The 128,712-nt window shown below is 43.8% G+C and overlaps 2 protein-coding genes, 2 long non-coding RNA genes, 1 other non-coding gene and 1 pseudogene across 8 annotated transcripts; 3 read left to right on the top strand and 3 right to left on the bottom strand.

Moving 5' to 3' along the window:
• Positions 1 to 30,487: 30,487 nt before the first annotated feature.
• Positions 30,488 to 91,668, bottom strand: NGLY1 (N-glycanase 1). Of its 3 annotated transcripts, XM_069572808.1 has the most exons (13): positions 91,429 to 91,668; positions 90,092 to 90,299; positions 83,583 to 83,697; positions 77,701 to 77,946; positions 60,255 to 60,420; positions 52,194 to 52,416; positions 48,939 to 49,060; positions 47,626 to 47,771; positions 45,848 to 45,958; positions 43,800 to 43,964; positions 38,014 to 38,199; positions 31,882 to 32,059; positions 30,488 to 31,403 (listed from the first exon to the last, which is right to left on the bottom strand). In XM_069572808.1, exons 3-13 carry the CDS (start codon positions 83,595 to 83,597, stop codon positions 31,228 to 31,230), a joined length of 1,734 nt encoding a protein of 577 aa, XP_069428909.1. In that variant the 5' UTR covers positions 83,598 to 83,697; positions 90,092 to 90,299; positions 91,429 to 91,668; the 3' UTR covers positions 30,488 to 31,227. The 3 variants fall into 3 exon arrangements, with proteins under 3 accessions (XP_069428909.1, XP_069428908.1, XP_069428910.1); XM_069572807.1 differs by lacking the exon at positions 90,092 to 90,299 and having other exon boundaries at positions 91,429 to 91,667; XM_069572809.1 differs by lacking the exons at positions 31,882 to 32,059; positions 90,092 to 90,299 and having other exon boundaries at positions 91,429 to 91,662.
• LOC138431193 (small nucleolar RNA SNORD5) lies at positions 31,673 to 31,743 on the bottom strand. The gene has a single exon (XR_011253593.1). It is a non-coding gene; the product is annotated as a small nucleolar RNA SNORD5 (small nucleolar RNA).
• On the top strand, positions 63,546 to 64,717 carry LOC138430778 (actin-related protein 2/3 complex subunit 1A pseudogene; annotated as a pseudogene).
• A 9,264-nt stretch (positions 91,669 to 100,932) lies between the features above and the next one.
• On the top strand, positions 100,933 to 104,393 carry OXSM (3-oxoacyl-ACP synthase, mitochondrial). The gene is made up of 3 exons (XM_069572810.1): positions 100,933 to 101,100; positions 101,764 to 102,772; positions 103,956 to 104,393. Exons 2-3 carry the CDS (start codon positions 101,793 to 101,795, stop codon positions 104,356 to 104,358), a joined length of 1,383 nt encoding a protein of 460 aa, XP_069428911.1. The 5' UTR covers positions 100,933 to 101,100; positions 101,764 to 101,792; the 3' UTR covers positions 104,359 to 104,393.
• Positions 104,394 to 111,124: 6,731 nt separating this feature from the next.
• Positions 111,125 to 122,324, top strand: LOC138430779 (uncharacterized). Of its 2 annotated transcripts, none has more exons than XR_011253383.1 (4): positions 111,125 to 112,796; positions 113,365 to 113,434; positions 113,932 to 114,001; positions 121,231 to 122,324. It is a non-coding gene; the product is annotated as an uncharacterized lncRNA (long non-coding RNA). The 2 variants fall into 2 exon arrangements; XR_011253384.1 differs by having other exon boundaries at positions 111,384 to 112,796; positions 113,936 to 114,001.
• Positions 122,325 to 122,497: 173 nt separating this feature from the next.
• On the bottom strand, positions 122,498 to 128,119 carry LOC138430781 (uncharacterized). Its single transcript, XR_011253386.1, has 3 exons — positions 127,025 to 128,119; positions 126,131 to 126,448; positions 122,498 to 123,727 (listed from the first exon to the last, which is right to left on the bottom strand). It is a non-coding gene; the product is annotated as an uncharacterized lncRNA (long non-coding RNA).
• Between the last annotated feature and the right edge of the window lie 593 nt (positions 128,120 to 128,712).

The following is a 128,712-nucleotide window of genomic DNA, read 5'->3' as shown; positions in this document are numbered from 1 at the left end:
TTATGATACTTAATCCAAGGGGGAAACAATTCAACAAAAGACAGTATATTACTGGGTGAATTTAAATGTCACTTTCAAAAAGAACTATTTTCGCTAGCATTAACAGTACATTTTAGAATATTATGACCAACCATGACAACATCTACTCTAGGCAAAATTATGAAATAGCAATAACAACATTCAGAAAACGAAGATCATGGCATCTGGTCCCATTACTTCATGGGAAGTCGATGGGGAAACAGTGGAAACAGTGTCAGACTTTACTTTTGGGGGCTCCAAAATCACTGCAGATGGTGACTGCAGCCATGAAATTAAAAGACACTTACTCCTTGGAAGGAAAGCTATGACCAACCTAGATAGCATATTCAAAAGCAGAGATATTACTTTGCCAACAAAGGCCCATCTAGTCAAGGCTATGGTTTTTCCAGTGGTCATGTATGGATGTGAGAGTTGGACTGTGAAGAAAGCTGAGTGCTAAAGAATTGATGCTTTTGAACTGTGGTGTTGGAGAAGACTCTTGAGAGTCCCTTGGATTGCAAGGAGATCCAACCAGTCCATTCTGAAGGAGATCAGCCCTGGGTGTTCTTTGGAAGGAATGATGCTAAAGCTGAAACTCCAGTACTTTGGCCACCTCATGCCAAGAGTTGATTCATTGGAAAAGACTCTGATGCTGGGAGGGATTGGGGGCAGGAGGAGAAGGGGACGACAGAGAATGAGATGGCTGTATGGCATCACTGACTCAATGGACGTGAGTTTGAGTAAACTCCGGGAGTTGGTGATGGACAGGGAGGCCTGGCGTGCTGCGATTCATGGGGTTACAAAGAGTCAGACATGACTGAGCGACTGAACTGAACTTTGTCTTTCAAGACACTGGCCATGTAAATTCTTGTCTCATCACATCCTAAGAAGGGTCTGAAAATCATTCAGGATTAAGTACTTCAAAACAGACAAAAGACTTTGCTTCCTTAGGATTTAAAACTTCTGCCTGATTTCTCAGATTATTCTATATGTTCACAGAGATCCTGAACCTTTCAGACAGGAAACATCTTCCAAGACTACTTGAGATGGAATACTTTTTCTCTACATAGAATCTCAAGCAATTTCTTTTAGGAAATGTTAGTTCACAGAAGACTAGCCAAGTTTTCCCTGCAATAGCTGATTTTTTCCTCCATGTGTCCCTAATGAGTAAGAACTACAATGAATGATCCAAAAATGAAATTAACAATCCTATTTACAATAGCATCAAAAATAAAATAGTTTGGAATAAATTTAACCAAAGAAGTACCAACTATACTCTGAAAACTATAAGACATTGTTGAAAGAAATCAAATAAGATCTAAATAAATGGAAATTCATCTCATATTCAAGGATTAGAAAACAATAGGTAAAAATGACAATAATCCACAAATTGATCTACAGGTTTAATGCCATCCTTAGCAGGATCCCAGGCGGCTTCTTTGTAGAAACTGACAAGCTGATCCTAAAATTCACAGGAGACTCAAAGGACTTAAAACAGCTAAAACGATCTTGAAATAGAAGAACAAAGTTGGAAGACCCCCAAATTCCCAATTTTAAAACTTATTACAAAAGCAACACTCATCAAGACAATGAGGAAGTGGCATAAGGATAAACATATTGGTCAGTGGAATACGCTTGAAAATCCAGAAGTAAATCCTGTATCTATAGTCAGTAGATTTTTCAACAAGGGTACCGAGATCATTTAATAGGGAAAGAGTAGCCTAGTCAACAAATGGTGCTGGAACACTGGATAGCCACATGCAAAAGACTGGAGGTGGACCCTTACTTTACACCATGTGCAAAATTAAAGAGTGGATCAAAGAGCTACATGCAGAGTCAAAACTATAAACTATTAGAGAAAAACACAAGGGTAGATATTCATGGCCTTGAATTTGGCATGAATTCTGAAACACCAAAAGCTTGAGCATTAACAAAAAAAGACAAATTAGACTTCATCAACGGAGAAGGCAATGGCACCCCACTCCAGTACTCTTGCCTGGAAAATCCCACGGACGGAGGAGCCTGGTTGGCTGCAGTCCGTGGGGTCACGAAGAGTCAGACACGACTGAGCGACTTCACTTTCACTCTTCACTTTCATGCTTTGGAGAAGGAAATGCCAACCCACTCCAGTGCTCTTGCCTGGAGAATCCCAGGGGTGGGGGAGCCCGGTGGGCTGCTGTCTATGGGGTCGCACAGAGTTGGACATGACTGAAGCGACTTAGCAGCAGCAGCAGCAGCAGCAGACTTTATCAAAATTAACAACTCTTGTGCAACAAGACACTATCAAGACAGTGAAAAGAAAAGCCACAGAAGAGGGGGAAAAATTGCGAATCAGAGCTAATAAGGGGCTTGTTGCCAGAATAAAGAACTTTTATAATTCCAATAAAAAGGATAAGCAATTTTAAGGAGGGCAAAAAAAAAAATCTGGATTACCATTTTTCTGAAGAATATAGACACATGGCCAATAAGCACATGAAAAGATACTCATTATCAGTCATTAGGGAAAGACAAACCAAAACCACAGTACCACTTCACATCCAGGAAGATGACCGTAAAAGTCACTGCAGTGCTTGCAGAATATTGAGAAATCAGAATCCTCATACTCAGCTATAGGAACATAAAGCAGTTCAGTCACTTTTTGGAAAGCCATCTGACAGCTTCTCAATATTTAAACAGAATTATCATTTGACTTTGCAATTCCACTCCTAATTATATACCCAAGAGAACTGAAAATGTACATCCACACAAAAGCTTGCATATGAATGTTCACAGTGGTGTTGTTTATAATACCCAAAAGGTGGAAACTATGTCCATCAATTGATAAATGAATAATCAAATTATATCTAGACTTTGGAATTTGACTGTGAAAGGGATAAACTACTAATGCATGCTGCAACATGGAGAAACTTTTAAGATATTATGCTAAGTACAAGAAGCCAGTCACAGAAGGTCACATATTCTGTGATTCCCTTTAAGTGAAATATCCAGAAAAGGATACCATGATAGAAAGTCGATTAGTGATTAGCTGGGGAAAGAGATGAAAGGGCAGGTGGTGGACAGCTAAAGGAGCATCACGTTTCTTTCTGAAGTTCCCAGTGAAGATGAAAATGTTCCAAAGTTGATTGTGGTGAAAGTTGCGAACTCTGAGAGTCACTTTTTATGTACTGAAATGAGCTTCACGGTACATGACTGTGGTGTCCTTAGTTGCTCAGTCACGTCTGACGCTTTGCAACCCCATGGGCTGTAGCCTACCAGTGTCTCCTGTTCGTGAGATTCTCCAGGCAAAAATACTGGAGTGGGTTGCCCTGCCCTCCTCCAGGGGATCTTCCTAACCCAGGGATTGAACCCAGGTGTCCCTCATTGCAGGTGGATCCTTCACTGTCTGAGCCACCAGGGAAGTCCTATGGTATACGACTATATCTCAATAGAGCTTTTCCCCAAAAATAATCTATAGCACAAATACTCAAGATGTGGTTAGTGGAACTGTGCTTTCCATGAGCTGTCTTTTGTTAGTCCATGAAGAGTTGAGCTTGCACCAAAATATGAGACTGTAGCAAGACTTTCCTCAAAAGGAAAGTGTGCATTGATTATCTAAGCCTGAGTTTATCTCCTGAACAGGCTCCTTTGAATAGCTCTGATCTACAGCCCGTCACACTTGAAACAGAATAATGATTTCCAGTGTCTTTGGTGACTACATCCCCTGAGACTTAGGCGAGGCGGGGTAGTGATTCTGTGAGCCAGGCTACCGCAAAGTTTCTGAACTGGGGGGTGGGTCATGGGGACCTTGGAGGAGGGAAGAGACCCTTGAGGGAGGGGCCGGAGTGGGGGCAGGGATGGGGTATGGAAGGATCAGCAGAAAGGGGGAAATGGGAACAGAAACAGAGAGCTACTGTGAGAGGGAAAGTCAAACAAGAAAGCCGAGCTAAGATAGCAGCAGTTAACACTTCATCCAAGTTTAGCACCTTGAAGAAGCACAGGGAACCCTTAAGAGTGCTGGCGCCAGCCTGCTACCCCTCGTCCTGCTTGGGACATAGGACAACTGAGGTGAGAGTCGGGGACCTGTACCACAAGGGCCCCAGAGATTTCCAGCCACACTGAAACAGTGAACCAGAGAAAGTAGCCAAAAATAAATGCATGTGGCAGTGTAGAAATAATTTCTGGGATTTTGTGGCATCTGTAGTAGTCACAAGAGGACCCTGAAAAAACCAAGTCTTCCTCTTCCCCTTACAAGAGAAACCTGTGTTTAAACATTTTGCAATGTCAGCCTTTGAGTTATTCTTACTCTAATTAAAACTCAGGGCTTTAAACAAATTGCTAATTCGAACATTAAAAATAGAAGGTAGCAATAAAAGATGTTAGGATGTTATAAAATTCAGTAAAAGCTATAGCTTAAATGATTTTCAGCTTCTCTCACTTTCAAGTTTTAGAGGTGTACTTCATCAATAATGTGTTACAATTAAAATCATTTCAATTAAGTTAAGATTGGCTTAGAGTGGGAAAAAAAAAAAAGCTACCAGTTAGGGTTCAAGTGTAAAAGCAGTTACAAACATAGGGAGCCTAGACCTTAAATAATCAGCCAGTCTACAAGTACTGACTGAACACCAACCACGTAAGCATCATTGAACGGCACTATGGAAAAGAAAACAAATGTAAAACATCGTCCTTGGTTCCAAGGATGCAATAAATATGGAGACAAGGTATTTAATAATAAATGAGAATCCTTTATTCATTCAACAAACATTTACTGAGCACCCATCAGGATAAAGATTGGCGAGTATGAGAGAACAGTTACTTTGTATATTGTTCTTTATGCTTTTGTGTATGCTTGAAAGAGTTTACGCTTTTAAAGGAGTATAATTAAAATCGTTCAGTTTTAGTTTGGTTGGTAACAACTGCTAATATTGGTGTCAGCTTTTGAAAAATACCTAGCAATCAAGGCGGAGTTAGGATTAATGCTAATTGGAAATCATACCTTCAAATTGATCCTAAAGCAGAAAAATCTGGTAACTGCTTTTTGTTTTGAATTACTTGGACTTGACTCAGAACGTAAAGAATATGCCTGCAATGTGGGAGACCTGGGTTCAATCCCTGAGCTGGGAAGATCCCCTGGAGAAGGGCATGGTAACCCACTCCAGTATTCTGCCTGGAAAATCCCCATGGACAGAGGAACCTGGTGGGCTACAATCCACGAGGTCACAAAGAGTTGGACATGACTGAGCGGCTAAGCAAGCACCTTTCCTTTCAAGGTGCCTTTAGTACAAGTTCTTAAGTTTTTTCATCCTGGTACTTAATTAACCATACTGCCTGATGCTGCTTGCAAGACACCCATACACACATATGCATCTTAGTTTCTGATTAGAGCTGAGGGGAGGGGCCCTACTTTAGGCCTCTGTATTCCCATCATGCACTACCATGTCCTAAAGATTGTCAATAATGAATCCTTCAAATATAAGAGATCTTGGTATAAAACAGTATAACCGGGAATGTAAATCTGTGCAGCCACTATGGAAAGCAGTATGGAGGTCCCTCAGAAAACTAACTAAAAGCAGAGTTGCCCTATGTTCCAGCAGTCCTACTTCTGGGCATATAACTGGGGAAAAAAAAGTATCATTTGAAGACATGCACCCCTATATTCACAGCAACACTATGCACAGCAGTCAAGACACGGAGCCAGCCTAAGTGTGCATGGACAGAGGAATGCATAAAGAAGGCGTGTATAGATAATGAAGTATTACTCAACCACAAGAGAACAAAATAAGGCCACGTGCAGCAACACGGATGGACCGAGAGATGATCACACTAAGTGAAGTCAGTTAGAGACAGACAGACACCATATGATCTCACTTTCACATGGAGTCTACAACATGACACAAACGAACCTGTCACAGACCGGTGACTGCGGGAGGGGAGGGGAGGGAGGTTAGGATTAGCAGATGCAAACTACTATAGAGAATGGATCAAGAGCCAGGTCCTATTGTGTAACACTGGGAACGATGTCCAATCTCCTGGGATAAATCATAAGGGAAAATAAAGAACATATATATAACTAAGTCACTTTGCTGTACAGCAGAAATCTAAGACATTGTAAATCAACTGTATGTCAACAAAAAGTAATTTAAAACACAGTATAATTGGTCAGTGTAATTCTTAAGACTTATGGGCTTGCCACATATTGCAATGTTTCACCGGAGTTGTGTTTCTAGGCGTGTGAGGGATGCCCTATTCCAAAGAAAAATAACTGTGAAATAATGTGAGGATGATGGTAACAGATCTTCCTGATAAAGAATGATCACAGTCATGGATCATTTGAGTCCATGTGCTTGCCCAGAAGAAAAGTATTTCAGCACTTGGGTTTTTTGTTTGTTGGTTCGTTTTTATTGTTGGCCTCCCCAGGGCTTTCGGCATCTTAGCTCCCAAGCCAGAGATTGAAATCAGCCACCGCAGAGATAGCCCCGAGTCCCATCCACTGGACGGCCAGGGAATTCCCTCAGCATGTTGACCAGCCAGCTCCCTGTGCCATGTAGGGCTGTACACCTGTTAGTTCAGTTCAGTCACTCAGTCGTGTCCGACTCTTTGCGACCCCATGGACGGCAGCACGCCAGGCCTCCCTGTCCATCACCTACTGCCGGAGTCCACCCAAACCCACGTCCGTTGGGTCGGTGATGCCATCCAACCATCTCATCCTCTGTCATCCCTTTCTCCTGCCTTCAATCTTTCCCAGCATCAGGGTATACGTGTTAACCTGAAAGGAAAATCTCGGCCCAGTTGACATTTAAAATCCGGAACAAGAATAACAGGAAAAAGAAGAGACGTTTAATTACGAAGAAAGAGGGTAAGAACTTTAATGCCCTTGGCTTAACTCGTGTGTGCTTAGAAGGCGCTGTAAACTGCTGGCATTTTCCCTTCCCCGTTTCGCGTGTACCGGCCCCGGGGGGATGCACTTACACCCCGGCGCCCAGGACCCGGTCCGGTCCAGCGAGCGCAGGCCCGGTGCGCACTCACCTCCGATTCTGGGTCCGCCGCGCTCACCCTTCAGGCGCCTGCTTCCGTGGTGCTCGCGTCCATCTCCAGCGTCTCCAGGCCGAAGCGCCTCGCCTCGGCCTGGCCTTCCAGCCGCCTCAGCCTCCCTCCCGCTCCCTTCTGTCGGAGCCCACCTGGCGACCCCCAGACCCCGCGCCCCGAGCTCTGACGCAGGACGGGCCGCTGGATGCGGGCGAAGAACATCCCCCAGCGCCTTCCACGGGAAGCCCGCCGCCTCGGCCTCCCGCGGAGCTCCTGGGCCCGCAGAGTCCGAATTCACGGTTTTTGGCAAGATCCCCAGGTGATCCCCCCGCCCCGGAAAATTGGCCGGCCAGACACGGAACACCGGGGCTGCTCGAGACTCGCGGTCTCGGCTCGCTTCTGCAGCAGCAAACGCACTCACCGCGGACCGACGCGGAGAAGACTAGCCGGTCCCCCGCCGCCCGGCAAGGATGGCACACAGGTTGCTGAAGTGTTCTGTGTAAAATAAATAAGTTACAGAAAGAAAGAAAGAAACGCGGTCTCCAGTCCCAGGACGTCTTGGCCGCCGCTGGGCACCCATGCCATCCCCTTCCCCAAAGCTGACCTTCTGTTTGCAAGCCCATCCCTGGCTTCTCCCACTTGGCCAGCCTGAGAGCACCCCTTCTGCCTTGATTTGCTGGTGAAGCCGGGCGGGGGGACCGAAGGCGCCGGTCCTCCTCCGCCGCCGCCCCGGCCTAGGTCCCGGCGGGCCCGGCTCACCTCTGCCCCTGCCCCCGCCCTGTGCCAACCGCAGACCGCGCGGCTTGCCCACACGGGCTGTGCCCGCGGGTCTGCACCCACCTCCGGCTCTCGCTCCGTCCTTTCACCTCCCCTCTCACTGAAGAAGGCCGCTGTCCTGCCTCGGCGCAGTCCTGCACCACCGGCTGCTTCTCTGGTCTCAGGCTCCTCAGCCCGCCGCCGCCGGCTTCTGCCTTCAGGGCACGAGGGAGCCCGCCGGGGACCCAGCCGCACCCCCGGCGCCGCGGCCCGCCCTGCTCCCAGCGCTGCCCTCGCCCAGCCGGGCTCCCCGCGCCCAGCCGGGCTGTTCTGCCCTCAGTCACTGCCCCTCCTCAGTCCCCTTCACGGGTCTGTCCCCGTCCCCCGCGCCTTGGGGCCGGTGTCCCCGGGACGCAGGCCTGGCTCTGCCTCCTCTCACTCCTCACCCGCTCCCCCCAAATGCCAGAGACCCCGTGGGCCTCCCCGTGGGACCTGCGGTGCTCAGCTCCTTCCATGTGGTTCCTCTTTGATGGAACCGAGACACCTCTGTTTCCGCAAGTCTCAGAGGCATTGCTTTTCTTCATTCAGTAATGGCTTATTGGGCCAGGGGCGGGGGAGGGAAGAACTGTGGGCTTGGGACTGACACACACACTACTGAATATAAAAGAGATAACTGATAAGGACTTAGTGCGCAGCACAGGGACCTAGTCTCAGTACCCTGTAATGCTGTTGCTTAGTCACTCAGTCGGGTCTGACTCTCTACGACCCGTGGACTGTAGCCCGCCAGGTTCCTCCGTCCATGGGATTCTCCAGGCAAGAAGGCTGGAGTGGGTTGCCATTTCCTTCTCCAGGGGATCTTCCCGACCCAGGGATCAAACCCGCGTCTCCTGCAACGTCAGGTGGATTCTTGCGCCGAGCCGCCAGGGGAGCCTACACAGTACTGACCTATATGGAAAAAGAGTCTAGAAAAGAGCAGATACGTGTATGTATAACTGACTCACTTTTCTATACACCTGAAACCAACATAACGTTATAAATCAACTATACTCCAGTAAAAATTAAGAAATAAAATAAAAGGAAAAAATGGTCTATTGAGCATCTGCCATGGGCCATTTCTAGGTGCTGAGGATACCATAATGGTTAGGTATCCCCTCTCCCCTGCATTCGATGTTCACCTGAGGACAGACAGATTGATAAACAGTCAGAGCTGAGGTGGTGGCAGGGGCATGAGAGGGCTCCCCAGGAGGTGTTGGTGGTAAAGACCCTGCCTGCCAAAGCAGGAGATGTAAGAGACGCAGGTTCGATCCCTGGGCCGGGAAGATCCCCTGCAGGAGAGCAGGGCAACCCACTGCAGTCTTCTTGCCTGGAGAATCCCGTGGACAGAGGAGCCCGGTGGGCTGCAGTCCATGGGGTCTCACAGAGTTGAATGCGACTGAAGCGACTTCGCTCGCATACATGCAGGGGCTTGAGAACCAGAAAGGCAGGTAAGGGAAAGGAAGGGACCAGGAGCCAAGGAAGCGGGAGCGGGAGTGCTCTTGACGCTGCAGTGGCTAGGAAAGGTCCCCCCATAAGCCGGCATTTGAGTAGAAGCCTGAAGAAAGCGAGGCCGTGAGCGCTGGGAGGACAACTGCCGACTGCGGGGAGGCGGCGGCGGGAGGGCGGCGCCGGGTCTGGGGAAGCGGCGCGGCCGGCGCGTGGGTCCTGCACGCTGCGGGGGCGCCGCAGGTCCGCCCCGGGCGGTGGAGCCGCCTGAGTCTCAGCGCCAGTGGCTTGCTCTGACTTGACGGGCCTCCAGCCCGGCCACCCTCCCCAGCTGCCCCGCCGCCCGTTCCATCTCCGGGGAAGGCCCATCCCTCTTCCTGACTCGGACATACCCCTCCTCTCCTTAGGGTTCGTAGGCCCCCAGGATACAACACTCCAGTTTCACATATACCATTATTCTGTGTAAGGGGGCCTGGCGACTAGGAGCTCGCAGCCAATAATCCTGAAGTTATTAATTTAAACTTAATTTTTCACATCCAACAATTAAAGTACTTCAAATCCAAGCATCGCTCTCAAAAACAAAAATACAACATGAATCAGTCATAGGTGTGCATATACCCCCTCTGACAGAAAACAACAAAATTCTGTAAACAATTATCCTTCAATTAAAAAATAAATTTTTAAAAATAACCAATACAGGAATTCTTAGAATCAGAATCACAAGGTCTTAAAGATATGGTCTTTCTGTGCTATAGAAACATATTTATCCCAAACATGACTTTCCTGAGTGTTTCACTAGAGGTCCAAAATGATTTCACATGGAATACAGGAATTGTTATTTAACAGCAGAGGAAACTGAAGCTGGGGAAACAAAGTCACCTGGTTCAGATCACATGGCTCAGAGGAACTCAAGCTCTCTCGCGGCTCCTTGCTCTTTCTACTTGAACAAATCCCTGCAGAGAAGCCAAACCTCAACATGGGCACCTTAATTTTTTGACGATTTTTTTGGTTGAAGAAGTAAAACCCCAATCATCATGTCCTTTTTGAGAGAGCCAAGGGCCAGGCCATCAACGGCCCCTGGAACCTGCTCCACAACTCAGTCCTTCCCAACACTCAGCCCTGCAGGTAAGATTTAATCACTCCTAATTCCGTAGTTGTCTCCTGGCCAAAAAGTGTCGAAAATGTTAGTCGCTCAGTCATGTCTGACTCTTTGCGACGCCATGGACTGTAGCCCACCAGAGTCCTGTGTCCATGGAATTCTCCAGGTAAGAGTATTGGAGTGGTTTGCCATTTCCTCCTCCAGGGGATCTTCCCAACCCAGGGATCAAACCCACATTTGCATTGCACGCAGATTCTTTACCATCTGAGCCACCAGGGAAGCTGAGGCATATGATTTTTTCCTATGCAATGTGACGTTGGCTTTATAGCGATCCTAAAGGAAATCTATGGCCTTCTTTATAGCCCCTTTAGAAAGTTATACATTGAGACAACGCTCTAAATGCAAACTCCTCCCACGGAAGGAGGGGTGGGCAGTGCACAGACGTTTAGAAGAAAGGCGGATTCCCCAGGGAAACTGGTTATTCAGGAAATGTTTACAATCGTGCAGTGCATGTAAAGACGATAGCACAACCTGTCTTTATTTATCTAAGGAGATCTTCATATTCCAGGCCCATATCTGGCATCATTGCTGACACCATGAACAAATGAACATGTCCCATCCTGAAGCCTTGACCTTCTGCACAGAGTGACTGAGATCACCAGGTTACTGAAGAGCAAAGCAGACAGAGCCAGCCTTCTGATGCACTAGCTCTGATTAGCTTTGGAGGAGAAGGGGAGGCGAAAGACTCCAGGTTCTTGGCTTTTGATTTCTTTGCTTCCCCCGCTCCCCCCCACCCCCCAAGGACCTTAGGGTCTTGGCAGTCATCAAAAGAGCTGGAGATTTAAGAGGGACATAGGTGAACTCCGCCTGGGACATCTGAGTATTTGCACTAAATGGGAGGAGATGGGGCTGGAAGTCAGGACAGAGATCTGGCCCGCAGGCCCAGCTCTGCAGCACGCCAGCACAGGTTCGCTGGGTGCAGCCTCAAAGCAGGGACCCAGGCAGAGCGTGCCAGGCAGGACGAGGCTGCAGAACAGGCCACCCGCCTGACTCACCACATGCAGGGGTGCGGGGGGCACTGGACCACTGAGCGATGGATGAGGGTGGTAGAGTGAGTGAGGCAGGAGCCAAAATGCCGCGGCCCAGAGGCTCGGGCGGGCGGGAAGGGAAGCAACACCTGGAGCAGGCTGAGGGGCCTGAACAAAAGGAAGACGTCAAAGGGCTTACTAGTTGTGGAGCCTCGATCCTGTCCCCTAACATCCTTCCCCAAACTTGCCCATTTCATGTGCCGAGACTCTAGCCTCTGCTGTTTCATTTCCTTTCATATCATGTCTTGCACAAACGCTGGGAGTTGCAAGACACACATTTCTGGCAGCAGAAACAAGCAGGGACCCCACCCCCCTCTCCCATAAACTTGACATTCTTTTTCCAGCTGCATCCCAGACCAACACTAAGCACACTATACTACTCCCCTAGGACAAGCAGGAATGTGAAAATAGAACAAGACTGAAATCTATTAAGATTCATATCCCTAGAAGTTTTATGAAGCTAACAAAGGACTTGAGAGAAAAAAAAACCAAAAAACTAACTGTAGCACAACCCCCAGTCTGTAAATGGCTTAGAGGTTGAATCAAAGTGCTTTGAGTTAATTAGAATTTCCTCTTTGGGCAAGAGAACACAGTTCCACAAAGCTAATAGCTGAGAAACCCAGCAATATATTATGCTTTGGAGGAAAGTAGTAAAACCCACTCATGATCTGAATCTTGAAAACCTCAATACCTCAATTTATTTCATCAGAGATTCTCTTCTTAAAATATTTTGAACACTGCAGGAGGGAGAAAAAAAGTGAAGCCGTACGTCTGCTCTTGAAACCTGACCATCCGTTCGGATGTATGTCTGTGTCTGTTTAGGCCTTGCCCTACAGCTCTCCAAAACTGGGATGAGAGTTTTTCTTGTGTGTGTGTAAGTTTGAAACACTTGTAAATCAACTAAACTTCAATTTTAAAAGATGTTTTAAAAAAACCCCACAAAACCAAACAAACAGTTAAAAAGCCTTTTTAAAGAGAACAGTAGAATGACACTTTAACTTCTGGTGCTTCAGGAGGTACCCAACCGACAGTTTGTTAGTTGTCAACTAGTATGCAGTCAACAACACAAATATTCAAATCTGCGTGATGCTGACACTCTGGAATTCCCAGCACCTCTCTGCTTTGTAACAAGGAATCACTCCTGTTTTCTGAGGACTTCCAGGATACAGGAACACTGGGTAAAGGGCGTGCAATGCGCCGAAGGTTTTTGCCCCACCCCCAGGTTAATTTGTTGAAATCTTAACGTGATGTGATGCTTTCAGTGGGCGGGGCCGTTGGGAGATGCTTCAGTCTCCAGGGTGGAGCACTCATAGCAGGGATTAGGGACTCCTGAAAGAGGCTCCAGAGAGTTCCTCCCCATGAGGACACCACCAGACGCCTGCAGCCTGGAGATGGAGCCCTCTCCTGGCCCAGCTGCACCAACTTCCAGCCTCCAGGGCTGTGAGCAATAACTTGTTTACAAGCCACCCGCTTTATGGTACTGATGTTTTATTATAGAGGCAAATGGACAAAGACGGGGGTGGAGCCCTACTTGGTCCAAACAGAAGGGACAGTTGCAATCTTGGAGAGGGAGGCTTAGAGGGTGTGTGGTGTGGGAGGAGGGGCTGGGGAGAAGGCCTTGTGGCCATATGCCCACTATTGGCACACACTCCGCACGTGTTTCCGTAACTAGAATGGACTAATTCTAGTTTCCACTTTGCTGTTAACTCATTGTGTGACTTCAGGCAAGTGATTCTGGTTGACCTTCAGTTTCTGCATCTGTGAAGTGGGGCTGACCCCTGAGAGAGCCCCCAAGGACACACTGATGAACTCAGAAGCTCTGGAGACAGAAAAAGAGGAGTAAAATTTGTCTCTGTTTTGCTTCTTCTCAAATACTAGCAGGTGTCTGGCTTTCAGGTTGAGAACACTGCCAGTATTTTCAGTAGCTTTCTTTTAAACCACAAGTTTCTTTAGCTTGTAAAACTACAAACTTCTTCCCCCAAAGGCTAATTCCCTCATGAGATTTTTTTAAAAGTTGGTCTGAAACAGCTTTGTATCTTGGAATTGAACCTTAATTTAAGAAGAAAATCTTGTTCACCTTGGTTTTAAAATTAGATGGGATTTTTAGGCTGATCCACAAAATCTCATTTTAATGCATAGCAGAAGTAACCTACCTTTCTGCTATTAATTCTAAGTTCTGACAACTGATAGTGCTAATCTATTACTGAACTTAATTGAATACTTACTATGTCTCAAGTGCTATGCTTTGCATTTTACATATATTCCCTTTAAGCTTTATATCAACTCAGGGAGATATTGTTCATCCCCCACACATGTAAAACGAGTCTCTGAAAGGTTAAGGGACTTTATCCAGCTAAGAAATAATAGACCAAATTTTAACCAGGTTTGGCTTTTTTTTTACAAGTCCTTGGCATTTTCACTATAACTAATTGCTCAAATCAGACTTATGGAACACAAGCCAACAGTAAACTAAAATCTGTGCTTATGAATATCAGAAGCATTAACTCATTTTATAAAAGAAAAAAAAACCTTGCATTTTCCCAAAAAATCTCTATAAAATGTGCCTCAATTTTCCACACTTAAGACTCATCATTATATGGTACAGATTGAATCAAATCTACAATATATACTCATTTGACATTTCCTAATTCAAATAACAAAACCTTCATAATACTAAATTGAATGTTCAAAAAGCCCTCAGAAGGAAACAGTGCTCCCGCATAAAATAATCCTTCAGTTTTTAAAATAACGCCCACCATCAGGCATACAAAGGAAGTGCCTGCATTTTCCACCTTTTATGTCATACATGCCTGCTTATTTCCGCTTCAGCTGGGACTGACTCGTAGGTCGTTGTTGGCTCTTTTCAGACTCTGCTACAGGTGTTGTCTTGTGCTGAAGAGTAAGTAATTTCTAGTATTATCACACTGGCTGCAGGCAAGATTGTCAAGAAGTCGGCTTGGAGCCCTTGGCACATAGAATCACTCTCTGAAGTTGCAGTCTACACAACAGCAATTTATAGTAGCAACCTCATTGCAGCACATTGAGAGAAATGTTAAATTTAGCTTATTGGCAAGAATAGCCTACCACAGCTGAAGAGCCATACAGGTTTTAAATAACTCTGAAACAGAAGAGAACTTCCCACATTTCTTCTCAGTCTGCTTGGAATACGGGCAATTTGACCCCCAGCGCACAATTAGAAAGTGCAGAGTGCAGTCAGGGGAGCTAAAAGACCTTCCAGCTATGACCCAAAGAAACATGCAGATTGTAGCCAGTCATTCAGGAGCTAATTATCCACATTCATCCAAAGCCGCCAGAGGAGACCTAGCGAATCTACCTCATTTGCCTCATTTTCAGTCACTTATCAGCAAGTTGTGGAGTTTCAGGAGTACTTATAAAAATTAAGCTGAGAGAGAAAAGGAAACTCTCCTATCAGCTGATACTTTGGGCTCTAAGACATAATTCTCTTAAAGAACTGGGATAAATGAGAAGAGATGATACACCAGAATCACCCCAGGAACTGTTTTAACCAACTCATTGGTTTTGTTCAATCTGTGAATTTGGATTACATGTATCATTTTGGGCTCTGTGATTTATCTGAAGTTCTTAGAAACCTTATTGAAAGTTACATTGTCACAACTTTTGCAAATCCAAGATGGGGGAATGCAGAAGAAGAGAAAGCACTTGCAACCCAAATGTAAACACCGAACACTTCATGTAAAACTTCTTTTTGATGTAAAATCATTCAACTCCACTTGTTCAATGAATTTAGGTAATTTACAAACACTTGTGCAGAAGCCAAAACCCCTAATGCTGTAATTCTGTTTAGGGATGGTCTTGTTCATGAGCAGCTCACAGAAAATTGGCAGGTTGGCTGGATCTAAAAATAAAAGAATGGGAAGAAGGGTTGTGCACACGTAGAGATGGAGAAAATGATGAAGCTGATTTGCAAGTGAGGATTATGAAAATCAGTGTTTTCAACTTAAGACACACATTGTGAATGATCCAAGTTTTTGCGGAAAGTCAGATTGTGACTTCAAATTACTCCACAAGGTAGACATGTCCTTAAAGCTTTCATCTCCTTAGTTTATTTCACTATCAGCAGTTGTTTCATAATGCCCCACTTAATAGTTGTAAGTAAAATAAACCTAAAAGAAGTACAGTTCTACAGTTACGAGTTCAAGTTTAGTGAATCACATGTTTAAGCTAAAACAAAACTGAAACCTCACATTCACCAACCATCGAGTTCCCTCAACAATTCTTAACAACTTACTGTGTGCCAGGAACTAAATCTGTGGGACATCAAGGGCTGACCCAATGAAATGAATAATTTAGAAAGATCACATAGCGTGTTAGCAGGCAGTGATATACAGAATATCTTAAAAAAGGGAAACCAGAGGCACAAAAACCAATGAGGAAGGGATGAGTGCCTGGGTCCTGTTGTGGGAAGACAAAGAAATGAGTGGGAGGGAGACATTTTAAAGGAATAATCAACAAGGAGGACCTGATAAAGTTTCGTGATAAAGTGGCATTATTGGTAGAAAATGGAAAAAATGGAAAGGGAACCACCCAGAGATGAGGAGTTGGATTTTGGTTGGACAGAGTACCTTCAGTTTGAGATGACAGTGGCTCTAAATCAGGGGTCCCCAGCCCCTGGGTCATGGACAGGTACTGGTCTGTGGGCCGCACAGCAGGAGGCATGCAATGGGCAGACCAGCAAATCTTCATCTGCACTTACAGCTGCTCCTCATCGCGGGCATTCCTGCCTGAGCCCTGCCTCCTGTCAGAACAGGGGCGGCATTAGATTCTCATAGGAGTAGGAACCCACTGTGAACTGCACATTATGACGAGTTATATACTTATTTTATTATATACCACCATGCAATAATAATAAGGTGCACAATAAAAGTAACGTGTTTGAATCATCCTGAAACCATCCCCCTACCCCAGTCTGCAGAAAGCTTTTCTTCCGTGAAACTGGTCCATGGTGCCTAAAAAGCTGGGGACTGCTGCTCTAAACGATTGCTGGACTGACTTGATTAACTGAGAATCTGGAGTACGTGGAATTGCCTCCCAATTTTTGCCTTCCATAATTTACACGTTCATTAGTTTTGAAAGAAGCAATCTATGAGGCACACTTTCCCACATTTCCCTTCCATTAATGAATGCAGGAAGGACTGTTGCTGAAGCTGAAACTCCAGTACTTTGGCCACCTGGTGCGAAGAGCTGACTCATTGGAAAAGACCCTGATGCTGGGAAAGATTGAAGGCGGGAGGAGAAGGGGACGACAGAGGATGAGATGGTTGGATGGCATCACCGACTCGATGGACATGGGTTTGGGTGGACTCTCGGAGCTAGTGATGGACAGGGAGGCCTGCGGTCGCAAACAGTCAGACACGACTGAGCGACTGAACTGAACTGAATGAATGCAGGTCAGGGAGAACACCTATTACAGAAAGCTGAGAGGTATCTTTGAAACCTTACTTTCTTTCACAATGAATACTGGCTCAGTTCAGTTGCTCAGTTGTGTCTGACTGTTTGCAACCCCATGGACTGCAACACGCCAGGCTTCCCTGTCCATCACCAACTCCCAGAGCTTGTTCAAACTCATGTCCATCGAGTCGGGGATGCCATCCAACCATCTCATCCTCTGTTGTCCCCTTCTCCTCTGGCCCTCAATCTTTCCCAGCATCAGGATCTTTGCCAGTGAGTCAGTTCTTCACATCAGGTGGCCAAGTATTGGAGTTTCAGCTTTAGCATCAGTCCTTCCAATGAATATTCAGCACTGATTTCCTTTAGAATGGACTAGTTGGATCTCCTAGCTGTCCAAGGGACTCTCAAGAATCTCTCCAACACCACAGTTCAAAAGCATCAATTCTCTGGTGCTCAGCTTTCTTTATAGTCCAACTCTCACATCCATACATGACTATTGGAAAAACCATAGCCTTGACTAGACAGACCTTTGTTGGCAAATACTGTCTGCTGCTGCTGCTGCTGCTGCTAAGTCGCTCCAGTCATGTCCGACTCCATGCGACCCCACAGTAGCCCACCAGGCTCCTCCGTCTCTGAGATTCTCCAGGCAAGAACACTGAAGCGGGTTGCCATTTCCTTCTCCAATGCATGAAAGTGAAAAGCAAAAGTGAAGTCATTCAGTCGTGCTCGACTCTCAGCGACCCCATGGTCTGCAGCCTGCCAGGCTCCTCCGTCCATGGGATTTTCCAGGCAAGAGTACTGGAGTGGGGTGCCATTACCTTCTCCAAAATACTGTCTACGTCTTACCAATTGACAGTCAATAGACTCAAACTTCTGAGTGACTCCACTTTCGCTCTTCACTTTCACGCATTGGAGAAGGAAATGGCAACCCACTCTAGTGTTCTTGCCTTGAGGATCCCAGGGATGAGGGAGCCTGGTGGGCTGCTGTCTGTGGGGTCGCACAGAGTCAGACACAACTGAAGCGACTTAGCAGCAGCAGTAGCGGCAGAGTCAAACTTTGCCCCTGTGGGCAGCTTGTCAGGAGACTGGCGCTACGCCTCTCTTGCCTACTGCTGAGTTAGTCTGCTGTTCTCTTTAAAGTAGATCACAGAAGCCAGTGTGTTTAGCTCACTGTGGACCTTGGAATTCCAAGAATGGGAACATCCATGTCTATGCTTTATTGTCCACAGCTCCAGGACCACCTGGCCTGTACTCAACCATCAGCCTCCATTTTATGTTATGGTGTTTTTTTATTTTTTAAGTTTTTATGGTCTTTTAAGTTTGTATGCAGGTCAGGAAGCAACAGTTAGAACTGGACATGGAACAGATGGTTCCAAATAGGAAAAGGAGTACGTCGAGGCTGTATACTGTCACCCTGCTTATTTAACTTATATGCAGAGTACATCATGAGAAACGCTGGACTGGAAGAAACACAAGCTGGAATCAAGATTGCCGGGAGAAATATCAGTAACCTCAGATATGCAGATGACACCACCCTTATGGCAGAAAGTGAAGAGGAACTAAAAAGCCTCTTGATGAAAGTGAAAGAGGAGAGTGAAAAAGTTGGCTTAAAGCTCAACCTTCAGAAAACGAAGATCGTGGCATCCAGTCCCATCACTTCATGGGAAATAGATGGGGAAACAGTGAAAACAGTGTCAGACTTTATTTTTTGGGGCTCCAAAATCCCTGCAGATGGTGACTGCAGCCATGAAATTAAAAGACACTTACTCCTTGGAAGAAAAGTTATGACCAACTTAGATAATATATTCAAAAGCAGAGACATTACTTTGCCAACTAAGGTCCATCTAGTCAAGGCTATGGTTTTTCCTGTAGTCATGTATGGATGTGAGAGTTGGACTGTAAAGAAGGCTGAGCGCCGAAGAATTGATGCTTTTGAACTGTGGTGTTGGAGAAGACTCTTGAGAGTCCCTTGGACTGCAAGGAGATCCAACCAGTCCATTCTGAAGGAGATCAGCCCTGGGATTTCTTTGGAAGGAATGATGCTAACGCTGAAACTCCAGTACTTTGGCCACCTCATGCGAGGAGTTGACTCATTGGAAAAGACTCTGATGCTGGGAGAGATTGGGGGCAGGAGGAGAAGGGGACGACCGAGGATGAGATGGCTGGATGGCATCACGGACTCGATGGAGTTGGTGATGGACAGGGAGGCCTGGTGTGCTGCAATTCATGGGGTCGCAAAGAGCCGGACACGACTGAGCGGCTGAACTGAACTGACTTGAAGAAATGTTTTCCATTTCAAATTAACTATCATTAACTATTCTGGCTCTGCCACATGTCTCGTGGGACCTTAGTTTCCTGACGAGGGACTGAACTCATGCCGTTGGCAGTGGAAGAGTTGATCCCTAACCACTGGGCCACCAGGGAGTCCCTCATCCTCTGTTTCAGTCTCACGTCCTCTTCAGAATGGCTGGTGTCCTGTGATTCCAACTGTATCAGCCACAGAGCATGGAAGTCCTTTCCAGTTGTGAGCACGTTCAGTCCATCTTTACATTACAAGAGAATAAGCAAGGAAATTGAATTTTCTTTTTAAGCACAGGATAAGGAAGTTGGAAACCAGAAGTTCGGGAAATGGTATGCTTGATGTCCCATGTGTTTAGATATTAATAAATTTGAGATTTGAATTTAAAGAGCATCTCTGTAGCAATGACACAAACCACAAAATCTGGCTGATTTAATTTATATTAGAGTAAATCAAAAAGGTCTTTATAAAACCCAGGCTTAAGTATTTTCTCCTCCAAAAGTATTAGTTCTGTGCTGAGGAGCCGAGCAGGTTCTTAAACGCTGTCCTGCCACCTCAGTTCCCACTATCACGCTCCATGTATAGGAGGGAGGGGGGAATTCAGTGCTTTGTGTTGGTCACGATGCACCAGTTCCATCACTAAGATGTTACTAAAAGTATGGAAAACTAGACTGAATCTGCATCATTTCAGGACATGTTCCAGGTATCTTGATCTTTTGGGGGGAAAATTAGCTAAGAGCCATCTTTTCTTTTTTATGTATCTCTTTCTCTTAAAAAACCCTGACAAGAATCAAAACCAAACAACAAACTAGTCAAACCATTAAAAATCTAACGACAAAGACTTTGTATATTTGATTACTATGCAATCATAAAACATAGTGAAAAGGGCTTTTTTGGTGGCTCAGCGGTAAAGACTCTGCCTGCCGATGCAGGAGACATGGGTTCAGCCTTTGGTCGGGGAAGATCCCACGTGCTGTGGAGCAGCTAAGCCCCTGTGCCACAGCTACTGAGCCTGCACTTGGCAACATCTGCAACAAGAGAAGCCGCCACGATGAGAAGCCCGTGCACTGCAACTAGACAGTAGCCCCCTCTTGCCACAACCAGAGAAAAGCCTGTGATAAAACGGTTGTAAATTGAAAAGCGCATTATGATTCACAAACATTTACATTACAAAACAGGATGTATAGTGAAATTCTATTTTTGGAAAAAAAAGATAACATGAACTTTAAAATATGTATCCCTATGTATGAAAAGACAAGTATCAAAATCTAAAAAGTGATCATCTCTGAGCAATGGGGTTACGGATGATTTTTGCTTATCTGTATTTTAGGTTTTTTTCCTATAGTGAACATATAAGAAAAACTTTTAAGAAAAAATCCCCAATTTTAATTGCTTTCAATCACATAATACTGCATTCTACTACATATCTTCAATACTGCTCATTTTCTCCCTACATTTTTGAAAACAGGAACTGAAAATTTACAAAAGATGACAAACATGAAGCCAGATTATGAGGGAGAGGAGACAGGTATGTAAGCGGGAGGAGCCAAGGCCAAAATTCAGGAAGAAGATACAGCTTGGCCAGGCCTGGCTCTCTAGGGAGAGGGCAGACCAATGACACTCACCACTAGCATGCCCTGGGTCCTAGTATACCCAAGTGCTACGCCAATACCTTACAGGAAATATCTCCAGCTCTCACCACATTCTTGAGATGCTGGATTGTCTCTATGTGGCACACAATAAAACAGACTCAGGAGGAACTTACTTAAACCCATATGACTATGTGATCTAGTGGCTGCACTGGGTTCAGTTCAGTTCAGTCCCTCAGTCGTGTCTGACTCTTTGCGATCCCATCAATAGCAGCACACCAGGCCTCCCTGTCCATCACCAGCTCCCGGAGTTCACTCAAACTCATGTCCATCACATCGGTGATGCCATCCAGCCATCTCATCCTCTGTCGTCCCCTTCGCCTCCTGCCTTCAATCTTTCCCAGCATCAGGGTCTTTTCCAGTGAGTCAGTTCTTCACATCAGGTGGCCAAAGTATTGGAGCTTCAGCTTCAGCATCAGCCCTTCCAATGAACATTCAGGACTGGTCTCCTTTAGGATGGACTGATAGGATCTCCTTGCAGTCCAGGGGACTCTCAAGAGTCTCTCCAACACCACAGTTTGTAAGTATCAATTTTTCAGTGCTCAGCTTTCTTTATGGTCCAACTCTCACATCCATACATGACGACTGGAAAACAGTGTGACCAAAGCGAAGGTGCAGATTTGGTCCAAGTAAAGATGGAGAGATGCTGACAAGTGCTGTTTTGCTGCAGTTTCCTCATCAACATTTACTCCTGTACCACTCAGCCAACTGCCAGTCCATCCACACGTGGGGGCCGCGGTTAACACCACTCACAGGATACACGGGGGAGTGAAGTTTTTTGTATGAAGACAAAGTGTGTTGGGCTTATCCCAAGGACACAGAGATGCAGGGGATGTTTGTGGCCAGCTCAAGGAATTGTGCAAAATCAGTTGCTCACTGCTTACAGTGAGAGATGGTCACGGACGGAAGTGTACCCTCTCTGTAACCATCACCCGTCAGATGCAGGTGAGGGGAGGCAGGACAGACAGATCCAACTGTTGGTCATTCTGTTCGGCGGCTGGGGAGGCAGCTCGGTTCATTACAGCCAAGTCACTCTTGGTGCATCAGACTCACTTTGTGTATTGGTAACATAATCATTTTTCGTTGGAATTTATCACTACTTAAAAATCTGTTTGTCTCCATATCCCTATCTAAAGGTGTGTGTATCTTGCTTAAAAGCGACCTCCTTCTCCAAAATACAAATGCCGCGAGGTCCGAGAGTGCTGTCTTGTTGCTGTGTTTCCCATACCTGAAATAATTCCTGGTACAGATTAGGCTGGGTCTGAGGAGGGCAAATGGTGTGGCTGCACAGAAAGGAACCTCTGTGGCTGGAGGTGGGGAGCTCAGACATTCCCTAGGTGTCAGCATGAAGTCCAACCATGGGAGTCAGCTATGTCCAGGCTGATCAGTGAGACCACGAGATATGCACCGTTCTATAACAGAGCTTCCCTGGAAGTCCAGTGGCAGAGAGTCCACCTTGCAAGGCAGGGGACATCAGTTTGATCCCTGATCTGGGAAGATCCCACAGGCTGCCGGGTAACTAAGCCCGGTCCCCACGACTACTGAGGCTGTGCTCTAGGGCCTGGGAACTGCACCTACTGAGCCCATGTACTGCAGCTCTTGAAGTCCTCAAGCCCTGGGGCCCGTGGCTCCACAACAAGAGAGGCCACCACAATGAGAAGCCCACGCATGGCAAATAGAATAGCCGTCACACTAGTAGCCGCAACTAGAGAAAGCCCACACAAAAGCAAAGACCCAGCACAGACAAAAGTAAATAAATAAGAGGGGAATAGCGGGATTAGAAAGAGGGCTCGAGATGGAGCTTGGGTAAAGGATCTTGTTGGTAAAAGAGGACTGAAAGATGGATAAGGATTGACCACCACAAAAAAAAAAAAAAGTTTTAGGATGCGGTATGTGCCACTAGCTCCCAAACCGCCCCAGTGATTATTTCAACCACAGATTTTAATTTAAATAATAATACCAGCACTGGTTGAAATGATTAGGGTAACAGAAAACCAATGTGGATTATGCTGATAGATCCAAACAGAAAAAGAACCAGAATGAGGGTTGAGAGCGAGTCCCTGGTGACGAAGGGAGGATTGGAAGATACCCATGTGGAGGCTAGTAAAGATCCAGAAAAGCAGAGGAGCAGAGCTTCAGTGAGTGCACAGCACAGTGGGTGCAACACGTGAGTGTCCTGGGGCAAAACTGCTGAATATATCCTAAGAGTAGCAGTTCCCTGGAGAGGCCGGAACAACCCACTTGGGGTTCCTTTCACTCTGGAGTTTATCTGCTTATCCTTTGCAGCCTGACTCCACCCCTTCTGGGTGCTGGAGTAACAAAAAAGAATAGCACACTGTTCCTGGAATTAAGGGGCTTGCCGAACAGCAGAGAGGTAGAGGACAAACTTCAGTGAGTCCAAAGTGAAACAGGATGCAAAGAAGTAGCCTCAGTTAATCTAGAACACCAGTTTTTTTCTTTCTCTCTCTTTTCCTCTCTCCTGTTGGAGGTAACCTTGGTCTGCTCTAAGAACTGAGAGAACCAGCAAAAAAATTCCTTTTCTATTAAATTTTTAAAAATGAACATAACAATGCAAATGATAATGATGCTAGTACATAATAATGCAAGGGAAAGAACAAAAGAATCTCACAACAGTAAAATCTTGGTAAAAATGAGAATGAGACAGGTTAGCAATAGCTGAAGCTTCCAAACACTAGGCACTGGGTAAGGAATTGCTAACTCACTATGTGGTCCTGGACTAATGTTTCAACCTCCCTGATCTTCAATTTCCTCATAAAAATGAGAGAATTAGGCTAGCACAGAAGATATCAAATGTTTGTCCATTTAACAATCATGGACTTTTTTGCCTCCTTTGTCAAAGATAAGGCATCCATAGGTGCATGGATTTATCTCTGGATTTTCTGTTTTGTTCCATTGACCTATATTTGTCTTTGTGTCAGTACCATACTATTTTGATGACTGTAGCTTAGTAGTATAGTCTGAAGTTAGGAAGGCTGATTCCTCCAATCTTTCTCAAGATTGCTTTGGCTATTCGAGGTCTTTTGTATTTCCATACAAATCGTGCAATTATTTGTTCTAGTTCTGTGAAAAATACCATTGGTAGTTTGCTAGGGGTTGCATTGAATCTATAGAGCGCTTTGGATAGTACACTCATTTTCACTATATTGATCCTTCCAATCCAAGAACATGGTATATTTCTCCATCTATTCGTGTCATCTTTTATGTCTTTCATCGGTGTTTTATAGTTTCCTATATACAGGTCTTTTGTTTCTTTATGTAAATTTATTCCTAAGTTATTTTATTCTTTTCACTGCAATGGTGAATGGGATTGTTTCCTTAATTTCTCTTTCTGATTTTTCATTGTTAGTCTATAGGAATGCAAGGGATTTCTGTGTATTGATTTTATATCCTGCAACTTTACTATATTCGTTGATTAGCTCTAGTAATTTTCTGGTGATATTTTTAGGGTTTTTTATGTAGAAGATTATGTAATCTGCAAACAGTGAGAGTTTTACTTCTTCCTTTCCAATCTGGATTCCTTTTATTTCTTTTTCTTCTCTGATTGCTGTGGCTAGGACTTCCAAAACTATATTGAATATTAGTTGAGAGTGAACACTCTTGTCTTATTTTTAAAAGCAAAAATAAACAAATGGGACATAATTAAACAAAATCTTTTGCACAATGAAGGAAACTATAAGCAAGGTGAAAAGACAGCTTTCAGAATGGGAGAAAATAATAGCAAATGAAGCAACTGACAAAGAATTATTCTCCAAAAATATACAAGCAGCTCATGTAACTCAATACCAGAATAATGAACAACCCAATCAAAAAGTGGACAAAAGACCTAAACAGACATTTCTTCAAAGACATACAGATGGCTAATAAACACATGAAAAGATGCTCAACATCACTCATTATTAGAGAAATGCAAATCCAAACCACTATGAGGTATCTATCATCTCACGCCAGTCAGAATGGCCATCATCAAAAAGTCTACAAACAATAAATGCTGGAGAGGGTGTGGAGAAAAGGGAACACTCTTACACTGTTGGTGGGAATGCAAACCATTACAGCCATTTTGGAGAACAGTGTGGAGATTCCTTAAAAAACTGGGAATAGAACTCCCAAATGACCCAGCAATCCCACTGCTGGGGATACATCCCAAGGAAACCAGAATTGAAAGAGGCACATGTACCCCAATGTTCATTGCAGCACTGTTTACAATAGCCAGGACATGGAAGCAACCTAGCTGTCCATTGGCAGACGAATGGATAAGGAAAGTGTGGTATATATACACAATGGAATATTACTCAACTATAAAAAGAAACACATTTGAGTCAGTTCAAATGAGGTAGATGAAACTGGAGCCTATTATACAGAGTGAAGTAAGTCAGAAAGAGAGACAAATACTGTGCATTAATGCATATATATGGAATTTAGAAAGATGGTACTGATGATCCTACATGAAGGAGACACAGATGTAAAGAACAGAATTTCGGACTCAGTGGGAGAAGACGAGGGTGGGATGACTTAGAGAAACCATTACCATCTGTGAAATACACGACCAGTGCAAGTTCAATGCATGAGGCAGGGCACCCAAAGCCGGTGCTCTGGGACAACCCAGAGGGGTGGGGTGGGGAGGAAGGCAGGAAGGGGGTTCAGGATGGGGGAACACATGTGTGTGGTGGCCGATTCATGTTGATGTGTGGCAAAAACCATCACAATATTGTAATTATCCTCCAGTTCAAATAAGTTTAATTAAAAATAAAATCAGGGACTTGTTAATAAACCAAATTCTCTAGGCTTAACCCCAGGCTTTTGACTTAATATCTCCTGCACAAGGCCCAGGAATCTGCATTTAAGGGGGGCCCTCAGATGGTGGAAGATATCCCTCACTCTGGGAAACACTGCCTGAAAGATCCTGTGTGCCAAGTATCACCGTACAAAAGGGAAATAGCAGAAGTATTAAATATGTAACTTGCCATTTCTTTTCTCCCTGCTTCCATTTATATGTTCCCATTGTAATACATCACAAACAGTTTAAAACAGGAATTATTTCATAAACAGTATAATTTAATCTGTATGTAATTCCTTCTTCAGTGAAATCAAAATTATATTTTCAGAAGACGAGGCTGAAAGGCAACACTGCATTCCCACTAAGAAAAATAATTAACTTGTATTCTCAAAGCAAAATGAAAAGTTTCCCTCAAATATTGATTTATGAATTATGATGTGGGGAATGAGAAATCTAATGTAGGCTATTCCATTCTCTTACTGAGCATGTGTATTATAACTAGTGATGGTTTCCTGTTGGTTAGCAAGCAGGCTGGTTAGCAAGTTGATTGCCTGTTGGTTAGCAAGCCAGTCCTGCGGCTCCTGGGGGTGTAGGGCTGGGTGGGAGTGCCCTACGGACCAGGGGGAGGAGGGCGGGAGGGGCAGTGCCTGCTGCTGCTGGCTGGTGGGCTGGAGAGCACAGCTACCTCATGACACCTCAGTGGAGCCGCCCCTTCCCACCAGGCCTGGACAAGGAAAAATGGTACTCAGGTCTGCACCACCCTCTTTGGGCAACTCCTCTGCCACCCAGCATTTTCAGGATAATAGTATTTTATTAATGAAAAATTGCCTTAATTTCCCTTTAGTGGCAAAGATGCGTGACTTGATTGTGTGACCATTTGGTGCGGACACTCCTTATCCTGAGAAATGATTTGAATCCAGTTGAAATTACAGTATACATTTCCTCAGCTGGCCTCTTTTTTAATTCAACTACTTTGTGATTCATTTTACAACGTTTCCCTGCCATCCTTCTCCCTTGGCATTTAATCTGTTTCAAATTTAAGCTTATGAGGACTACAAAGGTTTGATGGTTCCATATTTATTAAGTGAAGATCAAAGGTCTTCTTTGCTTCTTTTTTAGTTTTTACACATCTGCAAGGGATACCGTTACATTTCAGATGACAGTTTTTCTTTCCACCAAAGAATTTAGCATGAGAATGCCTTCAAGCATTTTTCTCTAAGCTCTCTAAATGTTCTCCGATTGTAAGCATACTGCCATCACACATGGAATTTCATTCAGTGTTATGTTTCAAGAACATCAGGAATTCAACACACCATTCTTTATTGTCACCAGATATAGCTTTTGTTCCTGTTCTTCCCACAAAGCCCTTTTTTCTAGTATGACTGGCTTGAGAGCTTATAAAAGGGTATACAGTCAAAGGTTGTTATCCTGCAGAGAAGAGGGCCCTCTGTTGTTTCCGTCTGGACAAGGATCATCAACATATTTATTTAAAAGATGGATCACGGATGGAGACAGATGTAAAGCAAGCAGAAGACTCTTGTCCCAATATGTAAAGAACTAAGCATCAGTAAGAAAAGGACAAAGAATCCAATAGGAAAGGGGGCAAGCTATCCAAACAGGCAACCGCAGAGCAGGGAGCTCAAACGATCAATAAACGTAAAAAGGCGCTCCAGCCACCAGTCAGCAGAAAAACACAAAGTGAAGCGGCAGAGTACTGTCTCACACAGGCCGTAACGGCAAAAATCACAAAGTTTAGTTGGTGGGAATAGAGGCTGGTGCAGTCATCATGCAGGACAACATGGAGGTCTCTTAAAAAACGAAAAATGGAACTACCAGATGATCTGGCAGTCTCATTCGCCAGCATATATTCAGACAAAAGGATAATTCAAAAAGATACAGGCACCCCAGTGTCCACAGCAACATTGTGCACAACAGCCAGGGCAGGGAAGCAACCTAAATGCCCACCAGCAGAGGGATGGACGGAGAAGATGCAGTACCTACACACAGTGGCGTGTTAGCCACAAAAAGCAATGAAATAGTGTCATCTGCAGCGACACAGACGCGGCCAGAGATGATCATACCAAGTGAAGCAAGTCATAAAGAGGAAGACAGATGTATCACATATCACCTCTAAGTAGAATATAAAAAATACAACAAACTAGTGAATAAAACAAAAAAAGAAACAGACTCACGGATACAGCGGACAAACTAGTGGCTACCAGCAGGGAGAGAAGCAGGTAGGGGCAATACAGAGGTAGGGAATGAAAGAAGGGTTACTATGGCATTCTATGAAATCATTGTGTGAAACTTTGGAAAATTTTAAAGTACCTTAAATGTAAAGAATCTTTCATTCAATAAAAACAGTAAAACAAAACAGAACAAAACAAACAAAAAACTCTTCAAATTCTGAAAAAATTCCAGGAAGTGCCAAAAAACAAAGCTTGAATCTGTCTCATACCAGAAACTATTTGCATAGCATGTTTATATTGTATTAGGCATTATAAGCAATCTAGAGATGACTTAAAAGTATACAGGAGGATGTGTGTAAGTTGTGTACAAATACCATGGCATATTATCTAAGGGAACTGAGGAGTATCCTTGCGTTTGGTACCTGTAGACAGTCCTAGACCAACCCCTGTGGATACTGAGGGACGACTGTACATAGGTAACATTTAAAGAAGGAGCCAAACTGGCTCATGAACAGGGTAAATTGAAATCTCACAGTAATCAAGGAAATGGAAGTTAAAACTAGGTATTTTTCACCCATCGGATTGGCAAAAAGAGCAATGCTGTTTTAATTAACTGGTCTATTTTGGGCTGCAGTAACAAATCACATAGACTGGGGGCTTCAACAGCAAGCACGCGTCTCTCACAGCGCTGGGAGCTCTGAGATTGGGCCGAGTCCCTGCTGCACGCCCTCCCCTCTTCCTGGTTTCCGGATGGCCTCTCTTGAGGTTCTCTCCTCTCTTTTCCTAAGGGCAAGAAACCCATTCAAGAAGGTCCCACCTTCATGTCCTAATTCTCTCCCAAAGGCCCCACCTCCAAACACCATCACACTTGGGGGTTAGGATTTCAATGCATGAGTTTGGGGGAGGGTACACAAACATTCAGTCCATGACAGCAACCTCAAGCTTTATAAACACACGTTTTAAAAAAACCACTCCCTAGATCTGGTTTCTGTGTATTAAGAATTCAGCAGTGGCTCAGCTGAGCAGGTCCAACTGTGTGACGCCTTCTCCTGAGGCGTCCCTGAAGTCTGGAGGGGGCTGGAGGGAGTCCTTGGTTCCTCTCCACACCTGCTTGAGAGGCCTCCTAGCACAGCAATGATCTTCCTCCAGAACAAGCAGTCCAAGGGTCTTTTCTGGTAGCTCAGATGGTAAAGAATCTGCCTGCAATTCGGGAGACCGGGGTTCAATCCCTGGGGAGGGGAGAACCCCTGGAGGAGGAGATGGCAACCCACTCCAGTATACTTGCCTGGAGAATCCCATGGACACAAGAGCCTGGCAGGCTACAGTCCATAGGTTCCCAAAGAGTCAGACACAACTGAGCAACTAACATACCAACACGAAGGGCGACAGATCATTTTCTAGGCCGTTTCCTGTGAGCTGTCTTATATTGAAACTTCCATCAGATGGAAGAAGTTAACTGCATGATGACCAGACTGTAGCCACGACATTGTTGCTGTTCAGTCGCTCAGTCGTGTCTGACTCTTTGTGATCCCACGGACTGTAGCACGCCAGGCTTTAGTCCATGACAGAAGCTGTCAGTTCTGAGAACTGGTTTCAATGAAATGGGAACAAGTCAACCCAGGAAGTGAAAACTAACTGTACCTAAAACAATCAAGATGATGCTGGTCAGACCACTGCTGACCAATTTCCCGTTCTCCTCCTGCCCCCAATCCCTCCCAGCATCAGGGTCTTTTCCAAGGAGTCAGTTCTGTGCATCAGGTGGCCAAAGGACTGGAGTTTCAGCTTCAGCACCAGTCCTTTCAGTGAATATTCAGGACTGATTTCCTTTAGGATGGACTGGTTGGATCTCCTTGCAGTCCAAGGGACCCTGAAGAGTATTCTCCAACACCATAGTTCAAAAGCATCAATTCTTCGGCACTCAGCTTTCTTTATGGTCCAACTCTCACATCCACACATGCCTACTGGGAAAACCATAGCTTTGACTAGATGGACCTTTGTTGGCAAAGTGATGTCTCTGCTTTTTAATGTATTGTCTAGGTTTGTCATAGCTTTTCTTTCAAGGAGCAAGGGTCTTTATGAGACTGCTTGTCCCGCTCGTTTTTCTCACAAGGAGTGTTGGTCCATTTACCATCCAAATGTTTACTGTGCCGAAACCAGACACTTCACAAGATAGGTGGGAGTCAAGTCCCCCCAAGTTTACCTATTTGGCCACTTCATGATCTGTGATTAACTTCAGCGTTTGAGAGTTCCAGAAAAATTTCTAATATTCAAGACATATTAATAAATTTAGAGGTACAAGCTACCTTTCTTTTAAATCTAAGTTTTCAGCAAGAAAGTGATCCTCAACAGAGTTTGACTACAATTAAAAACAAAATAGAATACCATTGTTTCAGAATTTCGGTAGGTATTTTATAATGCTTGTAAATGCATTACTGGGCAGACACAGGGTGAGAAAGTCTGAGAAGGTACTTTTCTGGCCTGGAGAGCTGGGAAGGCCCTCTGTAGACTGTCAACACAGGCCTCTGCACATTGGGAATGCAGGGGTCATCTTTCTCATCGCCCCCACAGCGCTCTTGCACACAAACACTTCACACATGTTCACGAAGTTTAACTGGAGAAGTTACACCCAACATAGCACTCTTGATACATTGTATGGATACTGAATAATACAGTTACATAGTTTCAAAGTCAGGAAAAAACATTTTATTCAATGAGGTAGATAAAAATACTCAAAAATAAACTCAACAGTAAAGCATTTTCAGAAGTGTCCACATACCATGGATTTACAATGTATCTTTGAATTTACGCAATGTTGTTTTCATAATTCTTGGCTATTCAAGTGGTTTTCAATATTTAGCATACTTAAGATTTTTATTTAGCCAAAGTAACCACTAAAAAGATGTAATGCAAAATAATTTATTTAAATGCCTACATATTTACAATCATAAAAATTTTCATGCATTATAACATGAGATACATGTTCACATTTATTATAAATTTAAAATCTTAGGAGATCTATTTCAGCTACTTATGGAAAAAGTAAAGGCTGATCAGAAACTGTCAAATTACTATTATTAGCTGAAAATTTTATCATAATCCTGAATAGCATTTAGTCATGAATACCTTCCCTTTACTTTTAAAGCCAACAATTACAACTTTTAAGTTAAATTCTCATAGTAGGGCAGTAAGATTTCACTCCAAATCAGAGTCATATATGGAAGGGAGCTTTTAATTCGAGGTTTCATTATGGTCCATGGTATAAAGATATATTTTCATGAGGGTTACATGATGGATAGCCAACAGGGAAATGTGCTACCAGAGGGGAGCAGACTGCCAACTAAGCATGCATGGCACCAACAGACTACTTTAGAACAAGCTGTGTCCTTGATTACTGCCAGCTTCTCTGTAATGTTCAGGTTCTCAAAGGTCACTGAATTTTATAATTATCTCCAAACAATTTTCTTCATGGTCGTTTAAGCTTTGTCGAAACAGCTGGGTGTGTTGCCAAGCAACAGCACCGTCTCCTCTGCTTAATTCTGCTTCCAGAATAACTTCAGTGGCCCCAGAAAAGTCGTGATAGGAGCGAAGCGTTTTATCTATTGGAGGAAAAAAAAATTAATACCTTGCTTTTGATAAGAACACAGAGATAGCTTTGAATGCATTTTACATAACTACCTTATAGGTAAAAATCAACCCTTAAAAAATTAAATACAAATTTTTCTTTATGGAAGAAATGTGTCCTCTAAAAAAAGGAATGATTTTTCTCTTTCCATTTGTGCTTTACAATAAGAAACAAGGCCTTTTATTATAATGAGGTTAAAGTACAGGTTTTAACTGAAACTTTTTTTTTTTCTTTTTTTTTCAGCTCTATCAGAATTGAGTTTTAGTTCATATCTGTATCATTCAGCAGTTGAACATTAAATTCATCATCTGAAAACATTTTTTTTTTTTAACTGTAGTAGTATGAATAACTCCAGGGTAAGAAAAACCCTTAACTACACTTCAAATAAGTACAACTGCTCTTGAGAGCATTAAACACACCCTTCATGATTAGTTCTCCAGTCAGATGCTTACCGCCTGTCAGTTCTACTTGTGCGGCATCAGATCTCAGTTTCCACTGTACCGTTCCCGTCTCAAAGGTCTGACTACTTGTCCGAATGGAAATACTATCTACTTTTAGGCCAACTGACCCACATTCAAACTTCCAGGAAATGTAAGCGTAAGATGATCCTTCCTTGCGGGCTAAATACACCTGTAAAGAGGGAGGGGAAAAACAGACTGTCAGAAATAATCAAACAGTGTAAGAGCACAGATCGTCAGAGTCTGTCACATGTACTATGAACAACTGGTTATTAAAAACCTCGTTTTTCTCCACTGCAAAGATTTTTGGAGAAGGCAATGGCACCCCACTCCAGTACTCCTGCCTGGGAAATCCCATGGGCGGAGGAGCCTGGTAGGCTTCAGTCCATGGGGTTGCGAAGAGTCAGACACAACTGAGCGAGTTCACTTTCACTTTTATGCATTGGAGAAGGAAATGACAACCCACTCCAGTGTTCTTGCTTGGAGAATCCCAGGGACTGGGGAGCCTGGTGGGCTGCCGTCTATGGGGTCACACAGAGTTGGACACGACTGAAGCGACTTGGCAGCTTAGCAAAGATTTTTGTTGCTAACAATTTTTCATGTTACTAGCATCTCTTGCTAGGGACGGAAGGTAATAGTTGAATGATACGTGCATCAATTAGTATAGCCGTAAGGATGCCCACTAACCAAATTTTGGTGAATTATATTCTCTTTTAAGTGATTAAGTCCAGCTATTTAAAATGAACTTTATGATGAATATGGGTGAAAATGAAGAGTCCTCTTAAATGCAATTATTACTTAATTTATCTTCTTTTCTAAGCCTGGGTTTTCAGATAAGCTTTCCTAGAATGAGATGGGCCACACACTATAAACCAAGAGATACCTCGGTTACTGCTAAAGTAATGGTGCTGGTTAAAAAGGTCATGTCCACGCTCCTCTCGTGCCTCTCTGAACAGGACGCTCCCCAGGCCTCCGCCATTAGCGCCCTGATCAACATGCTAGAGGAGGCGTCCAGGTTCACCAAAGCCTCCAGTCCATCTGCTCTCACAGGTTCATCTACACTCTGCAAATGCTGATATGAAAACGGATGTCCACTCACCCTGGCTCAACCCCCTGAGAATCTGACTCTCTAATCATTTATGCTCAGTGTCCAAACTCCCCACACAACAATCTGGGCATTGTAAGTCTTGGGAGGAAAAAAAAAACAAAACCAAAAACCTCTTTCCTGGTCAATATGGCCACAACTTTACTCTCATTTTTCTGCACCTGCCTAATTAACGCTTTTAAACCCCACTTCCTTCCTATCACTTGCCTGGTCTAGAACTCACAGCAAGTGCCTGCGTCTCACATTACATCCAAACTCCTGGCTTTCATGGTCCTCCAGAATTTCATCCCGCCTTGAACTGCCAATACTCTGTAACCCAAGTATAACTATTTCATTTCAGATGTACTTGTATTATGTAACTTAACCAAATCATAAACTACTCTCTAGGGCATAGGTTCTAGATTTACAGGGTTTAATAAACAGTATTTATTTGTACCAGAAACCTGCACACGCACGCGCGCGCACACACACACACACACTCAGAAACATTTAATCTACTTATCTGGGGCAAACAGCTGGAAGTACCACAAGAAACACACCTGCCATCCAATTCCGTACTATTCCAGCTTTCAGTCAAGTAAGAAGTCAATCACTGCCAGCATGCTATTGATATTTCATTCTATTTGGCGACCTATAGTTAGTTTTCTTCCAGGTTAAATGTGTCAGCTAATTTGAGTTCTCAGAATTAGCAAGGTGGCGATAATAAAATCATTAAACAATCAGTCTCCAAGGAAAACGACTTAACCTCCTGAGACCAGAAATACACACCCACCTACTGCTGTTCTGCAGAGTAGACCCAGGCATGGGCGCTGCCGCCTGCCCGACTCCAGGACCTCGGCCCGTGGTTGGCCACCGCAGCCTCCCTGCAGCTGTCTGCAAGGGGACCTGGGCTCAGGGCTGCACCTGTGCTCCTGGGGGCCAGAGGGTTCACCTCTGCTGAACAACAGGGCCTCTATCGGTTATCCATGACTTAACTACTCCTCCAAAGCAGAGGTTAGTAAAGGAGGTCATCTGAAAACAATGAGCCAAACAGAGGGGTTACTAGAAGAAAGGTGGTAGAAAGAAATGAAAAGACTGGGGGAAAGTGATTTTACTTCTGTGTGTCTTCTACGTCCTGTGTGTTTTCAGAGCTCAGTAGCTTCAAATGCCCCCCATAAAAGTGTAGGCATGTAAAACAGGATAGGCTAAAGTCAGGTTAACTTCAAATTTCGAGCTGCCCCTAAGACCTGCCTTCATTGTATCAGGTGGGTCTAGGCCAGAATTGTTTTAACTATCACAAAAGGTTTCTGATAGCTATTGAACCTAAGAATTGCTTTTTCTAAGACTCACATTTTTCAGTTCTAAAGGCACAGTTTTTAATGACTCTAAAAAGCTAAAAGACGGAATTCATCACTGAATTCTTAAATGCTTAAATAAACCTTTAAACACACTGTGAGCAAATAAAAGTTCCCTTAGGTTAAAGGAAGAGCACATGGAGATAAAACAGGTCTTATTTCTGCTGAAAATTCATGTCGTCTTTTTTGCACAATATATTCTATCTGTAGCATTTTAGCCAACTTATTTAACTCAGCATTTTTAGAGCCAGTAGGATGCTACTATATACAGTATACTCAAGTTTGGTAACTTGAAATCAAAACAACAGGATTTACATAAACCTCCAATTGTGGTCCTGTCTATGTGTAAAACCAACAGAACTAGTAATTATAATTTATTCAGAAGAAAAAAATACTTTATAACCTCTTAGTCAACTATTTGCTCTAAAGGTGAAAAAAAGCACTTCTGTAACTGCTGCCTGTTGCAAACTCCCGTCTGTGTGTTGCCTTTTAAGCTCACAGGTGAGGCGCCCTGGTCCCACTCTGGCATCTGTGAGGACAGAAGGCACAAGACCGCCTGCGAAGAGGGGCGAGACTGCCGGAGTGGGGTCAAGCCGTGCTGCTCACAAGGTACCCTGACGGAACCGGTCCTGCGGGCTGTGGCCATGACCACTGCTCTCAAGACTGAGAACAACATGCACGTCAGCTTCCTCCCATATCTCCCGTTCTTGTGAAGACCTCCACGGAACGATCTGATGACTACATGCCAGGCTGGTCAGCCCGGTGCTCCGGTTTCCTGGAGGTCTGGTGTGTACTGCTCTTGTCTGAAGTGGTTCTCTAGCATGCTCTTAAAAATCAGCATTCTGCTGAGGCTGCTGAATGAGCTCTAATTAAGATCACCGTGCAGTCAGTCATGCCTGCATCTCCAGCAGAGCAGCTGTATTTCAAGTCTTCCTCCAATGCGAGTTCACTGCCCTTGCTCAGGAATCTTATTTCTGGTTATTCCATTTCCTCGCTGAGGTCCATCAAACACCATCAGTTCCCACTGTCTGGTCCACGCCTCCCGTGCTTCCATTCGCAGCCTACGAATGGCCAGTGTGACGATGGGCTTCCCTTGCCTGAACGCCTGCGTGGTTTCCTACTGCATAACTGCAAGGTCACCCAAGCCCCTGGGGCCTGACCCATCACCCCTCCAACCTTACTTCCCCATATTCCCCACGACCGCCTCTTCTTTGAACCTGCCAGCTGTTTCTCAGGTTGGTGTGTTTGCATATAGTGTTTCTCACACTGCACTCTGAGAGGCTCCTCTGCTGCCAGCCTTGGCAGCGCAGAACTCCCTTCCCCTGCCAGGCCTTCCGGGACCTGGCGGCTCCTCTGTCTCACACGGCGCTTCCCTCGCTCGTCTCTGCAGCCGGTCCACGTGTCTTCCTCTGGCACAAGCGGACCCTTGCTTCAAGTCTGTCTCGAAATTCACCACTAGATCCTAAAAGCTGAGCACAGCACCTGATTCTGAATGACTGCATCAATTCCTGACATCACGTCATACATCAAAAAGTACTAACTCTAGTTGCAAAGAGAATAACACTGTTCAAAAATAGAGCATCTAAGAACATTTTAAAAGTGCCCTTAAAAAGTGAACTCTTCATGTTTGGGAATGCATGTAAGAATTAAAGATTTTAAAATTTAAAAAATAAAAAACTAAAAAAAAAAAAAAAAAAAAAAAGTGAACTCTTCAGTAAACTCTTTAGCTTTTTATGTTCCTTTCAAATCCAGACATCGTTGAATGGTATATTTGTAAGCAGTAAAATTCAGCAAGTTTCTGTACTCCTGGGAGAGGGAAAGGTCTTTTCTCAACACCCACCGACCGGCTGCACGTGCCCTGCCGTGGCCCCCACGAGGAAGAGTGAGGGGAGACAGGTCCTGCTTCTGGTGCAGTCAGAGTCCCTAGTGGGGAACTAGGAAAGAGCGAAAATACAGGTGCAAGTGGAAAACCCACGTTTTTAAGAGCAACATATTACTTCTGAATTACCAGTTTCTACACGTACAGTTACAATTCTAGCATTTTTCATTTAGAACTGGAAATGTATTCATTCAGCTTTTAAAAAAAAAACAAAACAGGGCCCCTTATAAAAGTATATGAAGGCACACACTGAAGTAGGCGTGTCTGCATGCAATGGCCCTCACATCTCATTTACCTTACTCAGAAGCTTTCTCACACAATACTCCTGCCCCGGCTGTGAGATCTACTCAGAGCTCTAGAAGCACCTGCCACTCCTGTCTGACCACACCTCTCTCCTTCCAGCGCTGGGCTCCAGTGCCGCCCACTCCACGGAGCTCTCTCTGCCGGCTCCCGCACCCAGGGCGTGTCTCCCTCCGGGAGTTTCCAGGCCAGTGTGCTCGCGTCCTTGCGGGCACAGCAGGCGCTTGGCCCTCACGTGCAGGTGGACGGTTGCAGGTCAGGACCGAGAGCCTGCCACAGACCGCTTCTGCTCCCCACCCAGCGGTTCCTCCAGCACGCTGGGCTCCGTGCGGGAGCCAGCAGACAAGCCCTTGGTAAGAGCCACATCTGTCCCTTCCTGCTTTCTGTTCAGAGCAACCCTGCAACTGAGAACAGTCTTTTAGGAGTCCATCCTTGCTCATCAACAAGTCAATTACAGATACACCCATCTGGAAACTTTAAGTCTTGTTTTATCTATGTCCTTCTCTAACTAAAGAATTAAATTCCTACATCTACAATCTCAATAAGCCTATAAATCATTTTTCGCACATTACAAAAACATGGTCAAAATGTGCACCAATTTAAGTTCAGGAGACAAACTTGTGGGGAAAAAGAGAAGCAAGCAGGGACCTTATCGGTGTGCACCCTTTGCACGCTGGGGAACGCCTAGCGCAAGGATAAGCAGGTGCAGATGCTCAGAAACACCAGCAGCTGCTCCTCCGTGACTCTCGTGCTACATCCACTTGAGTGTCTCACAAGTGAACGACTTCGCACCTCTCACTTGGCAAGTTAAAGAGGCCCATAAGCTCGTTCACTCCCATGAAATCTATCAGTATAGGGTCAGACCTAGCGAGGGCATGGGAGTAGCTCTGCACTTATTTTTGGTGAGTTTTTCTAAGGGAGGGGGTAGTTTAAAAGCAAAGCCTCTTTCTTATTACAGAGAACATGTGACAACAATGTACACGTTGGTATAATGAACCACCACAGTCCCAGCATCCGTTTCTTCCGTTATTTTAGAGGAAACAGAAGAAATAAACCAGTCTTGCTGCTCAACCAGCCATAATCCCTTGAAATGGAAGTATGTCAAATGGTTAGCTCTTGGGATTCTAAACTAAATGTTATGGTAGCTAGTAGCTTGCTTTGTAGCAGGCAATTAATACACATCCACAAAGGAAATGGGTAATAATATACTCCATATATTCATGCAAAAACTAGTTACATGAGTTGCTCATACACATGAATTTTTTTTCCCCCACGAAAGAATTAAATTCAGCCTCTGATGAAAACAGGTACTTTTTTGATACACACACACAAATTTCTAATGGACTTTTCATTAAACATTGGGAGCAGGATCTTCTTTTACAAGTTTAAGGATAACTAAACATAATTCTCGTATCAGTTTTTACATTAAGACCAAGTGACAAATGAAGTCGATCTCTATTTGTTTAAAGAATGACTGAGATTTTAAAGAGTTTCATGCATTACGTTACCATGTTCCAGTCTGTTTCAACTTTTCTGAATATGGATTCCATTCTCCACACACCATTCTCCCATCCAGAAATGGTTTGGTTATTACTTGAAACTCGGACATAATAATTTTTTACAATATTATAGCAAAGGTGGAGCTGTTTGGAAATCTTCTCATTTTCAGAGGGGATGAACAGGGTTTCTTTACTCTTGGAAAAAAAAAGAAGAATTAGTTTTTCAACATAATAGAAAACAGGCGCACAAAGAGGTACCGTTATGGAGAAGGGTGAAGCGATCCTTCAACGGGCAAGTGTGGTGGTGCCGCTGGGGAATTCGGAAATTCTCTTACAGGTTAAACATCATCAGTGTGGCGCTGACATAGCAACAGACATTACTAAGCAGAAAACAAGAAACATAAACTGCAGCTGTGACTTACATTTTGGGGACTGTGCGTCAACATGAATTCACTCCCACCACCACCGCTTAACTGGACACAGCAGTCGTCTCCTACAGCTGTTCCTAGCTTTCGACTCAACCTCTCCACACAGGTCTAAACAACTGCTAAGGACGTAAGTGGGGCACATCACTCACTTGCCTACCTCGCTGCACTGACCTCCTGCTGCACTGAGACCCTAGGCCCCTGCGAAGGTGGCCACACACGGCTTGCCCTCCGCGACCTCCCCCACCTGACCCCACACTCCTCCTCCCTGCTGCCTCCATGCCCCCACTGTGTCCCTCCTCCTTTAGCTCCTTACAAAGCCAGCTCCTTCCTGCCTCGGGGCCCTGACACGTGCATTTGGAAGGCGGTGCTTGCTATTCTCCAGCTACGTGACTCTTTCTTCCCCTCCAGGCTGCAGCCAAAAGTCATTTCATCAGTGTCCTTTCCTGATGCTAGAAGCGAGGACAGGATAGCTGGAAACGATCTTCTGCACGGGGTGAAATTGCTACAAAAACTTATACCTTAAAATTTCAGGCAATTTTGCATTCTCTTACAAAATAAATAGTTTCTTTTAATGCAAAATAGTCCCCTAAATTCCTGTAGTCACTGAGTGAATCTACAGTTTGAGAAAGATGCTGCGTTTACCCTGCGTCTGCATGGCAGCGACACCATGCCCCCTTCTCCCTTACACATAAGCACAGATGCCTGCAGGTCAGGTCAGTCCTCCTTGGTAGGAGGGATGGGGAGGTGCCCTGTGGCAGCCTCCCTGGTCTCACCCATGAGAGGCCAGTGGGACCACCCCTCTCAGTTCTGACACCAGAAATGTCCCAGACACCGCGCCAAATATCTCCTGGAAGGTAACATCACCCACTGCTGAGAACCACTGCTCTAGTCTGTATCAATGTCTTGCTTTTCAACTAATCATTGACTAATCAATCAAGATACTAGGCAATGCTTTTTTTTGGGGGGGGGGGTTAAACACTGGGTACCAGGTATTAACCAATGTGAAAACTTCAAATGTACAAGGCAAACTAGTACAGCCACTATAGAGAACAGTGTGGAGATTCTTTAAAAAACTAGAAATAGAACTGCCTTTTGACCCCGCAATCCCACTGCTAGGCATACACACCGAGGAAACCAGAATTGAAAGAGACACATGTACCCCAATGTTCACTGCAGCACTGTGTATAATAGCCAGGCCATGGAAACAACCTCGATGTCCATCAGCAGACGCATGGATAAGAAAGTTGTGGTACATATACACAATGGAGTATTACTCAGCCATTAAAAATAATACATTTGAATCAGCTCTAATGAGGTGGATGGACTGGAGCTGATTATACAGAGTGAAATAACCCAGAAAGAAAAACACCAATACAGTATACTAACACATATATATGGAATTTAGAAAGATGGTAACAATAACGCTGTATGCGAGACAGCAAAAGAGACACAGATGTATAGAACAGTCTTTTGGACTCTGGGAGAGGGGGAGGATGGGGTGATTTGGGAGAATGGCACTGAAACATGTATAATATCATATAAGAAACGAATTGCCAGTCCAGGTTCAATGCATGATACAGGATGCTTGGGGCTGGTGCACTGGGATGACCCAGAGGGATGGTATGGGGAGGGAGGTGGGAGGGGGGGTTCAGGATGGGGAACACGTGTACACCTGTGACGGATTCATGTTGATGTACGGCAAAACCAATACAATAAAGTAAAAAATAAATTAAAAAAATAAATAAAAGTTAAGAAAAAAAAAGAAAGTAGACACTGTAAGTAAAATAACTGGAAAATTAAAAAGAAAACAAACAAACAAATGTACAAAGATTAGTAAGTAGAATATAAAATATCTTAGAAAGTATTTACAAATGTATAAATAAGAAGATAATTCCCTAGAACCTGTGATTATTATTGCCACAAAGATAAGGTAAAAAATAAAATCAGTTTATTATTTTTAGAAGGTGATTTTCTAAATATCAATTAGTATACTAGCAGATAACAATACTTCCCCATTCTTTATCAAAGATATTTCATTATCAAAGATATTTCAGAGTACTGCCATAAACCAGACAGAATTAAAATTTTTAAGTAGCATTATCTACTACTTTACTAAAGGATAATTAATTAAAAAGGGAAAAGAAAAATATGTATGTTACTGACTACATCATTTATAACATTAATATTTCATAAATGCTTTAAAATTTAAGGTTAAGACAAAACTCTTTCTGAAAACATCACTAATGTTTCCTTCTTTGTCCAGCTGATTTCAAGACATATAGTTCCCTAATTTTTTAGGACTGATTTCTAAAATAAACATCTATTTCTAAAGAGAAAAATGACTTTTAAAATTCACAGCTCTAAAATGATCTCCATAATTGAGAAATTTAAAATTTTTTCAAAAGGGAAAACAATCTGGGCATATAGCCCAATTCCTATTTTCAAAGTTTAATTAACTTATATGCCATGCAAGAGGAAGCACACTCATCCATGAAAAGAAAAAGAAATGAAGACCTAAATACCCATATTTTAAACTGAACACAGCTGTGAATGACACCGGTTCTTTTCAAATTGGCTTCATTTAGATCTCTACTTGTAATGAGCACTGCATCAGCAGGGATGGGAGTTATCTGTTGAATTCAGATCGTTATTCTATGGCTGAACCACCACTTCTAACCGCCTGCTAAATATGATGAGATAAATTTAAAAGTAAACAATGTTGACTAGGGATAATTCACCACTCTTCCTTTATTAGAGAAATGAGGTGTAATAATGGCAAATTTGGAAAAAGTAGATATAAAACTTTGGTAATTTTCCTTTCAAGCATTTTTCATTACTTATCTTCTTAGGCGTTTATAATAAATGCTTTCTAGTGAGTCAACTTTAAGCTCCCTTAGGGCAAAGAACTTTCTTAATGTCCATTACAGAGCACAATGCTTTCAGCTAGCATCTAACTCTAGGAATTATATTCCCATTGTTCATCACTTAATTTTGAGAGATTTAACTGATAATATTTACAAAAAGTCTGACTATGTAATAGTACTCACACCAACAACAATTTCTAGCCAAAACCAGATGTGGTCAACAATGTAGTAAGAAATGAACACTTTCACTAGCAGAATGACCCAGATTTCTATTATGTTCCCCACTTGTACTTAAAAAGTTTTCACAGCACTGAACAGGACTTCACAAAAGATGGTATCTGAAAGTTTAAAGACAGACATTCAATGTCATTATTCAGCACCAAAATGTAAATTTTAAAACAGGGGGAAAAAAAGATATATATGTAAAACTGAATCCCTCTGTTGTAAACCTGAAACTAACACAACATTGTAAATCAACTAAACTTTGATAAAAAATAAATTATAAAAATCAGACTACAGGGTTTCCCTTGTGGTCCAGTGGTTAAGAATCCACCTTGCAATGCAGGGACAGTGGCTCCATCCTTGATCCGGGAAGATCCCATATGCTGCAGGACAATAAGCCTGTACACCACCACCACCACCACCACCACCACCACTGAAGCCTGTGAGCCACAGAGCCTGCGCTCCACAAGAGAAGACGCCACAGCAAGAAGCCCGCACACCACAGCTACAGAGCAGCTCCCACCCGGTACAACCAGAGCAAGCCCAGGCACGGCAACGGAGAGCACAGTCAGAAACAGATAAAGCTAAAGAACAGAAAACCACCACAATTTCCAGAGAAAATTAGCTTCTTACAGAAAAAAATCACAGTATAATACTATATACCACTAGAAATGCTAACATGAAAAAGACAGGGAACCACAGGTAAAGACATACAAAAATCTCACATTGCTGGGCAGAGTGTGAAGCGGTTTGGAAGCCGCCGGTCCTCACACTCGGACCCGGCTCTTCTGCCCCGGGGTGTGCACCCACCTGAGCATACACAACGCTCACCAAAGACATGTCTGCCTGTGTTCACAGCAGCAACACTTAAAAAACCGAAGGGTAGTTGATTGACAACACTGCGTTAATTTCAGCTGTAAGGCAAAGTGGTTCAATTATACATAGATAGGGCTTCCCAGGTGGCTCAGTGGGTAAACAATCTGTCTACAATGCAGGAGACGAAGAAGATGTGGGTTGATCCCTGGGTTGGGAAGATCCCCTGGAGGAGGGCATGGCAACCCACTCCCGTATTCTTGCCTGGAGAATCCCATGCACAGAGGAGCCTGATGGACTCCAGTCCATGGGGTCACAAAGAGACATGACTGAAGCAACTAAGCACAACACAGACACAAACACAAACAGATGTCTGCTTTCAGATTGTTTTCCATTACAGGTTATTGCAAAACGCTGAGTAGAGTTCTCTGTGCTATGCAGGAGAGCTCTGTCGTTTATTTATTTCATATGCAGTAGTGTGCCTCTCTCAGTCTCACACTCCTAACTTACACCCCCACCCCTTTCCCATTTGAGCAATCAGAAGGCTGTTTTCTGTATGTGCAAAGTATGCTTCTATTTTGGAATAGATTCATTTGTATTATTTTCCAGATACCACATATAAGTGATATCATATAATATCTGTCTCTGACTTAGTATAATAATCTGTACATCCATCCATTGTTGCTACAAATGGCACTATTTCATTATTTTTTAATGGCTGAATACTATTCCATTGTATAAATACAACACAACTTCTTTATCCATTAATCTGTTGATGGACACTTAGGCCGCTTCCATATCCTGGGTATCACTGTAAACAGCACAGTACAACAATTTTAAACCAAAATTGAGAAACAACCTAAATACCCTATAGTGATGTGGATAAATTACAGAATATCCACAGAGTTGGATATTATACAACAGTGAGAGTAAATGTACGATAAACACGCAGCAACAACTATGGATCTCACTAAATAATGTAAGAGAAAGAAACTGTCCACAGAAGAGTACATCCTGTGTGATTCCATTTAGATAAGGCAGAATAACAGGCAAAACTAGTCCCTGATGTTAGAAACCGGGATAAAGGTCACTCCTAGGGGTGAAAGGTGGTGACTGGCCATTTAGTTCTCATTCTGGTTAGTGGTTATGTGTTTAACAGTTTGTGGAAATCTGTTAAGCTGTGCACTTATAATTCATGCATTTTCATGTACTTCAGTAAAAGTTGTAACTGCACTAGAAATTTACATAAAGTAACAATAGAAAAGTCCCATTTTAACTGCTTTGCTAACTCCTGTGTGCAATTATACTACGTCAATCCATTATTAGCTCTCTTTAAATGTTTACACTTTGGAATAATTACTCTGCAAAGTTCATTGAAAGGTAGTGGTCAGCGGGTTTTCTGCATGAAAAGGGTACAGGACAGAAGTGGGAAAGTGAGGAGGTTATCGGGCTGCAATGAAGCAAATACCTCTGGACCCGCTTCACCTCGGGCGACTCTCCAGGCCAAGGACCCAGACGTCCTTCCTCCAAGCTCTCCAGGCTGAGGGCTTTTGGGAGATATGAATTCAACAAGTTCCACAATGATCCTCTGAAGAAGTTCTTTCCTTCTGTTTTCTGACAAAGATACTTGCCTCTATAATTCAGGTTTAAAAACGAAAAAAAGTCATTAAAGATTAAGAGAACACAGGAGTCCATCTGTAAGCATGACTATAATTAACACATTTGTATTTTAATAATGTCCAATGAACCAACTTTATCTTCATACATACAATTCATTTGGAAAATAAAAACGACACTGTGGAAAGTTAAAAATGATTCTGTAACTTTCATGTTGAGAAATCATTTAGCACCCATCTCCAATTTTCCACACCCTTTGCGTATGTGTGCATGTGTGTGTCCTCAGTCGTGTCTGACTCTTTGTGACCTCATAGACCATAGCCTTGGAGAAGGCAATGGCATCCCACTCCAGTACTCTTGCCTGGAAAATCCCATGGACGGAGGAGCCTGGTGGGCTGCAGGCCATGGGGTTGCAAAGAGTCGGACACCACTGAGCGCCTTCACTTTCACTTTTCACTTTCATGCATTGGAGAAGGAAATGGCAACCCACTCCAGTGTTCTTGCCTGGAGAATCCCAAGGATGGGGGAGCCTGGTGGGCTGCCGTCTATGGGGTCACACAGAGTCAGACACGACCGAAGCGACTTAGCAGCAGCAGCAGCAGACCGTAGCCCACCAGGATCCTCCACCGAAGGGATTTCCTAGGCAAAAACACTAGAGTGGGTTGCCATTCCTGCTCCAGGGGATCCTTCTGATCCAAGGATCGAACCCCTGGTCTCTTGCCATCTCTGGCACTGGCAAGTGGAATCTTGACCACTGCGCCACCTGGGGAGCCCTTCCATGTCCTCTGTTGGCCCAGATTTTAAACAGAGGCAGAGGGTTCTGTTTCTGAGTAAGACCAGCTGTCCTGCTGAGAAGATGAGGAAAGCAGGGGACCACACACCCACACCACACCTGTTTGAATGCAACAGAAAGCTACCACGGTGGCCCAAGGGAAGAAGCAAACTGAGGAGAACTGAACTCCCTGCCAGGCACCTGCCACCTACCAACCAAACGGCAAGGGGAGCCACACTCCCAGCAGGCGGGTGTGCTGGGACGCTGGGCACAGACGCAGCAGGCCCGCCAGTGCTGGGGGCCAGGCTCCAGCAAACACCCCGGGGTTTCAGCTGAGGCACTCGTAAAGGCTGCACACTAGGGGTATGGCAGAAGTCCAGGCAGGAGGAGACTCACCTCGGATCTCAGCCACTGTTAAGGTGATCCGCCCTGTTCTAACTGCTTGCAAGATGCAAATTTAGTTGTTTTTTAAACCATGAAAAATATTAATAATACACATATATATAGTAAAAAAATTTCAGTACACAAAAGGGGTAAAAAATCAAAGCTGAAACTTTCCTCTTAGACCCCTAGTTCTCCTCAGAAATAAGCATAGTTAACAATTTCCTGTGCCTTCTTTCAGAAATTTTGCCACGTAGATACTTGCATGTAATAATATTCAAGTGACACTTAGAAAAATAAGGCTATATATCATATGCATTTTTTTTAAACAGGAGGATTGGTAAAGACTTTTACTTATTTGGTCACCCCTGGCAGCACATGTGATCTGAGCTCCCTGACCAGGGAACATGGGCATTGAGGCCATGCCCTCTGCATTAACAGAGTCTTCAACCACTGGACCTCCAGGGACGTCCAAGGCAAAATATTTATGTCAAGTATTATATATATTGAATTTTTTTTCACTTTGAAATGTGACAATTTAAGGCAAAAAAAAAAAAAAAAATACACCCACCCACAAAATTTAAAATGAGTCCTCAAAACTTTTAATGAAAAAAGACATTTAATATATTTAAATATTTTTGTTTGTGTACTACTTCAAGAACTGCAATGGGTTAAAAATTGGCTATTCTTGATGATATAAAAAATTTCAAATGTCCTCTCAAAAATGACAAACACCCATCACATACCTGCTTATTAAGTCCATTAATAGTTTCTCGAAGTAATTCCTCTTTAATTTCAGTTCTTCTAGAGATTACCTCTTCATGTTTACAAGAATATCGCCAAGTGACATCAACCACCTCGAATTACAAGACACAAATATTTAACAAGATTACAACCATCAATGTTAATTTGCTAAACACCTAGAAAGCATGTAATTCTTAAATAGAAATTTTTAAATGCTAATCTTTTCATTAAAATTTTTAAATCTGTAGAAAAAAATCAAATATGCTTTTTACTCATATTTTAACTGGTACACATCCAAGGAAGACTGTGATTAGGAGATAAAATTTTCCCAACAATTAGCTATCAAAATTTATCTACAAAGCTGATCTCATAAAATTCAAAAAATAAAAACTCCATTTTATCGTACTGAATATCTAAATGGTACATATATATATAAACATTATAGAACTGTTTCTTGGCAAAGGTGCAAAGATAATTCAGTAGACAAAATAATTTTTTTCAACAAATTGTGCTACAACAATTCATTATCCATATGCAAAATAATGAATTTCAATTCACACCTTGGACTATACATAAAAGTTAACCCAAAATGGATCACAGACACAAATGTAAAACTAAAAGCATAAAACTTCTAGAAGAAAACTTAGGAGAAAACCCCTGTGGCTTGAGATAGGCAAACATCTCTTACATGTAACATCAAAAAGCAAGATCCACAAAAGAACAAATCGATAAACTGAACTTCATCGATTTAGTCTCTTTAAAAATCATTAATAGAATTAAAAAGACAAGCCAGACAGGGAGAAAATCTTTGCAAAGCACATATTTGAAAAAGGACTTATGTTCAGAATATATGAAGAACTCCCCAAACCCAAGAATAAGAAAATGAACCACTCAATTAAACAACAACAAAAAAAGGGCAAAGAGGAGAGATGGATGACAAACAAGTCCATAAAAAGCTGCTCAGTATTCGTCCTTGAGGAAATGCAGATGAAATCACTGCACATCTATTAAAAGAGCCAACAAGAAAAGTCAGACCATACTGCTAGCAAGAGTATGGAGACACTGGGAACCCTCAACACAGTGCTGGTGAGACCAGAAAATGGCTTTGGAAAATAGGTGAGCTAACTTCTCAAAAAGTTAAAGTCACCTACCATGTGATTCAGTCATTCCACTTGTAGGCATTTACCAAACAGAAAAGAAAGCCATGCTCGTTCAAAGACTTGTGCCTTTATACTGTCATATAAAGACAATAGTGGCTGCACTGGAAATAGTGAAAAACTGGAAAAAACCCAAATGTCCATCAACAGGCAAATGGATAAACAAAGCATGGTACATTCATACAGTGGAATACTGCTCAGCAAAAGGATAAACAATTGATATGTGAAAACACACAGAGGAATCTGAAGACAGTTAGAACGAGTGAGATAAAAGCACCCCCCCATCAAAGGGAATAAATATGATTCCATTTATACACACAACTCCAGAAATGCAGATTAATCTCTGGTCTCAGAAAATAGCTGTGGGGGACTGCAGGGAGAGGGGCAAGGATGAGAGAAGATGAAGCAACAGGGAGACTGCAGGGATGACGAGTGTCTTCACGACTCCACTGCAAAGGTTATCTCAGGGGCGTGGACATAGGGCAACGCTTATTAAATCGTACACTTCAAATATATGCTGCTTAGTCTATGTCAATTATACCTTCAAAAGCTGTCAAAAGAGCAAACTAATTTTATTCTTAGGACGCATTCCCCCCCCACCCCCTCCCCCCACCATGTCCTACCTCGTCCTTAGAGAATGCTATGATGTAGGAGAGCTTCTTGCCCCAGCCAACCTCATAGAGCAGGGGCTTGTCGCAGACGTCCTCGCATGAGTCGCAGTGCAGCCAGCGCTGCTGAGATGGAGAGTACACCTCGGTCCAGACGTGGTCTACACACGTGATGGGTGGGCGACAGGCAGCAGGGGTAGGAAACACAAATTCAGTGTATAAAACCAGAAGGACCTTTGGTAACTGTACACGCGCCCAAGAGGAAAACCACACAGCAACAGGCAACACGGAACTTGAATGAGCAAGCCTGACCATTCTATGCTATACAAGACTCTAGAATGGCTGTTCTGATTTCTCTCTGAAATTTTGGAAAATGTCTTGGAAACTCTACTTCAGTAGAGTCAGTGTTAGGTTTGGTTAGAAATCATGTGAGCAAAAACTCTAAAAGGGGCAAACAAGCTGAACAACAGCATCAAAAACATGGAGCTGAGACTTTCCTGGTGGCTCAGTGGTTAGGACTCCATGCTCCCACTGCAGGGGGCATGGGTTCAATCCCTGGTCAGGGGACTAGGATCCGGCATTCTGGCGGTACAGCCAATAAATAAATATTAACAAATGATCAATAAAATTTCCACTAAGCAACAATGCATCATCCTTTAAAAAAAAAAGTACACATAGCAATCGAGCAGCCCATGGTACTTGGAAATTATGCCCATGAGTATTAAAATTTAAAAATTAAAAAAGCAAAAAACAAAAACCATGGGGCTAATACACACAGTTTGCTAATGTGAAGGAGTTAGTTCCACTTTGGAACTGTAGACCAGCAGAGATCTAACAGTGGATGTCTGGTTATTCATGGTCTCTATTTGATTGTTTAAAAAAAACAAAAACCCAAGTAACTATTAAGTGAAGCTTTCATTTTACCCTAAGAAAACAACAGAAATATACAAGTGAAAAAATCTAAGAACATGTAAGTGACACAAGTTATAAATAAATAAAGACAATATAAATCTCACATGGCTTTTATTATTTTTTATTGTATACTGAGTTAAAATTACTAAATCTTGTAATCTCTACAAAAATAAAGAATTTCTGAAGAACATTATTGCACATGTTCTTATTCAAAGAGAAACAGCATGACCAAAAATGGCGTGGTATCTACAAACTGTTAAAGAATATTTATGATGCAAAGTACTAGCCACTAAAAAAAAAAAGATCCCGTGCTCCCCATAAAAAAATCCTGTTACCTTACAGAAAGCAAGCGGAGCCTCAGACTGACAAGGCAGGAGTGTGCGCCCCAGCCTCAGGGCGCCCCCCATGCCGCGCACCTGTGTAATCCCAGACGTAGCGGGCTTCGAAGCCCAGGGCTCGGCAGCACAGCATGAAGCAGTTGGCCCACTCCCCGCACCGTCCACTTCTCGTCTCCAGAAGCTTTTCGGGATTATTATACCTGGTTTAAAGTAACAACAACAAAAAGTGCCGATTCATTATCAAAACCAAGAATTCTAAAGAATTTATACTGAAAGAAAGTGTTAGTCCCTCAGTCATGTCTGACCCTCTGTGAGCCCATGGACTGTAGCCTGCCAGGCTCCCTTGTCCAAGGGATTCTCCAGGCAAGAACACTGGAGTGGGTAGCCATTTTCTCCTCCAGGGGATCTTCCCCACCCAGGGATTGAACTGGAGTCTCCTGAACTGTTGGCAGATTCTTTATTGTCTGAATCACGAGGGAAGCCACCTTTGTGCTAAACAGTAATATTTCTTAACTTCATATTCTTAAAGAACGATTACAGAGTCTAGAATGTGAGAGGCACTGTGCTAGCATCCTGGGTGAAAAATGACTAAACACTGGTACACAGCCTTCAGGAGCTTACAGTCCTGAGAGAGAAAAGGACAGAATACAGATAATTTCAGTACATGACAGGACATGATACAAGCCACACAACAGGTCAGAATCGGTGTTATGGGACAGGGTTCAGGGAGGAGACACTGCCCCTGAACTGGGCCTTGCAGGACAGGCAGGCTTTGGAGAGACAGAGATTCTCTGCGAAATCTGCTTTAAGCATGAGTGTTAGCCTAACAAGTGGTATAATTAGCTCACTGTACGTAAACAACTTTAATAAACTGCTCAATAAAGATTTGAAAGCTTAGCTGAACTCAATTTTATTAATACTTAAAACACTATTTTTCTTTCTAATGATCATTTGGATTACACTTTTATTCTTCCAATTCACTTGAAGGTGCTTGCTAATTTGGAAGTGGTTTTTTGAAATATATTTTCCACATTCTTTAAAAAGTTACTCCAGGGACTTCCCTGACGGTCCAGCGGTCACGGCTGGGTGCTTTCACTGCTGGGGACCAAGTTTAATTTTTGGTCAGGGAACTACGACCCTGCAAACCGCATAGTGTGGGCAAAGACAAAAACAGTTACTCCAGTTCTAAAATGACCATAAAGCTGAAAAACATGGAATTTTGCATATTATGTTTGAGAAGGAATTTGGAGCTAATAAAGCTACACAGGGAAAGTGCCCAGCTGAGAAGAAATGTTCGCCATGAGCTCATGCAGAAAGGACACAGCTTCACAAATGCACTGGCTCAGCAGTGACAAGCTTGTCTTCAATCAAGCAGATGCTCTGGCTTATGCTAAGTTAAATGAATTTATAATTTAGGTAATGTAGTTACTGAAACAAGTGGTCTATTTGCACGAGGAAGTGACAGCAGCAGAATTAGGGCGTCCTGTGCCTCCATGCCTTAACACCACTTGTGTCAATGTGAAAGGCCACAGTCTCTAATGAGTAGTGTCCATCCTCCCAACCCTACACAGAGAACCGCCAAGACGAGTACAGGATTCACAGGGAAAAGGACAAGGTCTAAATACAATACCTTTGTATTCCCTAGCCTCTGCCCCTACCCCATGCACTATCAGTCCATACCCACAGCCTAGAGTTTATGAGGACAATCTACGTATAATGATATATATTTTTATCTTCAGATCTTTGCAAGTACCTGCGCACATATATGCTAAATTAAGAAACAACTGGTGTAAATTACAGATAATTATTGGATACTGGATTCTCTTTATCTTGGACTCTGTATATCACAGGACTGATTCTCCCTTAGGACAGAACTGAGTACTGAGGCCCCTAAAATCAGGTATTTCAAAAAGTTGCATAAAAAGAAAAACTTGCTATCTTTTCTTACCTAATGACACAACCAAATTTTATAAGTATTGTCAGTTAAGAATATCTAATGAGACTTGTATATTGTATATTAAAGGATGGAAAAAATTAACAGAAAAGTTCAATTCTTTTCGTTTAAAACCAAGAGATATGAAGGTAGGTTAGGTTGGCAGGCGAAGCACCAAACTTCTTTATTAAAAATAAAATACGATGCGATACAACAGCACTGTCTACAGTCACCACGCTGTGCATCATACCCCCAGGACCGCTCTATTTTATTTCCGGATGTTATACTTGGTTCCCTTCATGCTCTTCCCACCCGTCAACTCTCCTCCCCTCTGGCAACCACCAATCTTTTTTCTCTGTGTCTATTAGTTTTGCTTTGTGTGTTTATTTGCTCTGGTCTTAGATTCCACACACAGGTGAAATCATGTAGTACACGTTTTTCTCTGTGTGACTTATTTCCTTGGTATAACACCCTCAAGGTCCATCATACTGTTGCAAATGGCAAGATTTTATTCTTTTCTTATGACTGACTAGAACTGCATGGTGTATATATAACATCACATCTTCTTTATACATTCACCCATCAATTGCTAAAAAATAAATCTTAAGAGATCTCATAACAAAGAAAAAATTTTAACTGTATAACAACCAAAAGTAACTAGATTTACTTTGATCATTTCACAGTGTCTACAGATGTGAAATCATTATGCTGTATACCTGAAAATAACGTAACACGTCGAGCATGCTTCAATTAATAACCCCATGACAGTAAACATTAAAAAGGAAAAACAAAATTAGTTTCAAAAAATGAAACTATTTTAAAAAATAATATAAAACATGACAGTCTTTAACTATATTTTCACCTTCCATATTACCATCAGATGATTTAAGTGCAGCACTGTATTTACCATCACAAGGATTAGTATTATTCTAATCTTTTAGCATTATTTTCTATGTGCTATCAGTATTATTATTAATGTTATCAGAAAGTTAAAATCTATGTATTAAAAGAAGAAAAACTCACAATTTACAGCATTACACTGCTAGGACAATACTCAATTCAGGAGTCAACAAACTCTTCCTATAAAAAGCAAGACAGCAAATATTCTAGACTGTGCAGGCCATATGGCCTCTGTGGCCAGTATTCAATTCTACCACTGTAATACGAGAACAGTTACAGACCATGAGTTAGCAAAGCAGCCCGGATGTGCTCCATTAACACCTCATTTACAAAAACAGGACGTGGGCTGGACTGAGCTTGTCAGCCACAGCTAGCCGACCCGTGTTCTGGAGGAATATACTTCTAATAACAAAAGTGAAGATCAGAAGTTGGTTTAGTAAAATTCTCTCCTGACCATTCCGCGAGGGACTGCTCTGACTTCCCCGTCAGTGGACACTCACCGTGGGAACCGATTGCTGAGCTGGCATGCATCACAGTAGTGGTCTTCCACTCTGTTCGCACCCCACTTCAGCTCCTCATCATTGGGGAGTAATGACTCGCCTCTGGACTTAGTCTGGCCACCACACTTGCTGCACACAATGTCATTTACCCAGTGAAAAAATTCTTCCTTAAACCAGTGTAAAAGCTCCAGCAAAAGAAAATCCTCTTCACTTACATTAGTACCTGAAAAGTTAGAACAGAACTGAGTAAGACCTAAAGCAGAAAAAAAACCCCACATACATTTTATTCTCAAATATGAAGCTGAAATAAATGAAAACAGAAGACGATCTAAAAGGCCTTCACGAGAGGACACAGACAGAGCTGTCGCTGCACTGGGAGGCACACGCAAAGCCATTGGGCTTGAGTATTGCATCCTCTGACCGACACCACACTCAGCACGGCTGGCTCTCAGGGATTGTCACGCATGCGCAAAGTAAGAAAGTCAGTCTGACTTTGTGGACACAACTTTTCCCAGAAGCCCACTGTGTCCCCCTGCTGCCAAGCAAAGTAATAAAGCTATCCTTTCCTACTTCACCACCCCTCCAAAACAGATTTTGAAAAACATTTTTAAATGACTGCATTAAACCTGTTATCAGACATAAATCAAGTAAATATGAAACAATCACAAAATACAGGCAGCAATCACAGAAATCTGGGCGTATTAAAAACCATCCTACTAGCTTTTCTACTATTAGCGCCTCAACTGTACTGTACAATTTAATTCATCTGAAAATACCACAAAACACAGAAAAGCACAACTATGTTTATAATATATGTAGCGACCCTTCAAGTAAACATGACATATCATATTATATTCACTGTATCAAATAAAAGGGTCTCTAACCACATTCAAGGGAGTGTTATCTCTGGGAAGAAGGAAAGGAGAGAGGAAAAGAATCTGGGAGACATAGATGGGTCTCTCATTCCTGTCTTTAATGTTTTATTATTAAATAGTTAAAAAACACATATATGAAGGAAATATATGGCATAATATTAAGATCTAATAAAATCTGATGCTGGGCACAGGTACTGAATCTATTATACTCTATTCTTATATTTATTTCAAAATTATAAAAAATTTTTAAAGAAAAAACTACAGAGATTAATTAATTAAAAAGCCAAAATATATTATGTTCTTGAGTGGGAAAACAATATTCTCAAGTTGTTAATTCTCTACAAATCAACCTGTACTTTAATGAAATCCCATCACACACTAGAAAATAATTTTTCATAAAATTTGACAAGCTAACTGCAAGAAACTCATGAAAGAGGAAATGCACAAAATAGTCAACACAACTTTTAAGATAAATTTGCCTATAGTACTTCAAGACACATTAAAAAATTCTAAATAAAATATTGTGATATTGGTAAAGGACAGACGAATGAAATAAAAGAAAGAGTCCTGAAAGACAGACTTCTAAGTGATGCACAGTATTTAATAAAGCTAGCCTTCAAAGCAATTCTAAGAGGAGGGACTATTCGACAAATCGTATTGGGACAAGCAGCTGTCCAGATATCAGATTCTTCCTCCATTCCTTCTAACGCATATATATATATAAACACCATACACAGAATATTATAAAAGCAGAAGTTTATGTTTACAACTTTGGGGGAGAAAACGAAACACAACTGTAAAAATAATTTTCTCACATTAAAATTGATAATTTTTCAATTTCAAAAGGTACAGTAACGAAATCAAAGAATACTGAGAACAAAATGTAATGCATCTAACAAAGAAAAGTATCCAGAACATATAAAGAATGTCTATAAATCAGGAAGAATATTTACAAAATCATTAGAAAAATTAGCAAAGTCCATAAGGAAAGTTCAATAATTTCATTAAGTGGAAACAAACACTCTCAGACACTTCTGTTACAAGTTGGAAGACAGCCTGTTTGGCAGGGACCCACTGTAGTACAGAAGCATCACATGCCCTTGATACTGTTACACCCATCCCAGGGAAACATTCCTTCAGGTAGGCAGGCATGCTTTCCAAGGATTTCCCCTGGAAGCCTTGAGAATAGAGGACACTGGTCCCCCTCTCAATGTCCATCCGTGGAGCACTGGGACACAGTACAAGTGGCAATGTGCGCACTGCAGGCACGGGCAGAAGGGCAGCGGCCTCCAAGACGTGTGAGAAAAGCATCGTGGAGCTGCACACATAAGAGACGACACACTGTGTGTAAACTCTGCAACACAAACAGTTTACTTTTATACATAAAGGATGTAAGTAAACAGAAAAAGATGTGAAAAGAAACACATCACATGATAACAGCTGTTAAATGTGGAGTAAGAGGGTAGACTGACTGGCAAGAAGAGCTTAGCTTTTCCTGTACAATATGAAAACTTCTCAACAAAGAGATATCGGTGAATGTTCATTTCCAAAGATGAACTTTTGGAAAAACAGCACTGCCATCCTGCTTCTCCACTGAGTCCCTACAGCAAAGTAATCTTTTTAAAAACACAAGGCAGCTCATGTCATTTGAAACCTTCCAATGATTTTCTATCTCATTCAGAATACAACCCAAAGTCTCTTTTATTTTTGCAGCTGGCCCATGTGGAGGCTGAAAATGGCCCCCCAAAGACATATATATTCTAACCCCTGAGCCTGCGAATGTCACCATGAAGTGGGGAAAAAAAAAGAAAGCCTCTGTAGATATGATGAAGTTCAGAACTCTGAGGTAAGGAGATTCCCCAGGTTACTAAATATGGACCCTCAGTGCATCACATGCATCCCTTCAAGAGGGAAGCAGTGGGAGACTATACAGAGGAGGAGGATTTGAAGATGTTGGTCTTTGAGATGGGAGTGATGCAGCCACAAACCGAAGACTGCAGGCGGCCCCCAGAGGCTGGCAGAGGCAGGGAAGAGTCTCCCCAGGGCCTCCAGGGAGTGTGGCCCCGCCAACACCCTGATGTTGGCCAAGGGATGTGGATGGCAGGCTTCTGGCTTTCACAACTGTGAGACAGTACACTTCTGCCTTAAGGAACAAAGTTTGTGATAACTTGCGCCAGCAGCCACAGGAGGGAGCGAACAGACCCCCTTTGTCTCCCTGACTGCGTTTGGTCGTTTTCCTTCTTCTGCAGCCCCTGAGCACGGCACGCTCACGCCTGCACAGGGAGCCCGTGCAGCTGGCAGGGCCTCCACCAGAAAAGGAATCACTGCTTCAAGGGAAGCTTTCCTGACGACCCTCCCCCAAGAGCACCCTGCGTGCGCTCTCTTCTGTCTTCCTGGCCTGTCTCCCCAGCACGACTCACCACCTGCCAGATCTGAGGAGCTGTCTCTGGCTTTCTCACCCACGATGACAGGGACTTTGTTTGCCATCTCTTCAGCAGCTGAGCTTGCTACACAGTAGGTGCTCAGTAAATACTGGAATAAATGACGGAAACTCAGTGAACTAACAAGCTTCATAGTATCACTGAGAGTCATCACTGTTCAGCAAACAGTCGGGATGGGAGGAGGGGAACACAGCACACTTTTGCTTCCGAGTCTGTGTCCTCCTGGGAGACAGTGCATGCTAGGAACAAGCACATCACAGAGAGAGGGTCAGTGTTCCCTGGTTATGCAAGATCCTTAACTATGACTCAGAGAATTCCAAGTGGAGCCCTTTCTGTGCAGGTTAAGAGCTCAGACAGGTCAGAACAGCAACCATCTGATAGAACTTTTGGTAATAATGGAAATAATTCATACCTACACTATCCAATAGGGTTGCTACTAATGATGGCTTCTGAGTACTTGAAATGTATTGAATGCAACTGAAGAACTCAATTTTTAATTGTCATTTAATATAAATTAATTTAAATGTAAATACCCTCCAATGCTACCTTTCTTTCTAGAACCTTTGCAATCCCCCCCTTCTCCCTGCTGCCTTGTCTTCTCAACCTGGGTGATCTCACTCACTTGCATGGCTTCACCTGTCACTGTGAAGTGTAGGTCAAGGTGTGACTTCCAAAATAGCTCCAGGCCTACATTTTCACGTGGGGGCCCAGCTGATGTCCAGCAGGGGCCTGAACGCAGACCCCTCATCTCCTTTCAAAGCCTGCCCACACTGACTACAATTCAGAGAGAGGCGGTCCTCTTGCACATTTTCCTTCCACACCCCCAACTCCATGTCCAATCACGCGCAAGCACCCCGACAACTCACACACCCACCGCTTCCCTTGCAGTCTCATCCACTGCATGCCTTACTCCTCTTAGGGAAACTCTATTTCTACTGTGCTTGAATTCTTCTCTCCTGTACCCTCTTGATTCTATTTATCTTACAAGTGACTGCCAGGCTGATTTTCCTGAAGGGCACCCTCTCTTTCCCTTGCTTAATGCTTCGGTGCCTAACCCTCTGACTTGAGTCGTCAAGAACATCTGACGTTCCCGAGAAGTCATCGTATTTCTTCCTGCCTAGTGAACAGGTCATTTAGCACTTCTGCTCTAAGTTCAATCATGCTAACGCCATAGCATCAGCCTTCTAAGATGCGTGCATCCTTCAAATTCCCTTGGTCCTTATTCTCTACTTCAAAACCTCATTACAAGTCCTTTGTTTCACTTCACCTCTAATTCTTTTTTGAAAGATCAGAAATATAAACTCAGCATGCTCTGCTCTGCCTGAAATTCAATGTCAAACAAAACATGGTCTTGGCCCACCTCACGTGTCTCCCCCAACCCGACACAAGCAGACCGCACCGTGCACCCTTCCCCCGACGCCTGCCGCCGCTGTCCCGCGCACACTGCTCCCTGCACCTCCAGCACAGTCCCTCTTCCCTACCTTCACGTGTCCTTTGGCATCTCAGGTTGTAAATCCAACGTATCTTTCATAAACTTAAAACACAAAAGCCCAGTCTCTTCTGATTTTCACAATACAATGCACACTACCTGCTGCATACCTTCTGCCCTACTCACGTTAAAGCCCCAGACTTCCCTGACTCTAGGTCCCTCTGGCCTTCCTGTCTCACTGTGGGGGTGACCCAGGCTCCTGAACACAGGTCCCTACAACACGGAGACTTAGCCCTAAGGCTGTAGGATGCTCCTTCCCCATGCCTCGCCACCAACAGGACCCCAGTACAGCAACAGGGCACGATTACAAGAAGGCATCTGCAGGAGGGAGATGAGCTCAGGAGTCATCAGGGAGGCCTGGACACCACAGAGGGCCCCAAGCACACCAGAGGAACCTGAAGGCCCCGACACTCACACCAAGCATTAAACAGTGTAGTTAAACGAGTTGAGTGGACACGTAAGCCTTCCACAAAAGGCCTCTTCACTTCAGTTCCCATTACCCAACACATTATACTCAACTTTTAACAAAAAATTACAAAGCAGGCTAAAACGCAAGAAAAAAGTCTGAAGAGATAAAACAGGCATCAGGACCACTTACATACGGCACAGATTCTGGAATTACAGAATTTAAAGTAATTATGATTAACATGCTCAGGGCTCTAACGAGAAAGGGAGGCCACATGTAAGAACAGATGCACAGTGTAAGCAGAAGGACGAGAAGAAATCAAAAACTGTTACAGAAATAATGTGTTTCATGGGCTCATCGGCAGACTGGACACAGCCAAAGAGAGATCACTGACCTTGAAGACGAGCCGCCAGAATCTGGGCGTCAAAGAGAAAGAGAATGAAAACAAAGGAACAAAACACCCACAACATGCAATGACGGCGGGAGAATTTTCATAACGGCCAAGCACATCAAACAAAAGTGGAAACAGTTGATAAATAAGAGTATAACAGGATACCCTATTTTGGAGTATCAGAAGGAAAAGAGAGACAGAAAGGAGCAGAAGAGACATTTGAAATAATAATGGCCGAGGATCTTCCAAGATTAATAAGACACCAAAACACAGATCTGGGACACTCAGGAAACAGCAGTAGGATAAATACCAAAAAATAACATCCATGTATGTCACACTCAAACTGAAGAAAACGAACAATGGAGAGAGAATCCTGCACAAAGCTGGGGATGGGGTTGGTGAAGGTTCTGAGTACAGAGACAGAAATTACTGCAGACTTCTCATCATACACAAGCAGGCAACAGCAGAGAGAATCAAGTCTCACTGACAGAAAGGAAAAAGCCCCACCAACCTAGAATTCTACATCCCAGTGATATTATCCTTCAATAGCGAAGGAGAAATAAAGACTTTCCTAGGCAGAGAAAAACTGAGGGGCTTCACCTCCAGAATACCTGCCCTGAAAGGAACAGTAGAAGAGGTTGTTCTTCAGAAGGAAGAAAACTCAGGCCCGCATACTGGAGGAGTGTCCAAATGAATGAATGAACGAAGGCAACACAAAATTTCTCACTCTTAGTCTACTGGGTGACGACAGAGTCTAGTTCCGTGAAATGAAGGACGGTAGGGTCTCAAGGGATGGGAAGGAAGAATTGAGACATTCTGTTAAACTTACCTGCACTATACGGAAAGCTGTATAATGCTTGTGGAGTTAAGGGAGAGATGAACTAGAAACTCAGAATTAACATATACACACCACTATATATAAAATAGATAAACAAAGACCTATGTACAGCACACAGAACTCTACTCAACACTCTGTAATAATATAAATAGGAAAATAATCTAAAAGAGTAGACATATGCATATATAACTGAGCCACCTTGCTGGATACCTGAAAGTAATACAACACTGTAAATCAACTCTACTTCAATGTAAAATAACAGCTTTTTATAAACTGGAAAAAAAAAAAGGGGTTTATTGCATACTAGATCAACCACCAAAAGAATATTACAGAACACCCCTAGAAAATATAGTATTAGGAAATGAGTTCACAGAAAAAAAATTATATAAAAATTCAAAGTAAAAATGCTGAAGCTGGAAAAATTTAACAACTAAAATCCTAAGACTATTCATGAAAACAACAAAGCACCGGCTGATGAATGTGGCAGGCACTGCTCTGAACCATTCACATGCACTAGTCTAGCTATTTCTGAGAATTGTCATTCCTGTTACTGAATGAAGAAACCAGCAGGGAGATGAAATTCCTTGCTCAATGATGCAAGGTGAGAGGTGGAGCTCAAGCTATACCCAGGCAGTCAGTCGGCTTCTACATGCACATGCTACAGCAGTAACTGCCAGTTAAAGGGAGTCAGTGGTCGAATCACATGAATTCATTCTGAATAAGCTTTTTCTCAGATTCACATTAAAATTCACTAACAATGCCATTACATATTTCATGGACTAAAGTTCCAGTGATATTATATCTTTAAAAAAATCACATGCCAATGATTAAACTAAAAATACATTATTTGAGTTAAAAAATTTTAACAGATGTGTGCATGTTCAGTTCAGTTGCTCAGTCATGTCCGACTCTTTGTGACCCCATGAATTGCAGCATACCAGGCCTCCCTGTCCATCACCAACTCCCGGAGTTTACCCAAACTCATGTGCATTGAATTGGTGATGCCATCCAGCCATCTCATCCTCTGTCGGCCCCTTCTCCTCCTGCCCCCAATCCCTCCCAGCATCAGAATCTTTTCCAATGAGTCAACTCTTCGCATGAGGTGGCCAAAGTACTGGAGTTTCAGCTTCAGCATCAGTCCTTCCAAAGAACACCCAGGACTGATCTCCTTTAGAATAGACTGGTTGGATCTCCTTGCAGTCCAAGGGACTCTCAAGAGTCTTCTCCAACACCACAGTTCAAAAGCATCAATTCTTTAGCACTCAGCTTTCTTCACAGTCCAACTCTCATATCCATACATGACTACTGGAAAAACCATAGCCTTGACTAGACAGACCTTTGTTGGCAAAGTAATGTCTCTGCTTTTGAATATGCTATCTAGGTTGGTCATAACTTTCCTTCCAAGGAGTAAGCATCTTTTAATTTCATGGCTGCAGTCACCATCTGCAGTGTGCATGAGGTGTATGCAATAAAAAATTATACTACTGTTGTACTTCTTAAAAATCCAAATAGAACTGGGTTACCTATTTACAATGTATACAGTAAAGGGTACCATTTCAGCATTTTTGTTGATTTAGTAATGATGCATATTTAGCAATGAATGGTTATGTAAAGCCATTACCTTTATCCAATTTTCTGGCTCTAGACAACTTTTCTTGTGATCTCCTTTTCAGTTCTTGGACTGGAATACAAGCCAGCGCTTTCTCCTGGAGAGCAAGGTTCTCATAGACCAGTACATGCTGAATGTTGGACCGAAGAACTTTTAGAATGACTGAATTGTCAGCAACCTAACAGAAAGAAAACAATGAAATTAGCTTTTCTTCATATGCTATAAAAATAATATAATAAAAAATACTGGTTCTATGAGTTTATAGATAAAGGAATGTACAGATTCACTGAAATATAATAATTATACTGAAAACCTTTACAAAATTAGTACTAGAAGATAGCCACATCTGTATCACAGTCTAAGATATGTCTATATTTTCATTTGAATAGATGTTACTGAGGATGTATTTAAACAGGGAAATGTTGAACTCTTGACCACAGCTTGGATCAAGATAGCACTCTGAGCAGTGCTTCTGCCTGCTCTTTCCACTTCAAGTCCCGATAAATATAATTTTTTCCTTTATATACAGTATTAGCTAAGGAGGACTGATCTCAAGGGATCAGGAATTTTGAGAAATTCCTGAAAGAAGAAAGGCAGGTACAAATGGACAAAAGGAACAAACAATGGCAATATGCCATCTAGAGAAAGTGGTAATAAAACTAAACAAAGTTCTGAAAATAATCCCGAGGAGGGATGGGTGGGAGGCTTCACAGAGCTGGAGGGGGTCTTGGAGTAAATGTCAGGCAGGCTGCCAGGTTCTGCAGCAGGGACAGCTCAACACTGTGGTCACTCCTTCTCCACAAAAAAGGGGTATCTCTGAGCAGTGAGGGTGGACGACCAGGTTTATAAAGGAAAGAGGTGTCCCAGCTCAGAACCCGTGCTGGTCTGGCACAGCCCACCTGGTGGCATGTCCTGCCCTCCCCCTCAGTCATCAGGACCAGACGCACTGCTCACCAACAGGCTAGCAGGAGCTCTCAGATCCCTGTGAGCCCCCAACACCCAGCACTGCTGGGACGGAGCACTGGGGTCAACAGCAGCAGAAGGAACGCTGCAGCAAGGGCAGCAAATGCAGAAGAGACTAGAAGACGCCCACCCTTGGAGGCTCAAGGGTGCACTCGAGCCACAGAAAGGCACCTACAGACCTTGGAAACTAAAAACTTCAACACTGAAATGAAGAAGAAAGCACAGGTGGTGCGTCAAGCAGCAAGCCAAACACCGTGTGCGATCAATCAATTAGAAGACTGAGAAGAGGCGTTTTCTGATAATACGGTACAAAAGGACAAAGACACTAAGGATACATTCAGAACTTCCCAAATCCAGCTAACAGGAAATATCTAGAAACTAGAGTAGAAAAAAATGGAAGAGAAACACTTCTCAAAGAAATAATGGGGAATTTCCGAGGGTTAAAGAGCGAGCCAGTATGAACGGGGTGTGGGGGGAACAAAGACTAAACTAATACTGACATTTTGTAACAATGGTAAAGATAAAAACAAAATACTAAAAGCCTTCAATGATATCAGACATCTCACTGGAAACAGTGAAGCAAAATCTCTGAAATATTGAGGGAAAATGAGAACATACAATGCATAGCCAGGTAAACTAATTACAAAGAAGAGCAAAACAACACATTTTCTGATCTGTAACAATGCAGAAAATACATCACTCCCAAATCCTATAAAAAATTATTATAAAAGTTACTGTCTCCCCAAAACATAATAGAACCAATGTAAATAAATAGAACACCATAGAGTAGAACCCAGGATAAAAGCAGCAGAAGTGAGTTAAATAAAAACTAAACAAACTAGTAAAACTTAAGTTCTGTTTGCTATAAATAAATAATTAAAAAGCAAAATCACATAAGACAGGTGGCAGGGATGGGAACAGATGCTAGAAAAATAGAAAATAATGTTTGCATTAAAAAATTTAAGACAGTAATTAGAAGACTAAAAGAGGATATTTAATTTTCTAACTTTTGGAGGGAAAATAATGGAATAAAACTTGATCCATTTAAACAAAAATAGAAGAAAAAAGAAAAAACAAGGACATACAAAACACAAAATGTCAGAAATAAGTTTAAACATATTAGAACTACCATAAATAGGAATGGATTAAATGTGTATAGAAAAAGGCAGAAATAGGCTAATTTAAAAATACCAAATACTGACTATAATGTCAATATACGAAGCACTGGGCATGTGTGCACAAAACAGACAATCACTCTATGGTCTAAGGGGGAAAGACACTGAACAAATAATGACAGAATCTTCACATTAAGCCAACACATTTTGTGTGTTTGTGTGTAAATGTATTAGATGATAGAAAAATGATAGAGGCCAAGCCAGACAAGGGCATTATCCTCACAGGATAATGAGTCTATGGACATAGAAACAAATATTGCTACAACAATGCCAATTTACTCGAATATTTAAAGAGTCTTTATGATCTGTTAGATACGGGGGATGTAACGGCTAGTTTATTCATATGTATGGGAAGAGCTATAAAGCAAACACAGGAACAGTGTAACTGCCTGACAGGGGCTCTAATGAGACCTCCCTGGAGAAGTGATACTGTAATAAAATACGAAGGATGAGAAGCAGCTGGTGACCAGGGAAGGGAGAAGACCATTCCTGTGAAGAGGGGATAACGTGCAGGTAGGTAGCTAGGGAGCATGCCAAGGGGGGGGATCAGACAGAAAGTCAGGGTGTCTGGAGCGCAGCGCACCAAGCAGGCAGCTGGGCTGGGTGGCAGCCAGGTCTTCCCTGTCTCTTCCCGCTGTACGGAGAGCTGTCTGAGACCTAAGGAGCAAGGGAGTAAAACGGCCAGCTTCATGTTCTCCAAGCTTCCAGCTGAGGTAGTGAGAAAGCAGGTCTCAGGAGACCCACAGGGGAACCACTGCTGAGCTCTGAGGGAGCAGAGGCTTGAACCAGGAGGGGACCGAGGTGGTAGAAAAGTGAATGGATTCAGAATCACAGAGGAAGTGAATCAACAGGTCCCACTGACTGAACCATGCAGTCAAGGGATGACCCACAGATTTTCAGTAAGAGCAACTGGGTCAATGGTCGAACCACTTAAAAGAGGAGGGAAAAAACCAGGAAATGGTCAATTGAGCTGAAAAGTATGGATGGTCAAGTAAAAGTGAACCCAAAAAAGTCCACTAAATTTAGGGGCACGGAGACCAGCGATGATCTCAGTAATAAATTCTGCAACAGGCCTTGGTCCTCCGCCCGCGCCCGCCGGAGCCTGTCCGCATCGACTGACCAGAGTCCGCGATTCAACACTCTGAGCCCGTCTGGACGGCCCCAATCCCAGCTTTCTATCCTTTGAAAACGCTAAGAATAATGTCCCTGCATCAGTTTTTACTGGAGCCAATCACCTGTCATGCCTGGAACAGGGATTGTACCCAGATCGCCCTTAGCCCCAATAATCACAAGGTCCACATCTATAAGAACGGGGGCCAGTGGGTGAAAGCCCATGAACTCAAGGAACACAATGGACACATCACAGGTATCGACTGGGCTCCCAAGAGTGACTGTATCGTCACTTGCGGGGCCGACCGCAACGCTTACGTGTGGAGTCAGAAGGATGGTATCTGGAAGCCAAACCTGGTGATCCTGAGAATTAACCGGGCGGCCACTTTCGTCAAGTGGTCCCCACTAGAGAACAAGTTTGCTGTGGGCAGTGGAGCACGACTCATCTCTGTCTGTTACTTTGAGTCTGAAAATGACTGGTGGGTGAGCAAGCACATTAAAAAACCCATCCGCTCCACGGTCCTCAGCTTGGATTGGCATCCCAACAACGTCTTGCTGGCCGCGGGATCCTGTGACTTCAAATGCAGAGTGTTTTCTGCTTACATTAAAGAAGTGGATGAGAAGCCAGCCAGCACGCCCTGGGGCAGCAAGATGCCTTTCAGTCAGCTGATGTCCGAGTTTGGGGGCAGCAGCACCGGCGGCTGGGTGCGTGGGGTCAGCTTCTCGGCCAGTAGCAGCCGACTGGCCTGGGTCAGCCATGACAGCACCGTGTCCGTTGCCGACGCCTCAAAAAGCGTCCAGGTCTCAACTCTGAAGACAGAGTTCCTGCCCCTCCTGAGTGTGTCGTTCGTCTCAGAGGACAGCGTCGTGGCTGCTGGCCACGATTGCTGCCCCGTGCTCTTTAACTACGACGACCGCGGCTGCTTGACCTTCGTCTCCAAGCTGGACATCCCCAAACAGAGCATCCAGCGCAACATATCGGCCATGGAGCGCTTCCGCAACATGGACAAGCGGGCCATGACCGAGGACCGCAACACGGCCCTGGAGACGCTGCACCAGAACAGCATTACTCAAGTGTCTATTTACAAGGTGGACAAGCAAGATTGTCGCAAGTTCTGCACTACCGGCATCGACGGGGCCATGACCATTTGGGATTTCAAGACCTTAGAGTCTTCCATCCAGGGTCTTCGGATAATGTGAAGCTGAGCGAGCCTCCAGATCCAGCATGAGGACAGACCGGCTGTGCTGGGGCAGCACTGCCATGTCACGGGGAGGGGAGCCCGCCGCCAGGAAACACTGAAGACGCACATGGCGCAAACCTCGTGGTGTGTTTTGTTTGAATATAATTGGTGAAAGTGTTGGTTATTTTTAAAGCAGCAGTGATTTGGGTTTTGTTTGGGGGGTTGTTTCGTTTTGTAATTTCATTCCATTCTTGACCAAAGCTTCTCTTTAAGTAGTTTATTATGGAACGTTGTCAACACTAACTTAAAGGAAGGGGTGGGGAGGTATGTAAATTGTCTGCTAAAAAAAAATAAAAAATAAAAACACTGAATATGTAAATAAACAAACAAACAAACAAATAAATAAATTCTGCAACAGTGTTAATAAGGAAAATGAAGCGTAGGAGACTCAGCGGTTTAAGTGGTGTCCCAAGATGGTCCAGGAGCTGTACAAAGTGGTCTGCGGGAATACAGACAGAAAATATTACAACTGCTATTTATATCATTTGTGCCCCCAAATTACGCTAAGTTATTACAACATTGAGCATGTGGATCAGTGATGGCCCCTCCCCAGCTACAGAAGCCGTCCCGAGGGAAGAAAGTCCCACAGAGTGGAGGGTACCCAGGGGCATACTCACTCCTACTTTTGGTCTCACCATACTACAAGCTTCTGCAGTTCAAATGTGCCTGGTTCAGTGGCTTTGCAGATTATATTATGTAGTTTTTACTAAATTAACCCTCAACCTGACTTAAAAAGGATTTCAAAGACCTAAAGACTTAAAAAGGATTTCAAAGCAATAAGGCTAATACTTACGTAAGAATGTGTGGAGTGTGTACAAGAAGAAACGGTAGGACTAATGGACTAATGTGTCTTTTTTTCAGTATGAGCCCCTTCAAGAGCCAAACTTTAATGTGAAAAGAGATCACAGTCTCCTCAGATCTGATAAAGTGTCCCAAATTCAAAATTATCAAAAGAGCATTTAAAATATAGACTTAGGTCTACATTCGTTGAATGATAATGTTAAATCATTCTTTTAAATTAAAAATACTACTTATTTCCTATCTCCTCTTTTGTTGTTGCTCAACCGCTAAGTCATGTCCAGCTCTGAGACCCCGTAGACTGTAGCCCGCCAGGCTCCTCTGTCCTCTGCTATCTCTCAAAGAGTTTGCTCAGATTTGTGTCCATCGAGTTTGTGGTGCTATCTAACCATTTCATCCTCTGCTGCTCCTGTACACTGCTTTATAATGTATCCAGTACAATGGCACACTAATCTAAGTATACAATTTAGAAACAACTAAATATATATTGAGAGGACACGCTCAGCAATATTTTGCTGAAGGGGCACATAAAGTGTGGAAACCTGCTAGACAAACATGAGGAGTAAAGACAGGGGTGGCTACTGGGGACTCCCCCTGAAACTTGCAGTGAAGAGGAAATGAGAAATACAGGAAGGCACGATCTAGCGATATTTGTGTGCTGGCTTGTGTCTAAGAGCTTACAGGAAATGCTTGTAACCACTGACCTGTTTGTGAAGAATGCATGTTTCCAAGTTCCCTCTCTCCTGGTTCAGCCAGTCTGGGGTTTGCCTAGGAATACTGCATACCCAGGCTATTCTAACAACAATGGTCCAAACTTAGATGAAAACTGGCCTAAAGCAATGTTTCAAAGCCACTGAGAAGAATCTCCAAGAAAAGGGGCAGGTCACGACTGCACAGCCCACCTGTGACCCCGCAGAGAGTGGAGGAGAGGAACACAGGTACAGAGGAGGGGCTGGCCTTCAGCAGCTGCAGACACACTTACTCCAGCAGCAGATGAACGAAGAGCTGGGGCAGACCTGGGGGCGGGAAACCCAGGGCACTCACAGCAGGAAGAGCAAGTCCTACCAGAACTGACCCAGAAGCAAGTGGAACGTGTCCATTCTTACTTTATTTATTGTTCATTGGAGAATAACTGCTTTCCATTTCCATTTGAGAGAATTCCTATAAAGATGAGACCTTTATGGTTGTTTTTTTTTTTTTTTTCCTTTTCACAAGCAGAGTTTTGTTTGCTGGGAAGGTAAGAACTCAGCCAAAGAATTTTTATTTTCAATTTAGTATTTTTTGCTCTGGAAATTACCCCCTTCACTGTGGTATTTAATGGCATGAAAACGATCTTGAACAATAAAGGTTATTTTCTTGCCTTATTTCTTTGGCACAATGCCAAAGAAAAAACGTCATAAAAATAGCAGTTTGCTGATTGCACAGCAATTATAGCAGCTGGGTAACCATGTACATAAGGCAATAGTTAACTGCTTAACGGTTAAAGTTATTTGGGGTACAAATGGGAGTTTAAAATGTGAAATCTGTCTGTTTTAGATTAAAAAGATTTTTTCCTTTACTAATCACACTTGGATTTCAATTATTTGGTTTCTGATGAAAGACCTTTAAGACTCTATAAGAAAACAAGTACAATGTGTATTTCTGTCAAACCACATGATAAAGGCAGAGGAAGCTGGATCAGCAAGTTTACTTTCTTAGTAAAGGACAGGCTTCCCAAGCCCATTAGTCCTCTTTCTGCCTTTTTACAGCCCTCTGCGTCCATGGCTTTTACATTTAGAACCTGCTTTTTAAATTCAGAAGTTCTGTTTAATGCATTTTTAATGATATCTAAAATCAATTTGTGACTTAAAGAGAAATTTCTTACAAAAACCACTTTATTCTATATTTAACATTAATAAATGTTGCAAAAAATTTTTCAGGAAATACTAAATCATATAAATAATAAGAAATCATTAAAATTTCACTACTCAAAATATCAGACTGTGTACAGCTTTCCAGAACTTTAAAAAATACACATATTTATGTATGAGCATTTTTAACAAGAAAAACAGAAATATTCACATATATATAACATATATTGTTTAATTTTGGAATTTTTTACCTTTTTTCCTATATAGTAATAATCTTCATGTCAAAATATACCACATCATCCTTTTTAATGGACATGAAGAACGTCAATTTAAAGATGTGTGATAATTTCAACAACTGCCTATTGAAAGGTATGTAGATGTAGCTCCCTCTTGAGAATGGTTAATAATAAACTGAACATTTAAATCCTCTGTCCAGATAGGAAATAGGAGCAGAGATTTCTTCTCTTAAAAAGACTGCATATAAGACAACTAAGATGTTGTCTTACGAGATTCAATTAGTTTAAAGTCAACTGGGACTCCTTTGGTGGTCCGGAGGTTACGAGTTCACCCGGCAATGCGGGGGGAAGCCAGTTCAGGTCTTGGTTCAGGAAGATTCCACATGCTGCAGGGCGACTAAGCTTGAGCACTGCAACAAGAGAAGCCACCACAACGCAAAGCTCGCACACCACAATGAAGAGCGGCCCCTGCTTGCCATTAGCAGAGAAAGGCTGCGCACAGCAACAAAGACCCAGTGCAGCCAAAAATAAATAAAATTTAAAAAAAGGAAACAGTCTTAAAAAAAAAAAATCAATTAACTCATAGGTGCACAGCCAGGGGAAGAAGCCGGCAGGTCAGCCAGGAAGCTGTGCCTCTCTGTGGGCTCCCACTATCTTAGGCATGCACTTCAAGCTTTTGCAAGTCTGACTTAACTATTTAACACCCTCAAGGTGCAATAAATCCAACTCTGATGTGGATATTAGAGAAGGGTTTTGAATATAATAAACAGAATTGGTGCCAATTAAAAAATATAAACAGAAGAGAGAGGACAAAAGATGGCAGAGAAAGACATGGGCTTAGTCCCTTCTCATGAAAACACCAAAATCACAACTGCTGAACAACCATCAATAAAGCAAACTGGAACCTATGAAAAAAGATGTTCTACTTCCAAAAACAAAGAAAATGCCAAAACAAGATGGCAGGAGGGACGCTTTCACAATATAATCAAACCCCTACTTCCCTGGGTGGGGGGCACCCACAAACTGGAAAATATTGCAGAGATTCCCCCACAGGAATGAGAATCCTGAGCCCCATGTCATGCTCCTCAGCCTAGGAGTTTGGCCTTGGAAGGAGAAGCCCCCAGAGCATCTGGCTTTGAAGGTCAGCAGGGCTTGAGTGTAGAGGCTCGACAGGACTGGGGGGGCACAGACTCCACTCCTGGAGGGCACACAAGGTCTCATGTGCCCTGGGACCTGGGGCAAAGCAGCGACTCTACAGGAGCTTTGGCCAGACCTACCTGCTGGTTTAGGAAGGTCTCCTAGGGAGGTGGGGGTCGACTCTGGCCTACCGTGGAGGTGAGGACACTGGTGACGGAGGTACTGGGGAATATTCATTTGACGTGAGCTCTCCGGAAGGCAGCCATTACAACACCAAGACCTGGCCTGAGTGAGCAGGCTGCAGGCTCCAGGGCTGGGGCACCACAAGCCAAACAAGCAGCCGGGCAGGAGCACAGCCCCATCCATCAGGAGGCAGGCTGCCTGACCCCACAGCTGCCTCTAAATACACAGAGGCCAAGACACAAGCTTTGTCCACCAGAAGGCAAAGACCTAGCAACACTCACCATTGGGCAGTCTCCAGTCCATCCCACCAAGAAGGCTGCACAAGCCCCTGGACCAAACTCACCCACCAGAAACAAGAATTACAATCCTGCAGCTTAAGGAACAGAGACCACAAATAAACAAAGTTAGACAAAATGAGATGGCACGGAAATATATTCCAGAAGAAGAAACAAGATAAAATCCCAGAACTAAGTGAGGCACAGATAGACAATCTGCCTCAAAAATAATTCAGGGTAATGATACTTAAAATGATCCAAGATCTCAGAAAAAAATAAAGGCACAGATCAAGAAGATATAAGTCATGTTTAACAATAACCTAGAAGAACTAAAGAACAAATAACAGTGATGAACAACATGCTAACTGAAATGAAAAATACATTGGAAGGAATAGCAGAATAACTGAGGCAGAAGAATGAGTAAGTGAGCTGGAAGACAGAATGGGGGAAATCACTGCCACAAAGGAAAAGAAAGAAAAAGGAATGAAAGAAAGCAAGGACAGTCTGAGAGACCCCTGGGACATTAAACGCATCAACATTCTCATTATAGGGACCCAAGGAGGAGGAGAGAGAAAGGACCTGAGAAAATGTGTGAAGAGAGTTGGAAACATCCCACACATGAACGGAAACAGTCGCCCAGTCAAGGAGCTCAGGGCCCCGGGCAGGATAAGGCTGAGGAGGAGCATGCTGGGATGCAGTCAGGCAACTTACAGAAAGCCACCAGGGAAAAGCAACAAGTAGCATACAAAAGAACTCCCATAAGGTTATCAGCTGATTTCTCAGGAGGAACTCCACAGGCCAGAAGGGAGCGGCACCCTGTATTTAAAGGGATAAAGGGAAGAACCTACAGCCAAGAAGACTCTATTCAGCAAGGCTCTTGTTCAGATTTGATGGAGAAATCAAAAGTTTTACAAACAAGCAAAAGCTAAGAGAATTCCGCCTCACTGGACTACCTTTGCCACAAATGCTAAAGGAACTTCTCTAAGCGGAAAAGGGAAAGCCACAGCTAGAAACAGGAAAATGATCAGTGAAAAACCTCACCAGTAAAGGCAACCATACAGTCAAGATCAGAAATCACCCCCCCGGCCCCACCACAAGGAGGAGAGCACAAACACATCTGAAATTCAAAGCTGAGCAACTTACAACAATCTTGTTCATATACACAGAAGGCTATATTAAAACCCCACCGTAACTGAAAACCGAAAATACATGACAGACACCCACAACCAAGAATAAATAACCCAACACAACACTAAAGGCCAGTCATCAAACCACAAGAGAACATAAGAGGAAAAGAAGGAAAAAAGCCTACAAAAACAAATGCAGAACAATTAACAAAATGGCAATAAGAATATACTATTAATAATTACCTTAAATGCGAATGGACTATATGCGCTAATGAAAAGACACAGACTGGGTGAACGGATACGAAAACAAGATCTGGCATATATGCTGCTTACAAGAAACCCACCTCAGATGCAGGGACACATATAGACCGAAAGTGAGAGGAGGGAAAACGATATTCCATGCAGATGGAAATCAAAAGAAAACTGAAGCAGCAATATTCACATCGGACAAAACAGACTTTAAAATAAAGATTGTTAGAAGAGATAAAGAAGGACAGCATATAAAAATCAACAGATCAAAGATGACAGAACAATTGTAAATATATATGCGCCCAATACAGGAGCACCTCATTATATAAGGCAAATGCTTACAGCCATGAAAGGAGAAACAGAGCAACACAGTGACAGTGGGAGACTCTTAACGCCCCAGTTTCATTAGCCAACAGGTCATCCAGACAGAAAATCAACAAGGAAACACAGGTCTTAAATGACACATCCAACCAGACTTACTGGATGTTTACAGAGCAGTCCATGTGAAAGCAGCAGAATACACATTCTTTTCAAGTGAACATAAAACATTCTCCAGGACAAATCATAGGCTGGGCCACAGAGAATCTCAGTAAATTTAAGAAAACTGAAATCATATCAAGCGTCTTTTCTGATCACAATGCTATGAGATTAGAAATAAACAAGAAAAACACTGTAAATAATACAAACATGTGGAGAGTAAGCAATATGCTACTAAACAGCCAGTGGGTCGCTGAGGAAATTAAAAAATATTTAGAGACAAATGAAAACAAAAGCATAATGATCCAAACCCTATGGGATGCAGCAAAAGCAGTTCTAAGAGGGCACTTTATAGCAATATAATCTTACTCAGGGAGCAAGAAAAATCTCAATAAGCTTACACCTAAAGCAACTAGAAGAACACACAAAACCCAAAGTCACTAGAAGGAAACAAAGCATAAAGATCAGAGCAGAAATAAATGAAATAGAAACAAACAACAGAAAAGAACAATGGTTCTTTGAAAAGATAAAAATTTATAAACCTTTATCCAGACTCATCAAGGAAAAAAGGGAGAGGGCTCAAATCAAAAAATCAGAAATGAAAAAGAAGTTACAACAGATACCACTGAAATACAAAGGATCATAAGAGACTACTATATGCAAATAAAATGGACAACCTGGAATAAATGAACAGATCCTTTAAAAGGTACAATCTCCCAAGACTGAACTAGGAAGAGACAGAAAATATTAACAGGCCAATCACAAGTACTGTAACTGAAACCGTGATTTAAAAACTCCCAACAAGAGTTCAGGACTAGATGGCTTCAAAGGAGAATTCTATCAAACATTTAGAAAAGAGTTAATACCTATATTTCTAAAACTATTCCAAAAAATTGCAGAGGAAGGAATACTTCCAAACTCATTCTATAAGGCCACCATCACCCTGATTACCAAAACCAAAGATTACACACACACGTTAAAGGCCGACATCACTATGAATGAACAGATGCAAAAATCATCAACATACTAGCAATCTGAACCCAACAACACATTAAAAAGATTATACAACATGATCAAGTGGGATTTATCCCAGGGATGCAAAGATTTTTCACTATCTGGAAATTAATCAGTATGATACATCACAACAACAAACTGAATAAAAACCATACGATCATCTCAAGAGATGCAGAAAAAGCTTTTGCAAAGACTCAACATTTAAGATAAAATCTCCAGAAAGTGAGTATACAGGGAACATGTCTCAACATAAAAAAGACCATATATGACAAACCTCCAGCTAACGTTTTACTCAATGGTGAAAATCTGAAAGCACTTCCTCTAAGATCAGGAACAAGACAAGGGTGTCCACTCTTGCCACTATTTCTCAACAAAGTTCTGGAAGTCCTAGCCACAGCAATCAGAGAAGAAAAACAAATAAAAGAAACCCAAGTTTGAAAAGTAGGAGGAAAACTTCGACAGGAAAAGTCACTGTTGGCAGATGAAATACCACTACACATAGAAAATCCTAAAGATGCTACCAGAAAATGACCAGATTTCATCAATGAATTTGGTAAAGTTGCAGGATACAAAATTGATACACAGAAATCTACACAATTCTATATACTAACAACAAAAGATAAGAAGGAGAAATTAAGGAAATAATCCCATTTACCATTGTATCTAAAAGAATAAAATACCAAGGAATAAACCTACCTAAGGAGGCAAAAGTCCTATGACTCAGAAAACTATAAGATGCTTAAAAAAAAAAAAATGAAGATGACGTAGACAGAAATATATACTATGTTCTTGGATTGGAAGAATCAATACTATCAAAATAACTACTCAAAGCAATTTACAGATTCAACCCAATCCCTATCAAATTACCTACCAATGGAAGTTTTCATAGTACTAGAACAAAAAAAAATTTTTAATTTATATAGAAACACAATGACCCCAAATAGCCAAAGCAATCTTGAGGAAGAAAAATGGAGCTGGAGAATCAGGTCCCCGATTTCTGACTATACTACAAAGTGACACTAATCAAGACAGATGGTCCTGGCACAAAAACAGAAATACAGACCAAGGGAACAGGAGAGAAAGCTCAGAAACAAAGCCACAGTATAACATACAAAGAAGAAAAGACAGTCTCCTCAATAAGCAGTGCTGGGAAAAATGGAGAGCTACACATAAAAGAATAAAACAAGAACATTTTGTAACACCATTAACAAAAATAAACTCAAAATGGACTAAAGACCTCAATTTAAGTGACACTATAAAACTCTTAGAGGAAAACATAGAACATCCTTTGCCATAAACTGTAGCAAATATCTTTTTGGATCTACATACTAATGAAAATTTTAAAAAATAAACAAATGAGACCTAATTAAACTTAAAAGCTCTTGCACAGAAAAGGAAACCATGAACCATAAACAATGGGAGAATATATTTGTAAAGGAAAAGCCCAATAAAAGATTAATCTTCAAAACATAAACAGCTCGTGTAGATCATAAAAAACAACAACAACACAAACAACCCAATTAAAAAATACACACAATACCTAAATAGACATTTCCCCAAAGAAAACATACAGATATCCAGAAAGCACATGAAAACATGCTCAAGAATGCTAATTATTAGAGAAATGCAAATCAAAACTAAAAATGAGGTATCATCTCACACTGGTCAGAATGGCCATCGTCAAAGTTGACAAAGAACAAATGTGGAGAAAAGGGAACCCTCCTACCCTGGTCTGTGGGCATGTAAATTGGTGCAAATGCTGTGGAGAACAGCATGGGTGAGTTAGTGATGGTCTCTCAGTCGCGTCTGACTCTTTGCGACCGCGTGGACTGTAGCCCACCAGGCTCCCCTGTCCATGGGATTCTCCAGGCAAGAATACTGGAGTGGGCTGCCATGCCCTCCTCCGGGAGAACAGCACAGAGAACTACTGTAAGATCCAGCAATCTTGCTCTTGGGTATACGTCTGAAGAAAACCATAATTCAAAAAGATACAAACCTCCCAGTGTTCACTGCAGCACTATTTACAACAGCCGAGACGTGGAAGCAATCTAAATGCCCGTCAATGGAGGAATGGATAAAGAACATGCCATTCGTCTGTCCATGAGATTCCCCGGGCAAGAAAAATGGAGCCAGTTACCATTTCCTACTCCAAGGGATCTTCCTGACCCAGGGATCAAACCCAAGTCTCCTCCACTGGCAGGTGGATTCTTTACCACTGAGCCACCAGAGGAGACTAAAAAAGCCATTAACAAGTATCAATGAGAACACTGACCAATTAGAACCTTCACACTCTGCTGGTCAGAATGCAGGATGCTGTAACAGCTCTGGAAAACAGTTTGCACTTTCTTAAAACATTAAACATAAAAGTTGGGATATAACTCAGTGGCTTCACTTCTAGGAATCTACACAAGAGAAGTGAAAACATATGTCCACACAAAGCCTGGTCTGTGGACATTTGCAGCAATACTGCCCACTAACAAGGCCAATAGGGCAAACCCAAATGCTCTCCAGAAAATACTGTTCAGCAATGAACAGGAAGAAAATACTGATACAGCCTGCAATATGGATCAGCTTCAGAAACTAACTAAAAGAAGCCTGAGGCAGAAGAATACACAGTGCATAATTCCATTTACATAAAATATCCAGAAAAAGCAGCAAGATAAGTTTCTAAGTAAACTACTGACATTGAGCACCAATATATTCCAGTATTTTACATCTTACAACATCAGTGACTATCACGTCACCTTCTATTTCAAAATTTTTACTTGATACAGTTTCAATCAGAGAAATATTCTATTAGTTAAGAAGCTCATCAGTGCCCAGCACATATCTAGTTTATATGCAGTTAAATGCTTTGTTAATCTCTCTCCTGCTATTTGACTTGGTCCATTTTAATTCAGTTAATATCTGCACTCAAAATGAGAAAGGCAGGAGAACATAACTGTCAAACTCTGTTTGAAAATCCCATGGCCTGAGGGGCCTGGTAGCCTACAGTCCACGGGGTCACAATGAGTTGGACACGACTGGGTGACTTCACTTTCACTTTCCCTTGTTTCATTTCTTTTTCATTTATTTCTGCTTGGATCTTTGTGATTTCTTTCCTTCTTCTAATTTTGGGGGTTTTTGTTCTTTTCAGTTGTTTTAGGTGTGAAGTTAGGCTGCCTGTTCCACATTTTTCTTGTTTCTTGAGGTGGGATTGTATTGTCATAAACCTCCCTCTTACAGCTGCTTTTGCTGCCTCCCGTAGGTTTGGAGTTGTTGTATTTTCATTGTTTTCAAACTCTGCAGTATAGCCATTAACAGTGATGGAGCTTAAGTAACAAAATACTTTTAAAAACAGTGTGTTTCAGCGATCCATAGAACTAGGAGTTGGCTATAAAAAACAAGACTCATTCTAGGGCTTTTCTGGTAGCTCAGTGGTAAAGAATCTGCCTGCTAATGCCAGAGACATGGGTTTGATCCCCGGTCTGGGAAGATCCGTGTGCCACAACTACTGAAGCCCGTGCACCCGAGAGCTAGTGCTCCACGTGAGAAACCACGGTGATGAGCAGCCCCTGTTCCACAACTAGAGAGCGGCCCCTGCTCACCATGACTGGAGAGCGGCCTGCACAGCAACAAAGACCCAGCACAGCCAAAAATGCATAAATAAAATTATATATATATATATAAAAGATTCATTCTGATTTCTCCCAACTCCCTTAAGAAACACAGGAAAACATACTATATCCCAGGAACTAGAGAAATAAGAGTAAATATACAACAGCTTTCTAAGAGCATATGTGTTTGAAGTTCACTGCTTCTAAACTATGCATTGGTTTTGACAATAGAATGTCATTTTGTTCTCAGTGTAGTATCCATACGTTTTCTGGCAATTAGCAGAGTTCTAAAGACCTCAAACTATAACTGAATTTTGAAGTTAAGAATTTTAAAAAAAGGAAAGAGGTTAAAGAAGGTTCAGAAAATTTGAATGGATTTTCTGAGCCAGAACACTTGTAAAAAAGAAAGTCAAACTAGTCCAGCAAAGAGCTATTTTGTAAAATAAAATATCTTCCTGTATTTTATGTTTTTCTAAGATGGTCAATAGTGCATTTTAAACTGTAATATTGAGACTCAAAACAAAAGATTAAAAGATATATTTCACACTTTAATTAGAAAACTCATAAGATGCTAAAAACCAAGGAAGAAGTTAAGCATGCTTCTATACCTGTATCAACCTTAACTGCAAAACTGATGAAGACCCCAGTTACCCCAAATGTAACGAATGACATGCTTTAATCCTGTACGTGACTCCTGTTTAACGTATATTAACATACACACAAAGAAGTACAGAACTCGTAAGTAAAGAGACACTTATCCAGTTATGTATTCAACACTTTGTCACTGGTAAGATGTGCAAACAAAGAGTGGAAATCAGTGTTCTAAGGACTGGACTAACTAGGGTTACTATTCTGTCACACTGGAGATGGGTGGTCCCTCTTTTCTGTTACTTATGATAACTCTGTGCTAAACGTAGCAGCTGAGATACTTTATAGAAAGAATTATTGTTACCAACGGAGAAGGCGATGGCACCCCACTCCAGTACTCTTGCCTGAAAAATCCCACGGATGGAGGAGCCTGGTAGGCTGCAGTCCGTGGGGTCACTAAGAATCGGACACGACTGAGCGACTTCACCTTCACTTTTCACTTTCATGCATTGGAGAAGAAAATGGCAACCCACTCCAGTGCTCTTGCCTGGAGAATCCCAGGGACGAGGGAGCCTGGTGGGCTGCTGTCTATGGGGTCACACAGAATCGGATGCGACTGAAGCGACTTAACAGCAGCAGCAGCAGCCTTGTTACCAAGGGCAAATTTTTAAGCCCTTCACAGTTTATTAAGCTTTCACACATGCCGTATCACCTGACTCCCACAACCACTTAATATCACTACTAGTTAATTCAATACTACACAGTAACTGCTTCTTGGAAGCACTCATCAACAAAATTATGTTTATTATTATAAATAAATATTAGCTGTGAAGCTAATGAGAGGGGAAAATATTATAAAGACTTAAAGGTTAACCTAAGTCAACTGAGGCATAAAAGAATATGCTTTAGAAGAGTCATCTTCTTGAAAAAAAGAGTTGGGAAACCACTCATCAGGAATTATATAAAAGGACAGTCTCTACCCTGTCTCTTTCTCTGTCGGCCCCTACCACCTTTATTCTTTATTTTTCAGAGACAAGCTTAGGACACTCCTAGCCCACACTAAGGGGTGACTGCCATCACCTGACTACCAGGGAAGTTAGGTTAAAGGCTCTGGAATTATTCAGCTGGAGAAAAAGAGATTTAACAACTGACTCTATATGTAAGGTTCTATTGTATTGAGGAAAGTGACAAGGTGTTTTACAAAATTAAAACAGGACATGAGTTTAAGTTGGCTACTGACAAAAGTACTACAGAAAAATCATGACAATTTTTCTGACAAAAATTTTTATGAAAATTTATGAGTAAAATGCTTAAAGACTTCTATTAAAAAGGATTTTTGTAAGCAGGATAATTTCCTATTAAATGAAGTCATCTAAGTAAAGCTTCTGCTATTTCAACACTGAAAAGAACAAGTCAAGGAAGGGTTAACTCTAACATACCATTGGAGCCACTGGGGGTCTGGATGCCTGCCCTTCACTGTTCCCTGGAGGCTGGGTCACCCCATCAGGGTGCAAAGACGGTGCTGTAGGAAGCTGGGAGCTGGGTGCAAGGTGCTGAGATAATTCTGTTTTATGGCTCTTCTCTGATCCATCCAATCTGCTACTTCTCTCTATGGCAATCAGGTCACGGATTTTTTGCAGCTGCTCCACTGAAGCTTTTTTAGGGAAGATAAGATGTGTTTCTCCCTGGAGTTTAAAAAAATTACGAAAATATATATGAATGGAGCCAATACTATAGAATACATCATACTTTAACAATCATTCTCTTTGTACCATTAAGGCACTTTAAAAAAAAAATTACAGGAAAAGGTATACCAGAAAATTAAAATCTGTCTCCTTTTTAGCATCAAATGTTTAGCCTATCTTATTGGTTCAAAAGATCTTTAAAAACATTCCATCTTTTAGGAATACTGTAATAAGTCAGAAAGCCTCCTAAAGACTGCAAAAAAAGCACATTCCTATCTTCTCTGTAATAGGATTTGATAAAACTATTCTCCATGAAATTTCCTACAATGATACTATCGATATGGCCACTCAAAATGATCACATAAAACCAATAACAAATTCTATACCAACCTTTGAATCTTGCTCAAGTCTTTAAGAATAGCTGCATGATTAGAAGTCTATGGGGTCCACTAATTTTCTAAGGTAACAAAAATTATACCCTGATGGTCATTTCAAAACTACAGATTGCTATTTAGTAATACAAAGGTAATACAAACCAACCAACCAAACAAAAAAATCCAATTCTTTAAGAAGTGATTCAGTTAATGAATTCACATAATACAGAGTGCCCTAAGGTACAATAAACATTACAACAAAGCTCACAGTGTAAAACAGTCGGCAAATTACAAAACAAAAACAAAAAGTAAAGTGAAAATTTATTCAATCGAGGTTTAAGGTGTTGAGAACCAACAGTATTAAAACAGCAATTCTGCCAACTGCAAATCGGAGAAAACAGTTGTAACGTGCAGCAGACCAACCTGCAGATCATGAGCATTTAAATTAAACTCCACAATTGAGAATGACTGTAATTCCCTGAGGATGGCAGATCTACAGGAATCAACTGACCAAGACCTTAGTCAATAACGACATGAAGATTAATTCCAAGCGAATCCTTTTTAAAAAGCTGGGAGAGGTCAGCGATCTCCATATATTACCCAAAATAGCCGTTAAAAAAGATCACTATCATTTATTGCATTTATGTGTTTCTAGGTACTGTGCACACATTACCTAAAGAATTCTTATAGCCACCTTGAAAGGCAGGTATTAGGTTTAGCCCTGCTTTTCATATGAAAATATGAAGGTTCAAAAGTTAAATAACCTGCTTGATGTTCTGAATAACCGTCAGCGAAAGGATTCACACAACCATAATTGCTACGCTGTAACTACCTCCATCTGAGACTGAACAGAGATCAAATCCCACAAGCCTGTACAAACACGTGGAAGGGTAGAGCAAAGCATTACGACAGGTGCCATGATTACACACACAATGACTGGCACAAACTGGAACACACTGAATTTTCCAACATGAGAAAGGAACCACCTCCATCTATGACAAGGTCTAGAAAGAGAAACCAGACGCCTGCTTTCAAACCAAACAAGGTGGCCTCTGATCTCGCACAGTGAGCAGGGCAACACAGAGGAAAGCAGACGACACCATGGACAGGTAACGGGGAGCCCCACAGGCAGCGGTCTGCCTGGTCAACAGCTCAGAAAGGCCGCCATAATACGGTGCGGGGAGGCCGTCCCTTCCATCTCCTCAGGACCAGTCCTGAAAGAATGTGTGATTATGAACGAAGTGTCTGTACCAAAAAGTTTAATCAACAGCACTGCATTTTCAGAAAAAGACAAAACTACAGGCTTAATGCATGAGATCAAACAACATTTTAAGAAACCAACCAGGATTCCAGTATTTGACAAAATCTATGTTTCTCAACGCATTTTTGCTGAGGCGATTCTCACTGCTGGGTGTAAGTCAACCCAGTCCCTGCCCAATAAATGCTGGTGACATCTTCCAGTCACCCAGACAACCAAAACTACGATGCCCATTCCTCCCTGGGGGTGGGTACGGCTCCTGGTGAGAACCACTCCACTAAGCTAGCCTGATGGGTCACCCATCCTGTGAATCCCAGTCTTTCTCCAGCTCCTCCTCAGAATTTTCATAAAAAAGAATAGTCTGAAAATTTCAGGACAGGTCTTGAATTACCACTGCACCTCAAAGCCCACCAAGTCTCTTTCTGCAGGCAAAGTTCAGTTTCAGTTCTACTGGCTAACACTGATAAAACATTTACTTCTACAGGTCCTGAAGTGTGAAGTCCAAAGCCAGCCAGTAACTCTAAATATAAATTAGTCTGAAAACACGATAACCTTTTCTGAGATTGTGATTCCATTTGTGTTGAATACTACTCCAAGTCTCAACCTGGCTTGTCACCTGGCACTGGTATAGCCAACCTACAGCAAGTCCGCCTGTGGTGGAGGGGTTGTGTGCGGTGTGGGATTTCACTGCTGAAACCAGTACATTCCCAGGCAACTGCAACAGCTAGCCACCTCTCCTGGAACTCAAATATCTGCTGAAAGAAATCTGATTCCATTGAATCTTTAACAACAAACTTAATAAAAAACTAGTAGTCTCCAGTTGTCATTTACTTGAAAGTGAAAGTCACTCAGTCATGTCTGACTCTTTGCAACCCCATGGACTATACAGTCCATGAGATTCTCCAGGCAGGAATACTGGAGCGGGTAGCCTTTCCTTTCTCTAGGGATCTTCCCAACCCAAGGATCGAACCCAGGTCTCCCGTATCCCAGGGAGATTCTTTTTTTCTTAATTACTTTTATTGAAGGATAAATGCTTTACAGAATTTTGCTGTTTTATGTCAAACCTCAACATGAATCAGCCATAGGTATACATATATCTCCTCCCTTTTAACCTTCCTCCCCATTCTACTCCTCTAGGTTAATAGAGAGTCCCTGTTTGAGTTTCCTGAGCCATACAGCAAATTCCCATTGGCTATCTATTTTACATATGGTAATATGTTTCCATGTTACTTCTTTCCATACATCCCACCCTCTCTTCCCCTCTCCCCATGTCCATAAGTCTATTCTCTATTTCTCCACTGCTGCCCTGTAAATAAATTCTTACCATTTTTCCAGATTCCATAGATATGCATTATATTTATGATTTATATATATAATTTATGATTATATGATATACGACATTTATCTTTCTCTGACTTACTTCACTCTGTATAATAGGTTCTAGATTCATCCACTTCATTAGAACTGACTCAAATGTGTTCCTTTTTATGGCTGAGTAATATTCCGTTGTGTATATGTACCACAACTTCTTTATCCATTCACCTGTCAATGGACATATAGGCTGCTTCCGTGTTCTAGCTATTGTAAATAGTGCTGCAATGAACAATGGAATACGTGTCTCTTTCAGTTTTGGTTTCCTCAGGGTTTATGCCTAGGAGTGGGATTGCTGGGTTACATGGTGGTTTTATTCCTGTTTTTAAGGAATCTCCATACCGTCTTCCATAGAGGCTGTATCAATTCACACTCCCACCAACAGTGCAAGAGGGTTCCCTTTCCTCCATACCCTCTTCAGCATTTATTGTTTGTAGACTTTTTGATAATGGCCATTCTGACTGGTGTGAGGTGATGTCTCATTGCAGTTTTGATTTGCATTTTTCTAATAATGAGTGATGTTGAGCATCTTTTCATGTGTTTGTTAGCCATCTTTATGTCTTCTTTGGAGAAATGTCTGAGTCTTTTTCCCACTTTTTGATTGGGTTGTTTGTTTTTCTGGTGTTGAGTTGTATAAGTTGCCTGTATATTTTGGAAATTAATCCTTTGTCCACAGACAGATTCTTTATCAACTGAGCCACCAGGAAAGCCCAAGCATACTGGAGTGGGTAGCATATCCCTTCTCCAGGGGATCTTCCCGACCCAAGAATCATTTACTTAATTTTCCTGTCATTTGACTAAAAAATTTGCATTTCCTTGAGCAAAATCAGCAATGTTCTCAATTTTCCCTGTCTATAGTTTTAAATTCTTTATGGTCAGATGCTTGTGAGCAGCTACAAGCAGATGACAAGATAATTGACTACCCTGGCCTCTCCTTTGATATCATCATAGCCTTCATGCTCTCCTGACACCTCTACCTGAATATTTAACAGTGTACCAGTTACAACTATCCAAAAGACAGCTAGTAGTTTTTCCTCCTCTGATACCTGCTACCCTCCAGGACTTTTCTGTCTCAATGAATGGAACTCTCATCCACTCAGTTGCTCAAACCAAAACCCAGATGTTACCCTGACTTCTTCCTTTCCCTCATACTCCACATCTAATTTATCAGCAAGTCCCACAGACTCTGCTTCAAAAAAGAAATTCTGGATCCTGCCACTCCCTCATTCCCGTTGCTGTCGGTCTTTAATCCAACAAATATTTATTGAGTGCCTATGTGTACTAGTTCTTCCCCAGGAGCCAGAGCACAGGGAACAACACAGACAGAAAGCCCGCCCTCATGCAGCTTACACAAACCACTGCCATTTCTCAGAGAGATGGAAACAATAAGCTTTCTCCCTGGCCCTGGAGCTTATCCCTCACCCTCATGTAGAACATTCAGAATATTCTCTCTACAATGGCTAGGGCAACGTTTAAAAATATTCTTCCCTGCTTAAAACCTTTCAGCAGCTTCCCATCCCACTTGTCACCAAGTCGTCTTTACCACAGTTCCCCAAACTCCATGCCCATACCTCTGCCCACCTCTGTGGCTACTTTCTGTGCCAAAACTACACCTGGTAGAAGTCCTCTGCACAGGCCAATCTCCATGACTGGAAAGCGCTCACCCGAGAGCGTCAGGGACCTGAACTGCTTCTCCTCGCTCAGGTCCCAGCTCAAACATGATCTCCGGGGCCTCCCCGACCACTCTTCCTTATGTGGCTGCCCCCAACTACGGTGGCTTATGATGTCTTTTCAAGCCTTACTTCATCTATGTTTTCACATCTGTCTGTCTGCCTTATTGGAATTCAAGCTCCACGTGAGATGGGATCTGTTACCTCTTTACCACTGGATTCCTAAGGCCTGAAGCAGACGGGGGGAGGGAAGCAGAGAGGTGGGGAGGCAAGTGCACCCAGGGCCACTCAGCGAGAGCACCTCCTGAACAACGGCCACAGCCTTGCCAGCTCTGACTGCTACTGATCACTCAGTCTCTAGAACCAGGTTTGATGTCTTTCAGTACTCCATAAACTAGAAATGGCTAAGCACAGACGTACACACAGAAAACTCATCATCTGGACAGCTACTTTCCTGTGTCATAAAATTAAACTATGCCACAGACTCCACAAGATGGAAACACCAAAGTTTTTGTCTGACCTAAAAATAAAAATAAACACAAAACACTGAGTCTTCTCTTCTGTCACAGAAGAGAACCCTTACATATGGCCACTAACTCGACCTTTCCGTTTTTACCCTTTCATTTCTTCCAGGGGGTTGGAGGCCACTCTTCTGTGCTCACATAGTAGATTTTGGCTAAAAGTCTAAAAAGAGCCACAATTTAGTCCTTGGGTTGCACGTCTGACCTCCCTAAAGGACGGAGATGGTAAGAACTCTCCCCATGGGAGAGCAGTTATATTTCACTGTGATTTTAAAGTATATTTCCTGTGATTTTTCAATGTCCAATAAGTGAAGAAATAACTAGTTCCCCAGCTTTCCTGAACGAATCAATTAAAAAATATTATCTTGTTTAGAAATCACTGGTCAACACTACAATGAATGCTCTGTACATAAACTGCAGAGAAAGCCATGAACACACTTACCTCTTCAAATCCCATTTCAAATAAACATTCAACAGCTCCTCTGACAGGCAAGAGTCGAGTAGAAAAAGTAGTGTTTCCAATCCGGATAGATCTATATTTTTCATCATTAGGGTTTCTGATTTAAAAAAAAAAAGTCTGATTATATATAACAATTTATAATTTTCACCGTGTTTTTACATTCTTTCTATGTTTTATACTGGTTATATTCCCTCAAGGCAGGAGAGAGCCCGACTTTACAGACAGCCGGTGTGGAAGGACACCCTGATCTGGTGATTCTTCCCTCAGGTCACATTTAGCACAATATCATTGTTAACCTTCACAGCTGATCATAGTAATGCTGCCAGGAGGGAAATACATGCAACTTTCTATTTCTGTGCTGTTAAAATTAGAGACCTTTATGAGTTTGGGGACTGCTAAGAAAAAAAAACTTAAGTTTCAGACACGGGCAGAAAGTTTCGCCTGTTTTGTTCTGATGGATCTAAATCATCAAGGATAACACCTGACATGTAGATGGTGTTAATAATTTATAGCTTATTAAAAATTAATAAATGCTTGTGAAATTAATGAATACAAGAAACTAAGAAGTTACATAAAAATGAACCAAAGTTCCTCAAAGACTTTACTTCTGACAAACACGAACCTAGTTAATACTTAACAGTCATTTGATTTTTCTTCCTTCCCTAGGCCAATGGTTGTTTTTACTACAAGTCTTGTTTCAGCTCAAGATCAAAAAGGCCTTCTGAACGTAATTTAGGATAAGTAGGTTTCATATCTGACAGTGACACCCTTAAAAATGGTGAAACTTAAAAGTGTTAGTCACTCAGTAATGTCCGACTCTATGTGATCGCATGGGTTGTATCCTCTGTTCATGGAATTCTTCAGACAAGAATACTGGGGTGGGTTGCCATCCCCTTCTCCAGGGGATCTTCCTGACCCAGGGATCAAATCCAGGTCCCCTGTATTGGACGCAGACTCTTAACCATCTTGAGCCACCAGGGAAGTCCAATGGCAGTGGCTTCCCTCAGCACGACACTACGGTTTCTGTGGCTGCATCAGGTATCCACAGAAGTCCTGAGGCCATCAGTCTGGGGTCTGGAATGGCAGGGTGGACAAATGCTAGCAGATAACCAGCCACCTTAGTCCTAAACTTATACATGTTCTCTATACTGTGATGTAAAAACAAAACCAAAATAGGGATTTTTAACTGTGGAAGTTTCAACAAATTTCAACATTTTTCATTTCAACATTTTTTTCTATCGAGCAGCTCCTGTTGCTAAAAAACTGTCATAAACATTACATGAAACTTTTTTTTTAAAACCTCTTTTCCTTAATTTCAAAAACTACACAAGTTTGTTACAGAATATTCGGAGACAAAAGTTTTAATATAGTGTTCTTTAAACTGTCCAGATTGGTGCTAATCTATTCTTTGCTATTTATCCACGCTACTGCTAAGTCACTTCAGTCGTGTCCGACTCTGTGTGACCCCATAGATGGCAGCCCACCAGGCTCCCTCGTCCCTGGGATTCTCCAGGCAAGAACACTGGAGTGGGTTGCCATTTCCTTCTCCAATGCATAAAAGTGAAAGTGAAGTCGCTCAGTCGTGTCTGACTGTTCGTGACTCCATGGACTGCAGCCTAGGAATACAGAAATTGAGAGCATTCAATTATTATTAATTATTACAGTAACTTGACATTGCCATGAAATTTTCATTGTATTTTACAAAGTTATAGGTCCACAAAGGATTGGAAATTAAAAACAAAAGCACTGTTCTTCACTGCAGGTCATAAAATGGTCACTGCCATAAAATGACAGAAACACAAGGAGACACAGGTGCCTTACTATTCTATTCTGTGTATTAGATCAGAGTTTCTAAATCTTGACAATACTGACCTTTGGCCTTTGGCCCAGGGGGCTACCTGGGCACAGGAAAATGTTTAGCATCCCTGGCTTCTCTGCTACACTATGTCACAAGTGTGCCACTCTTTCTTACAGTGTAAACATTAAATGACAGCATAACCCTACCTTTATCAAAGCTGGTTACACATAAATAAGGCATCTTTTCATGATTCTCAACACATCCCACAGGGTGATAAACAAAGCAGTACCACCAGGATGGTACAGTCTACTGGTGCAAAAGTGCCAGAGCTCTTAATCTACTTTTTCCCAACAGTTCCCAGATTTCTACATAATCAGTCTTTTACTGTACTTAATTTTCTAATTTTTCTTCCCCTTTCCACTAGTGTTTAAAAATTCTTATAGAACTTACACGAGCTGTTCTGCTATAGCTTATTAGTTTGATGTGTTTCAAAGTAACTGTCGATGCAGCATCTTTGATATGGGCTTTGTATATTTTAGATTTTCCTCTAGCATCTAATAGGCAATTTCCTATCTTTCTACACTATCTTTGAACCTCACATACTGTTCATCTGTTTTTCTCATTCAATACATATTGCAAACAACAACAAAAAAAATGGCAATAACGTCCAGTTACCCAAATCCTATCTTCCTCTTTTAAAATGTGTTGAGCAGACCAGCCATGATCGTGTGTATAGACTGATGTGAAAGTCAACCTCTTAAGTCCTCAAAGGCGTAGAGAACTTGGTTTAAGGACCTTCAGACCTCAAACCCATCAGCTCCCATTTCCTGCCTTTGGAAAAGCGCCACACAGACACAGACACACACACACGCCTAGACTCTAGCTTCACAGTTTAAGCCTTGTGCAGCTACTCTCCTTGAGCTCATTACTACTCTTCTTACCCTGTGGTGTCTAAAGCAGCCCTAAGGATCACCTTTAGTTTTGTCTGATATTCCATTAATTCTCTGCAGATTTTTCTCAAGTTTTTTTGTGCTATAACTCTTTGCTGTTTTTCTTCCTATATCTGCTGAGCATTAATTATTTCTACGACTTCCAGTATTTATCTTGCTTGTTAAGCAGTTACTTTGCACCTTAGCTTGAGGTTTCTTCTGGTTGCTAGATGATGCTGTTGAAGAGATGGGGCTTCAATGCGCAGCAAAATTTCCTGAATCTCACTCAACCATCACTCTGAAAACATTTTGGTGTCTTGTGAGTTGTCTTACCCACCGGTATTACCAAATTGTTTCATCTATAGAAAAATTAGTGTTTGTATTTACAAGTGACCCCTTCATGTATCACACAGCCTTGTCATGGCAAAGGATCTTGCTTAACTCAATGAAGTTGAGTCATGCTGTGCAGGGCCACCCAAGACAGGTCATAGTGAAAAGTTCTCACAAAACGTGGTCCGCTGTACACAGCTCAAGAAGCAACAGTACTGGACGTGGAACAATGGACTAGTTCAAATTAGGAAAGGAGTTCGTCAAGGCCGTATATTGTCACCCTGCTTATTTAACTTATATGCAGATAACTTCATGCGAGATGTCGGGCTGGATGACTCACAAGCTGGAATCAAGATTGCTGGGAGAAGTATCAATAACCTCAGGCCTGCAGATGACACCACTAATGGCAGAAAACAAAGAGAAACTAAAGAGCCTCTTGATGAGAATGAAAGGGGAAAGTGAAAAAGCTGTCCTGAAGTTCAACATTAAAAAAAAAAACTAAGATCATGGCATCTGGTCCCATCACTTCATGGAAGATAGAAGAAAAAGTGGAAAGAGACAGATTTTATTTTCTTGGGCTCCAAAATCACTGTGGACAGTGACTGTTGCCATGAAATTCAAAGATGTTTGCTCCTCGGAAGGAAAGCTATGACAAACCTAGCCAGTGTATTAAAAAGCAGTGACATCTCTTTGACAATAAAGGTCCATACAGTCAAAGCTATGGTTTTTCCAGTAGTCACATACGGATACTCGACCATAAAGAAGGCTGAGTGGCAAAGAATCGATGCTTTCAAATTGTGGGGTTGGAGGAGACTCTTGAGAGTCCCTTGGACTGCAAGAAGATCAAACCAGTCAATCCTAAAGGAAACTGACCAGGAATATTCATTGGAAAGACTGATGCTGAAGCTCCAATACTTTGGCCACCTGATGCAAAGAGCCTACTCATTGGAAAAGACCCTGATGCTGGGAAAGACTGAAGGCAGGAGGAGAAGAGGGCGGCAGAGGATGAGATGGTTAGATAGCATCACCAACTCAGGGGTCATGAATTTGAGCAAACTCTGGGAGATAATGGAGGACAGAGGAGCCTGCTGACTTAGCAACTGAACAACAATTTACAACTGAATAGTAAGAAAAACCCCTGCTTTTCACCCGAAAAGTCATAATCAACTGTATTTCTAAGATTTTAAGACATACTAGCAAAAAGCCTCCCACTGAGTCACAACTTTCCTTTTCTCAGAAAAGGAAAACATAAATGTTTCTACTTCAGAATTTCTGAAATGCTAGGAATTAAGTATATCTGAGCAATTTACTTGTCCTTTTCTTCTTTGGAATGCACAATCCCAGAAAGACCTCTCACAAACGGAAACTTAGTACATGAGTGAATTCTATAATCTTGTATTTTTATCACTGATCACAGAAGTCATTTTGTAGGTCATTTGAAACACTATTTCTTAGACCTTCTGAAAAACTGTTATTCTGACATACATGTAAAATTTCAAAAACATCTCTCTGCCTTCAGAATCATCTAGGAACCATCTCTGGCCCTAACTAACTTTACCATTCTCTGTAGCTGACAACATGGGAAACATGCACATAACCCAGCTTAACATGAAAATCTGAATGAGAGAAACAAACATGTGTGCCATGTCCTTTATTTATTTCTAATTTCTGCGACAGTTTTATAATTTAAGTGTTGTTCTTTTCTGTTAACACATTATTGACCAGGGGATTTTTGTAGAAACTAAGACCGGTGGCCAATGATTTATGCAGTTGAGTACTGAAACACTCTGGTCAATAACATCTGGGTAACAAAAGATGTATTAAAACGTCTCTGGTCAATAAGTTGTTAAACATGAGGAAATTGATACCCAGAGTTTACATAAATTGCCTATAATCACATTTCTAGGAAACGGCTGACTGGGACTTAAACCCACTCACTGGTTTGATTATAAACACTCTCCACCATACAGTTGCCAACAAACTCATCCATTCTCCGTTAACTGCCTAGCTCAGTTTCTCCAGGTGTCAGTGGTAACCCAGATGAGAAATCTGAAGTTATCTCAGGCGTTCTGTCTCCTCCTGTTACCAGCTGTACCCCTGGCACTCAGTCAAGGATTGCCAGCCCCTGCCTACAGTTCTCTCTCCATTCATCCAGTTACGCACATGCTGACTGCAACAACTTCAGACGTGAAACCCATGCCCATGTCTTCTTACGTCATCATTCTACATGAATCTCTCATTATGCTCTGAGCCTAGAAACTACAAGTGCTTTCTGTTGCCTATCACGTCAAATATATGTCATCTTATCAAACCTTTCTTCTCAAAACCGTTCCACATCAGGTCCCTGCTATCTCCTCTCATATAAATATGTAAGCATTTAAACATCATCCTTGAATTGTCCTGAGGTATTATGCTATGGCTATTTTCTGTACCTGTGTCTTTCTCCTAGACATATTTTCTCTGAAGAAAGAAACCACTTTCCATTCTTAGCCCTTCCCAATCATACCCAGTGCAGTTCATAACCAGTAACTGTGTGCAGTTCGCAAAGGAAATTAGTGGGAAATAAAATGTTTTTTTAAAGAATGAATGAAGCAAATTTTCCAGGAAGCCCATGTGGAATGTCAGTAAAATTATTACAGATTCTTGAAAGGTAGATACTGAGGACAGCAGATTTTTATCAAGAAGTTAGCAAACTGAAAAAAAAAAAATGGTTCTAACCCATGGTATATTGTGCATGCAATATAGCATATACTTCATTCTATAATTTCACGAGCTTTATGACTCTTAGTTGGGGAACAGGATAAGCATCATCCGAAGCAGAAATTTAAAATTTAACCCAAAGTATTATTTTCACCTGTGTGTAGTGACAAATATTGCTATTCAAAAACAAACTGCAAATGAAATCCTCATTTCAGCATTCACCCTATAAAATACTATAACTACCCTGAGGTAGTTGCAAGGATATCAAGACAACCCCCCCCCCCCTTATCTCTAAGTTTAAAGAATTTCTTAAAGCATCAAAACAAACAGAAAACTGTGGTCTCCTCTGTTCTCTAGCATACCTGCAGTGTAGAAAGGCTAAGGGCTCAAGAAGTCTGGAGCTTTTCTGTAAACAAGCTAGTAAATGGACTTGGAAGGGGAAGAAAACATGGGTCGCCTCCACTAAGACCAAAGGAGTTTGAACTGTAAGAATATGAGGGCAGGGAACTCATATTACTACTTAAGACAAACTAGAACAGGTAGTTTTTCACACCATCTCCACTTATATGAGTTCAACTTCTAACTTACATTTTTTAAGATAGAAAACATAAACCATGGTAAAGACTGTAACATGCACGAACAGCATGCCAAATTTCTTCTATGAGTTTGGTAAACATTCCTATTGATGACTGCGATGCAAAAGGATTTCGTTCCTCACAACACCTTGATCTCACCATCTGTGGTTTCACGGGGTTGAAAGCAGAAGTGAATCCTTATTGTAAGGCCAACTCCCTGTTCCCAATAACAGGGTCTGAACAGCTGGGTGGCTCCCCAGGCAGGAGGTCCCAGTGGCGCATGGGTTCTGGAGAACTCTGCCTCGGGGCTCACTCCTGGCAGAGTCCTCTGGCACCAGCCTTGAGCGCTGAAGAGCTGTTCGACCTCCTGGGGTAGGGAAGGCGGGCAGAGAAGGTGTCACAGAGGGAGACAGCCCCCACATAGGTCACAATCGTGCCGCTGTGCACACTGCACCCCTCGGAGCACCTGGCTCAGGACAAGGGCTCCAAGTGTTGTTCCTTCGATTCACTTGTAAAGTCATGAAGGTTACCTGTATGAAGAGCTTCCCTGGTGGCTCAGCTGGTGAGACCCCGACTCGACCCAGGGGTCGGAAGATCCGAGGGGGAGAGCGGGGAGAAGGGGGAGGGGAAAAGCGGGGAGGGGGGACGGCGGGCGGAGCCTTCACAGGTGCCCTCTGCCCCCCTCCCTCAGGCGGCCCTCTGCCCCCCTCCCTCAGGCGGCCCTCTGCCCCTCTCCCTCAGGTCCCCTCTGCCCCCTCCCTCAGGCGGCCCTCTGCCCCCCTCCTCAGGCTCCCCTCTGCCCCCCTCCCTCAGGAGCCCTCTGCCCCTCACCTCAGGCTCCCCTCTGCCCCTCACCTCAGGCTCCCCTCTGCCCCCCTCCCTCAGGTGCCCTCTGCCCCCCTCACCTCAGGTGCCCTCTGCCCCCCTCCCTCAGGGGCCCTCTGCCCCTCACCTCAGGCTCCCCTCTGCCCCCTCACCTCAGGTGCCCTCTGCCCCCTCACCTCAGGGGCCCTCTGCCCCCCTCCCTCAGGCGGCCCTCTGCCCCCCTCCCTCAGGTGCCCTCTACCCTCCTCCTCAGGTGCCCTCTGCCCCTCACCTCAGGCTCCCCTCTGCCCCCCTCCCTCAGGTGCCCTCCGCCCCCCTCTCCTCAGGTCCCTCTGGGCACCACGTCGTGGGAGCTAAGAGCCGAGGGAAGTCGTCCGAACTCCACTTCCCGACGCCCCCAAGCCGCGAGGTCCCTCGGAGCTCTGGGGGTGAACAAAGCGCCCCCGGCGAGGGCTGCCCTCGCGGACACGACGGCGGCGCGAGGACGCCCGCAAGACGCCGGCCGGAGAATGGCGCGTCCCTAACGAACTTCTCAGCCGCTCGTGGCAGGTGAAGGCGCCCGGCGGGGAAAACGCCCAAGGGGGCGTGAGACGCCTGTGGCCGCTTCTGTCCGGACTCGGAAGACGGTTCAACGGCCCCGCCTGCCGTCCGCGTCCCCCCGCGGCCCGCACCTGAGGATGTTGTCCGCGTAGGTGAGCAGCAACCTGGAGGCCTCCAGGAACGTCTCCGGGGTGTTCTGGCAGAGCTCGGCCACGGCCGGGGACGCGGAGCCGGCAGAGCCGCCCAGCGCCGCCGCCGCTGCCGCCGCCATGCTCGAACGCGGCCGAGCCCCGCCCCGCGCCGTCCGCTCCCGCCCCGCGCCGCGCGCGCTCTGAGCAGGCGCCCCGGCGCGCCGCGCCCGCGGCCGGTCCGGAGGGCGGGGGGAGGCGGAGGGGAAGGTGAGGAGAGGGGGCGGGGCAGGGGCGGGGCAGGGGGCGGGGCGGGGAGAGGGGGAACTGGTCTCCAGGGCGGGGGCTGGTCTCCAGGGACTGGGTCGTCTAGGCGTGGCGGGGGCCTTGTCCCCGCCTGCTGGGGGCTGTTTGGGAGCTTTGAGGTTTTGGACTGAGAGAGAAACCTGGTGGTCAGGGCCCAAGGAGCTTCCACCAGACCGGAACGGGGTCTTGATCCTCCTCAACAAGGGGCTTTGCCCAGGAGTATTGGGCGTCCCTAGTGGCTCAGCTGTAAACAATCCGCCTGCCATGCAGGAGACGCGAGTTCGATCCCAGGGTTGGGAAGATTCCCTGGAGGAGGGAATGGCAACCCACTCCAGTATTCTTGCCTGGAGAAACCCATGAGCAGAGGAGCCTGGAAGGATACAGTCCATGGGGTCCTGCAATCTATGGGGTTGCAAAGAGTCGGACAGGCCTGAGTGACTTAGCAGCAGCAGTAGCAGTCTGGTGGTGATAGCTTCCAGTAAACATATCCAATTCGTGATCTCCGAAGAAGAGTTACCTTCGGGACCAGGGACCAGGCTTGATCACTCAAGAACTTTTGTGTAACAGAGTCTCATTAAACTATGAAAGGAGACAGAAAAAGCTTCTTACCAACCTGCCTCGTAATTGACTCAGTAGTCTGGGCCAGGGGTGGGGTGGAAGGGCTGGTACAGGGGGCTGTGGGCTTTGGCCAGGGCTAGTGGGTGCTGGCTGGTACATCGCAGAAACCTGGGTTCCTCTGTGTCCCAAGGCTGGCCTCAATAGATCCAGCCAGGACGGTGGGGAAACTCCTTGTACTCCAACCGCCAGCTTTTTCCTGAATGAAAATATCTTACGGCTTCCTCCTCGCAGGTTGTCAGGCCTTCCTAAATAAATAGGGACGAAAGACCCCAGGAGGAAGGAGCAAACAGTTTTCAAAACCAAAGGCATAGCTATGAACTCTGCTGGGATTCTCCTCTATGGATTCCTTTTAGAACTAGATAAATTATTGAAAATCTCTTGCATCATTCCCAGCCCAGATAGTATTGTGCTTCTGTAAAGAAGTGTTTTTCGAAACTGCAGGTTGCAGGTGGTGGACTCTATTGACCAAAATAAAACACAGACCCGATAATGACAATAGGATAGAGGGGAAAGGGGAGACAGCAAGTTATGCATCCCATATAGTAAGGGTCTGTATCAGTTTGTGACTTTGTTGTGCAGGTAGTCCTCTATTCCTCTTAGAAGATGGACCCTAACCACTTTAATCCATGCTCTGCCTCTCCATGCCTTTGAAAATGTGCTTTACCAATGCCTTTCTTTCTTTGCAGAAATTCCTTTCCAAACCTCAACAAATAATTCTTGACGATAGGTTTTAAATAGGTTAGTTTTTGTTTAAGTTAGTTTCTTTAAATTTTCTTGATGCTTTATCTTCAGTTTGCTTTTTAAGTTCGAAATTTTCTTCCAGTATCTCTGAGCAAGGCCCTGAGCTATACTATCTACTTAAATTATTGTTCAATTGCCAGATATGTGAGAGAAGATTTTAATAAATATATTTATTTATATATTAATATTTGTGTTAATAAATATAATATTCCAGGTTCAATTATTGTTCAATTGCCAGATATGTGTGAGAAGATTTTAATAAATATTTATTTATATGTTAATAAATATAATATTCCAGGTTCCAAGAATAGTGTGTTTAACTGATAATTTGTTGTTAGCTGCTGTAACTAAAGATTTCCATGATTTAACGTAAATACCTTTCTTGTTCACACAACAGTTTAACAATGCAGTTCTCATTTGTCAGTTCCTCCGTGTAATGATTCAGGGCCCCAGGCTCCTTTCATCCCATAGCATAGAGATCAACAAACATTTTTTATAAAGGGCCATATGCATGCATGCTCCGTTGCTCAGTTGTGTCCGACTCTTTGCAATCCCATGCCCATGGACTGTACCGTGCCAGGTTCCTCTGTCCATGGAATTTTCCAGGCAAGAATACTGGAATGGGTTGCCATTTAGTAAATGTTTAAGGCTTTATGGCCATACCGTCTCTGTTTCAACTGTGTAACTACTCTGCCTCTGCAGCAAATAGTAGTTTGCTCTTAACTCCCCTAACATGGGGTGTTAGGGTGAACAGCATGGGGTGTTATGGTCACCAACACTCCCTGGCAGTCAAATTCTGTGAGTAACTTCCTCTGTATATATGTGAGCTTCCACTGTAGCTCGTAGATCGTATTGAGTGGTTTTGAATCTGAGGATTTAACCAACAGCAGACTATGTAGCACTGTAGCATTTCATATTTTTTAAAAATCTACATATTAAGTGAACCCAGGCAGTTCAAGCCCATGTTATTCAAGGGTGAAATGTACTTTAGAATGAATGGGTATAGCTATGTTCCAATGAGACTATTTACAAAAACAAGCAGCCTTCTGGATTTAGCTTGTGGTTTGTTAACTACTGCTATATGGCCTCAGAGACTTCTGCATTTACTTAGTGGCTGGGCACAAAGAAGGCATATCTGTTTCATGATGCCAGAAATGACAAACAGCATTTTCTTTACTGTATCACTGGTGAAAAGGAAGCCCCAACTAGGTAAAAGTCCGCCAGGGTTGGGGAGGTTGGGAGGCTGGGAAATGTAGTCCTTAGCTGGACAGGAAGCACCCACAACCCTCAAGCAGGGAGGATGAAGGTGGGGGTTGGGGTTGTGATTAGCTGTCTCCATCACAGACTGTATTCTCCTGGAGTTTCTTTTTCCATCAACGTATTTATTCTATAATAATCATATAAGGTTACCATATACTATCTAATAGGATTTTTTTTTTAAAGATCTAGAACACCTCTTTTTTTTCCCCCCAAATAAAATCTTAAGAGAAAACCTAGTATATATAAAACACCAAAGTAGAAGCACTCTAGGACTGAAGCAGGAATGCATATGTGGATGTGGGGAGGAATAGAGTATTAGCAACTCAGCTTTTCCCTTGACAGTTGTTGGTCTTGGGGGTGCTTCTGTGGGAAACATGCAATCATAATGACAAGATTAATGCTATTATAATATCATACAGTCCATAACGTAATAAAAATCCTCATTTCAAGGGTAATTCACTGAGTTACTGTTTATTTTAATTCACCTGAAATTTTACTCCTTCCCAATTACTCTTTACTTTGAGTAACTAAAATCTCTCTAGGACACCATTTATGGGGCTATTAAGGAATTTATTATAATAAGGGACTTGACTCATTCTTTTCCTTGTCTGCTTCTTCTACTTAAGTAAGTTGAAAATATTTTGAATTTTCAATTTCCTGTAGAAAAATCAAAGATATTAAGCTACTCTTAATCTCTTTATACCCACCACTGCTTCAAACACATAAAATGATATTCTAGTATTAAATCAGGTTTGAACTTTCTGTTTTTTCACTTTTTTTTTTTTTGCTTCAGAGTAATGAATTTCCTTTTAGGATTCCAGCTTTATTAAGAACACCATCTTTAGAAGACATATGACATATGGTGGCACTATTCTTAGATGAAATAAAGATATGACTAAAATTTCCCTGGGACAGGTTTTATCATAAAAAATGAAAATGTCGGCCTAAATGAAGACTACTGGCAAGGGGAGGGGTTGAAGCCTTTCAGGAGAATGTGATGCTTCACTATTGCATGATCGTACTACGTATATAGCCAGTTTCTATTTATTGAGCACACACTCTGCAAAGCAGCCTGAGATGAAGGACATAAGAAACCTTTAATCTAGTAGGAAGGACAAAACGAATAATAATACCTTATATGCAGATAGCTGTTTAGTTGATGAAACAAAAAGAGCCACTGTGAAAAAACCATTTGGTAAGAAACGTACAAAGCGGCGTATGCATATGCGTATGTGTTTATCCATTCATTCTGTAACTCATTCACTCACCAAATAGTTATGCAGTGGCTACTAAAGGTGCCGTGCTGCACACTGAAGTGGTGGAGATGAGCACGGGCCCGCTGGCTTCACAGGAGTCCCTGTGAGTCCGCTCACTGGTTGGACCAGCAGCAGCATCACCAGGGAATTCATCAGGATGTTCTCAAGCCCCATCTCTTTTTTTTTTTTTTCATAATTTTATTTATTTTTGGCTGTGCTGGGTCTTCACTGCCGTGCAGGCTTCTCTCTAGCTGTGGCAAGTGGAGGCTCCTCTCTCACTGTGTCGTGCAGCCTTCTTCTTGCAGGAGCTTTTCATGTTGCAGAGCACGGCTCGAGGGTGCTCGGGTCTCCGCAGTTGCGGCTCATGGGGTCTAGAGCACAAGCTCAGTAATTGCGGCACACAGGCTGAGTTGCTTGGGGCATGTGCGATCTTCCCGGACCAGGGATTGAACCCCTGTCTCCTGCACTGGCAGTCGGATTCTTTACCACTGAGCCACCTGGGAAGCTCGCAAGCCCCATCTTTACAGCAATCTGTGCAGTAAGCCTTTCAGGTGCCCAGTAAAGTTTGAGAAGTATTCATTTAGAGGAAGGAAAATTCCACTGTCGTTGAAATTTCATGGAAGAGGAAGAATTTGAACAGAACCCTTAATTTGGAGGTTAATGGGGTGAGGAAGGGGCAAACATACCAGCTGTGGGAGATCACCGCCCACCCCCAAATACACACACACTTCAGGACAGCATCCTAGCAATCTCTCCTCCTTGCCATTGCCCTCGTTCAGGCCCCACCAGTCTGCACTCTCTTCCCCACGGCCATTCCCACACCCTCCAACCCCCCTGCACATACTGCAATGATGCTGTTTCTAAATCACTCCTCTGATCATATTATTCTTTGCTGAGAAGTCTTCTGTGGCTACCCCTTGCCCACATGTAACTAAGCAAGACCCTTATAAAGACTTCCTGGAACAGACCCCCCCACCCATGTCCTCTGCCTGCCTTCTGTCTATAGAAAGACTTTAGTCAAAGGGAAACAGTGAAGCAGGACAAAACAATACTTTGGCCATTAAACAAAGTCAAGGACCTTTAGTTCTTTCTCAAGGACTATAGATAATACTCTGAGCCTTGGCCTGTGAGCTGTTTTTCAGATTCTGAAACCCCCACCAGGTGGAGAAGTTAATTGCATGCTGCCCACAAGCAGGCAGACCCCAGACCAGTTGGAACCAGAAGGCTGATGATGCTGACTCTGGATTATCTCTCCACCAGCCACTCAGAAGGACATCCACAAGCTGACCATGCCCTGATCCTTGAACACCATGATTCCTCACTACCCCTTCTAGGGCAGGACACCCAGTCTTGAGGGCATTTGCCCGCTATGACCCTCTTTGCCTGGCCAAGCAATAAAGCTATTTTTGTTTTACTCAGAATCTTGTCCCCGAGATTTAATCCAGCGCGAGTGTACAAAGACCTAACTTCAGCAATTCAGCACACTCTCTACAGTCAAGTGATGTCAGGAATTAGGAAAGAAATTTGAACGTAAGTGGCTTTGTTCAAGACAAAAAGGAGAAGCAGAGGGCCTGGGGTAGGGAATTAGAGAGTGTACCATTTCCTTCCTAGAGGAATTTAGATTCAGTAAAAGAAGGTTGCAGCCCATAGTTTGCAGACTGGGGCCGCCCACATACCATCTCTGACCCACAGGAGTAATCCAAAGTCTTTTGCACAAAACCCAAGACTTGTTCCCATCAGCCCATTCTTCACTCTCAGACTTTCCCTGTTGCTTTGTCCCACATCTCAAATCCAGTGTTGGCCACACTGAACTACTACCAGCAGGTTGTAGAAGATACCAGGTCTCAGAAGTTTGTTCTGTTCTGCCTGGCAGGATGCCCTTTCCCACCAAGATTACTAGACATTTACTCATCTTCAAAATGCAGTTCAAAGGTCAACCTTTTGGAAGACTTTCCTGACTTTGGAAGGTAGTATTGACCCATGGTATTATGTTGTCTCTGTCATGTTATTATAATTCTGTTATATTCTTTTATTATAGCACCTGTTTCAGTACTTGGCACGTATTTGTCTCCACAGCTATTTCCTTCTACTAGACAATGAATTTCTTGAAAGCAGGAACCATACCCTATTCATTTTCATATGCCAGTTTCTGGCTCAGGTTAGGTAGAAATGTTGAAGAAAAGAAAGTACAAGCAAAGATACAGAGATGAGAAAAGAGAAGCTGAAGTCCATCCAGAGGTGATAAGCTGAGTTTTGCTGGGTGTTGGTCTGCACCCCATAGGCTTGCAAATCCTGTACTTGCTTCAAGACTGAAAAAAGAGCCCAGAGACATTTATGGTGTAATGGACGGAGGGATCTTACATGTGTGCTGCAGACGGTGGGCAGGTGGGCAGGACGTGGTAGGGGTCTTTGCTTCCGGTGGGAAGGGGCCCACGTTGGCATCCAGCTAGCTCATAGGTTACCAGGAGAAAAAAGCAGAGGGGCATACCCCTCACGGCCCCTTTGATAAACTGTCACGTTAGGGAGGTTCTGATCTAAAGATTAGAACAATCACTCGCTGGGATTGGGGCAAGTATGTAGGAAGGTCAGTCATGTGAACAGATGTAGGTGAAGCAGACTCTAGGTGAGCAGAGCAAGAGAACAGTCATCTGGGTGGACATCTGTTTTAACAGAGAGTGAGAACTATACCTCGAAATACAGTTTTGAACCGAATCACAAAAATTTAAGTAAACCTATAGCTGAACAAGAGACTATGGTAAGTGGGGCTATTTAGAAGGTTTTTATTTTAGATAAAATACCAATGTATTTTGGCAAAGAGTATGGTACTAAAGGGCTTCCCTGATGGCTCAAATGGTAAAAAATCCACCTGCAATGCAGAGACACCTGGGTTTGATCCCTGGGTTGGAAAGACCCTGTGGAGTAGGGAATGGCAACCCACTCCAGTATGCCTGTCTGGAGAATCCCCATGGACAGAGGAGCCTGGTGGGCTACAGTCCATAGGGTCGCAAAGAATCAGACACGATTGAGTCTAAGCACATGTACTAAGCACATGTACACACATGGTACTAAATCATATACAGCTATTAGAATATCATAAAATTTCTCACCCCTTTCCAGACCAAAGGGAAGATCAGAGGGAGGAATGAAAATGAAATGACTCATCAGTGGCTTTACTTTTCTACAATATTTTAATCAACTTGTCACTTGTTATGCAAGATAATTTTGTGGTGTACGAAAGAAAAAAGAACAGCATGTTAAAACTGTATGTTACATATGAGTTTGGCTTCATAAAATATATTTTAGGTCTTTTCACACTGTGACTCGAAAACACTGTGTATCAATGAAGAGAGGAGACAGCAAATTTGGGTACTTCTCACTCATTAAGTTTTAGCTGTATTTTATAACCATATGTTTGTTTTAATTTCTCTTAAAGTAACTTTACTATCATTGAAAGAAGGTTGTACTAAGAAGTGATGGACTAGGCCCTGGATCAAGGATGACTCAAGGTCATATTAGGGAGCAATTTTAGAAAAAGTTTATTTCCAGACACATTTAAATCCATTACTAGCCAAGAAAAGCTAAGTTCCTCCCAAATCCTCTAAAGCTGGGAAAGATGGCAAAGCACTCTACTTGGGAGAAAAATGCTTCAAGAGACATTGCCCAGAAAGAAACAAACACTCTGACAGGTTCAGATGCAGGGTATATAGTCAACCCTTTATCTAAAGGAGAGAAAAGGACAGGGAATTCAGTGGCAGTCCAGTGGTTAGGTCCCCATGCTTTCATTGCTAAGGGATGAGGGTGCAGATTCAATCCCTAGTTGGAGAACTAAGATCCTGCAAGCTGCCCAGCAGGACCAAAAACTAAAAAAGGAAAAAGGACACAAAATTCACCTGGGACAACACATGAGCTGTAGTTGTTCAGTCCCTAAGTCAGGTCTGACTCTTTGCGACCCCGTGAACTGCAACACACCAGGCTCCTCTGTCCTTCACTATCTCCCAGAGTTTGCGCAAATGCATGTCCATTGAGTTGATGATTCCGTCCAACCATCTCATCCTCTGTCTCCCCCCTTCTCCTTTTGCTTTCAATCTTTCCCAGCACCAGGAGTCTTTTCCAATGAGTTTGCTCTTCCATTAAATACTACCTTGCTGACTTCTTCCATTTTAAAAAATACGCTCATGTTATTTTCCCCTTCTGAGCAAATAAGTTGCTGAATTTTTCAAAGACTTAGAGATAAATGTCTACGTTTTTCTTTGTTCTATTCCTGTCTCCATTCTTGTCAGACACTGGGTGTGATATTTTGAGCACCACGCAAGATCTGAAAATAAAATTTAAAAATAAACATGTTTATTATTAGAAAGGCTTATTTGTATACTGTAGACAAGATAGGAAACAAAACTAAGCAAAAGTAAGGGTGGGAGGAAATTCCCTGGAGGTTCAGTGGGGCTCAGCGCTTCCACTGCGGGTGGTCCTGGGTTCCACCCCTGGAGGGGAAACTAAGATCCCTCAAGTCTCTGCACCACTGGGAAAAAAAGGTGTGTGTGGGAGGGACATCACTATTACTGTACATACTTTGCAGACAACCCCCCCCCAACCCAAATCCCCTTTAAAAAGTAAAAACACAAGCTACGCCTTGGATCTTCTAACAAAGTATCAATGGCTTTGCACGTTAATAAATGCTTTCCACACTAATAAATAAGTTAAGTCCATGTTTAGCGACTCCGTGGACTGTAGCTATCCAGGCTCCTCTGTCCCTGGGATCTCCCAGGCAAGAACACCGGAGTGGGTTGCCCCGTTTCCTTCTCCAGGGATGGAACCCCGTTGTCTCCTGCCCCGGCAAGCCTTTCTTTACCACCGAGCCACCCGGGAAGCCCTACATTAATAGTCACACGCAGAATTATTTCAAGTGGCCGCAGAGCATTTAGGTGTACCACAGCTTTGTGGTGCATGGGGTCGCAAAGAGTCGGACGGGATGTAGCGACCGAACAACAACAAAACTCACAGCCGACTTCCTGCTGCTGGACATTTTATTTCGGCCTACTTTGCTACTACAAACAGCTGTGCGCGATCCAGAAATCACTGGAAGGACACAGGAACGTCTTTAACTCTTCCCTAGGAGTCCAGCAGAATCTGACGGTGCCCCTTTTCCCCACAACAGGAGACTATTTGGGCATTATTAGAAAAAAATAAAAAATTCCCTCTTGACGGGCAAAATGCTCTCTCCTTGCGTTTCGTGCGCGTTCCAGCTTATCTTGGAGCGGCCGAGGTGGCCACAGGCCCGGAGCCGGGATCCGCCCCCAGGAAGGTCTGACCTCCGCCAAGGAGACGCAGAGGAAAGCGCTCGGCCCAGCGGGCGCGCGCGCCCTTGCGTTCATGCGTGCGCGCCCTCGCGGACGTGCCTGTGCGCGTGCGCCAGCGAGCCCGGAAGTTCGTGTGCGCGTGCGCATCGCCCGCCGGGCGCTGTTGACTGCGGCTGCGCGGGCCGCACCAGGTGCAGGTAGTGCCGGTCGCCCCTCTTTGGCTTTCGCGCTCCAGCGCTCCATCGGGTCGGGGGCGGGTGCGGAGAGAGGCGTGGAGGACCCGGGCCTGCTGTCTGTTCCTCTCTCCACGCCCTCCCCGGGTGTCTGGGGCGGCGCTGGGAGTTGGCCACTGTCCCTTGTCCCCGGCCTCCCCTCGCCCTTGACTTTCGCGGTCGCAGAAATCCTGTTTCTCTCCGTGCTGAGGATCCGAAAAGTCCTCTCACCCCTACTTCGAAGACTACGCCCCGAAATGTGTTTTACTCCGTTAATACCAGAAGCATTAAATGTAATATGGTCTTAGCCATCCTGAAAAAGGGTGCTTTCCGCAGCCTGTATCAGGCCAGGAGTGCCCGTATGTGTTTCATAGTCAAGTTCTGTTTCTGTGATTCGAATGAATCGTCCTTTCACCCCTTTGTCTTCGAATATTTTAGGGTAATTGGAGTCTGAAAAGGGCTGCGTCCAAACAGGTGGTTCGATAATAAGTATAAATTAAAATGAAGTAACGTTATTTTCCCTGAGTTCCCGTAACAGCTCACAACCGAGCGCCTGAAAACCACACCCTGGATGTTGTTTTTTAGACCTTTTAAGGTGTTCTAAACCACAGTGAATATACCTGCTGGGCATGTTGTGGTCTGTTTCAGGAAAGGTGCTGACCCTCTGAATTTCAGCCATGCTGTCCGATGGCTTGCAAATTTTCCTAAGGATTACCAAACGTCATCTGATACACGCAAGATCGTGCCAGCGATTAGTAAATCAAAGGCGGTGTTTGGCAACCGCATCAGCACCAGGATTGCGTCGGCGGGTCGTGGTCACTGGCATCGGTTTAGTGACCCCTCTTGGCGTTGGAACTCAGCTGGTGTGGGACCGCCTTGTCCGGGGAGAGAGTGGAATCGTCTCCCTGGTTGGAGACGAGTACCAGAGCATCCCGTGCAGCGTTGCTGCTTACGTGCCAAGAGGTTGTGACGAAGGGCAGTTCAACGAGCTAAACTTTGTGTCCAAGTCAGATACTAAGTCCGTGTCTCCTCCCACGGTGATGGCCATCGCTGCCGCTGAGTTAGCCTTAAAAGATGCGGGCTGGCACCCTCAATCAGAAGCTGACCAGGCAGCTACAGGCGTCGCAATCGGCATGGGAATGGTTCCTCTCGAAGTGATTTCCGAAACCGCTTTAACGTTTCAGACCAAAGGTTACAGTAAAGTCAGCCCATTCTTCGTCCCTAAGATTCTGGTCAACATGCCAGCAGGCCAAGTCAGCATCCGCCATAAACTCAAGGGCCCCAACCACGCGGTCTCCACGGCCTGCACCACCGGGGCTCACGCGGTGGGAGACGCGTTCAGGTTCGTAGCCCACGGAGATGCGGACGTGATGGTGGCCGGGGGGACGGACTCTTGCATCAGCCCCTTGTCCCTTGCTGGGTTCGCCAGAGCCCGGGCTCTGAGCACAAACGCGGATCCAAAGTCCGCCTGTCGACCGTTTCACCCCCAGAGGGACGGGTTTGTCATGGGAGAAGGCGCGGCCGTGCTGGTCCTGGAAGAACACGGGCATGCGCTCCGCAGAGGGGCCCGGGTCTACGCAGAGATTGTGGGTTACGGACTCTCCGGGGATGCTGGCCACATAACCGCCCCCGACCCTGGAGGAGAGGGTGCCTTCAGGTAAAGACTGCTCGTGTGTTCCCATTTCTTCAGCTAAGACTGTTGGAGTCTCAACTTAGGGGAAATGGTAGTATCTGGCCTTGGTGTTTTACCATGTTTGAAATATTTGAAAACGTTTGAACATCCTTTTGAGTTTTATTGAGTAGTTAGTGGTACTGGAAATGTCAAGCGTAGCAGCCAGCTGGATGAGGAGATGGTCGAAACCCTTCATCACACTTCAGATTATACCCTTATATTTCCTTCTAAGAAATCGAGGCAGCCCAGAACTGAAAAAGGAGGTGTTAACATCCATGAAATTTTCAAAGGTTTTCCCAGAGAAATATTTTATTTTTTTTGAAATATTTTATTTTTAAATTTGTCTGTTTGGAGGTTTGCCTTTTACTTCTTCATTGACTTAGAATTCTTATGGCCTGAATAAGAAGGTTTTGAAAGATATTTGAAGCATTAAGGTAATGGCACGTTTTTGTGTGGACTTTTTTTTTAGATTATTGGGAAATATGCAAAGTTTTACATTTAAATGTGAAAGAAAAAATTAAAACATAGTTATAAATCTTTTCTCCTTATTTGAACTCTATATGCATACCCCACTGATAAGAAATTCCCCAAAGAAAAATTATTCTGAGGTTGAGTCTACATGGCTTTTTCCTCCAGGAAAAAAGGACTGTTCAAATAAAATGGAAATATGTTTTATTAGAGATTATAAAATCCATAGGCTTATATGTTTATGTCACAGTGATGAATCAGTCCAGGGTACTGGGGGTGCCTGGGTATTCCCATGCAGATGGCATTCTAGTGCACATGGTAATCCAAGATTCTGTTCTGTTATGAGAACGTAAAGGGTTCTTTTCATCCAGTGTACTTGGGTATTTCTGTAGCCATTATCTGTAGTCATACGGACAATGAGTGTGTGTTCAGTCGCTCAGTCATGTCTTACTCTCTGTGACCCCATGGACTGTAGCCCGCCAAACTCCTCTGTCCATGGGGATTCTCCAGGCAAGACTGAAGTGGGTTGCCATTTCCTTCTCCAGGGGATCTTCCCAACCCAGGGATTGAACCCATGTCTCCTGCGTTGGCTGGTGGGTTCTTTACCACTGAACCAACCACTGGAGAAGCCCACAGATGATGGGCTTGTTAAAATGAAGTGTCGTTCTGATGAGTTCAGCTGCTTTTTCTTATTTATTAGGTGCATGGCCGCTGCTGTGAAAGATGCAGGCATCCAACCTGAAGAGGTATCCTACATCAATGCACATGCTACTTCCACGCCTTTGGGAGATGCTGCTGAAAACAAAGCCATCAAACAGCTTTTCAAAGACCACGCACACGCCCTTGCCATCTCCTCCACCAAGGGAGCCACGGGGCACCTCCTGGGGGCTGCCGGGGCGGCCGAGGCCGCCTTTACCGCCCTGGCTTGTTACCATCGGAAACTGCCGCCTACTCTAAACCTGGACTGCACAGAGCCGCAGTTTGATCTCAATTACGTGCCACTCAAGGCACAGGACTGGAAAGCTGAGAACAGACGAATTGCACTCACCAATTCCTTCGGTTTCGGCGGTACTAATGCAACACTTTGTATTGCTGGCATGTAGGACAATCACATGTAATTAAATATTGATGTTTTTAACTGTTGTAAACTGCATTGAGAAATAATAAATTTATGTAAATGCATATTTTTGTATAATGATACCCAGGCACCCTTTATTCTTGTCTGGGTTTCTCAGCCTTGGCACCGTGGATGTTTTGCACAGGTACTTCTTTGTTGGGGAAAGGGGAGCTGTCCTGTACATCGTACGATGCTTTACAGCTTCCAAGTCCCCGCTCACTAGATTCCAGTGACCCTTCCTTCCCCAGCGGTGACAACCAAAAATGTCTCTCGGCACTGCCACGAGTTTCCTGGGAGGCTGGGGGCACAGAAGTGAGATGTTAACGGGCTGCATGTGTTACCTTCCTGCTGACCTTTGCCGTAGCACTTTATCTCCTATGTGCCCGAGTCTCCAGCCATATTCTTTCACTGACCATCAGTTGTAATTCTCGCTGGCACACAGTTCGTTCAGTTGAAGTTTATTAGGAGCCAGCTGTGGACGTGGTTTTGTATACTGGCCACCAAGTATGAAGTGGTTCCCTAAAAGCAGCTGAGGCCTTAAGGGTGAACAGGTCTCAGCCAGGATAGAGGGACGGAAGGAAGAATGTTCCAGCCAGGAGGCATAGTGTGGAAAGACTGGGAAATTTAGAAAGACACCAGCACTGAATGTCAATAGTCAATACATGTAATGTGAGAAGTGGGCAGGAGGGAAAGCCAGAAGATCTGCTGGAAATCAGGTCACAAAATTAACTTTTAAAAATAATATTGTTCTTCTTTCATAGATATTATAAATTATATATATTATCATATGTTTTATTCTTTCATATACGTTTTATATGTATATATATATTAATTTATTTGGCTGCAGTGGGTCTTCGTTACAGCATGTGAGATCTTAGCCGCAGCATGTGGAATCTAGTTCCCTGAGCAGGTGTCGAACCCCAGCCCCCTGTATTGGGAGCATGGTGTCTTAGCCACTGAACCACCAGGGAAGTCCCAGAACTTTGTAAGTTTATGAGCACTGAGAGGAGTTGGAAGCCATCGAATGTTTGGAGTGTTGTGATGGTTCTGTAAGCTGTCAAGTTGGCTAGGCTGAACCATGAATTCATTTCCCAGAATTCACTTTCCCCTGTGTTTGGTCAGGGCTGGCCCTGAGAGATTCTTGTAGGCGATTCGCAAGGTGCAGGGGAAGCAGCAATGATTTTGTAGCTCACGTGGGTTGTGGCTTTGCTGGCTGACAGCCTTGTGCTGAGGCGGCGGTTGAGCCTGTAAATTGAGGCATAATTTACATGCAGTAAATTGTACCCATTTCAAGTATACAGTCAAATAAGTTTGATAAAAATAGTTCCACTTGTGGAACTGCCACCTCAATCAGAATATAGGGCGCTTCCAGGAATTCCCTGGTGGTCCAGTGGTTAGGACTCCACACTTCAGCTGCACAGGGCGCGGGTTCCATCCCTGGTTGGGGAAACAAGATTCTGCAAGCCATGCAGCACAGCCAAAAACAATAAAGGGACTCCTGAGGATTGAAGATAAAAGAGCATAGAGCGTTTCCATCACTGCAAAAATCTCCCCATGCCCCTTTGCAGTCGGTCGCCCTACCTCCAGAAAAGCTTACTGTCACTTTAGATAAGATTTGCCTTTTCTAGAATTTTATACAAATATACCTCTATAGAATGAATGCTCCTTGGTTCCTGAGCTGCGCATGTCTCGTGGCTGCGATGTTGCACCCCTGGTACCACAGGCATCCACTCCCAGCTGGTTTAGGGGGCAGCCCCTTCCGGTTCCTGCGGGCCTCCCTTTCTGCAGGAAAATTCGGAAGAGGACAGTCAGTGGGATCAGCAGCAGCCCCTGGCCCTGCGTCTGTTTTCAGGTGTACCCTGGTCGGGAGCCACCCTCTCCCTAAGCCACTGTTCCTTCTAAATTCCCCTCGCCCTCAGCCATTCTCTCAGCAGGACTTGGCGGCTTGCCTGGTGGCTCAAACCTTTACTCCTGGAAGCCAGCCCTTGGCAGTCCCACCACACACCCTTCTCTCAGACAGCAGTTGCTGCGGGGTCAGAGAGCCTTGGCATCAGGAAGCCTGAGGGCACCAGGAGGCACCCAAGTGGACCGCTGGGATTGTGTCCTCATCTCCCCGTCCCACTGCGAAGAAGCACTGCCTCTCATAGCTGGTTGGGGTCAAATCCCATGGCCAGTATGCTGCCTTTCTGGTCCCTGGGGCACCAGGAGGCCAGAGTGTTCTGATTCTAATAAGACACTGGGTGTGTGCCCTGGCCAGAGAGTGTGTCCCCTTTGGAGATCAGAGCTTTAACCCTGCAGAGCTCAGGAAAGCATGCACTTCCTCATCGTGATTAGATCAGTGGGACTGATGGTGAGTGGGTCACTTCTGTTCCCCATGCCCCTTTCTGTACCCAGGGGTTCTTCTTACTGGGGACTTAGCCCCATACAGAATTCCTCATAGCTGAGTTGATAAAGAATTTGCCTGCAATGCAGGAGACCCAGGTTTGATTCCTAGGTCGGGAAGGTCCCCTGTAGAAGGAAACAACAACCCACTCCAGTATTGTTGCCTAGAGAATCCCATGGACAGAGGAGCCTGGTGGGCTACAGTCCATGGGGTCCCAAGAGTCAGACACGAGTTAGCAACTAAAGAGAGAAAGAAAAGTCTTTGATTTAAGCATACGCTGCATCCTGAGGCTGGGCACCACATCCCTTCAGGAGCTGCCTCTAAGCTGGTGATCCAGGGTCCTTTGGAAGGCAGTTCAGCCTTCTGGGAGGCTGGCTGCTTCCGCAGGGCAGGGTACATTGCACAACCCAGGGGTCCCGTGCCCTTGGCCTCTGCCCACAGCCTGTCTTTGCTGTTCAGTGTCAGAGGAGGTCGTCAGGAGGATGCAAATCACAGAGGTGACCAGATTTCCTTGCCAACTGTGCCATAATGAACTCTCATCGGATCTTCATCCGTGGCCATTTTAAAGTCCTTCTGTCATTTACGGACATTCATCATGCTCTGATGCTTTTGCAAAAGTGTTCCTCTAAGAAGAATCTTGAAGCGTTTCTTCAAGGTTTGTGGAAAAGTATAGCTTTCCAAAGGGCTTCCCTGATAGCTCAGTCGGTAAAGAATCCGCCTGCAATGCAGGAGACACCAGTTCAATTCCTGGGTCGGGAAGATCCCCTGGAGTAGGGATAGGCTACCCACTCCAGTATTCTTGGGCTTCCTTTGTGGCTCAGCTGGTAAAGAATCCGCCCGAGACCTGGGTTCGATCCCTGGATTGGGAAGATCCCCTGGAGAAGGGAAAGGCTACCCACTCTGGTATTCTGGCCTGGAGAATTCCATGGACTGTAGAGTCCATGGGGTCCTAAAGAGTAGGACACCACTGATCGGCTTTCACTTTCACTTCACTTCATAGCTTTCCGAGAACTAAGATCACACCGCTGAACTGAATACAGAGTCACAGAGTTCCGATGGAAAACTGCTGAGGATGACTACGATTTTTATGACTCTTTATTGGAAATGTTGATTCTTTAGTGTTTTGTTTTCTCCAGATTTAAGAAAACCATTTGTCTTTTAAACTATCAGCAATTTGCTGACTTATACCCTTGGGAGCAAAGATGAAACATTTATCTTTTCCTCCCTACTTGATCTCTCCAGAACTGAGAAAATTTTAGAACGAGTATTCTTATTTTCATGGCAATACAGTTATTTGCATAAATTCAATAAGAATCTGTTCTTGTCAAGGGGCTGAACTGTGGCAGCTGAGGACTGAAGCCAGCATTGAGCTGGTGGTCCCTCCTGAGCCCTGGCCATTTGCCCTTTGTCCTGAGAGCCGGGCTGTTCTCAAGGGAGTAACCTGGTGGCTTGGACAACAAGGACCTGGAAGTGGATTTTCATAAATAACCCCTGGTGTGGTCAGGATGTATGGAGAGATGTTCGCATCCCCCCTGCAAGAGACTGGGCACCTCACTTGTCTTCCATGTCCCCATTCACGAGGCGCTGACACCCCTGGCGATCAGGAGGCTGATGCCCCAGTCTGGGTACCAGCCCTGGTTACTGGCCTTTAGTAGAATCATAGTAGGTGGGATGCACAGGAACGGCATCCGCCGCAGAACCAGCATGGGGTGGTGTGTTGCCAGGATCCTGCATTGCCCTTGAAATACAGTGAGTTGGTTAATGCAGCAGCAGCACCTCCTGTTCTAAACAGTGCCCACAGCAGCTGCCAGAGGAGGCCAGGGCCACGCCCGGGAGTTCCCTACCAGCGATCGGTCAGCAGCTGGATTACATCAACTAAGTGAGGGTTCTAAGTATGCCTTGATTTGCGTGGACACTGCTTCTGGCCTAACTCAAGCTTTTCTGCCACCGCATGAACCAGGCCACCACCCTCTGGTGATCAGAGAAGCAGAGCGCCATGAACTGACTCCTTTGTCAAACAGTGATGGGGGTCATGTGTCAAAGGCTGGGCTGTGAGACTAGCAAAGGAGCATGGTGTTCAAAGGAGGTTCCCTCTGCCCTCAAACCTGCAGGCAGCAGATTAAATCACTAACAGGTCCAACCACCCTGCCTGGGTGGACTGAGACGCTGTCCCAGACTGTATGTACTTGAGTGATCAACCCGCAGGGACTGTTACCCCCTAGGCCAGCCTGGGGGCCCTGCCGAAAATCGCAACCCTGTGAAGTATTGAAGTGTCAGCAGATAGCAGTGCCCAGCTTCTCACTGTGAGTCAATGTGCTGTGCTGCTGGGAGCACCAAGCCCCCACGCCCGGGACAGGTGGTGTCCACGGGAAGCTATAGTGGGACGTCCCACCCAGGTAGGAGGGTTGCTTCCTACTCCGGTGTCCGGGGGAACTGCTCAGTCTCCGCTGGACCCCAGTGGTGCTGCCAGCTGGCTGTGGAAATGCAGTATGCCTGGAGTGGACTGTGCACCCACAGAGAGAGGGGGTCCTGGTCTGGTGGACCCCTCCCTAGTCCATCTCACACCTGACAGGGCTGCCTCCCCCAGCCAGCATGTGTGGTGTGCTCAACCAGGTCAGGTCTTAAAGCTGCCCAACTCCCTCTCCTCGAGGACAGGCGGGCCTGTTCTCTTTTCCACTGGTGTCATCACCTGGCCACCACCTTCATCCCTCCATTGGCCTGGATGCTATTTTAGCCCATGTAGAAGCCCTCCCCCAGTTCACTCAGCAAGCCTTGAACGATAGCCGGGAAAGCCAGCCCTCCCTATACACCGAAATGCCTCTAGGGAGAAAAGCCATCCTCCAAGTTAAAATGGCCTGGGACGTTCTCAGTGCTTCACAAGGAGGCACCTGTGTGTTTGTTGTCTAAACATGATGTTGCATGTTCACACCTGATGGATCTGTGAGTGTGTCTTTTTTATTAAAGTCACATGGAGACACAAGCGAACACCCTGAGTGATCTACCCCCAGCCAAGGGAACTTTGGTAAATCCGTGGTTTGGGTCATGTGGCTCTTGATGGGGAAATGGTGTTACTTAATTTGGGAATTGTTCTGATCTCTGTTTTCTCTTCATGTGCCTATTGCTGCCGAACAAGCCACAAGCCATCTTGATGCTGGTGAAGTGCCTTGCTGATCTCTCAGAGCCCGTTGTAGGGAGTAAGGGTGTGAGTGGGATTGGAGGAGCCACTGGGGAGGCCTGCAGTGTCGAGGGAGGTTTTATAGAAGATGCAACCTTGGACTGACCCTTGCGCTGGCCCCAGGCAATCGGAGGCTCCTCAGTCCCTCCCCAACCTTGAACTGTACCTTCTGCCTTCCTTTCCCACAGTCCCATTTGCAAGGACGCAGCCTGGAAGGAGAGCAGTGAGGTGTTGGGACCTCCTGGACTGAACACACGACTGAACCGGTTAAGGTCTCTGCATGAACGTGAAGATCTGCTGGGAGGGTGGAGACACCTCCTGGACTGGCCCAAGCCAGTCCTCCTATGTAAGTTCCTTGCTTATTAAGTCTGCCACCTACCTGCCTGGCTTTGGTTCTTTCTTGCCTTCAGTCTTTGGGGGCCAGCTTCAGATTTCCCCCGGGGAACTCCTGAGTGTTTGAGCCAGCACTCAGAAGCTGCGTTGTCAGGGGTCCCATGCCTGTGGACCCGGAGACCGCCGAGCTGGCAGGAAAGGCAAACCCACGCCTGGAATTGGAATCCTCACCTGTGAGGCTGCCTTTTATTTTTTGGCCATGCTGTACGACATGTGGGATCTTAGTTCTCTGATCAAGGATCAAACCCATGTGCCTTGTGTAGACGGAACAGAGTTTCAACCACTGGACCACTGGGGAAGTCCTGACACCCGTGCGGAGGGGCCACAGGCTCCCCCTTCGCAGCTGGCTGGGACACGCAGAGGCAGCGGCAGCTGATCCACCTCGGAAAGTGCGAGGCCGTCTCTGGCCCCATCTCTGGCACGGTGACTTCTTCTGTCACGCACCTCTTATTTAAGTCCTGGGTGGCCAGTGACGATGGCTGACAGCGTCAGCTGACTGAGTCGTTTTGTCTCCTGGGTTGCTCAGTGGATGCACAACCCGCGTGTCATGTGGGTGTTTCTGGTGGGTGTGAAGGTGTGACTCGCAAGTCCATCCTCTCCATGGAGGGTCTGTGTATGCCTCTGCGTACCTCCACTCCAGATCATCTCGTCTCTGATCTCCCAGGTTTTTTCTTTCCAGACCCCTGACTAAAGCCCAGACCTTTGGCTACTGCCCAGGAATACTGATACAGTCTCACTTCTGTCCAAAGTGAAGGACCAGAGGCGTTGTTAGCAGCGCTGCCCAGTGGGGAGTGTCCCCCTCAGTGTCTTTTGAATATGCTCCGTGTTGAAAGATAAACTTAGGCATTTCAAATATTTTAATAGTTTATTTGGACATTTTTTGATTCAAATCAGCCAGCACCAAACTGTGTTGAGGCAGCTTCACCGGCTGGAGCTCAGAGACTGGCTTGTAGGAAGCAAGGCAGGGACTTGCTGGTTGGATACAGCTTAAAGCCTGGCTGGGTGAATGTGATTGGCTGTCCTTAGTTTCACTTTAATAACCTTGAGGCATTTCAGCCTTAGATTTTGGTTTGCTGACTCAGGCTGTCAGGACATTGGAGCCATATCAGTCTAACAGCCTCCTATTTGATTAACACCCTGAATACGGCTTTAATGCAGCTGCCATCTGTTTTCAGCTTGAACTACTGCAAGGAATGTTTAGGAGAGAGAATCGGTGAATTGAAGGATTTGGTAAATGATTCCCCTTGTCTTCCTTCCCAAAGTCTTTGCTTCCCTTCTAATCCTCTGAATTTTCTATTCCCTCCTAGAGTATAAATTCCACCAGAGTAGGATTTATTTTTTATTTTTGGCTGTGCTGCTTGGCATGCGTGATCTTAGTTACCTGACCTGGGATTGAACCTGGGCCAATGGCAGTTGAAGTGCAGATTCCTAACCACTGGACCACCAGGAAAGTCCCCAGAGTAGGGATTTTTGCTGCTAATTCAGCCCTGGGATTTCTTTGGAAGGAATGATGCTAAAGCTGAAACTCCAGTACTTTGGCCACCTCACGCGAAGAGTTGACTCATTGGAAAAGACTCTGATGCTGGGAGGGATTGGGGGCAGGAGGAGAAGGGGACGACAGAGGATGAGATGGCTGGATGGCATCACTGACTCGATGGACGTGAGTCTGAGTGAACTCCGGGAGTTGGTGATGGACAGGGAGGCCTGGCGTGCTGTGATTCATGGGGTCACAAAGAGTCGGACCTGACTGAGCGACTGAACTGAACTGAACTGAACTTGCTGCTATGATCCCTGGTGTCTAGAACAGTACCTGGTACAAAGTGTGTTACCAATAAACATTTGTTGAATGAACCAAATGAGTGGATCTCAGAAAATTACTCCACCAACCATAAGACTGGTTAGAGGCACCCATGATTCTTCCCCTGTTTGCTTTCCCACAGCTCCTCCTTCCAAAACTTAACTTACTGTATTCTCCAAATATCCCCTGCACAGCGCTGCCCTTCACCTCCGCTACAGCTGACAGTCTCCCTGAGTTCCTGCAAGAGGCAAATCTCTGGTCTTCCTGCCTCCACTTTTCATTGCTTCCCAAGCACCATTCATTTTGTTAGGGAATTGTTGATTGAAGCTAAGCGCCTTGCTCAGGCATGATGATGACCTCTTGCTTGAGTTGTCTCCCAGCAGAAGGCCCCGACAAGAAGCACGGTGCTGCTCCTGGGAGGATTCAGAGGGAACAAAAGCAGGGAGAAGATGCCAACCCATAATATGTCCTGCCAACCTCCCAGAATCCTTTGTGCTGGAGTCCATCTTGGCTGAGAGAAGCACTCGCCACCAGGAAGGACCCTGAGTCAGAACTAATATGGGCCGAGCAAGATGACTGGCCAGAGACAACCCAGAACCTAATCCATCACTATCAAACCTGCAGCTGCGAGCCACGTAGCAGGGCATTCTCCTGGGCGCCCCTACCCTCTCCCAGGTTCTCCTGGGCACCCCTACCCTCTCCCGGGTTCTCCTGGGCGCCCCTACCCTCTCCCGGGTTCTCCTGGGCGCCCCTACCCTCTCCCGGGTTCTCCTGGGCGCCCCTACCCTCTCCCGGGTTCTCCTGGGCGCCCCTACCCTCTCCCGGGTTCTCCTGGGCGCCCCTACCCTCTCCCGGGTTCTCCTGGGCGCCCCTACCCTCTCCCGGGTTCTCCTGGGCGCCCCTACCCTCTCCCGGGTTCTCCTGCCCCTACCCTCTCCCGGGTTCTCCTGGGCGCCCCTACCCTCTCCCGGGTTCTCGTGGGCGCCCCTACCCTCTCCCGGGTTCTCGTGGGCGCCCCTACCCTCTCCCGGGTTCTCCTGGGCGCCCCTACCCTCTCCCGGGTTCTCCTGGGCGCCCCTACCCTCTCTACCCGGGTGCCCCTTCCCAATAAAATCTCTTGCTTTCTCAGCATGCGTGTCTCCTCAGAAAATTCATTTCTGAGTGTTAGATAGGAGCCCATTCTGGGGCCCTGAAAGGGCCTGCCACCGTTTTAGTCACTGTTGACTGAATTGATCTTTTTCAGATGTAAATCAGATCATGTCTTTTCTCGGCTGCAAAGCTGCCTGTGGCTGCCCACCTGAGAGTGGGTGACGGTAAATATTGGCCCTGCTCTGTCTCACCTCACACTGCTTGCAGCCAAGCCGCACTGTGTTTTCTTCCTCAAGCATATCAGGCTCCTTTCTGCCTCTATCTTTGCTCTGCTCTGTCCTTTTTCATTTTTGTGCAAATTGGCTTCCTCCTGTCATTCAGGTTTCAGCAAAATGCCTCTTCCTGAAGGAGTCTTCCCTGGCACCCAGTCGTAAGGAGACCCCCCCATTTCTCTCCATCCCAGAGCAGTTTTTTTTCTTCATATCTCTTATCACTATTAGAAACGATCTCCTTTTAAAAATATTTTTTTCTGAGCTTTTAAATGCCTCTGTTAGAATGTAAACTTTTTGAGAAAAGAAATCTTATTGTTCTTGGGAACAAAACCCATATTCCCAGAATCCAGCCAAGCATGCGGCACACACACGTCAACACACACACACACACACCAGTACAAACAGAAAAATGTTAGCGCTGATAGTGACTTAAAATATCTCTGTTTCAGGAAGACAGCAATGAAGAGCGGTTTGTTCATGACCTTGGAAAAACCAAGAGAGTTGTTTTTACCGTCACCAGTAAGTACAGGGGGTGGAACCCTTGGCTGTAGTTAGCAGAGGCTGTAATGCTTTTCTCTCTCGTTATTTGAGGCTCAGCTTTGATCTCTGGGACCAAGGAGGAAGGGTCATGGGTATGTTGTTAGCTTCTTTAGAATTGCTTGAAAGCAGCGTACCTTGAATTTTAAAAGCCTAATTATGTTGTTTTGAACAAAATGCCTTTACCTTGGGAATCAGCCAGTTTTTTTGTTTTTTTTTCTGTAAAGAGCTGGAGAGTTAATATTTTTGGCTTTATGGGCCATATGGTCTCAGTTGCTTCTTCTCAGTTCTGCCCTTCTAGTGCAAAGGCAGCTATAAACAACACTTACGCAAGCGGCCGTGGCAGGGCGTGACCTAGAGCGGGAGTTGGAAATCGGGAGGCAGATTTGGTCAGTGGGCTGTAGTTGCATAATTCCTGCTCTAAGTCTTCAAGGAAGTACATTTTCAGAGATGTTTAGCCAGCTAGTCTTTCTGTGCCAGTAGGGGATCCAGAAACTTTGCAGCATAAATTTAGAAGGCTGGATTTGGGGACTGGAAGAGTAACAATAATTGTAATAGCAATAGCTGACGCGACAGAGGATGAGACGGTTGCATGGCATCGCCGATTCAATGAACATGAACGTGGGCAAACTCCAGGAGATGGTGGGGGACAGGGAAGCCTGGGGTGCTGCAGTCCATGGGGTCTCGGGGCTGGACATGACTTGGTGCCTAAACAACAGACACCGCTTATGTAGTACGTGGGGCAGTACTTCAAGTACTTTTCTTAACGTCTTCTAGTTTCATCCTCCAGTACTCTTGCCTGGGAAATCCCATGGACGGAGGAGCCTGGTGGGCTGCAGTCCATGGGGTCACTAAGAGTCAGGCACGACTGAGCGACTTCATTTTCACCTTTCACTTTTCACTTTCATGCATTGGAGAAGGAAATGGCAACCCACTCCCGTGTTCTTGCCTGGAGAATCCCAGGGACGGGGGAGCCTGGTGGGCTGCCGTCTATGGGGTCGCACAGAGTCAGACACGACTGAAGTGACTTAGCAGTAGCAGCAGCAGTTTCATCCTCACGATGTTACTGAACTTGGGTCCACCTGCCTGAGTGCCCAGTTAAAGCCAATCTGCCGACACCAGGCTCTGGGGAAGGAAAGTACAGTCTCTGTTGCAGGGCATCAGACAAGGCACCCGGAGATAGCTAGTTCTCTGGAAGCCCAAACTTCCTATTGGGTTTCAGGAAAGCATTTTTAAAAGTCAGGTGTGGGAGGGGAGTTGCAGTTTTTGTGATCAATCAGCTCATGATTGATGAGCCTCTGATTGCTCATCAACCACCCTCTGATTGCTTTAAATCGTTATTTAAGAAAAAGGAGAAAAAACCCCTCCTTTTTCTCATCCATAAATTGGAGTTGTTACTGGAACAAACTTGGGTCCACTTTCTGCCTCACAGCAAAGCCAATTTACTGACACTGGGTTGTGGTGAAAGGAAAAAAGACAGTGTTTATTGCAGGGCACCTAGCAAGGAGTATGGGCAGCTCATGCTCAAAGGGCCCAGACTTCCTGATGGTCTTCAGGCAAAGGCTTTTAAAGGCAGCCTTTGAGGGGAGGGCTGCAGGGTGCATGACTTTCTTCTGATTGGTTTGTGGAAGGTGACAGGGTGATGTTTCAGGAATCTTAATCATCAGCATTCTGGTTCCAGCCAATCTGGGCTCTTGTGCTTGTGCTCAGCCTATAGTGACCATCCTCCACCTGGGTTGAGGGGAGGTCTTAGTTCCTGGAGAACTACTCAGAGATATGCATCAGTTCAGTTGCTCAGTCTTTGCAACCCCATGGACTGCAGCACGCCAGGCCTCCCAGTCCATCACCAACTCCCAGAGCTTACTAACTCATGTCCATTGAGTCGGTGATGCCATCCAACCATCTCATCCTCTGTCGTCCCCTTCTCCTCCTGCCCTCAGTCTTTCCCGGTGTCAGGATATTTTCCAATGAGTCAGTTCTTTGCAACAGGTGGCCAAAGTATTGGAGTTTCAGCTTCAGCATCAGTCCTTCCAGTGAACACCCAGGACTGATCTCCTTTAGGATGGACTGGTTGGATCTCCTTGCAGTCCAAGGGACTCTCAACAGTCTTCTCTGGCACCACAGTTCAGAAGCATCAGTATGCATCAGATCGTTGTATATTTTTCTTGAGGAGGAACGCAGGTCTGTTTCATCACTGTACTATTGTCATTCTTTTTCTTCTTTAACTGCTTTCTTTTGTTTCTGGAATCTCATACTTCCCTAATTAGTAACTGCACCTGCCTTTTCTTTGGAGCTTAGGGAAGGTCTAAGAGACTAAAGCCTTTTTCTATAAACAACAAATGGGGACACAGAGGAGCTTTTGTACCCAGGCGGGCCCCACAGGGTGCTGCTTGGTTTCAGAGTCAGTAATATTATCTATGCAACAATGGTTTTGAGCCTCAAATAAAGTTATTATTGTATTAACTGCCTGCTCTATACAGAGAGTGGCTGTTTTGTTGAGAGATGAATGTGGGCTTTTCCATATTAATGAATTCTCTAGGAGCTTGGTTGCTAAGTTCAGAAAATTCAATTGATTTGGATTTTATTATCTCATATTTCTATATCTATATAGGTTTATTAATACTATTATTATTACAGTTACTATTATAGTGTCATCCATGTGACCTGTTATTAAATAGGAGAAACGCTTTGTCAAGGTAAAAATCGCCATATCCAGATATTAATTCCCCTAAAATAAGCAGTGTAAACCATAAAGCATTAACAAAGAACCTTAAGACATTCCTTCTGCAGAGATGAAAGATTAGAAAGCTGCCGCTCTTGGCTGGCTCAGGCCCACCCCTTCCTAGAGCAGCGGGGGATGAGATGACCTCTCAAGGTTCCTTGTAGCTTTTGGTTTTGTTTTCTGATGTCTGTTTAAAGATTATGCTAATACTGCCGATGTAAAATCCTTTGTACACAGTGATGCTTAAAAATACTGGCTCCTGACCTGAATCTATCCCTGCCTAGTTAAAATTGTATGCTGGAGATTAACAGGACTCAAATACTCATGTTTTATACAAGCCACTGGGTCTTTTTCTTATCCTCTAAAAGATTTCTTGTTATTGTTATATTTTGGGCTAAAGCAGAAAGGAGAAGGTTGATAAAAAATGCATTCAGATACAGAAGGATTTAACTAAGCTTGATTTTTATATTGTGGGTGAGAAAAGGGAATGAATAATAATGTAGAATAAAAGACCCAGGAGGTGACCCCCCAGAAAGATGTCACCAGAGCAGCTTATTAACTAGGAAAGAGGCTTTGTAGCTGAGAATAAAGTTCCCAGATTGGTAAGCTGCATGGATCCAATAAGTAACTTATCTAAAATTTTGGGAGAATAGGCTTTGGAGCCAGTGTAGGAGGGTTCAGACACTAGTAGTTCTGACCTCTAATGGGCTTTGTGTTCTTGGCAATGTACCTTGTGCTTCTCATCTATAAAATGGGAATAATGATAGAACCTCAGGGTTGTTGGGAAGATTAAAGAGGTAATAAATGTAAAGTGGTTAGCATGGTGCCTGGAATATGTGTTCAATAATAGCAATTAATTAAAAATCACATGTTCTATTGTGCTTTATTTTGTTACCTTTTTGTTTTGCTTCTTTCCTTTTTTTCTTTTCTGCTGCACCATGCGGCTTGTGGGATCTTATCCCAGGGATCAGATCTGAGCCCCACTGCAGTGGAAGCGTGGAGGCTTAACCACTGGACCATCACGGTAGTCCTTCTGTACATTTTATGATGGAAAAATTAAAATGTTTTCAAAATATTCAGAGAGAAATATAATAACACCCCTGTATTCATCAGCAGTTACCCATTTACGAACAATCTTGTCTTACCCAATGCCCATTCACTTCTCTTACTTCTTCTTGATTATTTTGAAACAGATTACACTCATACACTTTACTTTGAAATATTCCAGTATGTATCTCTAAAATAAAGGTAGCAGCACACAGTGGCAGAGTTCAGAATATGTCATTGAGACATAAACATTATTTTGAAATGAAGTCATTTGAGAATAAACTTCTTTCTCCCCTGAACTCTTTTTATCTGCCTAAGAGCAGAGACCCTTGGAAGAACTCAATGGTGTTAAAATTTCCAGGAATGTATAACCAGGGAAGATGGACCCATCACTCTTATGAGAAGCTGGAGCCACATCTACACAGACATTGTCCCAAAACCGTACCCGTCATCTGTTCTTAAAGTCATTTATCTTTCCTAAAAGTCACTTGTTTTCCCAGAAGTGCCCTTTCTTCCCTCTTCTTCCCCTATTAAGGTTCATCAGTCCCAGACTCTAAAGATAAGACACCTTTTGGAATCATGTTCCTTTTTGCTTTGCTCCTTTCTTCCTTTATTTCTGGCTCCGCCTTGCAGGCTCCTGCCCATTCTGATAACCTTGAGATATATCTGGATCTGTCTGCGTTCTGTCCTCTTCCAGGCTCTGCCGCCCCGGCCCACGCCACTGCCCTCTCCTGTCCATGTCGCTGTAGCGGCCCTTGTAGTAAGTCTCCCTGATTCTCTCCTTGAGTCCCTGCCACCTGTTCTCAAATCCAACAGCCAGAATAACCCTTATAAAACCTAAGCCATTTACACAAATCCATTGCTCAAACCCTTTCAGAGTAAGTATTGAAGTCCTTACAATGATTCAAAAGCTTCTAAATAATCTACTCCACTTCACCTCACTCTGCTGCTGCTGCTGCAAGCCGCTTCAGTCGTGTCCGACTCTGTGCGACCCCATAGACGGCAGCCCACCAGGCTGCCCCGTCCCTGGGAGTCTCCAGGCAAGAACACTGGAGTGGGTTGCCCTTTCCTTCTCCAATGCATGAAAGTGAAAAGTGAAAGTGAAGTCACTCAGTCACTTCCGACTCTTCACGACCTCAAGGACTGCAGCCCACCAGGCTCCTCTGTCCACACTCCAGCCTTATTTTAGTGCTTGGCAGATCTTTATTATTATTTTAAATTAATTTTTATTGGAATATAATTGATTTACACTGTTGTGTTAGTTTCAGGTGTACAACAAAGTGAAACACTTATCCGTATACATATATCCACTCTTCTGTAGATTCTTTTCCTATGTAGGGTATTGCTGATTATTGAGTAGAGTTCCCTCTGCTATACAGGAGGTCCTTGTTTTTTTTCTGTTTTACATATAGCAGTGTGTATATGTCAATCCCAAATTCTAATTTATGCCCTTTCCTCTTCCCCCTCGGTATCATAAGTTTGTTTTCTATATATCTGTGACTCCATTTCTGTTATGTAAATAAGTTCATTTGTGCCATATTTTTAGATTCCACATGTAAGCCATATTATATGATATTTGTTTTTCTCTTTCTGACTTACTTCACTTAGTATGATAACCTCCAGGTCCGTCCATATTGCTGCAAATGGCATTATTTCTTTCTTACGGTTGAGCAGTGTTCCATTGTATATATGTACCATATCTTCTTGGTCCTTTATCCTGTTGATGGTGGCTCAGATGGTAAAGAATCTACCTGCAATGCAGGAGAGCAGGGTTCAATCCCTGGGATGGGAAGACCCCCTGGGGAGGAGAATGGCTACCCTCTCTAGTATTCTTGCTCGGGAAATCCCATGGACAGAGGAGCCTGGCAGGCTACAGTCCATAGGGTTGCAAAGAGTCAGACACAACTGAGCAACTAACACTTTCCCTTTTTTCCCCAGTATTCCACTGTGTGTATGTACCACACTTCTTCAGCTATTCACATGTCTTCAGACGCTTAGGTTGCTTCCTTCGCCGGTTTTTAAATGTGCCTATCGTTTCCCTTCATAGGGCCTTTGCTCTGGCTGTTCTTTTTGCCTGTAGCGCTCTTCTCCCAGATTCCCACATGACCAATTCTCTTCCCTTCTTCAAGCCTTTGCTCAAATGCCACCTTCTCTAGAACCTGCAGCCTAACCGCTCAAATACTGTACTCTACCTCCTGCCCCCACACTACTGATCATTCTCACCCTGCTTCTCTTTTTAATCTTCTAAGGTATTTAGTTCCCTGCTCACATACTTATAATTTACTTGTCCGTTGCTTACATATTTGTTCCTCCCAAAGGTAAGTTTCCTGATGGTAGGTCTGTTTGTTCACTGAAGCATCCCGTGCGTCTCGGTCAATGTCTGGTACAGAGAAAGTGCCTCAAAGACACTTGCTGGACGGATGGCTGAATTTCTGTCAGTTATCCCTATAAAGAGATGAGCCAAAGGACCTCTGGCTCAAGTGACCATCTGCTCCCCATTTTTTTTTTTTTTTGCTCTTCTTCCTCTTGGCAATTCGTCTGTGTGCCTGGCACTGTATTAAATGTTTTCCAGTATTGTCTCATTTAATCCTTCAAACAACCCTTAAGAAAATAGGTGCTAATAGCATCCGTCTGCAGATGATGAAAATCAAGCTTAGGAAACCTTAGCTCCTGGCCAAACATGCAGAATGAGAACTGGAAACAAAATCCAAGAGACACCTAAGTCACTGCTTTAAACCACTAAGTCATTCCTTCCCCGGTGGGTGGAATTGCTCTAAGTTTAGTCATTTATGGCAATTTCTCCATTTGTTCATTGAATAGACATTTATCCAGCACCAACAATGTCAGGTCCTTAGGACACATCAGTGGACCAAACAAGAATCCTTGCCCTCTGAACTTTCATTTCATCGACCTCTTTCAAAGCTCTGATTCAGGGCTAATGTGGAGAGAGTCAGGCAGTGTCCTAGGGTCTGTGGGTCTTAGGTCATAGAGGACATCCTTCATATAAAATCATTCTTCTTATGTGGTGTATATAGACAATGGAATACTTCTCAGCCATCAAAAGGAATGAACTACTATTATATGCAGCAACATGGATGGACCTAGAGATTGTCATACTAAATGAAATAAGACAGACAGAGAAAGACAAATATATGCTCTCCTTTATATGTGGAATCTAACATATGGCACAAGTAAACGTATCTACAGAACAGAAACAGACTCACAGACATAGAGAAGAGACTTATGGTGGGCAAGGGGCAGGGAAGAGGGGAAAGGATGGAATGGCTTAGCAGATATAAACCATTATACATAAAATGGATAAACAAGGTCTTAGTATATAGCACGGGGGGCTATATCCAATATCCTGTGATAAGCCATAATGGAGAAGAATACGAAAAAGGATGTTTATGATCACATGATAATTGAGTCACTTTGCTTACAGGGGCTTCCCTGGTGGCGCATATGGTAAAGAATCTGCCTGCAACGCAGGAGACCAGGGTTCGATCCCTGGGTCAGGAAGATCCCCTGGAGAAGAGACAGGCAACCCTCTCTAGTATTCTTGCCTGGGAAATCCCATGGACAGAGAAGCCTGGTGGGCTACAGTCCACGGGGTCACAAAGAGTCAGAGGCAACTGAGCAACTAACACTTGCTGTACAGAAGAAATTGACACAACGTTGTAAATAAACTACACTTCAGTAAAACTGAAAAATATCATTCTTCTTCACCCAAACTTGTTTTGACAGCCCATCTGAAGTACCTGGATTAATGCCACCTTTGGTGAGATTTGAAAGGCCTTTAAGTACTTTCTAAAAATGTTTAGGTTGGCCCCCACTTTACAGATGAGAAAACCAAGGCTTAGATGACTTTGTGACATTCTGAAAGTCAGTTAGTAAATGGCAGAGGCAAGATTTCTGGCTTCAGACTTTATGCTCATGATACTTAGTTAACACTAGAGCGTCACCTGGTGCGCTGAGCGGGACAGGGTGGGGATGATGGGGGTGAGGGGTGTTCTGCCTGGTAGATAAGAGGAGAATTGGACAAGAAAAGGAAGGGATCCTGGAGGCCCAGACTTGCCCAAATGTTTTTCTGCTCTGGGGTAACAGGGCCGTGTTTGATTACCAGGGGCAGGTCAGTCCTTTGGCGGGGTGGGGGACAATGAGAAGAGGTAGGGCAAGGGTGATGTTGGGAGCCCTACAGGCTGGACTCTTTGTTTGGAAGCATCTGGATATCTTTTCTCAAACTGACTTCTGGAGGGCACAGCCTCAGAGGCACCGGAGCTGGGGCTGGAGAAAGTCACTTGGGCTGGAGAAAGTCACTTGAGCTGGGCCGTGGCCTTCCACCTCACCTGCTGGACGGACTCAGCCTGACTCAGGATGTGGCAGGTAATGTCTCCACCTGGTTGAGATGGGAAATGTCTAAAGAGCAAGGATCCTGTTCATTTCCTTTCTGTTCTTCCTGTCCACATGGGAGAGGAAGTGAGATGTAATAGAGAACAGGCTTTGGATTAAAAAAAGTGGCTCTGTCATTTACCACCCAAATTATTTGTTTCCTGTCTATAAGAAGGAGCTGAGGCACCCACTCCAGTGTTCTTGCCTGGAGAATCCCAGAGACGGGGGAGCCTGGAGGGCTGCTGTCTCTGGGGTCACACAGAGTCAGACACGACTGAAGCGACTTAGCAGCAGCAGCAGCAAGGCGCCAACAGTACTTATAAATATTCATTCATTTTTGGAGAATTTATTGGCATCTTTTATACATAAAGAAGTATACATGATAAGTATTAAGGATTTGATAGTTTAAAGTTTCTGGCATATACTTGCTGTTGAATAAATAGTAGCAATTATTATTGTTATTATAATTACTGGTATACATGAGTGAATCAGCAGTGAGTCTTCTGGAATGGTAGATATCACATCAGTTAGCATTCCAACTAACTAACTAGAAGCCCCAGCCTAGTATCTTTGTGAAGCCTTATCTGCTGGGAATGATCCTTTTCCTGTCTAACTGCAAGTACTATGTCTTTCTGCAATGGCTATGTGACTTCTGACAACCCTGGTCAACTGTATCCCAAAAGGAAATTAAGCTGCTTGCCCTGAATATCTTTCTGTTTCATGATGCTTAATAGGGATTTGCTAATGAGAGTCAGTCAGTAGAAAATAAGAAATTTTAATTAGGATGCTCTTTAGCTGTTCCTTGCAAATAATGGAGCTATAATCTTACTCAAGGTTGTTGGGAAAGCAATTCTCATTTCAATTCTTACAAGTAATTATTATTTAGTGTTTATAACACTTTGTATTTCCTTAAATTTTTTCAATTATCTTTTCCATTATTCTTTAGGGGAAAAAAAATCTCCAGAAAATAAAACCTTTGAGGCATCTTAACATACTAGTCTCTGTTCCACAGATGGGGGAAAATGGGACAGATCTTTAACAAACACCAGTGTATCCTGTTATGCTTATGAAAACGATAGAAAGTTCTCTCTTAATGATTAGTCACAAGCAACACTTACCATTAAAACAAGAAGTACATGCACGCACACACACATACACACACAGAGATGGAAAAGATGCTGTTGCGTTAATGCTTGCAATGTTCAGTGAGCAAAAACAACTCTGTATGACTTCTTTCCAGAAAATTCATGTGTTGAATAAACCCAGATTAAAGATGGTGATTTCATCACCTCTTTGTTAGTTTCTTGCCTTCAGAATCCCTGTTTTCCTCCTTGTCTTCTTCATTTCTTCTATTATTTTTTTAAATAAAAAAGTGAAAGTGAAAAGTGAAAGTCAAGTCGCTCACTCATGTCCGACTCTTTGCAGCCCCGTGGAAAGTGGCAGATTTAATAATGGTGAGTCTTTTCATGAAGGTGGTGAATGCAAACTCTTCCACTGAGAATGGATGGACAAGGTCCTACTGTAGAGCACAGGGACCCATATCCAGTCTCCTGGGATAAACCAAAACGGAAAAGAATATTAAAAGAACAATGTTTATATGTGTATAACCAAGCCACTTTGTTATACAGCAGAGATTGGCGCAACATCATAAATCGACTTCATCTACTCAGTTCAGTTTGTCAATAACTCAGTCAATTTCAGTTTCACACAACTACAAACGTTTGTTTTTGGCTCCTACACTCTGGGTGATCTGGGCTGGTCTGCTCCATGCTGAAGGGGCAGTGTCTACCCAGGGTATGCTTCTTTCACGGCAAAGACTCAAACACGATAGTATAAGTGTAATGCATAAGCACATATTCAGTCTTTGCTGGTGGCTCTTCTCATCAGCCAAAGCCAGGCACCCTGCCATCCCAAAGCTTAGGGGCAGGGAAGCTTGCTCCATCCATCAGGCGGCCAGAGCACGGGTTTGGATGTGTTACTGGTGCGAGTGGAGAGGTGGTAAAGCCCTGCAGACAGGCAGTGTCTTCCTCTTCCCCTCTTGCCCTAACTCTTCTGACTTGCCCTTTAGAGCGTTAACAGCAACTGAGCAACTGCAAGACAGGGTCACAGTAAGATAAAGTCTCAGGAAGGACAGCCGCCCAAGGATGTGCCAGGTCAAAATGTAATACCTAAGGAGGCTAGCTGGGGTTTCCCAGGGATGTTAGACTTACGGCCAAGACACTTCCATAATTTTCTATCCCTGTATTGTAGCCCTTTGCCAGTGACTCTGAGGATCTTCTCTTCTGAAGGTAGGGTCTGTTTCCCTGTCTCTGGAATCTGGGTTGGCTGGTGGCTTGCTTCAGCCAATCCCAGTCATCATGGGCTTGGCATGCTTCTGTTCTCACCTTGCCACCAGCACGAGAACGAGCCCAGGCTAGCGGGCTGAAAGATGAGGAGACCAGGGGGAGCAGAGTCTCTGCTGAAGCCAACACTGGTCAGCCAGGGCACAGCCGGCCTGCCAGCTGGCAGCAGACAGGAGTGTGCTCAGATCCACAGACTGCACAACTGCCCCGTACCCGGGGGGGGGAATGATACATGGATGCTGGTTTTTAATTGTTGTTTACAATGTGTTAGTTTATGCTGTACAGCAAAGTGATTCAGATATACATATATTCTTTATATATATAGTTATATATATATATATATAACTATATATATTCTTTTTTGGGGGGTCTTCTTTTCCATGATGGTTTATCATAGGATACTGAATATAGTTCTCTGTGCTCTACAATAGGACTTTGTTGTTACGGCTGCTGTTTTAGGGCATCAAGTTTTGGGTGGCATGTTAGGCAGAAGACTAACTTAAACACCCTGGATCGTCTCATCTTGGGCTACCTGGTACCACACCATCACTTTCCCAGGTCCTCCACATTCTTGGGACGAATAGGAGATGATAAAACATTTGCTGTTTTGCTGGTGCCTTTTCTCATTGCCCAAAACTGCACCCCCACAGTTCAGGAGATTTTTTCGTGCCTGACATTTACACAGTTAGCTTATATAGTGGAGAAGGCAATGGCAACCCACTCCAGTAATTTTGCCTGGAAAATCCCATGGACAGAGGAGCCTGGTAGGCTGCACTCCATGGGGTCGCTAGGAGTTGGACAGGACTGAGCAACTTCTCTTTCACTTTTCACTTTCATGCATTGGAGAAGGAAATGGCAACCCACTCCAGTGTTCTTGCCTGGAGAGTCCCAGGGACAGGGGAGCCTGGTGGGCTGCCATCTCTGGGGCCGCACAGAGTCGGACACAACTGAAGCGACTTAGCAGCAGCAGCAGCAGCAGCAGCAGCAGCAGCAGCAGCTTATATAGTGGGTAGCTATTTCTTTAGAAAGATTCTAGGATAAAAATAGGTTTTGGAGAATGTGGTTACTGATACAATACAATGGAAAGGAAAGCTTACAGTGTTTTCTGTTCAAGCTGTCCGATGGATTCTGATTTCTGTAACAATGATAATTAATTGTAGCTGGGTAGAAAATCCATTCTCTTTATGGAATCAGTGAACTGTAGAGGAATTTGTCAGTAACCGTTGTCTGGAATTTTAGTCTCCATATAGGAGATACAATAATTTTGCCACGATAGCTAACATACAGCGACACCAATCCAAGACAGAGAAGCCTGTTATGCACTATTTGTGTATTTCTAGAAATATGCGATACTGGGATTGAGGTCAAATAGGTAAGGGGCCTGATAGCAAAGCTCTACTTTTCTCTTCCCTATTTTATATCAGCATGTTGACTTAAAGGAAATGCACAACATAAGAGTTGTGAGTTGAGTTTCACTGGGGGCAAAAAGAAGACTATGGCCCAGGAGAGAGCAGCTCAGATAGCCTGAGAAACTGCTCCACAGAGGCAGGGGGGAAGAGCAGTACACGTGTGAGTTTGGGGAAGCGGGGATACATGCAATGAAACACATACTTTTTTTGCGGAAGGTCTCTGCTAGTCCTCAGAAGCAGACATCACCATGAAGGACTTTAGTGCTTTTCTAGATGAGAGGAGATGCAAGAATTGGGCTCCCAAAATCTTCTGAAAATATCTAACTCTCTGAAGGCCTGTTCCGCCCATTTTCCCCAGAGCACCGATCGCCTCATTTCTGCTCTCCACCTTGAGCTCCTTTCAGAGGGTGTTGAAGGTCAGTGGCTTTGACTGCATGACTGCAGCGGCTCATGATTTAATCCTTGTAAATCCTTGCAAATCAGAGGGAGATGGCAAGTGCCAATTTGTAGTTGACAAGCCCTGAAATACAATAGAAAGAGAAAAATGTGAAGATGTGAGTGTGGCAGACTTTTGCAGTTATCAAACATAATTAAGGCCATGATCTTTGGGATTTGAGGAAATTATCAGTCTATGAAGGTATCAGGGGAACTTTCCATCTTTGCAGTTAACCTACAATTCCACTGTGGATTTTCTGTGGTTTAGTGTTTTGTTATCAATGTTTTTCTGCTCATAGCTGAATGCTACTAGACTACCCTTCACTTTTGTGGGTGTGTTTCATTAGTTAATTTTTTGGTGTACTATTGTTATTGGATTAGAGGCTGGTTTTAATTAGCCTGTCCAAAGAATGGGGACTGCGTCGCAAGTGAAATCTATGCTAAGCAAGAGATACAGCAGGATGTCTCACACTGTTTCAATTTACACTGATAAATCTATTAATCTACTTGGAAAAGTTTTCTCAGATGTGGTGGACTTGTACTGTTCCATTCACAGTTCACCTCTGATCCCTCCTGGAGGGCAGAGTTGTTATTTTTCTTTGTGGCCTCAGAGTCTAGCATAGATAAGCACTGAATAAATGCATCAGTCATTTTGGCTTACCAGGGGCTCAGCTTCCATCAAGCCTCTTTGTAGGGCCAATGGGAACATGAAGGATTCACGCCATTTTTGCGTATTCACTCTTACTGGCAGGTTTCACAAACGGAAAGCCTTTCCCTTAAAGATGTCAGGTGATGTTTTGGATTTCTTCTTGAGTCCTGGAGCTTGGTCACTGAAGAACTCAACTTGTACGATCATCTCTTTTTTAAGTGACTCATTAACAGGAGAAAAGAAATATTTCTATGAAGAATGTGAGGGCAATAATGTTTGCATTTTGCTCACTACTTTAGCACCTAGAAAAGTCCTGACACATAACAGGAAATCAGTAGACATCTGTTCAATGAATAAAAAGAAATTGGAAGAGGAGAGAGACCAGGAGATCTAGGCGAATTCTCACCCCAGCTGAAGAAGTCTTGAACCGCTGCCTCTTCCTTAGACTTCCCGGCAAGAGGGGACTGCCTTGGGAAAGTGTTACATGTCAGTTATAAAGACAGGCGTGCTTTAGGTTTCCTTTCCCTCGCTCTTTATCTGAATCCCTGCCCGCCCCGTTTTCCTGGCTTCGGGTCAAGTTTAATGCCAGCTCCAGGCTGAGGTCCTTGATTACTCCTCTCTCATGATCTCTCCCTTATCTGAACAGGTGGGATCAAATCTGCCCATGGAATCGTACACATTTAATATCCCTGTTACTTAAATTGGGCAGATATCCTGAGAGCAATTTTATAAACGTGCAAGGGGGACTTCTCAGGTGGTCCTGTGGTCAAGATGCCACGCTTCTACTGCAGGTGGCCGGTGGTTTGACACCCGGTCAGGGCATTAAGATTCCATATGCCTCATGGCTTTGCCCAAACAAAAAACAAACAGGACCCATAAACATGCCAGGAGCTCAGGAGAGAGAGCTGGGCTGGAGATGCGCGTTTGCATCACCGGCATATGGGTACTGATGAAAGCTGTAAGGGCAGATGAGATCGCTTGGGAGAAATGCGTAGGATGAGAAGAGGCCAGGGAAAGCAGCACTTCTCAGCCAGGAATGTGCACATAAATCCCCTGGGAATCTTGTTCAAATGCTGATTCTGATTCAGAAGGCCTGGGACAAGGCCCACGATTCTGAATTTCCATCATGGTCCAGAGGATGGCGATGCTGCTGTTTCATAGACCACACTTGGAAAAACAAGGGCATAGATGATTGAAACTTAAGGAGCAATGATATTTTAATAATAGGTAAAGGGAGAGCAAGCTGCAAAGAGATTGTGAAAAGCTGCTAGAAATGGAAGAAATCAGGAAGTGTCATGGAGCGAATGGTGGGGAGATTTTCAAGACAGAGAGCGTGTTCAACTCAAAGACTGCTGAGAGATAGTAACCAAGAGCAGGCTCTTTCGGATTCTGCAGGAAGAGGTATCTCTGGTGATCTTAGGGCCATTTTCATGGAGTAAGGAGGACAGATTTCTTTGAAAGGATGAAGAGAAAGGAAGCAATAGCAATTGTTGGATGCATATAATTTTCAATACAGTAGAAATTTGAATATGTTTATATACTGAAGAGAAAGAAGGAGCAGATCTATTATGCCTAACAACCTAAATGGGAAAAGAATTTGAAAAAGGATACATGTACATGTATTACTGAATCACTTTGCTATACACCTGAAACTAAGAGAATATTGTTAATCAACTGTTGGTTGTTGTTGTTTAGTTGCT

This window comes from Ovis canadensis, chromosome 26, assembly GCF_042477335.2.
Source record: "Ovis canadensis isolate MfBH-ARS-UI-01 breed Bighorn chromosome 26, ARS-UI_OviCan_v2, whole genome shotgun sequence".
Classification (NCBI taxonomy): domain Eukaryota; kingdom Metazoa; phylum Chordata; class Mammalia; order Artiodactyla; family Bovidae; genus Ovis; species Ovis canadensis.
The sequence above is the reverse complement of the archived record's forward strand: the minus strand, read 5'-3'. Positions and strand labels throughout refer to the sequence as shown.

Excerpts from the sequence above, each read along its gene's own strand:
- NGLY1 (XM_069572807.1), bottom strand. The coding sequence starts at position 91,568 with ATGGCGGCGGCAGCGGCGGCGGCGCTGGGCGGCTCTGCCGGCTCCGCG. Across the intron at positions 45,959-47,625 it reads TAGCATTCTCTAAGGACGAG|GTGGTTGATGTCACTTGGCG; the intron begins GTAGGACATGGT and ends TTGTAATTCGAG. Across the intron at positions 31,404-31,881 it reads ACAAGTAGAACTGACAGGCG|ATAAAACGCTTCGCTCCTAT; the intron begins GTAAGCATCTGA and ends TTCCTCCAATAG.
- OXSM (XM_069572810.1), top strand. The coding sequence starts at position 101,793 with ATGCTGTCCGATGGCTTGCAAATTTTCCTAAGGATTACCAAACGTCAT. Across the intron at positions 102,773-103,955 it reads GGAGGAGAGGGTGCCTTCAG|GTGCATGGCCGCTGCTGTGA; the intron begins GTAAAGACTGCT and ends CTTATTTATTAG.